Source organism: Elgaria multicarinata, chromosome 3, assembly GCF_023053635.1.
Source record: "Elgaria multicarinata webbii isolate HBS135686 ecotype San Diego chromosome 3, rElgMul1.1.pri, whole genome shotgun sequence".
Classification (NCBI taxonomy): domain Eukaryota; kingdom Metazoa; phylum Chordata; class Lepidosauria; order Squamata; family Anguidae; genus Elgaria; species Elgaria multicarinata.
The window spans coordinates 148,580,076-148,722,311 of NC_086173.1; the positions used below are offsets into that span (position 1 = coordinate 148,580,076).

The following is a 142,236-nucleotide window of genomic DNA, read 5'->3' on the forward strand; positions in this document are numbered from 1 at the left end:
ATCTATTTGGAAGTACCGGGCAACCCCCATGTGGAGCTGCGCACAATTTGGCTGTTTAAATTAAAAAGGGGGGCATAGGGCAGCCCCATTCCTTTCCTCCCCCCCCCCAGTTCCTGTTTAATTATTTTTTTAAAGAGTCTGAATATGCAGAGGACCAGGCAACCTCCAGGAAAAATCACACTTGCCTTCCTTCCCATGCAATCCCTGGGAAGGAAGGCAAATGCGGGTGCAAGCCACCTCTGTATAGCCAGGGGCCTGGACACTGAGGACATTTTCTGGGGCTCTCCTTCACTTCCTCCACCACCTGAGGTAAGACAGACACCAACACAAAGTAGGGCCTTTTCAGCACTGGCACCCTACCTTTGGAATTCCTTATCTAGAGAAGCACACCTGGCACTGACTTTTCTATCTTTTTGGTGCCTTTTTATTGTCCCAGGCCTATTAAATGTAGGGATGCTCAAGCTCTCTGAGACTCTCTTCAAAGCTTGGTTCACCTCATTCTCATTTGCGTCCTGTCTTTCGTTTCATTCCTATGGGAGAAGTGCACATTGCCATGCACATTCTTCAAGACTTTCCGCCATTAAATAAAGCATGAAAATGCTTTAAAAAAAACATTTTTAAAGAGTGCATTTTAAAAATAAACTCCATTTTCAAGCATGATCACAAGTTTGGAATTGTTTGAGCTTTCTCTGAAAAAACACTCACATTTGGGTGTGATGATTTGTGAACCAAAATTACATTCTTGTACATCCCGAATTAGATGGACTGATCATTGTTTTCTCTGAATGGTGGAAGTTTTAACATCTACCATTGCTGATAATGTCCTGGCGTTTCACAGTGCAATACTATACATGTCTACTTAGAAGTAAGACCCACTAAGTGAGTATAAGATTGCAAACATATTGTTTTTACATGAGTTTTTTTTAATGATTGTTTTAATTGTTTAATAAATGGTTTTGTTAGCTACAATTCTAGAGTTGCAGAATAGGATATCTCTACTGTCCAGAGAAGAAATAAGTGGGAGGAGGGAGAGAGGTTTGGAATTATGATATTCCCCCGTTCCAGATGCTCCTCAGTTATTAATATATCCCCCTGAAGCAACGTTAAAGCAAAAGCAAAATCTAGAGTAGGTGCAGCTGGAGGTGCCCAGATCTGGGACAAAGGAAATGAAAGGATTAAGAGGCACAAGCCTAGAAGAAATGAAAGAATAACCGGGGCGGGGGGGGGGGGGGGCAGAGAGAGAAAGCTGCAACCTTGCAAACAAAAGAGAGCAAAAGAAAATGCAGAGGGCCGGAATATTGGTTGCTAAATGATGCCGCGTTCAGCCCTCAACAGCCTATCCGACAATTTCTGCCATTGGTTGGCTGCGCTATCATTTCAAAGTGGGGGTAGTATGGTGGAATTTAAGAGCCATCCACTTCAGATGGCCTGGGCCCTCAGCTTTGTTGGTGAAACGGGAGAGAAAGCCAAAGTCGAATCCAATGTGAACATTTTGGGGGACAGGAGAGCTGGCAAAAAAAAATTAAACCCAATCACAAATGTAAATTGCTAAAAACGTCAATTTCTAACATGAAAGTGACCAGATGGAAGGTTGGGTGGGAGTCCTGCACCTGAAAGAGTAAATGAGAACTTGGCAGGTGGAGAAGGCTATACAAAGGAAGGGTTTGAATACTTTAAAGACTAGTCTCTTCCGGCAGGCCTACCCAGATGAATTTTAAACCTAAGAATTTTAAGATGTTGTGATTATTATTTTAATATTGTATTGGTTTTATATGCTCTTTTAACTAGTTTTATGTATTATATTGTATTTAATGCTTTTCCCTGCCTTGATCCAGAGGGAGAGATGGGTAAGAAATAAATTATTATTATTATCATCATCATCATCATCATCCTTCTATGGGCAGAGGTGGAAATACATTGGTGGGGTGTTGTTTTTTCTAGTTTAGGAAAAGAAAAAGGTAACTTTTTTCCAGCTGGGGTATGCTGGGAATTGTAGGACTTTTTTTCCAGCTGGGGCATGCTGGGAGTTGTAGGACTTTTTTCCCCAGATGGGGCATGCTGGGAGTTGTAGGACTTTTTTTTTCAGCTGGGGCATGCTGGGAGTTGTAGGACTTTTTTTCCAGCTCGGGCATGCTGGGAGTTGTAGGACATTTTTCTGTCTAAACATGCATTATTATTATTATTATTATTATTATTATTATTTATTTATTTATTTATATAGCACCATCAATGTACATATTGCTGTACAGAGTAAAACAGTAAATAGCAAGACCCTGCCGCATAGGCTTACAATCTAATAAAATCATAGTAAAACAATAAGGAGGGGAAGAGAATGCAAACAGGCACAGGGTAGGGTAAGCAGGCACAGGGTAGGGTAAAACTAACAGTATAGTTACAGCATAGGCTTGCACCCTAACTTATGGAATCCACTTTCACAAGATTTGTTAGCTTCAAAGGGGGATTAGACTAGGAGAGGTCTGGTGTAGTAGAACCTCTATGCCCAGAAGCAAAATGCCACTACGAGACAAAACTAAACCCTACAATTAAAACCTCAACTGATGGAAACACCATTCATTTACCAAGGCTGCATTTCTATGCCTACTTTACTTGGACCTAAGGCTTCAGTCCTATTGCATGCTTTCCTAGGAGGAAGCATGAAGTCAGTGGGGCTTACTTCTGAGCAGACATTATAGGCTTGCGCTGAACTCCTTTCCAGAGGGTAGTTGTGTTAAGTCTATTATTGCAGCCAAACCAACAGAGACTTGTGCCGTTTTAAGTAAAGCTTATGCCAGAATAAATGTGTTAAGCGTTTAAGGTGCCACAGTTCTTTCTAACTCATCGAGACCTTCCCCAGTAGAGATACGCACGGCATCGGCGGCTCCATGACAACCGCAGATTTGGCAAGCACCAATACTATTTCGAAGTCCATCCGCTTCGGGGGCTGGCGTGGCCGCAAGAGGAGGAACTCGAATTCGCATTCACTCGGCGCTTCCACTGCAGGGCCATGCGGCCGAGGACTCTCCTCCCCCCGCCCTCAGGAGGCCCGCTAATGAGGCTCGCGCCTCCACCCAATGGGAGGCGAGGCGGGGCAATTTGGGCAGCCGAGCGGCTTCCCGACATGCTTCGCGGCCTAGATTCAGAGCAGCCATGGAGCGGCGGAGCGCATGGCGCGCCACGGCGGAGTCCTCGCACGGGGGAGCGGTGGCCAAGCAGGGCGGCGATGCGTCGGGCTGGTGGGAGGGGAGGGCACGGCAGGCGTCGACGAGGGAGCCCGCAGGGGAGGCGGGCTAGGTGAAGGGCAAACTGCAGCCTGGATCTTATATCCAACGGACCGCGCGTGTTCCCACTCTCCGGATGGAGCAGAGGGGAGGTTGTTAGGTAAGGTAAGCGGCGAACCCGTCGGCAGCCGCCGATATTTCTGGCTGCCGGTCTCCTAGCCGTTGGACCTGGTAAGTAAGGGGTAATTAGCAACTTCTAACTTCTATTGTCTGGCATTTAGCACATGTACACAGAAGTGCCACCGATGCAGCGTTTTGAGGCATAGAGGTTCAGTAATGGGGGAACCTCATGAGGACCCTCTGCTTGGGGCGCTGTTATTTTTTTTTAATTGGCTCTCCTGGAGTTTGTTTTGGCTTTCGGGTACTACAGTACAGACTTGCATAGGCAGTACTTGTGCTGCAAACGTGCCGCCGAAACCCTTGGTCTGTGAGTAAATCGGTGGCGGCGGAGGAGCGCGCGCTTCCAGAGCAAAAGTCCCAGCTTCAGTCGGTTCCGTCGGCAGCGCCAGGTAGGACTGCGGGAGGTGTTCGTTTGTTAGTTTGTTTCAAACTTGCCTGAAACGCTGCCAACCAGTGTTGCAGCCTCCCCACGACCTGGCGCCCTCCAGGTGTGTTGGACTATAACTTTTGTGAACCGCCCAGAGAGCTTCGGCTATTGGGCGGTAAAAAAATGTAATAAATAAATAAATAAATCCCATCATCAGCTGCTGGGGATGGTGGGAGTTGTAGCCCCACACTTCCGGAGGGTGCCAAGTCGAAGGGAGGCTGACACTGTCGACAGTATTGAGTCAGATAGACGGGTCAAATGATCTGATCCATTTTAAAGGCAACTTCCCTGGTAGGTGTGTGCCTGAGTTTAATTTTGCCTTTTCCTAGTAAGGTGAAATATTTTCCTGTTCCCATCCTTTATGTCTGAGCAAGGAAGGATTTGTTTCCCCATACGAATTATTCTTTCCTTGTTGTGCCTGTGACTATAGTGGTGGCTGTTCCTTCTTTGTGTTCTATTTGTCCGTGTGTGTGTGTGTGTGTACATAGCAATATTTATATTGTGGCTGTCAGTATTTCTTGGCTGATGCGAGTAGGGGTGTGGGGTTTGGAGAGGTCTGTGTTCTGATCGGCGGTGTACACCTGTTAGGTGTGTTTCCAAAAGTACTGTCCCAGGTTCCCAGGAGAATCTTGGGAGTAGGGTCATCCCATGAAGCTGATTGGTGAGAGAGTCAGGACAGATGAAAGAAAAGACTTCCTCACACAGCACATAGTTAGACTATGGAATTCACTACCATAAGATGTGGTGATGGCCACCAATCCGGATGCCTTTAAAAGGGGGTTGGATAAATTCCTGGAGGAGAAGTCTATCAGTGGCTACTAGTCCTGAAGGCTCTGTGCTACAAGCAGTAAGCCTATATACACCAGTTGCTGGGGAATATAGGTGGGAAGGTGCTGTTGCACCGAGTCTGACTTGGGGTCCATGGTCAACTGTTGGTTGGCCACTGTGTGAACAGAGTGTGGGACTACATGGGCCCTTGGTCTGATCCAGCAGCGCTTATGTTAAGAATGCTGATAATTCCTTTGGAGATTACTATCCCTCACCCACGCACACTTTCAGGAACTACATGGGTACTGAAGGGACAACAGAGTGATCTGCTGTAGAATTGCCCTGTGCATTCGGTTTGTATTCTACCCTTACTCCATAGGGTTTTATGAAGTTGTTATATTAAAATCATTTAGACATATGATTTAGGAAAGCCTTCCCAAACCTGTTCTACATCAGCAGACAGCTATCAACCTATTTTATTTATTACATTTTATTTATTACATTTATCTCCAAGGAACTCGGGGTGGTATACATAGGTTGTTATCCACCACCCACCACCCCCACTTTGTCCTTGCAACAACCTGGAGGGTCTTCATTTCCCATCCACACAGACCTTTCCCCTTTGCTCTTTCTCTCTTCTCCACTCCCAACCTCTAGTCTTGCTGTTTCTCTCCCTTGCTTGTCCCTAGCTGCCTTCTTTCCCTTTCTAGCCTTGTTCTTTCTCTCCTACTCACCCACATTACCTTGCTGTTTCACTCAACACCCAGCCAGCCTCTGGCCCAGCTCTTTCTCTTCCCTCTACTTCTCTGCCTTGTTTTCGCTTCCTGCCTGCTGAACAGGAAGTGGCAGGTTCAGGAAGAGGAAGGAGAATCTGGTGCTCTAACATTTTCCAATATTTTTATTTTTTAAAAAAAAACTTTTTTGAAGGGCTCAAGGAGCAAAGAGCTTGTGGACGCTATTGGGGGTGCCTGCATTAAGGGGGCTCCTGAAACAGCAGGCCTTAGCAGTGCTTGACGAATGCCTGCCAGCAGGAGGGAAATGAGGCAGAACTCGTTAGGGATGGGCAGCCTGTCCCAACCTGGTGCCCTCCGGGAGGGTTGGACTACAATTCTCATCATCCCCAGCTAGCAGAAAACATCATAATAGGGATGATAGGAATTGTTGTCCCCACACATCTGCAGGGTGCCAGGCTGGGAAAGCCTTGAGTAGAAAGAATGTGTCTATGTTCCTGCTAGTTTTCCCTGTGGTGGAGAAATATCACATAGATATGTCATTCTAGAGAGGTATCATGTTAACTGTAGGTTGTTTTAAAACATGTGGGACTCTGGATTGTTGAGGGAAAAACAATCCAGGATTTTAACCCATGCTTTTTTTTCCTTTGGTTAAAATTCTAGGTTGTTTCTCCCTCAGCAGCCCAGAGTTCTGCATTCAGACATCACAAAGAACCATCTAGGAAGAGGGTGTTCCTGGGTTGTTTAGCAAAGTGGAAGCAGATGTGTGTCAGGAGCTACCACACATGATCGCTCCCACGCACACCGAACCATGGGTTGTTTAATTATGTGAACCAGATCATAGTGTTGATAACTCTTTTTAACTGAACTTGCCAATGGGTGGATTCACATGATCATGGAGGGAAAATAAGCCAAAGTGGCTTATTTTCCTTCCTCATGGGGAGTCTCATAATTAACATTGTTGCCCTCAGCAGGCATGGGTTGTTGTGGCATCCAAACCTGGTGAGGGTGTCTGGCTGGGATGGTTTACAAACAACCCAGCAACCCTAGAAACAAGCCATGGGTTTTTAAGCGATTTGTTAACTACTCCATCCACCCATCCTCATTTGGTTCAGACATCACATCAACCTGCACCTGATGAGGGTAATTAGGTGGCACGTGACCAGCACATGTGGGAAGGGAAAATGTGCCATTGCGTCTTATTTTCTCTCTCTGATTGTGTGAACCCAGTCAAAATGTTCAGCATTAGCTTGGCACACACCAAAATTATCAAGTGAATAGCTGCTTTTCTTGAAATGGAGATAATCAGAAATGCTTAGCTTACCTACTATTTTTTCTTTTAATTGGCAAGTTGCTAAGAAAAGAAAAGGTGGCTGCCATAATCTTTGAGCAGGCTGTGGCTGCTGACATTTTATCTTCCCAAGGTAACTTAGGCTGGGAGGGATAGTGTGTCTTCTCTAAGGCGACCTGGTGAGCGTCACTGCTGAGATCAGCTTCTGCTAGACATCACACTTTCCACCAGGATCGGCATTCCTGTTGTGAGCGTCCTACTCCTTAGCAGAACTCACAGCGACTAGCCCTTTCGGAGCTCCGCTGCCCAGGGCTACCTGGAACAATATGGGGGTAACTTACGGTATGATGACTGCTTATAACTCATGGGATGAGTTCTACCAAACCTGGGCTGAGTAAGGTAAGGGATAAAGCAGCTGCAGCTTTAACCATCCATTCCTTCCCTAGGGTGTGTGTTTTTGTGGGGTGTGTGTGCTCTTTTCCTCCTCTCTCTGCTTTATCGAGCAGGACTCCAGGTGTGCCACAAGTAGGGGTGTGTGTTGGGGAAGAACCTTTAGAAGAATGGACAAAACAAGTTTCAGCTGCTTCATCTCTTGCATCATTGGTACCACGCCATTTTCTCCCGGTTGTGATCTCCAACTCCGTATTGTTCTAGTTTGGAAGAATGAAATTATGCCGCTGATAATGTCTGTATTCAAATTCACACCCACACCCACCCACATTACATTTGTGGCTTCCAAACTTTCCACCTTCCAGGCACCCTCTGTCTATTGACTAGTCCGTTAAGGAATCCATGTGTGTTTCAGAAGATTCTGGACTATGTTCCAGGGATGCACAAACAGTCCATACGTGACAAGACCTCTTGGGCCTCATAGTTATCACACATGATTTAAGAATACACCTTGAACACAACCAGCATTCCCAGCCAGGGACAGCAGTGGGCAAGCTGCCTTTCAAGGCAATTGTCTTCCATATCGATCTTTAGGACATAAGAGAAGTCGTGCGGCATCAGACCAAAAGGCCCATCTAGTCCAGTATCCTGTTTCCCACAGTAGCTGACCAGATTCCCATAGGAAGTCTGGGACTAAGCACATTAACACCCTTTTGTTCGTGGTCCCAGAAGCTCATAATTCAGAGGTATACCACCTCTGATTCTGAAAGTAGCTTTTCCTACCTGGTGTCTCCCAGATGTTTGGGACTACAACCCCCAGAATTCCTGACTATTGGCCATGCTGGCTGGGGCCAGGGGGGGTTGACACAGAAATTATCTGGAGGGCACCAGTTTGGGGAAAGCAGGCATATAGCCATCATGACTCATAGTCACTGATAGACTTGTCCTCCATGGGTTTGTCTAATCCACTTCGAACTCCCAACCTACAACATAGGACCCACTTTTGCATTGTTCCCCATGCCCAAGATGGCAGCAACAGTTTTGCCACAACCCATCTGGATTGATCTCACAACCCACTTTTGAGTCACGACTCACCAGTTGAAAACCACTGGTCTAATCCCCTTTTAAAGCTGTCCAAGTTGATGTCCAACATGACACTGGGCCTGTTCAGATGACACTTCAGGTTCTGTGGTTAGCGAAACTGTGGATCTCTAACCGCAAGCTGTGCTGTCATACACAGCACTTTAAGCTATGGTTAGAGCTACTAACCCTGTGGTTAGCGAGTGAGCAGGGTTTAGCAAAATGCATCATACAAGACCCCTTAAACCTTGCTGCTTAACCAAAAGCTTTAACCTGCAGAGTTTAAGGTGTCTTCTGAACAGTTTTCCCCAGAACGTTTGGGAACTACTGCATTATGCTGATTTTTTTATAGAAACCTAGGAAGGTGCCTTGTACTGTCCATCCAGTTTAGTAATGTCTAGTGCATGGATTCTCAACAAGGGGGGGAATTCCCCCCGGGGGGGGGGAATTTTAGGGTTCCAGGGGGTAGAGGGAATTGGGACTACTATTCAGTAAAGTATGATGTCCTGTAGATTATGTCTTCCTACACATGTTATTTAAAACATCCCAGAAAAGTGTCATGTCGTCTGCAAAAGCCAGGCCTTTGCTCTCTTTTCCCTCCCTCCCTCGCAATCCTAGAAGTTTCAAGCTTCCCCTTTTACATTCTCAGCTCCCAGGCAAAGAAAAAAATAATCACAGGTTTCTCATTGAGTGTAATCTTCTTCAAATAAAATAAACTACATTACACTGGAATTCTATAGAACTTTTTGTTCATCGAAGTATGCTTCAGTAACTTCAGTAAAGTCTAGTCTGTTAAGTAATTAGTTCTGAATATTAAAAACTAATTTTATTCAAGTTTTAAATAAAAATCTATCAGCATTTTCTATTGCTATTAAATTTGTAAAACTCTACTATAAAAATAATCCAAATAAATGTATATGTACTAATACAGAAAAAGTAAAAGATTTTCAATTTTATATGCATATTATTTGGATTGCACCTTTTGAGTTAGACTATCTTGGGAAGGGGGGAATTATATTCTGAACAATGGTGAAAGGGGGGAATGGAGCAAAAAAAAGTTGAGAACCACTCGTCTAGTGGCTCTCTAGAGGTCTCAGGCAGCGAAAGCGTTTTCCCATCACATGATCTTGTTAACTGGGGATGCCAAGTATTGAAGCTGGGACCTGCTGCGTGCAAAGCATGTGCTTGAGTCCTGAGCTAAGGGGTCCCTCCCCTGATTCACATTTCTCTGTACAGAAAGATGTAACTGGCATATTTACCCACAATGCTGAGAAAATGTTTTAAATTCCTAGGCAACAGGCTGAACCTTTTAGGGGTTGATAGTGAATTCTTCAGCACCTGTTCCTGGAGCTGGGGGAGGGGGGCGAATACGAATTCCCATGTGTCAGCATTATATTTACGAGTCTGTGGATAACCATATAACATGACCAGATTCTTATCCTATTTCTCTCCACCCCTGTTCTGATGCAATACATTAGTCTATGCAAAGTTTAAGTTCACCAGAAGGAAGGAAGGAAAGCTTTGCATTTGTTAAGCTTCTGTGCCTGGTCACTTGCAGGCAATTCTTATTCACCACAGGTGACCAGGCGAGTGACTGTTAATAAACCTGGCTCCGGAGGGTTTGAACTGTGAACTTGAAAAATCCCAAATTTCTTTGAAGTTCCTTCAGAGCAGATCCTTACTTTGACTGCCACAGGTGAACAAGCTCTGTGGACTGAGTTGCGTCTGTGTCTCCTGTTTTCACTGGGATTTCTTTCGTGTGATGCTCTATGGCTATTTTATGATCTCCGTGGCCTTTTGGAAACAGGAGTTTAACTATTTGACCCATCAGTTTTGGTAGGATGGGGGGTGGGGGGGTCTGGCTTGAATCCCTCTTAACCCAGCCGGCCTGTGCTTCCCATGAGCTGGCCAAGGGTTGGGGGGGTTAAAGAGATGGGGACACCTACGGCTGCGGTTACCTTGGCAATGGTGGCCTCAGTATACACTACCCCCAACATGGCAGCTGCTGCAGGGTGTCAGCTAGCAGCAGCCATTTGGCCCCAGTTTGCAACCACCCTCACCTTGAACCTTTCCCTCTTCTCCAAGGCCAGTTTCATTTCATTGATCTATTAAAATTCGGATTTGCAAAGGCCCATATGGGGACCTTGGTTTTCCCAAGGCAAGTCCTAATCAGTAAACAAGACAGTCCCTGCTTGCAGACTTACAATCTAAAAATGACATGGCACTCAAGGAAAAAGGGATGGGAAGGGAAATTGTTCATAATAATTGTCAATAATAATTTATTTTTTATATGCTAATCATTATCTGTTAATAATATAAATGTTGTGGTTCTTGTGTTTATACATTTGGAAACAACCAGGAATTTCACATGACAAAATATTATTTATTTATAATATTTATTTATTACATTTTTATACCGCCCAATAGCCGAAGCTCTCTGGGCGGTTCACAAAATAATCATGGATACCTGCCCCTCACTCATAGCTTTCAATCTGGTTTTCCTTTCAACCCCCCACTCCAGTTTTCTTCCATTTAACACTCCTTTTCCCTTGTTTATCCTCAACAATCAATCCTATTTTGCAAATAATTCCGATGCTCAAGCTGTGAGTGTTGTTTCAGAACCAAAATGGCACTGCATGTGTGTGTGGGAGGTTATCAGTAGGCTTGGGGGAACCCCGAGATCTCCATTACTGAAAAAAAATCAAGGCAAGTTGGAGGGGGACATCTTAAAACAACCCAATGGTGCCAAGTGTCAGTTGAGAGGGAAACTGGGGTGGGAGAATGAAGTATCTGGAATCCTAAACAAGGAGTTCTCCATACCGCAACATTTTGTTGCAGGTCCTACTTATCCATCCTACTTTGCAAACTCTTGGGATTCTGAATAAAGCATGAACTTTGAACATGTCAATGCCAACAAATATCTTTTCTCATATATTTTTGTTTTACTGCAGTGCTTCTCATCCTTGGCTAAAGAACCGGGAGGGCTGAAATTATGTAGGCGAGCCTTCCCAATCTGGTACCCTCCAGATGTTTTGGACTTCATCTCCCATCAGCCCAGCAAGGCCAATGGTTAGGAGTGCTGGGAGTTGTAGTCCAAAATGTCTGGAGGACATTAAATTGGAGCAAGCTGGTGTACGTCTATACCGTTATTACTCTACCATCAGTCTACATGGCTTCTTACAGAGTAACATTAGCAAAAGAGACGTCCCTGCCCCAAGGAGCCTACATTCTAAATCAGAGTTGGGGAACCGGTGACTTTCCAAAATGTTAGTGGGCTCCAAGTCCCATCAGACTCCGCCAGCACCACCAGTGTTCAGGGATGATGGGCATAGTATTCCAGCAAGATCTGGTGGGTCGCAGGTTCTCCGATCTGCTCTGAAATGTCATCAGAGACTGACAGCGCAATCCGAAGCATGTTTACTCAATAGTAAGTCCCACTGAGCGAAATGGGACTTCCTCTCTGGTAAGTGTTCTTGGGATTACAGCCTGCATCTGATGTCAAAGGCAGAATTCCTCTTCTCCTGTTTTCTCTGCTTTGTCCAGATAGAACACCTGATCTATTTTACCTTTCCGGTGCTCCTCAGTGGAACATCTTGTCCCTTCGAGGAGATGTGACTTCACTGGATCCTGGATCTCTAACTTCCCAAGTTGCGTTGTCATCTGGAAAGGTATGTGGAGTGGAGTCTGGGGACAAAAAGTCATTTGCTGGCACTTTGAGGAAGAGGGGGCATAGCTTTGACTATGGGGCGGTATATAAATTTAATAAATAAAATAAATAAAAGGGACATAGAGAAGAAGGTGGATAGACAAGACAAAAAGTGGACACAAAGCAACGGAACCATGACTTACTGCTATTCAGTTAGCAACAGTTATTACTGGCCAGAGTAGTATAGCTTATTTTTCTTGTTTCTCGTTATAATGGTCAGTTCTTTGGTGGCATTGGGTGGCATCTATTAGATAAAGAATACAGTTCAAATTTTTAGCCTCAAGGGTGCTTGCCAATCTGGCTCTCTTCCTCAGTAGAACTAGGGCTGTGCAGGGACCCCCGATCTGCCTCAGGGCTGCTTCGGGGGTTGGCCGACTCGCCTCGGTGTTGAAGCCGAGCAAGATTCGGGCTCTCCAAGGCGACTCGGACTTTTCTAGGTGTTGGTTGCTTAGCTGGCACCCAGAAAGCCTCCCTTTCCCCACTTGCAGTCGCCGTCTCACTTCTGCTGGCTTCCATAGCTGGAGGTAAAAATAACCAGGCCGCATGCGATTTTAAGATATCGAGGGGCGTCTGAGTTATTAGTACCTCTATGGCCACCGTAGTTTGTGGCCATAGAGGTACTAAACTGGCAGAAGTGAGGTGGCAGGTAAGGCCTACCTGGTGCTGCTCCAAATTGGCCGAGGCAACACGAAGCTTCGGAGCCGATCGGCTTCGGGGCGCCTCAGGCTGCACCAGAACTGCCTTGGAACTGAGCTGAGGCAGGCCAAATCAGCTCGGATTTGGTGCCTCGGCCCAAGGCGGTGCACAGCCCCAGTTAGAACATGACACTCTTGGGCAGCTGTAGCGCCTGGGAACGTCAGGCCTTAGTGCTGGAATGTTACAGGCCTCTGTTAAAAATGTATCTTTGGCTTTCCACCAGCCGTGAGCCATCTTTGAACCCACCTCTAATGCAATACCAATGTGTATTTTTTGGTATTATTTTCGTAGACCGCTTCGGGATTTATTCAAATGAGAAGCAGAATATAAATAGTGCTAATAATAAATAAATACGAGAATCAGAAGGTGCCAACCGTCCTCCCAAAGTCAGGACTTTGCTCAGTGTTCTTAAGGCATTTCCCTCTACCCCAGCCCCAGTGCAGAAGCTTTTGGGGCAGCAGGGAGAAGTCTTGAGTTCCTTGACAAGGAAAGAAGGAATCCTCTTTCTCAAATGTAAACCGCTGAGGGATTTTACTATATTCAACAGTATACAAATGCCACAAATAAATAAATAAAATGTATGGAAGTAAGTGGTTAATTTGGGGCATAGCCCCACTGCATGCTGGGAGGCTTCGTTCTTGAAGCACAGCATTTGTGCCCAATGGATTGATGCATATTTTCTACCTCCTCCAATTGCAAACAGGGGTTGTTCTATTCCCGGCAGGTCTTTCTAACATTGCTCCTACTGCAGGAGCGGCTTCTGCAGAAGGCCTTTGAGCGGATAGAAGCGAGTGTGTGTGGTGGGAAAGGGGGTGGAGCTTAGGCCCAGGGTACCTCCCACAAAGGCGTGTCTTTACTTCCCGTGTATAGACACGTAAGAACTGGAGGCAGAGCATAAGGACTAAGACCTCACTGTGAGAGCACAGCTGCTGTGTGGAGGCTGTGCAATGGTCTTTAGTCCTACACTTTATTGCAAGCGCTGGCCGCAGTCTGTGGGGTGAGAAGGAATATGCTTTTGCCATATCTGTCTAAAGCAGGGGTGGGGGACACTTTTGCGGTGGGGGGATTGAATCACCCCACCCCCCAGCCAGCCCTGTGCATGCCAGATGAAGTCAAGGTCAAGAGGTTTCTAGGATATGGCCATGCCTCTGATGTCACCCAGACGCTGACCAAAGCACAGGCTGGAACACCTGCTGGCGTTTCAGCTGAGGGCTGGGTTCGCCTATGCCGTGTCCTCCCCAATGCAGGAAGGCGTAGCACGGGAGAAGTGACCCGAAACCCAGGCAGTGGCTGGAGAGCTCTATCCGCTGCCTAGGCCAGGGGAGCTTTGCCCACCCCCTGCTTCCCGCAATGTGGGGAAGAAGCGGCATGAGCAAAGCCAACCTCTGGCTGACAGGCCGACTGGCGGTTCACGGGCCAGATGGGGAACCTCCGTGGGCCAGAGGTTCCTCATCCCTGGTCTAAAGCCTGGTGGCCTTAAGGATGTTTTGGTCTACAGCTCCCAGAATCCCTCACCATTGACTATGCTGACTAGGGCCTAGACCCAATCTTCTGGAGGGCCCCACATGGCCACCCCTGGTCTACACAAACAGCAGAGGAGGTGACAAACCTACGCTATACCCCTGCTGCAGTATTTTCTCCTAGACCTCTCCCTGCTGAACAGTACCATTATCCTCTTGGGCTCTTTCTAGATCTGTTAGGATTGGAAGTGGGAGGCCCTGCACTAAAGTGGTTTTATTCCTCCCTGTCAGGCAGGTTCCAGGCGACGTTGCCAGGGGCCTTCCCCGCTCCATGGGATTTGGCCTTGTGGGGCGGCAGCAAGGTTCCATCTTGCTTCCCATGAGGTTTGATATCTCTGTTGGATGAAATGGTGACAGGATCTGGGGCTTGGTGTTGCCAGTCTGTGAGTAGTGCCCTACATCTCTCTCTTCCCCCTCTCCTTTTTCTCAGACCCTAACGAGACACTGAGGTTTTCTAATGTCTATTTTGAAAAAGTAGTGGGTTTGATGAATGCTTATAAACTAAATTTTAATACATCTATGATAGTCTGAGAGCAGGTAATTTTCATTTGTTTCATGAGCTGTAATCCATCCTAGTTAATAAGGATTAAGCTACTAGAGGATCCACAAATTTTGACTGTTCTTGATAACAGCTGAATGTCATTTGTCCATTGCTGTTTTCTTCTGAATCTATTTTATTTCTCCTCTTTGGCTGGATCTCTCCTCTGCCCCCAGGTGGCGCCATAACCCCATGTTTTCTTAGTATGCGCAGGCATGGAGACTACTATTTGTGCATTAATAATACTTATTATTACTTATGTGGGTCTTTTTAATATGCAAAAGCCTTAAATAATTCTATGGAGAGCTTTTAATATGCAAAAACATAAAAATCAAACCCCAGTCAGAAAATGTGTTTTCTGCTTTTCTTTTCTTAAATTACATCACTTTCGGAAGACGTTCGCACTTTGAATCTCAGGAGGAGAATTCCAGAGCTAGGAAGAGCCACAACAGCTGTCCGTTGATGCAGTCTGGCACTTTGAACTGTACGTGCAAAGAGTGCACTCACTTGATCTTGGAGACCAAAGCAGGATGTAAGGGCTGAAAAGTCACCACAGGTGTGTCAGTGCTGAACAAAACTATACCATTGAATCATGGTTGAAAGATTATGTGGAGTTACTGCATATAACCTCAGAGCAGTTGTAGAATGACATTAAGCTTCCCTGTCATAAAATCATAAAATAGTAGAGTTGGAAGGGGCCTATAAGGCCATTGAGTCCAACCCCCTGCTCAATGCAGGAATCCACCCTAAAGCATCCCTGACAGATGGCTGTCCAGCTGCCTCTTGAAGGCCTCTTGTGTGGGAGAGCCCACAACCTCCCTAGGTAACTGATTCCATTGTCGTACTGCTCTAACTGTCAGGAAGTTTTTCCTGATGTCCAGCTTCCTTTAACTTGAGCCCGTTATTCCGTGTCCTGCACTCTGGGAGGATCGAGAAGAGATCCTGGCCCTCCTCTGTGTGACAACTGTTTAAGTATTTGAAGAGTGCTATCAGGTCTCCCCTCAATCTCATCTTATCCAAGCTAAACATGCCCAGTTCTTTCAGTCTCTCCTTTGATGTAAAGATTGTAAATGCACTTGGCAAGCTACGAGGTTCTACATACATTGACAACAGTTTTGCCTGGTTATTTTGAATCTATACATGGAACGTTGCCTTCCACACTTCCCATGAAGAGCATACAGCTTTCCTGTTCCTAGGTTGTGCCTTATTTTTCGCCCTTAACCACCTCCTGCGAATTTGAACATCCAGCCCTCAGAAAACCCTTTTTCCCAAACAGCACACTAGACTCTAGACAATGAGGTTGTTCCGTGGAAGAAACAACACAGTGTTGATTGTTTCCCGTACGTGTGCCAGTCGTGTGACAGGGATTACCTTAATTACCCACACTGCAGCACTGGTAGCCATGTCATCCGAACCTGGTGCATGGTGCACCTGAAGAGCATTTTCACCCACCTGACAACTCCTACTGCAAGCCATGGGTTGTAGGGTGGGTGAAAATCCACTACACCTTCACCACACGGTGGGTTTGGATGTCACAGCAACCTATGACATGGTTCAGGTAATTAGGGTAATACCGGTCACATAACCAGCATGCACTGGGGCAGGGGAAACAACCAACACTGTGTTTCTCCCACTGATTATCCAAACCGGGTCTATGTGTCCCTAAATCAGCTTTCCTCAGCCTGATACTTTCTAGGTATCTTGGACTGCGACACCCATCAGCTCCAGCCAGCATGGCCAATAGTCAGGGATGATGTGAATTGTAGTTCAAAATATTGGGAGAGCATCAGGTTAGGGAAGGCTGCTCTAGACCATGTGTGAGTGTTTTTCCTTCAGCCAAATCAACTTTCACAGCAGATGTACTAATTTTTATTTATTTTATTCCATCCATTTTTAGCCGCCGTTCAAAACCCTAGTTGTCTTAGGATGGCTTGCATAGTAAGAACAGTAAACTCTTATTCAAGCTAAACAATTTTAAATAAAACCTGTTTCAATAAAATACAATTTCTAAGCATAGTTCTAGCACTCTGACATTTCCTTCAACCCTGAGCAGTTAGAATGTTCATGAACATTACGCAACATCACAGCAGTTGAACCAGCAATGGTGTGTGTGTGTGTGTGTTACCCTCAGACAAGTGGTGACCAGGTTTTTAGCCTTTTGATGACTAAGAAATGTCGCAAGTGAAGCCTCCCACAAAGGCGTGCCCGTACTCTTCTGTGTGGGGGCACGTAAGAACTGGAGGCAGATGAATTGGGATGGAGGCTGTTCTGCGTACAGGGCTGCCTACTGCTGTATGCTCTTCCAGTCCTACATTTTCAGTAAAGGAGGTCCAGAAATTAGGTTTGTTCTGTTTAAACCAGGGATGAAGGTCCGTTTTCATCCCCCACGGCCATTTTTGTGCATCTCCCCTGCTCCCTTCCAAATGTGGAAGCAGAATCTTGCACCTGGAAGCCTCCTCGGGTGCGATTCTGTTTGTTTCCTTGAAAAGCCACTCCTTTTTTGCCCCCACCGCTGCAATGGCAATTCCAGTAGCTTTGGCATCAATCCAGCAGTGAGCGTCGAGTGCGGTCTCCACTGGGTTCCAGGCAGGGCAATGGGGCTCCCCTCCCCTAATCCGAAGTTACTAACCCTGGTTGAGACTATTTGTGTTCCTGCCCTGCTTCTTTTAACTTTAGAAGCCCTTTTTGTTGGGGCTGGCTTGCAGGTGTTCACATGCCTTCAGATATTTGCAGGTGTTCAGATGTGAGTGCCTTTCCCCATCTTTGGAATTTATTTGCCTGGGTTTTTTATCATCTAGTCCAGCCTTCCTCAACCTGGGGCGCTCCAGATGTGTTGGACTGCATCTCCCAGAATGCCCCAGCCAGCCGAGCTGGCTGGGGCATTCTGGGAGTTGTAGTCCAACACATCTGGAGCGCCCCAGGTTGAGGAAGGCTGATCTAGTCTGACATCCTCGTTTTTTTTAATCTGTTTCACTGAATAGCAGTTTTTTTGTCTTCGGCACTTGCTTTATGCTTTCCCCCTATTGATTATTGTTTATTTCATCTAAAATATTCTTGCTTTTGTTACCTTCTGGGCAAAATGGTGTTGGTTTGATTATGGTAAATATCAAGGTGAAGACGTGTGTGTGTGTGTTTATATTTGTGTGATATATCACCCTCTATATGTTAGAGAAACGTAAAGCATATAGATTTAGATGTATAGCCACCTGGTGCCTTCCAGATGATTTGGACTACAACTTCCATCAATGTCAGCCCACATGGTCAGTACTCAGGGATACTGAGAGTTGTAGTCCAAAACATCTGGAGGGCACCAGATTAGGAAAGGCTGATGTATAACATTTTTTAGAAGTTATATGATCATAATTAGGAAAGAAGAGAGTCATGAATCCTAACTTCCCGTGAGCAGAACTTTGCTCATTGATGGAAGGTGGTGATTTTCACTCCTTCCCCTTGCCCTCTGCAGCCTCTGCCACCACTACCCACCACGTGTCTAAATACCTGTTCTGGAGGATTGTGGGATGTGCTAAACAGCATAGGAGGTGGCACTGGGGACTGCAGTGAGAAGGGAGAATCAATGAAAATCACACACCCCTTTCTACTAGCAGGATTAGATTGAGTCCGTTCCATGAAACTATATGATCTGAGCCACTGTTTTCAATTGGCTCTGGAGGTGATGGAACTTCAATATGATGGGGTTTCTTTACTGAGATGGGATTGGACCGTGGGGTTCTGAGAGCGGCTGAGCCAGTTGGATGGAAGTTAGAGGTTTCAGGTGGGGGAAGAAGAAAAGGGAGACACAGAGGAAAGTGAAGAAAGGAGAGAGAGAGAGAGGAGTCTGTCTTGTAGGTTAGGCAGGAAATAACATAGAGGAAACTGCCTTATATTGAGTCAGACCATTGGTCCATCTAGCCCAGTATTGTCAACACTGACTGGCAGCCACTCCAGGGTTTCCAGGTGGGTTTCTTTCCTTACCCTACCTGGAGAAGCCAAGGAGGGAACCTGGGACCTTCTGCATGCAAAGTATGTGCTTTATTACACTGAGCTATTATAAATTAGAGGACAGTGTCTTGTATCTTTTGCTTCAGTTATTTGCTTGTCTTGGTTGACATTGTGCAGAATAACTTCAGAAGACACCTTAAACCATGGCCTTAACCACAGTGGTTAAGCCAGAAAGTCAGACTGTGTTCAGAAGACACCTTAAACGACGGCTTTAACCATGGTGACTAAGGCAAAAGGCCTTAGTCACCATGGTTAAAGCCATGGTTTAAGGTGTCTTCTGAAAGGCCTTAGTGACCATGGTTAAAGCCATGGTTTAAGGTGTCTTCTGAAAGGCCTTAGTGACCATGGTTAAAGCCATGGTTTAAGGTGTCTTCTGAAAGGCCTTAGTCACCATGGTTAAAGCCATGGTTTAAGGTGTCTTCTGAAAGGCCTTAGTGACCATGGTTAAAGCCATGGTTTAAGGTGTCTTCTGAAAGGCCTTAGTCACCATGGTTAAAGCCATGGTTTAAGGTGTCTTCTGAAAGGCCTTAGTCACCATGGTTAAAGCCATGGTTTAAGGTGTCTTCTGAAAGGCCTTAGTCACCATGGTTTAAGGTGTCTTCTGAAAGGCCTTAGTCACCATAGTTAAAGCCATGGTTTAACTGAACACGGTTAAACCGTGAACACGGTCCGACTTTCTGGCTTAACCACTGTGGTTACAGCTGTGGTTTAAGGTGACTTTTGAATAGGGCCTTTAAGTTGTTACTATTATTTAGGGGTTTTTAAAGAAGTAAATACATTATTACTTGGACAAATTTGATTCCCACATTGTTCTTAAGGTTAGCAGCTTTCATAGGAACAACTGAGTTACCTTTGTCGGCTGGCAGGCACAAGGTAACAGAAGGAAATTCTTTCTCGTGGTGGTGGCCGTGGGCTGGCAATACACCTCCCAGTTCTTCAGGTCGAGGTGTCAGAAGCCACCCAGGAAGTTTTGCTGAAGGGCAGCATAAAAACCTTTTAAATGAAATCCCGCTTAGATGTAGTCCCGGGTAGAAGGTCTCGGGGTGGGTGGGTGAGATGACTGGTTCAGAAGTGCAAGGAGAGCTTCACCATTTGCAAGCGTTCAGGATGCAGCAGCGTTATTTTCTACAAACCGACTGACGGCGCTTCCTTATTTTGTCCTTAGGAGCTGCTGATGCGACCAGCTCAAGAACTGGCTTGACGGGTTGCAAGAAACGCAGGACCAAGAAATGGGGGGAAAGTCCAAGACAAGGGCAGTCTTGGGAAGTCCAGCTGCGAGACGGGGCGAGTTCCACCCACAATGAGAGCTGCCCTTGCCGCTCTGTTTCCCTTGCAGGGTCCACTCTCGTCAAGCACCATCCCTCAGCGCATGGGATCACTTGCACATTCACACCTTTGCCCTGTCACTCTCCTTCCCTGTTATCCCAGTGTTCTCTTCCTTCTGGAGTTCTAATATGGATCCATCCGTGCCCACTAACCCCTGAGCCTCCCCACCTTGTTGCCCTGTTACAGATTGGAGAGCTAAAATGTGAAATCTTACTTAAAATAAAAGAGTTACAATAAGATTAACGGTGTGCTGATTTTAGTAGAGTCTGGATGTAGGAGGGATTTGGGGACTGGGTCTCAACTCATGGGCCGTTCATACGGTGTGGTGTAGCGGTTAGAGTATTGGACTGAGAGTCGGGAGATCTGGGTTCTAGACCACTCTCAGCCAAGGAAACCCCCTGGGTGACTTTGGGCCAGTCACAGACTCTCAGCCCAGCCTACCTCACAGGGTGGTTGTGGAGAGGATAAAATGGAGAGGAGGAGGATTATGTACGCCACCTTGGGTTCCTTGGAGGAAAAAAGGCAGGATATAAATGCAATCAAAGAATAAATATATGTGCACAACACTGTTTGCAACCAAATGGTGCCCTTACCGGGTTGGGGTGGGGGGCCCTTGAACAGCTGCTGGCAGTCAGAACAGAGAGTAATCTGTATAGGTAGACCAATAACCTATTCATACTGGTATGGCATGCTGTTTGGGGATGATGGGAGTTGCAGTCCCAACACATCTGGAGGGCACCAGATTGGGGAAGGCTAGGGTGGTATATGGAGGAATTCCCTAGCCACTGTGAGCTTCCCAATCAGCCCTTTTAAGTTTAGAACTGGAGGGGAGCTTTATCCCAGGCTCATTCCTGTGGCTCATTGATAAGAATTTTACAGGGGATCCACTTTTGTAAACCGCCCAGAGAGCTTTGGCGATAGGGCAGTATATAAATAAAATAAATGAAACCATGGTCAAATCATAAATCACCTGTGTGCCCATGTACTGAGCCAAATTACAAGTCCTGTGCCCCACAGCCGACAAGCTAGCAGTGTCCCTACATTAAAGGAAATCGTGTTGTTTACCCTGGGCTCATGTGCTTCCTGGTTCTTTGATGTGATTGGTATGGGCTGCATTACACAGAAGGAGAAGATCCTGAAGTTTCCCAGAGCTCCTTTAAATAGCAGAGGGAGCACTTTTACTGTAGCCTGATTCTCTGAATGTTTCCCAGAAGTCAGTCTTGCCAAGTCCAGTGTGGCCTATGCAACAAGAGAGTGAGACCAACAGCCATGGCCCTGATTTCCACATTTCCTGATTGTAATCACATGAGGGAGAATGCACAAATAGGAACTTGTGTTACATCCATTTGCACTCTTAGTAAGAACATAAGAATGTAAGAAGAGCCCAGCTGAGTCAGACCAAGGGTCCGTCTAGTCCAGCAATCTGTTTACAGAGTGGCCAAGCAGCTATTGACCAGGGATCCAAAAGCAGGGCATGAGTGGAATAGCACCTGCTGCCCGTGTTTCCCAGCAACTGATGTATATAGGCTTACTGCCTATGCTATTGGAGGTAGCACATAGCTATCAGGACTAGTAGCCATTGATAGCCTTTTCCTCCAGGAATTTATCCACCCCCCTTTTAAAGCCATCCAAATTGGTGGCCATCACCACATCTTGTGGTAGTGAGTTCCATAGTTTAACTACGTGCTCTGTGAAGAAGTGCTTTTATCTGTCCTGAATCTCCCACCAATCAGCTTCATGGGATGACCCCAGGTTCTAATACTATGAAGGGGGGGGGGGGGAAATGCCCCCCTATCCACCTTCTCCACACCATGCGTAATTTTATACACCTCTATCACGTCTCCCCTTAGCCTCCTTCTTTCCAAGCTAAACAATCCCAGCTGTTGTAAACTTCCCTCATAGGGGAGATGCTCCAATCCCTTGATCATTTCAGTTGCCCTTTTCTGCACTTTCTCCAGCTCTACAATATCTTTTTTTTAGGTGCGGTGACCAAAACTGCACACAGTATTCTAAGGGGTTCATCAGACGAGTGTTTTATCACATGCTCCCTAATGCCCACTCACATTTTCCCTCATGTCCTTTAGACAATGCCATCCACCTCCTGCTCCTTGTGTTCTTTCCATCACAAAATAGATCCCCCAAAATCTGTCTTTTTGAGGGGAAAACAGAATTTGCTAACATTTAATAAAAAATGGCCCGGCCACATGTTCTTTGTTTATTTCCTCTTTCTTTACTGGGAAGAAAGAGAAAGTATTGTGGGACAGGAGCGGGGGCAAAGAAGTGACGGCAGGGAACTGTGATTCCACCCCCCTGCCTGATGATAGACATAGAATCATAGAATAGCAGAGTTGGAAGGGGCCTACAAGGCCATCAAGTCCAACCCCCTGCTCAATGCAGGAATCCACCCTAAAGCATCCCTGACAGATGGTTGTCCAGCTGCCTCTTGAATGCCTCTAGTGTGGGAGAGCCCACAACCTCCCTAGGTAGCTGATTCCATTGTCGCACTGCTCTAACAGTCAGGAAGTTTTTCCTGATGTCCAGCCGGAATCTGGCTTCCTTTAACTTGAGCCCGTTATTCTGTGTCCTGCACTCTGGGAGGATCGAGAAGAGATCCTGGCCCTCCTCTGTGTGACAACCTTTTAAGTATTTGAAGAGTGCTATCATGTCTCCCCTCAATGGGAGACATTGCTCCAAGTGTGCTCCATACTCTGGTTCCATGTTTTTGAACCATTCTGGCTCCATGAATATTGTTTCTCTGATTTTTACAGTACCATCCATTGACACAGATGTAATCTGTGATTTAATGGTGGCTATCATGGGATTCCCTGGAAAGAAATCCAGTGGATTCATGATCATCTATGCCTTCAATCCATATTATGAGATCTGTGATTTTATCCTTTGATCTATGGCCATGGATGTGATACGAGTTATGACAATGGTTTTGGAAGCATCCCCTATCAAAACCATACGGATCAGTTAAGATCTGTGTCCCACATACATGTTTCATATTATGTTTCCAGTCTGTGGATATGGATGTGACTTCTAATTTGATGGCGGTTTGGTAGGGGACCTTCATGTATCTTATTCAGGTCTTTTGCACCATTGTGACACAGTGAACTGCTGGTTCCATACATTTTCTGGCTGCAGTCTCCTGCTTTTCTGCCATGCTGTTGCTCTGAAATATGGGATTCATGGTTTTTATGTTTTGGAGCCTTTCTACACGAGACTTTTATTATGCTCTCATAATTCCTCACCCACATTAGGTGGCATATCTACGCATTGCAGCCTTGAAATCCCCATGTATTTGTGAATTCTGCTATACCAAAGTGCCATCTAGTGCTTGTATAATGGAACGTATAGAAAGGCAGAGAAAGACCACACCGTGTGCGCGCACACACATGTTTTCTGTGGTTACGTCCAAGAGTGTGGATGTCATCTCTGATTTGAGGGGTTTCCCTGTAAAAAATATAGAGCACCCCTGAGGGTCCAGGACCCCAAAACAATGAAGGGATCTGTGATTTTTATGGTTCATTCCACAGATGCAGATGTGATGTGTGGTTTAAGCATGGGTTTTGTGTGTGTATGTGGGGTGGGTTATCCCATTCCTATATGATAATCCTGAGGATTTGGAACTCAGGTCTAAGTTTTTGTGCTATTGTGGTGCTGTGTAAAACACTGCACATGTGACTTTTTACAGTCCAGTCTGTTCATGTGAGTTCTGATTTTATGTTTGGGGGGGACCAGATAAAAACCATGTGGATTCACAGAGATCCATGTCTCCTATTCATTTTTTGTGTGCCATGGCGATCCAGTGAATAACTGGATCTGTAGTTAATTTGGTACAAACCATGTGAATGGATGTGCTCTGTGGTTTGGGGCAGGGGCATAGACTTCTCAATTTTCCAGGGAGGGGGCATGGGGCTAAACTTGGAAAAGGGGGGCTAGGCTTTTTTTTTTTACATTCATGTATATAGTTCTATTTCTCGAAACCATCCTTCATCAACAATGGATCCTAGAGTGTTTAAAGCCACATGTTAAAATAACAAGTATTCAACAAAAATATTACATTTTAATTATAATATTATGATAGCTTAGACACTACCCCACCATCCATAGTCCTAAACAATATACCAGTGTTCTTCAGACTTGTTTTCCCCATGACCCAGTGCAGTAATATCACATGCCCTCAAGACCCTCTTCCTGTGCCTAGTCTGAAAATGTCTGACATGTTATATGCTTTTGACTCATTAGTCAAGACATTGTATTAATTTAAGGAGATTCTTTATAATTAAGTAAGCCCTCTAGAAATTACTTCTAAGTAAACATGCGTAAGTTTAGGTAGCTAAAAGTGTTTAATAGTAGCTGGATTGTGCCATTATTATTTATTTATATAGCACTATCAAGGCACATGGTGCTGTAGATAATAAAGGAAAGGAAAGGAACCTCTCCTGCAAGCACTTGAGTCATTGCTGACTCCTAGAGGGACGCCTGCTTCCGCTGACGTTTTCTTGGCAGACTTTGTAGTGGGGTGGTTTGCCATTGCCTTCCCCAGTCGCAGTTCCCTTTCCCCCAGCTAGCTGGGTACTCGTTTTACCAACCTCAGAAGGATGGAAGGCTGAGTCGACCTGAGCTGGCTGCCTGAGAACCAGCTTCCGCTGGGATCAAACTCAGGCCGTGGGGAGAGTTTCGGCTGCAGTAACTGCCACTTATCCCCCCCCTCTCTCTCGCTCTGGCACCCACCCACCCACTGTAATCACTGTAATTCCTAAATGGGCAACCTTTTGTCCTACAAGGCCTGAGGGGCTAGGAGGAAAAGAATCTGGGGAAGGCTGACACAAAAAGAGAACGGCTTTTGTCTTGCAAAGAAATCTGCTGGGCAGCTGAGGAGGAACCAAGGGTTCCTTGGAGGTAATTTAGACTGACCCCCCCCCCAAACACATACCAATTCAGTCAACTGGAGACTGACTGAGGAATCTGCCAGCCAAGCTGTGAGCTTCCGGATGCTACCTGGTTGGGCATTCCCCCCCTCCGGAAATCCCGGTGGGGGCATGAGCCCCCCCCCATGTTTGCACCCCTGGTTGGGAGCATTTTTCCATACAAAAATGATGAGGCTCCATAAAGAGCTGTGGCTTCGATCCAAGCTTTTGTGCCATGGCAGATGAGCTCTCTGGTATGAGTGTATGAAATCAAGAGGATCATCTGTTTTTGATTTCATGATGCCAGCTGTTACTTTCTCCCTGGAGAGATTCCCTTCCTATCCTCTAACTAATGCACAGCCACTCTTAATCCCTCCCCTGGATGCGTGGTGCCCTCCCTAAAGGCGTGGCCGCAAGCCGAGCAAAAGGCGGAGAAGAATCAGGGAAAGGAAAGTGAAACTGGCCGTCTCCAGCAGCTCCGCAGCTGGACGCAGGAATGGCAGAGGGGTTTCACGAAGATCTCACTTGCTCCGTCTGCCTGGATCTGTTCACCCAGCCAGTGCTGCTCAGCTGCGGACACTGCTTTTGCCAAAACTGCATCACGTCCTTCTGGGGCAGCCAAGAGAGAGATTCCACTTGCCCTGAGTGCCGGGAGCCCTGCCCTGACAGACAATACACCCCAAACCGCTTGCTGGGGAACTTGGCCAAAAGAGCGTGGGCCGTGCGCCGGGAAGCAAAAGGCAGCACCGTGCAGAACGATGCAGAAATCAGTGAGAAGAAGGAGCAAGCAGAGAGGGAAACCGAGGATGGGCACCGCGTGCTGCACTGTGAGGCCCACGGCGATCCGTTTGAGCTTTTCTGCATCACCGACGAGACCTCGATTTGCTTTCGCTGCGTTCACTCGCCCGTCCACGCTGGACACCGGTTCAGCTCCTTGAAGGATGTGGCGCAGAGTTACAAGGTGAGTGGGCAAAACACTGTGAAGCAGGCTGAGCACGGCAGCAGGGCCCTGGTTTGATTGGCCTCCTCATCTCACAACGTCTTCTTCCTCCCCTAGGAGAAGCTGGACGAGGCCCTGGGGCGTCTGGGCACCAGAATTCAGGGACTAGAAGAGCGAGAAAGAGGCCAAAAAGAAAAAATACATTCCCTGGAGGTAAGAAATCCTCCTGGATGGGGTGAGTTGTGATGCAGAGGGATATTCCCCAAAATTCAGCAGAGGCAACTTCTGTGAGCAGAATCCTTCCATCCATGGAAGGCAGATCCTGGATCTAACCCATGCGCTTCATGCAGAAGGTCCCAGGTTCAATTAAAAGGATCAGCAGCCAGGTGATGAGGAAAACCTCTGCCCGCCACCCTGGAGAGCATTGCCACCAGTCTTCTGGAGGATCTGGCAGAGGACAGCCTTCTATGCCCCTCCTTCCTACAGCAACCCCACCAATCCAAAACCCACTCCCCAAAGGCGAGGGATCTTCTGAAGAGGTCTCCAACATGAGGGAATTGAGGGTACCCAGTGTGTAAATTCGGGACTACAGTCCTAAGAATCAGAGAGAGAGGTCATGGGTTGGATCCAGGATCTGCCTTCCGCAAGAGAAAAGGCCCCACTTGTGGAAAGTTCCTCCACCCACATTTGGGGTTCCCTCTCCACACACACCCCACAGCTCAGCGCATTCAGCAGGATCTCCTGACTCTGTGTAGCATTTTCAGGGGGCTGGAGCATGGGAAGGAGAGGGCAAGGATGTCCACATCCGCCAGCACAGTTGCTTCAGGTAAAATCTGGATCCAACCCTAAATCTACATTTACCTAAGTGTAAATCCCATTGAACCCAGCGGGTCTTACTCCCTTGCCTCGTATTTCAGGGCTGTGCTGCATCACTGCGCAAAAGCATTGAGGACACGTTCTCTGAGCTGCACCAGGCCTTGCATGACAGGCAAGCGGTGATGCTTGTTGAACTGGATAAAGATGAAAAGGGTGCCCACGACAACATGGAAGGCCGTTTGCAGCAGATCCGAGGGGAGCTTCATGCCGCCCAGGAAAAGATGAGCCAGGGAAAGACCCGCATGGAGCTGAACAACACAGGTGCCTTCCTCCTGGTAAGGCTAGATTCTAAGCACCTCTTTAACCAACGTAGACTGGTGGACAGAGTGTATTGGAGTTTTGGGGTGGGGTAGGGTGACCATATGGAAAGGAGGACAGGGCTCCTGTATCCAGTTGTATTGAAAAGGGAATTTCAGTAGGTGACATTTTTATGCATTCAGCACCTGGTGAAATTCCCTCTTCATCACAACAGTTAAAGCTGCAGGAGCCCTGCCTAGAGTGACCAGATGCAAAAGAGGGCAGGTGTGGCGATACCACCTTTCTGTCCCTTAGGTATGTCTGAATTTGTATGACTAGTGAGTGCGGAATGTTTGACTGAGTGGGTGTGGCTGATGATGCTGTGAGAGAGGGGGAGGGGGGAGTATAAATAGGTTGGCTGAGGAGATTGTGGGTTAGTTAAGGGAGTTAGGGTGTGGAGAGTGAATGGAGATAACATTTTAAGATACTTAAGATTACTATTTTCATTAGAACTAGTAGATTAAGCAGGTTAACTTGCATTTAAAGTAACTAAGATCTGATAAACAAAAATAAACATTTTATTTTGTTCTGTTACCTCAAATGACATGTCTGCTTGGCTTTATCACCTGCTCTACAGTTACTATCATAAACACCATATATCAGCTTATTACATACAGAGTAAAACCTTTCCAGATTCTAGCCTTTACCCTCTCATATGAGGAAAAGGTTGTGTTTTACCCTGTTCAACTGGTAGTGCTTGGCTTGAGAAGGGTGTGCTAGGCAAGACCTTCTGTATAAGGTCGGTGCCATCGCAGCAGGGCTCCTGCAGCTTTTACTGTTGTGATAAAGAGGGAATTTCACCAGGTGCTGCATGCCTACAAATGACAGCTGCTGTAATTCCCCTTTCTATGCAACTGTTGAAGGTACAGGAGCCCTGTCCTCCTTTCCATATGGTCAGCCTAAGTGACATCCCAAGGCATTGTGGGAAACTAAAATGGCAGTGGCTGCTATTCCCAAATGCTTTTTCAAAGGGGGACGTATGTAAGGCATCAGTGGTGAGTGGACCCAGGCATCTGTTCAAGGATGCCATGTGCTAATGCTGGATCTGTATTTACTAAGAAGTTCCATCGGTCATGGTGGGATGCCTGAGTAAATATGTTACGTTTTCTGTTTTTATTGGTTTACTTTATGCCTTGCCTTCTTGAGAACTTTTACCAAAGGATGGCTTAGAAACAATCGAAATAAATCCATAAATGAACATGCGCAGGGTTGCGTTCAGCCCCTGAGGGGGCAAACACGCTGGGCTTGTATTATTTCAGACTGCAAGTGTGGGTTCACATGACTGAATGCTCTTCCATACAAAAATATCCCTGCACAAAGAAAGCAGGGATGAAGAGCCTAGCCTTGTCCCTATTCACGTGGGGATTTTTGCATGTTGGTTTGTATAGAGCAGGGATGCACATTTTTGCCACCCAGTTTCCCCACTCTTGAAGAGAACCTGACCATCTCATTTTATCCTTGTCTTTCTAGGGTATCCGACAGTTCTTGGATATGTAAGTACTGTGCTAAGGCCCAGTTTACAGCATAATATAGTTTTTCTCTATGTATATGAAGTAGTTGTTGGTTTTTCCTCCATGAAGCAGCACTAAAACATACCAACTTGTACCTGAGCCCAAAGTGGTAAAATCCCAATAAAGATTTTACTATTTGGATTCTCCTACATGTATAAAAAATAGGGCCTACCTTGGCTGAGGCTATACCTGAAGAATGAGGGGATAGAAAGGCCTAAACCACTTCAGACCACAAATGGGGTGGGTTGCATTTTTAATGCCCCCATATTAAAATGAAATAAAGCCTCAATACAAATACAGCTGCCCAGAGAGCTTTGACTATTGGGCGGTATAGAAATCCATCTTTCAGTCATTTTAAAATGCAGGAGAACATTTAAAATATGATTCCCCCAACAGCAGTATGAAATGGTGCAGTCATAGAATCATAGAATAGTTGAGTTGGAAGGGGCCTATAAGGCCATCAAGTCCAACCCCATGCTCAATGCAGGAATCCACATGAAAGCATACTTCAACAGATGGCTGTCCAGCTGCATCTTAAATGCCTCTAGTGTGAGAGAGCCCACTACCTCCCCTTGTCCTACTGCTCTAACAGTCAAGAAATTTTTCCTGATGTCCAACTGGAATCTCATTTCCTGTAACTTGAGCCCATTATTCCATGTCCTGCACTCTGGGATGATTGAGAAGAGATCCTGGCCCTCCTCCATGTGGCAACTTTTCAAGTACTTGAAGAGTGCTATCATGTCTCCCCTCAGTGTTCTCTTCTCAATGCTAAATATATCTAGTTCTTTCAGTCTCTGCTCATAGGGCTTTGTTTCCAGATCCTTGGTCTTTCATGTTTCCCTTCTCTGAACCTCCTCCAGCTTATCTGCATCCTCCTTGAAGTGTGGTGCCCAGAACTGGATGCAAGATGAGGCCTAACCAGTCCATTGTACCTGCTCAGGAGTACAAACTCATTCCTGTCAAGTATGTGGACCAAGACTTACTTAGGGTAACTGTTCTTCTACTTCCTCCCTACCAGATTACCATCAAAAACGGAAAATCAGTCTGAAGGAGACAAGGATGATCTTGCTGTCCTTCATAAAGAGCTCCACCTGGGCAGATTCAAGGGCCCAAACCAGCATCTGGCATGTAGGCCGCTGAGTCCTATCTTTATGCAAGGTAACTAATGCCACCTGTGACCTAGTGGCATCCAAGGAGCTTGGATGCCACTTGGTCACACCACAAAGTAGTGCCACAAAGTTCCATTATAGCAGGAGTGCGGAACCCAGACTGTCAAGCCCCCTTTCCTGGCCCTACCCCTTTACCTCAGTCCACCCATTATTGCCTGGTTACCTTGATTTTGTGCAATTTCCCTACATTCTAAAAGGTTGAAAGGCCTCTCCTAAGGTTTAGTTACTGGCAGTAAGAGCTTTCAGCAACCTGGTATTTGTCTCCACCCCCATTTGCTTTTGGCTCCACCCACCATTGGAATGCGCCCCCCCCCCCCCCCCCCCCCCGAGAGCTTCTCTGAATGGAATGCGGCCCTTGGGCTGAAAGAGGTTCAACATCCACGCACGATAGGCACCAGGTAGCAGGGACACAGAACAGAAGTGTTTGACAGAAGTAGATTTGGGATGAGGCTTATGTTTTTCCCCCACTGTAAGAAATTCCAAATAGTGCAATGTCCTTAATCTCATTTTTTAAATCTAGATTTTTCTAGGACAAGTTAGAAGCATGTCTACACAATGGATGCCCAACAGAAGCCCACTCTTCATTTTCAGTTTATTTATTCTGGTCATGGACCAGTACAGCAGAAAACATCATCAGTAATAATATTTTATTACTGACCGCACAAAATCGGGTAGATGGTGGCATCGGACACCTCAACTGGAGCTGCACTAACAGCGTCAAGCTCGCTGTGGAGAGAAGCAATTTTGTCCTCAAAGTGCAATGCCAAAAGGTCACAGTGGGTCCTCGATGGGGCCAAGGGCCCCATTTGCTGGATGGTCCCTTCCTCTCATGGAAGGCAGATGCTGGATCCAATCAGTATTTACGCAGCAATACTAAAAAGACTGCCAACAACACCGAAACCTGTCCAATGTGCACTGGGCATGTTCGGTAGCCATGGGTATTGACTGCCATTTTGAAAATAAAAAACAAAAGATTTGGAGGCAGGGGTGTTTGGGCCAGCCACTGGCTCTCAGCCTCACCTACCTCGTGGGGTTGTTGAGAGGATAACACGTCAGCCAACTTGGGTTCCTTGCAAGAGGGGGGGAAAGGTGAGACATAGATGTAATAATAAATAAAAATGAAAAAATGAAATAAAAAGATAGGCCCTGCCCACAAAGTTAAGATCTAAAATAAAAATATGACACACGTTGAAAAAGGCATTATAAAGGAAGAGGAAAAAAATTAATTGCCTTTCAGCAGGGCTGGTGGAATAGCTCAGCTTCCCCTTTCATTTCCCTCAGCAAAGCCTGCTGGAATGGCTGGTAGTGGTGACAGGAGCCATCTTATCCATCCTACCCACCATTCCTTTTTAGGTTATAAAGGGCAAAATGGCAGGTATGTAGGTGCAGGTAATTTCCTGGGACTTTCCAAAGGTCGTATTAACAACCTGTACCCACCTGCTTCTTTGCTCTCTGTAATCTAAAAAAGTGGATAGGGTGGATCAGCTTCTGCTATTGGGCCGTATAGAAATGCAATAAATAAATAAATAAATCCCCTTAACTCGTGCAATTCTTTCCTTTCCAAACCAGAGTTAGAACCTGTCCAACTGGACCCCTACACTGCCCATCCCGTGTTTGCAATCACCAACAAGGGAACGTGTGTGATGGTTCAGGAACCACTTCAAAACTACGGTAATAACCCACAGAGATTTCGAAAGCATTGGATTGTGCGTGGGACAAATGGCTTCGTGGCAGGTAGACATTACTGGGAAATAGAGACTGACCTTTGGACAGGATGGTTCATCGGTGTAGCTGCAGAATCCATTGAAAGGGAAATCAAGCTTGGGGCGGAATATTTTATGGACAAGGCCTGGTTTCTAAACCTAAGGAAAACGATAAGCAGTGGTGGGAATATAGCATCATGTTGCCGGATCGGAGTGTATCTGGACTATGAGGAAGGCCAAGTCTCTTTTTATGATGCAGTGGGTGGCTCTCACCTTTTGACGCGCAGAGCCCACTTCAAAGAGAAAGTCTACCCTTTTTTCCTTAATGTTCCAGTCCAAACCGAGAAAGATGTATTCTTGAGAATTTGTCAGAAGTAGGAAAATGAAGCTCTTGTAACACATCATCTTTCCACGTACATATCCCGCAGTTGCATGTCCCACAACATCTACTGCAACTGTATCCACAACTGTATCCCACAACGTCCACTGCAACTTGATTTGACCTGCAGTCATACCTCACTTACCTGGGAGAAAGCTTCACTGAAACCAGTGGGATTTGTGCAGTTCGTTTCTTTTAGTACTTCCTACCCACAATAAAAAATTCAGAAATTGAGATAAAAAGTTGGCAAAATATTTTTAATAAATATTGTAACGGAGGAAAGAAAGCGAGGGTAAATAAGAATAAATGGTATTTAAGCCAAAAAAAAGGGAGGATTGGGTCTCCCAAATATAAAATTATACTATGTAGCAAATAGATTAAGACATATTGTAGAAGCAATTATAGGAGTAGGAGATCTATATTGGATGGAGGATAAAACTACAAGTAATGTGGAGATGAGCTTGGAAAATGTCTTTTTCAAGGAAGGAGGGAGAAAATGGGTTGAAAGTATAGATAATCCACTCCTGAGGTCTCAATGGGAAATTTGGAGTAAATTTAAAGGGAAGCTGCTTCCGAGCAACTCTCCCTTATCACCGGTAATAATGTTAAAGAATTTCCCAGAGGAACTGAAAGGTAGATTAAGTAAAATATTAAAAGAGAAAAACAAATTGAAATTAAAGGATTGGTTAAGAGATATAAATACAAGAGAAGATATGGAAGATTTGTTAAAGGAGAAAAAATTATCTTGGTTAGAGTATGGGCAATTATAACAATGGAATAAAAAGTGGATTAAAGATAATAGAGTTTGTAGAGAAATGACGAAGTTTGAAGAGTTAATAGTAAATAAGGAAAAAGGTAAAGGAGGAAGTATAGTTTTAAAAGGGTTAATGAGCGAAATATATAAAATATTGTTAGAAAAGGAGTTAGGGGATAGTTCAGGGAAAATGGTATGGGAGACAGATTTGGTATGAGAGACAGAAATGGTATGGGAGACAAATAGGGCGACAGAGCTGGGAGGGACTGTGGAAACAAAGAGTGTTGAGAAATATGTCAGTGAGAATAAAAGAGAATTATTTTAAAATTTTGTGGAGGTGGTACCTAACCCCGATTAGATTGAATAAGATAAATGATCAGCATTCAGCAAATTGTTGGAGAGGTTGTGGGGAAAAAGGAACGTATTTACATATGTGGTGGGAATGCAAATATGTACAAAGATTATGGAAGATGGTGTTTTTTGAAATTGAAGAAATAGTGGGAATGAAAATAGAACAAACACCAAAGATTGCATTACTGTCACTATTTGAAGATATAAAATGTGGAAAAGAAACTAAAGAGCTGATATCGAGTTTGCTGACTGCAGCACGATTGATGGTAGCTAGGAACTGGAAGATTCAAGGGGAATACCTTATTGAAGAATGGTATAAAGAAGTATGGGATATAGCTATTAATGATGAACTGACTTGTAATATTAAGTGGAGAAAAGGTATAACTAAAATAAATGAGTTTGAAGGAATCTGGAAACAGTTCCTAATATTTGTGTTTACTAAGGGAAGTGGGAAACTGCCAGCAGAAGAAACGATAAGATTTTGGAATCAGGAATAGATCCCGAGGTGGGGGGTGCACTTTTATGTTAAGAATGATTATGTTATGGTATGATATTTTATAGTTAATATTTACTTAATACATATGTACTCAACATTTATTCAACATGTATGTAGTAGTTGTTTGATGTTTTCTTTATTGTAATGTTGTATGTCTAATTAATGTGGAAAACTATTAAAAAAAAATACTTCCTACCCAATCAAAGGGTTGGGTCCCCCCTCCTAAGTAGTCATGATAGTTAAGCTGTTTTAATTCCGTATTTTAATCTGTATCAATTTCTGCTGTGTGGGTTTATCCTGGTTGTGCTTTTTATATTGTATTTTGTATTTGAGTTTTTAGACTGTTGGTTGTTTTGTTGTGCTTTTCATGGTTTTAATTTCTGTGAACCACCCAGAGAGCTTCGGCTATTGGGCGGTATAAAACTGCAATAAATAAATAAAACAAAGATAAGTTTGGGGGGTAGATGTACCCTCCGACATTGCTCAGTTTCAATACCAGACTTTCCTGAACCTACTCTAGTATCTATCTTTCCTGTATCTACTCTAGAATAGAGGTCAAAAGGCTTGGAATGATCCTATATTCACATTAAAAGCAGGATAGTCCTATATCAGTCACTTCGTTTTACTCCTAGTAAGAACAGAGAATGCGGAAGGGTGAGATGTGCCCTTGGTCTGATTCAGCATGGCTCTCCTTATGTTCGTAATTCCAAACTTGCCATGAGCGATCTAGGCTTTAGCTGTTCAGAAGTTGCCTTTTCTACCTAACTTCTTTTTGTTTCAATGGCCCCATTCAGAAGACACCTTAAGCCATGGCTTTAACCATGGTGATTACGCCAGAAAGCCGGGCTGGGTTCAGAAGACTCCTTAAACCATGGCTTTATCTATGGTGAATAAATCAAAAAACCTTATTCACCGTGGTTAAAGCCTTGGCTTAAGGTGTCTTCTGAACGGGCCCACTTTCTATGTATATATCAGATTCTGTTGACTTTCTTGCAGAGAATAAATCAATAAAAAGACATTAAAAGATTTGGCCTTTTGTTTTGTTTCGGATGAATCAGTGTTAAGATGAAACTCAGGCACACACCTTGCACATGCCTGTGTTTAAGAATATTTAAAATGTGTTTCAGAATTATTTAAATATTTTAAATAAAAAAACGTTACTCCATTCTCATGTGATGGGAACAGAGACTTTGTGAGAGGCAGAAGCCACTCACATACTAGAGGCCAAAAGTGCCAGTGTTACAAAAGAACAACCATTAAGTTCTGAATAATTATTTTTAAAATTGTGGTTTCAGTTTTATAAGGAAATGCACACACATTTTAATTAGAGCTACAAGCTTTCGTTGGTAAATAAAAACATCTGATGTGACCCAATTTGGATCAGTGAAGGCAACTTTTAAGACGCTGGGCCTGAATACTCTCATGATCTGGCATCTGTAAAGTGCTTTTGAGAGTTCAAAGCTCTTCATGTTACCTTTGCAACCCTAGAAGGAAACCTCCACCTTGTTGGCCTAACACAGTCACTGACATTCCTTGCTACCCCAACTACAAAGTTGATGGGGAGAACCTTGTATATGTTAGGGCAGGAGAACACCTGGATACAAATGTCTTTTTCCCCCATTGTGCTCTAAATAAAGGTAAGTCTCTACTTGAACTCCACCCACTTTTGGCTCTGGCCACACCTACTGCTGGGATGCGGACACGGACACACACCCAACAATTTCGACCAAGGTGATGCAAGCCTTGACAGGTTCCCCAACCTTGCTATAAGACAAGCGATGATTATTATCCCTTTGCTGGAGGTGAAGAGCTGAAGCTAAGACAGTGGGCTTGCCTAAATCTGCCCTCCTCAACCTGCTGCTGTCCTGCGGATAATGTATCCCATCATCCCCAGCCAGGATGGCCAATAGGCTGCACTATTGAGTTCATGGCAGAGGTGAGATTCAATCCAGGGAATTTCCCAATTCCTTGGGCCTAACTAGAGATTGAGTGAACGGCTTCTGAAAAGTAAATAGATGGGGATGGGGGAAGAGAATATTGTGATGGGACCCTGGCAGGGAGATTAGGGGGCTTTCGCATTTTGGCTTTTCTTGTCATCCTGATCCCGACTGGGCCCCTAGACCTATCGGTTGAATCCAGGACCTGCCTTCTGCGAAAGAAAGGGCTCTTCTCACTGAAGGTCACTCTGCCACATTTTGGGGGATCCTCCATCCCCTCGACAGCTCGTCTCATTCAGCAGGGACTCTTGACTCTTTGTGCAGCATTTTGGGGGGGTCTGAAGGGGCTGCTGTGGGAAAGGGGGGGCAGGGAAGTCCACGTCCACCAGCGCCGTTGATCCAGGTTACATCTGGATCCAGCCCATTCTTTGCGTTGAAGAAAAGCTTCCATTGGCCCAAATAGGAGCTTCACTTACTCCCAATGCAAATAGCCTGTCCGAGGGGCCCAGTCTGGGACTGCAGCAAGAGGCAAAGGCTTAAAGCCTCTCTAACATACAAACATATACACATACACACAAAGCCAGGGAGCAAATGTGGATAGTGTGTGTGTGTGTGTGTGTGTGGATCTATACTTTTTAAAAGCCAACAATTACTCAGTGTGAAAAGAAGATCTCATCCTGCTTGGGCCTTGGCCACCCCATTTAAATTCAGTTTAGTTTGAGCCTATTTTGATTCTGGTGCGTTGTTGCAATAGCGAAAGTAAAAAATACACAAGTGTCCAAGATGTCCTTTCCTTCTCGCCATGAATGGTATCTTTTCATTACTAAATCGTAGCAGACCTCAGAAAGACACCAATATTGTGATTTGCTTGTAAGCGGAGGAGATTCGTCAACTTGACAGTCTTTTAGAATTTAAAAAAGCATTAAAGACTGATCTATTCCAGCAGGCCTATCCCATGAAATTTTAGTATGTTTTCAGGATGTTTCAAAGATGTTTTAATCGTGTATGGTATGTTTTAATCAGTTTTAACGTGTACCGTATTTCATCGATTCTAAGACGCACCCCATTTTTAGAGACGTTTATTTGGGGAAAAAGGGCATCTTAGAATCAAAGAAATACTTCCCTCACCGCCCAGCCAACCTCCTCCCCCCCCCCTCCACGCTTTCTTCTAATGGTTGTGTCCTTTTCTTTTTTCCCTCTGTGAGAGAAGAAACTGCCATTTGCGCGGGAAGAAGGGGAAACAAAGAGTAAACTTAACTCTCCAGTCCCGCTCTTTACTTGTCTGTGCACCAGGGGACGACGACACGCGAGTACGTCCCATGGAAATCGATGGGACTTACGAATAAATTTGCCTAACAAAAAACCAGGCGCTTACCCAACCAGCTCCTCCTCGCTCGCATGGCTCGAGGCTGCTGCAGGAGCTTCCTCTTTTCCTCTTACCGTATTGCTTCGATTCTAAGACGCCATCGATTCTAAGACGCAGTCCATTTTTAGAGCTGTTTATTTAGGGGGAAAAGTGCGTCTTAGAATCAAAGAAATATGGTATTTTATATCATGTTTTTATACCTTTTTCAATACTTTGAATTGTTTTAGTTTTTGTGAACCGCCCAGGGCGCTTCGGCTATTGGGCAGTATAAAAATGCAATAAATAATAATAATAATAATAATAATAATAATAATAATAATAATAATAATAATAATTCAATTTAACCAGTTGAGTTTGAACTGCTGAAAGACCTAAAACATTTGTTCAGCTGCTGCAGCCTTCCTCAACCTGGGGCGCTCCAGATGTGTTGGACTACAACTCCCAGAATGCCCCAGCTGGCTGGGGCATTCTGGGAGATGCAGTCTAACACATCTGGAGTGCCCCAGGTTGAGGAAGGCTGTGCGAAGGTTTTGTTTTTCTTAGTCCAGATGATGTCCCAATAAAAGCCAGTTTCAAAACAGCCAGTTGGTTTTATACTGTTTATTGATAATGATTTTGAAAAAAGGAAAGAAAAGTTATTTACAAGTTTAAGGCAAAGTCTCCGTGTCATGAGGTGTGTTTCAGGATCAGCGCCGTCTCTTTGCTGTGCTGGGGGGTGCGGGGGCAGTTAGCACCCCAGCCCTCCTCTTACTGACTCTGGTTGTGAGAGCGGCGGGGCTGGCAACGGGGGAAGTGGCCACCAACCCGTCCAAGCGGTGGCCATCCAAGTCTATCTTCTGCTGCAATATCCCCGTCAGGATGAACTCGGAATTGACAATGGGAACTCTGGCATCTTGAGCTGGTTTACAGCGGGGCAGATCAGCCGGGCAGGAAATGACAACACGTTTGTCCTGGGAAAGGTTAAAATATAGGGTTGAAATACTTTCGGAACTCCCTTTCGTCAGGGATTTCTGCTCCCGGGTCATGCCCCAAGGGATGCCCACAAACAGGGCCGGCTCTACCATTAGGCCAACTAGGTAGCCGCCTAGGGTGCAGACCTCAGAAGGGCACAGTACTGACCTTTAGGGGTCACAGTTTTATACAAATTAGCTGTTTCAAGAAAAAAACATAATAAAATTAAAATATACTAGAACACTGCTAGTTCATAACCAGTTTATTGTTTTCAACACTAACAATACTGTTAAACTTAATTCCATTTGAATCACAGCGATCTCATGTATTTTAATGTTGTGTTGCCAATGGCGGAGCTATGCATTATACCGAGTGCCCTTTAGTTCAAAATGATTTGTGTGCCAAAATGTTTTCTTTTGTATTTGCGAAAGATAATCAAAATTGATTACTTATTCTTGCAGTTTAAAATAAATTTAGCAGTTTCAAGTTTTGCGCTTTTTATTTTTTCTACAAAACATGTTCTTAAAAATCGAAGTTGGCAATTTTTTTGTGGGGGTGGTGGTGCAAGCAGCTCTCCTTGCCTAGGGCGCAAAATAGTCTGGCACCGGCCCTGCCTGCAAAAGCGCCCCATCTCCTGGCTCACCTTATAGGCCCGAGGCATTCTGGGAAAGAAAGTCCCTCCGCTGCATTTCACAATGTCTCTCATGTGCTCAGGCTCTGGCTTGACATTAGGGGTGACGTGGATCTCGTAGCCCTGGAAGGGAAAGGGTTAGGGTCTCAGAGAGAAGCCCCACAACTTAGCAAGGACCGGCCACCGGTGGGAACAAGTTTAGAGGGGGAACTCCAGACCAGTTGTTACACCCCCCTCCCTCGCCCTCAACAAGGGGAGAGCATTTGTGCGTTTGTGAAATCCATCCAAGTGGTCGGACTGCACCATTGCTTAAAGCCACACATGTTCTGAACCTTTGTGCAGTATCACCACCCTGCAGTTGTGTCAGGGTCCCTTATTTTCTTCCTCATGAAATGTCAGAGTTAACCAGTAAAACAAAACAACAAAAAAGTGTTGATTTACACAGCGTGGGGCATTACAGTTCTCAGACTGCAGGCTGATGTTAGCACTTTCTGTCCTGACGGGGTTACAGTCCCTTTAACACAGGGCTGGAGAACCTTTCCTGGGCTGAGGGCCGAAGTGGCCCCAGACCGAATTGGCCACTCCCAGCATACCAGAGACCACATGCCAGCATTGAGCAAGACGCCCCACCCAAAGTGGACAGGATCACTGAAAGCATGTGGCCCACACACTCATTCTCACATGCTCTCTCTCTCTCTCACTCACTTTCACACTCACACACACACATACATGCCGTTCCCTCCACAACACTGAGAAAGGGAGCTTCTACCAGTGCTGGGGAAAGGTAAAGCTCTTATCTCCGATCAGCTGCTGATCAGTGCTGGGGAAAGGTAAAGCTCTTATCTCCGATCAGCTGCTGATCAATGCTGGGGAAAGGTAAAGCTCCGATCAGCTGCTGGGGAGAAGTGGCAGGACCTGGAGGAGAACCTAGTGGACAGGATGGCAGACCAGAGGTTACCCATGCCTGCTTTAAGGGCTACAACTAAGGGAAAAGTTCAAACAGGTCCGCTTATTTCACATCCCTAGTGATGGGGACAACTTTCCTTGTCATGTGTATCTGGCTAGTTGGGCATTTGTGGAAGTGGCCCAGGATTTAGGGCCAATTATGGACTTACCTGAAGTAGGCCCCCCTCTTTCTGTGCTCTCTGCAGTGACATGGTGAGGCTAAACTGGAAGTTTTTCTCCTGCTCGGGGTCGCAAACCAGGAAGCTGTTTGGCGCCAGAAAGACGGAGTTCCGCTTACTCTGCGCAGGGAGGGAGGGAGCGGGGAAAGGAGATAAGCAAAGAGGCAGGATCAACCTCTTCCCCTTAAAGCAGGCCCTGGTGCTCCTAGGCCCATCAATAAAGCAAGCTATAAAAAACAGAAGCAGCTACCTTAATACCAGGGAAGGCTGGTGGCTCCAGTGTCAGTGGGACGATGAATCTGCACTGGGTTTCAGTCAGAACTCTAAAGGAGCTATCCAAGGTGCTTTAAGAGTTTTTACTGGTTCTGACTGAAACATGAAGCATTTCAGTCAGAACCAGTAAGAACCACTGGCATCAGAGCCACCAGCCTCTACAGCTTTCTGCTACCAGCTCAATGGTCCATCTAGGCCAATACTCTGTCCTCTTGACTGTCAGAGGGCCCTGAGGTCTTTTCTCGCCTTGCTGTTTGAGGTCCTTTAGCTGGAGTTGCCAGGGATCAATCCGGGGAACTGCTACACACAGAGCCTGCACTATCCCACAGAGCTACAGGTCCTGCCCATCGACACAACAGAGACATATTATTCTCCTACTAAACTAGCCATCAAGGTGAGAACATCTGAGCCACCAAAATAATGCTTTGCAACCTAGCTCATTCCACAGTTCTCCACTAAGAGGCACACCTGCACAGCCCAATGTATTCTCTCCATCTCTCCTTGGCCTTCATGCATCTGCTTCTAGAGCAGGGGGTGGCTACATCCCATCCCATCGACCACATATCTACAGGAGCCAATGTTAGCTGGTCCCCAGGGAAACAAACAAATTTTAAATCAAAGCGCAGTGAAAATTTTCAGCCCACCTTCACTTGAAGGTGAGCCCTCTCCCTCTCTGGGTTTTTTAGGCAATGCCCCAATCATGATGGCAGAAGTGTGATCCATAATGTTGGGGCCGTACCATGTGGGTGATGCCAGCACTAGTACAGTTCATCGGTTCTCAAGTTTAAGAACGTAAGAAGAGCCATGCTAGATCAGACCGAGGGTCCATCGAGTCCAGCAGTCTGTTCACACGGTGGCCAAACAGCTGTCAGCCAGGGACCCACAAAGCAGGGCATGGTGCAACAGCACCCTCCCACCCATGTTCCCCAGCTCCTGGTGCACACAGGCTTACTGCTTCGGATACTGGAGGTAGCACACAACCATCAGAGCTAGTAGCCATTGACAGCCTTCCCCTCCAGGAAGTTTCTGGCAGAGGAGGCAATCGGAATGGCACTGAGACCCCAAAAGGCAAGGATTACTCACCTTCAGAGGAACTCGCCCCCCGCTGTGTCCTTGCATGAGTCACTGTTCTGATACGACCCCCAACTGCCTCTTTTTCCAGTAAGGAGTCGCACTCGGAACAGGGATGCCTGCAGAGATATAACAGGGCAGCCTCCTCCAAACGGCAGGCAATTTTGCACCGGGAGCAAGCCGGTGAGACCCGCCCCATTCGATACAGCGCTGCAAGAGGATGCCTTTGCCCTCAACGGAAGCTGAACAGAACGAGGCAGAGCCAGAGCAGTGAAGCACACAGAGAAGCAGCCAGCAGTCTCTCTGCGAATGAGCGTCTTGGACTCACGAGAGCTGTTAGCGCATTCATTTCCCCCCTCACAAAATCTTAGCAGTCGTCTTGCCGCACACAAGCTCAGGAATTGGCACTAGATTTATTTCTCATTTTATTTATTTGAACTAATTTATTTTTATTTATTTATTAAAACATTTATTATTAAATGCTATTAAATTATTCTTAAAACATTTATTTATTAAAACATTATTGATTAAAAATATTGAAACTATGTATGTACCGCTCTCTAAGTGGCTTCTAAAGACGATTTCTCGTTTTATTCATTTAAAGGACTTATGTACCGCTGTCTGGAGAATAAAATCCACAGACACCCCCACCTAGCCCGAGAATGCAGGAGTGGAACATTCCTGCCCTAGAGCATTGTGGGAGGAAGGGAAGGTGGCCGGGGAAGCAGCTCACCTTCTCCAGCCAGTCGAGGGTCACGATGGGGATGCCCCGCGCCAGGGCGCACAGGAACTTGACCGTGCGTCGCACGCGGTCCGTCACAAGGTGGGTGCAGTCGAAGACGGACTCCGCTAGAGAACCCCCGAGCTCCGTCACCACGCGCTCCCCCTCCTCGTCAATCACCCCCGTGAATAGCACCTAGGTCGGGGCAGGGGAGAAGATGGGGCAGCAGAGGGGAAGAGGATGTCATTCGAGAGATCCAGGGCACCTCCAGGGCACCGGCATCTTTCTCACAGAATCATAGAACAGTAGAATGTGCCACTGGGTCCAAAACGGTCAGGGACCCCTGCCCTATGCGGCTTGTGCAAACTGGGAGCTCTCACATTCTACTTCTTGGGGTGGCTCCTCCTTGCTCTGACCTTGCTCAGACAACACGTTAAGCCACAGTGGTTAAGCATTTTGAGCTAAACATGATGGCTTAGCGTGTCGTGCGAACCATTCCTAACCATGGTGGCTACATAACCGCAGTTTAAACACGCTGACTAACCATTTGCGGCAAAAGGGTTAGCGGCCTAAACATGGCTTAGCGTGTTCATAGAATCATAGAATAGCAGAGTTGGAAGGGGCCTACAAGGCCATCGAGTCCAACCCCCTGCTCAATGCAGGAATCCACCCTAAAGCATCCCTGACAGATGGTTGTCCAGCTGCCTCTTGAAGGCCTCTAGTGTGGGAGAGGCCACAACCTCCCTAGGTAACTGATTCCATTGTCATACTGCTCTAACAGTCAGGAAGTTTTTCCTGATGTCCAGCTGGAATCGGGCGTCCTTTAACTTGAGCCCGTTATTCCGTGTCCTGCACTCTGGGAGGATCGAGAGACAGACAAATCTGTTGTCTGAACAGGCCCAATGTCTTTTGCCCTCTGGAGCAGACCCCGAGGTGGACTGGGTAGGATTGACTCTGTCCAAAATAGCTGGGAAAGGGATGAAACCAAGCTGTGGGGCAGGCTTTGCTCAGGAGGGGAGGGGCAGAACACAGTGTTCCAGGGAAGGGAAGGGTTTTGTGGCAGGGAGAGCCTTTGCCCTCCCGCGAACCAATGCCCACGTGGGTCGAATGCTTCCCCAACCCCCTCCGGATCCACACTGGGCAGCCGGGGTGACTGCCCTCTGGCCACTGCCCCATTATACCAACCTGATTTGGGAAGAAGGGTGTGTCTAGACCCTGTGACGCGGCAAAGCATTGAGGACTTTACAATGCTTTCAATATCTGAACGGGTGGTATGTTGACGCCACCTTCAAATGGATACTTATTTGGATATTTGGTGCACTTTTGCTACCTATAATCGTTAGAAAGTTGTATGCATTTCATATACCTTCATTGGATATACACAAACCCTCGCACGTATAATTAAAAATAGGAAATTTCTCTCTCTTAAGTTTTGCAGATGCCTGCGAACCTCCCATTCAGGATCCCTTCACAGGGAGCCACTGGAGGTGTCTGTGGGCGCCATGGTGCCCGTGAGCACCGTGTTGGAGAGCCCTTACATAGGGACACAGGAAGCTGCCTTGTACTGTATTGTTGACACTGAGTAGCTGTGATCCTCCAGTGATTCAGGCACCCGTTTTTCTGGATAGGTTGGAGATCGGATCTGGAACTTTCTACATGGAAGGCATGTGCTCCACCACAGAGCTATGGCCCACCATTTCCAGGCTGAGGGGACCCAAAGGTAGCCCTGTAAATAAGTCTACAAAAGTTAGTAGCCTGCAAAAATGTTCAGCAGCCTACTGGGGACTGGAAGAAGAGGGACCAGCCCACTTATTCGCCTGTATGCAACTGCTTGTCGCCTATGGTGACCAGGCTGGTGCCTGAAGAGTTCCCGGACCAAGACTGCTCAAGCCGTTGCTTTCCCCCCCCCGCCCAAGCCCAACTCCCCCCTCCCACCCCCAAAAAAGAGGTGCTTGCAATACCTTTGGGGCAGGAACACCAGAGCCTGCTGCGCCCTGGGACTGGTTCCAGGACTGGGCCCTCCTTCCCGCCGGCTGGCTTTCCGTGCTCAGACGCTGTGACCTCCTTGCTGAGGGTGGAGTGGACCGCATGGGCTCCTAGGGGGAATGGGTGAGAGAAGAAAGACACAGTTGCACCGGGGACTGAACATCTTGCCGCTTCAGCCAACCCTCTGGCTAACAAGCCCCTCCCCTTCAGTCCATCAGACAGACACCCCGTCTCCTGGCGGTCAAGTTGCACTGACACAGAGTGACCAAGCGGCCCTCCCCCTGCAATTAGCCCCACCCACTGGTTGCTGTGCTTTACTATCGGGCTGGGCAAAAGGCAATTGGGATCTACCAGTAGATCTCTGAGTCACTTGCTGTTGTTGTTGTTATTATTTGCATTTATAGCCCATCATTTTTCCTCCAAGGGACCCAAGGAAGTGTACACAATCCTCCTTCTCTCCATTTTATTCTCATAACAACCCTGTGAGGTAGGGTGGGCTGAGAGTCTGTGACTGACCCAAAGTCACCCAGTGAGCTTCCATGGCTGAGTGGGGATTAGAACCCAGATCTCCTGACTCCCAGTCCAACACTCTAGCCACTATGCCACACTGGCAAGTCTTCCTGTCTCCCAAAGATCTAACAACAGTGACAACTAAAGGCTTTCTTTTCCTCTTAAAAAGGGCGGCTGAAATCAAGAAATCTTGAAGGGCTGGGGGGGGGGGGGCGGGATGGACCCAGAATAGGTTTGTGCATAGGTTACAGGTCCTTTACTGAAAACAAAGTCCTGAAGACAAACGTTGCGCAATTCCATGTCTGCCTTCCTGAGCCGCCATTTTGCACCTGGCGCCCATTGGTAAAACTCGGGGTTTGGGTGAGAAACAAGGTGGTAAAGCCTAAAGCCTGCCCACCTCTGTTTTACTCCAGCAGCCTTCCCCAAAGCTCGTGGGCCCTCTGATGTTTTCAACTCCCATCTGCCCCGGCCACCACAGCTAATGGCTAGGAATACTGGGAGTTGTCCCCCCAAACGTCGTGAAAGAACCAGGCTGGGGAATGCAGCTGCCTTCACAAGAGCCCAAACTAGCCAGGGTTAAGAGTGGTGCGGCGTTTCTCCAATGGGGAGGAGGTGGGAGGGACACAGGGGTTCAGCCAAGGGGCAATCTTCCGGCTGGAAAGGTAAGGTATGGATTCAGCAAGACATCACTTGCTTCGTTTTCATGTTAGGGAATACACCTAACATGGTTGAAAAATTCTCACCTTGCAGATCCTGAAGAGGTAACTTATTCAAGTCTTCCCACACCCTGCCAAGGGCTCAAAGTGCCTTTCATGTACTAACCCTTGGGACAAAGCTGCAATTTGGGCCGCTAGCGTGATCCCCATGTTACGAATATGAAACTTAAAGAGATTGTCACTTGGCTCTTCATCATTATATTACACTGCAACTGAAAAGGACAACCACAAGGCTGCCACCGCCACCACCACCACTAGCCAGGGGGGGTGGGACAATGACAAAGCAGGGACTGGGTTCACATGCAACGAGAAACCACCACGGGAGAATTTCCCAGCTAAGCTTTCTTGTTGTGGTGGCGACCGCCATTTTGAATATTCAAGCCATGGCAGAAGCATGCTTTAGGTTGTCGTTACATATGAACCTGGCAAGGGTGGGTTGCTGGGGTGCTTGACAAGCCACCCAGAAGCCATGGGCTGTTTTAGGATTGTGGGTGGCTTGCCAGAGAGTTTCGGCTATTGGGCGGTATAAAAATGCAATAAATAAATAAATAAATAATCAATAAACAACCCACCCTTATCAGGTTCATACATAACGACAAGCTACAGTGCGCTCACGCCGTGTTCAAAATGGTGTCTGACGCAGCGACGGAGAGCCCCACTGGGAAATTCCCCCATGGCAGCTTCTCATTATGAGTAAACCTACCCAGGATGGGAACAGCTAACCCATCTGTCTGCAATTTCACTTTTTTTATCCAGTGTTCCACACTTTCTTCTTACGAGCGAATTGCTTCAGCTACCGGGCAATATAGACATGTGATAAATAAACACAGACTTGCTGCTCTCACTGCAGTTCTACCCACCTGCCCCGGCTTGGCGCCTGTCCCAGAATCCTTTGGGCTCGGCGTGCTCCCTGAAGCACTCCCTGACCGCGTGCTGGCCCGGGTCCTGGGCAGCTCCGGCTGCCGTTCAGCCACAGGTTCAGCCGCTGTTCCCCATTTCCCCCGTTTGGCTGGCACCCTGGCCGCTGGGCTGACGGCAGCCTTCGCCGTCTCTTCCTTCAGCCTGCTGGCAGCACCAGATTCCCTTTGCGAGCCCCTGGTCCGGCCCGGATGCACGGCACTCGTCGGCTCCCTGTTCCTGGGCTTCTTGACGGGGCTCACTTCCTCTCCCTCCGGCTCTTCCGACTTGGCCTCTGGCTCCCCCCTACACTGCGCCGGGTGGGCGAGTGGCCGCATCCCCCTGCGTCTGGTGACGGGGGCAGCTGGCTCGCTGCGCCCATCTCTGTCGCCAGATCCCACCCGGCCACGGCGGCGGCGGCTTTGCCGTTCTGGCGCAGGAGCTGGGGAAGCAGCAGCCGTGGAGGACCGGAGAGTGCGCCGTTGCCCGGGGGCCGGAGATTCAGAAGCCTCCTCTTGGGCACGCTCCGCCACCTGGAAATATGAAAGCGCGATAAGGCCTACACAAGGAACGTCTAGGAGGTAGGACTCCTGGGACCCCAACAGAACAGGAGTGGGTTGCAGCCAGGGACGGGGGAGGGATCTGTTCAGCTCACATCTTACGTCATTTAAATGTGAGCTTGCAGAATTTTACACTTTCAAACTGAAATACAGGGCATGTCTCCACCATAGGGTGTAGAGCAGCCTTCCTCAACCTGGGGCGCTCCAGATGTGTTGGACTGCATCTCCCAGAATGCCCCAGCCAGCTGGCTGGGGCATTCTGGGAGTTGTAGTCCAACACATCTGGAGCGCCCCAGGTTGAGGAAGGCTGGTGTAGAGGAAGAGAGAGGGGAGGATCGCGGACTTACCAGCTTCTGCGATCCTCCCCCAGCGTCTCGACGGCCGCCTGACACCCCAGAAGGATGTCGCGCCCGCCATTTTTAAACAACAACAACAACGGAGAAGAGTACAATTGTGCTCCAGTAATACACTGAGTTTTAAAAACTCCAACCGAACCCGTTCCCCACTCCTGATGGGTACAGACTGCCCCCGCTCAGCTCCATACCCATTTTAAGTGCCCCGCTAATCGGGGGAGGATGGGATGACCCAGGAGCAGCAGTCCCATGGCCCATGCTCCGCGGGATGGTCCCGGGACCTTGGAAAAATCTGGTTTTCTGCGGTTCCCTATGTCCCGGGGAAAGTCCCTGGACGTTCCGAGTTGCCCCCAGGATCCCCTAGGCCTCATTTGGACGCAGAGGGATGATCCAGGGACTACTCCAGGATATAGGGCTGGTGTAGACATGTGCGTAGTTGTCCTTTGAAATTCACATCCCTCCAAATTTTGCAGCGGAGTTCTCTGATCAAAGACGGTGTACAAAAAGGGGAATTAACATTCAAAAAATGCATTATAATGGGGGGAAATGGCTTGCAACCAATGTGCAAATTAGGCAAAAAGGCACCTATCTGAAGAGTCGTGCACAAAAACGCTTATGAATTTTCATGCAAACTTTTTTGAAAAATACCAAAATCTCAAACTTTGGAACAAGCCAAATTAAAGCTTGGGGAGAAAAAAAATAAGAAAAGAAACTGAAATGGACAGGAGATTCTTCCCTCCTTCTTTGTCAGAGCTTTTACTCATGAAGGACGTGAGGTTGATCCCAGACCCACCTGCTTGGCATCTCTTGCTTCTCCCGCCGGCGTTGAGCTCCTTTCTTCCGACTCATCATCAACACGAGCTGGAAGAGGCAAAGCGTGAGATCATAGAATAGTAGAGTTGGAAGGTGCCTATGAGGCCATCAAGTCCAACCCTCTGCTCCATGCAGGAATCCACCCTAAAGCATCCCTGACAGGTGGTTGTCCAGCTGCCTCTTGAAGGCCTTTAGTGTGGGAGAGCCCACAACCTCCCTAGGTAACTGGTTCCATTGCCGTACTGCTCTAACAGTCAGGAAGTTTTTCCTGATATACAGCCGGAATCTGGCTTCCTTTAACTTGAGCCCGTTATTCCGTGTCCTGCACTCTGGGATGATGGAGAAGAGATCCTGGCCCGCCTCTGTGTGACAACCTTTCAAGTCCTTGAAGAGTACTACCACGTCTCCCCTCAGTCTTCTCTTCTCTTTTCAGGGCTAAACATGCCCAGTTCTTTCAGTCTCTTCTCACAGGGCCAGAGAAATGTTGCACAGGGCTGCTGGAACTGAGTGGCGCAACCTCCCATTCCAGCTACCAGGGGGCACTGCTGTGCTGTGGAACGCCACGTTCCTTCCCGTTAACAGTTGGGGAAATGGTTCCAAATCCCCCACGCCGACCCACCAAACCAGGACTAGGCAACCTAGTGCCCCCCTGATGTTGTAGACTACAACTCCCACCATCCCCGATGATTATTTGTGCTGTTTGGGGCTTCTGGGAGTTGTGAGCCAAAAACAACTGGATTGTCTGTCCCTGCACAAAACCCTGCCTTCCTCTTGGAGGACTCACGGAGTCAGATCATCCCAATGACTTGACTATTCAAAACTTGCAAAAGCTGGTTGATTGGACTGTGCCACCCCTGCTGCCCCCACTAGTCCCACGCATGCCAATTATTTGGACCAGAGGAGATTGCCTTGGGAACTGGCACAGCTCCTGGGTGACTGCTGGACCTAAGAAAGCCTCCATTCAAACCAGGGGCAGGCCACCGATGGGCCTTCTGGAAGGCAGCCTCTGGTCCTCTCCCCCACATCTGCCCCCACATCCCCTCTCCCATTTCTTTCGTGGCCCCACGGAGAGGCCGACCAGGGAGCTCTTTCCCCATCCTAGCTGCCACACTCCAGGTTTCTCTCTCAGTCTCAAGAGAGAAACTATAGGTTGCGGCTGCCAGGATATCTTTTGCTTAGGAAGAAATAGCAGGTGCCGGAGGACAAAAGAGTTTCAAAAGCCCCCCCCCCCCGACTAGGCTAGGGGAGTGCAGCGAGGGGGGAGCCATGCTATCAAGCACCTTCCTTGCCCTGGCAGGGAGGGGGGAAGCCCCTTCCCCATTGGGATAGATAGGAAAGGGGACACTTGCGTCTGTGAGCAAGGGAGCGTCGCGAGAGTTGCGTGCTCAAAAAAATGCGCTCTGTACATGTGCAGGGAGAGAGGAAGGGGGAGCAGAGAGGACGTCAGCTTCACCCACCCCTGGCCTTGCCCACACCACCCTCGAAATGCTGCCCACCCCTGATTTGGACCCCAAAAGATGGGACAGAAAGGTGTTTTTTTGGAAAAAGGCAACGGATGGGACACGTTATGGTTGCATCCCTATGCGTCCCAATGCCACGTCCCAAGACATGTGTGCGTTCTTCCTTTTCTCGACAATGCCTCCCCGCCCCCCCCAGGCATCCTCATTGCTCACCTGCTCTGTCCCGTGGCTGCGACAGTTGTGCAGGGCTTCTGCCTTCGGGGGCCACCTGCTCCTCGTTCCTGGAGGCCCCTTTGACCTCCTCTTGCAACGTTGAGGGTTGGCTGTTGCCAACAGGGGGCGCCTGCCCTGAATTGACAGTCTGGGCTTCCCCTTCCTTCTCCGTTTCCTCCGCAGTGGTGCCCCCTGCTGGCTGGGAGACAGGCTCCATACAGGGCACTCCTATGGGGCAAGCTTGAGTGCTGTGCCCCGAAAGGCTGGCAGCCTGCTGCCCCCCAGAGGCTGAAATCAAAACTACAGGCTGGGTCGTCTGTTCAGGCAGGTGAAGGGAGATCGGTTCCGTCTCTTCCTCCGCCTCGGAAATGAAGGCCTGGGTGGGCTCTTCGGACAGCCGCCTGGGCTCCGTACAGAAGGACTGAGTAGCTTCCAGCACGTACGCGTCTGGATCCGTGTCGTCGTCTTTCAAAGGAGAGCTGCACTCTAGGCGGAGGGGAAAGAAGGGGGCCAATTCAGACAAGTCTTCATTCTCCCCTTAAGTCTGCCTTCCCCAATCTGGTGCCTTCTAAGTCTGTTGCACTACACCTCCCATCATCCCCAGCCGGTATGGCCAATCCAGGGAGGATTGCAACCCAACACATCTAAAGGGTGCCAGGTTGGGAGAGGCTGCGTTACGCTAATCCATGGGTCTCTCTGACCCTCATACGGAACGAGTTGGGCTGGTCTTCTCTGTTTTTAAAATTGGGCTCCAGGGATTATCCTCCTGCTAACCCAGCCTTGCCCAACCTGGTGATGCCCAGGTGTTTTGGATGACACCTCTCAGCATTCCTGACCATTACTGTGCTGGCTGGGGGGGGGGGGGAGTGACAGGAGCCCTGCTGGATCAGACCGAGGGTCCATCTAGTCCAGCACTCTGTTCACACAGTGGCCAACCGGCTGTTGACAAGGGACCCACAAGCAAGACACGGGTGCAACAGCACCCTCCCGCGCATGTTCCCCAGCAACTGGTGTGTATAAGCTTACTGCCTCTGATACTGGAGGTAGCACAGAGCCATCAGGGCTAGTAGCCCTTGATAGGCTTTTCCTGCAGGAATTTACCCGACCCTGTTTTAAAGACATCCAAATTAGTGGTCATCACCACTACTTCTTGTGGAAGTGAGTTCCATATTTTAACTATGCGCTGTGTGAAGAAGTTCTTCCATTTAATTGTCCTGAATCTCCCACCAGTCAGCTTCATGGGATGACCCCAGTAAGTTCTAGTTTTATGAGAGGGGGGGGGAAATGTCTCCTTGTCCAGATTCTCCACACCATGCATTATTTCGTCCACTTCTATCAGGTCTCCCCTTAGCCTCCTTTTTCCCAAGCTGAACAATCCCAGCTGTTTTAACTTTCCCTCACAGGGGAGATGCTCCAGTCCCTTGATCATTTTAGTTGCCCTTTTCTGCACTTTTCCCAGCTCTACAATATCATTATTTAGGTGTGGTGACCAGAACTGGACACAGTACTCTAAGTGCGGGCGCACCATAGATTGGTATAAAGGCAGTATGATACTGGCAGTTTTATTCACAATTCCTTTTCTAATAATGCCTAACATGATGGGAGCTGTGGTCCAAAACATCTGGAGGACACCAGGTTGGAGAAGGTTGTGGTAACCCAGCCTTCCTCAACCTGGGGCGCTCCAGATGTGTTGGACTGCATCTCCCAGAATGCCCCAGCCAGCAGAGCTGGCTGGGGCATTCTGGGAGTTGTAGTCCAACACATCTGGAGCGCCCCAGGTTGAGGAAGGCTGTTTCAACCCAACCACAATGGTCCTCTCTCCACCGTTCCCTCTTCCTTTCAGAGATTGCCTCACCTGGAGTGTTGACGGAGCTTCCAGGGGAGGAGGGCACCGTCACCGAGGCTATGAGAAATCAAAACAGAGGATGGGGTGAGAGCTGACCTCACCACCACCCTACACAGTCAGTTAAAGCACCTCACCCACTCACACCGCCTCCAAGGGACATCTCAGGTACGCCTCCTTTAGCATCTTGGCACGTAAAAAAAACATGTGCTCAAAACTATGAAGAGTTATTCTAATAAAACCAGGATGGGGTAGACATGGCCTGCCAGAGTTATTTATTCATAATATTTATGTACCATCTTTCATTACGAAATCCCAGGGCGGCGTTCAAAATGCAGGAAAACAACAATTAAAGTAAAACTACAAAGAGAAAAAGGGCAAGGGAGATCAATCAAGCTGGGTACTAGCAAATGCCTGGGTAGGCGGAGCGGTTTTTAACAGGCGCCTAAAGGTGTGTCAAGGGTGGTGCCTGTCACCCCGCAGGAGGGAGGGATTTCCAAAGGCTGGGCGCCACCCTCGAAACAGCTGTCAGATGTACCTGTGCAGGCAACAGGGCTACCCAGAGGCCCTTATCTGTAGATCTCCATAAATGGGCAGGTCGATATGGGGAAAGGTGCTCTCTGCTGTGGTTGGACTGCAACTCCCATCAGCCCCAGCCAGCATAGTCAAAGGTGAGGGATGATGGAAGTTGCAGTCTAATCCCATCTGGAGCATCACATGTTCCCCTGTAATAAGGAGTTCCCAGGTGGATTTGGTGCAGAAGAGGTGTGCAAGGTGAGAGATGTAAGTTGATTCCAGAGTTTTACTGATCCCTGTCAGTCAAAAGAGGAGGTCCTGGACTGACAGGATTAGTGCGAACGGCGCGGTCTAAGGGAGTGAACTGGGCCTGCCCCTGCCCCTGCCCCCGCCCCCACTCGAGTTAGCACTTAGGGGTGCAAACGAATCCACGAGGAAAGCTGCCATGCGGACAAGGCCTAAACTGACTCACCTTTCCTGAGCTGGAGCTGGGTTGCCTTTAGATCCCCCGCTACATCAAATGCCTGCGTGGCCTCCTCTTCCAGGGCGCAGCTGGAACCTGGTGGCAGGAGGAAACACAGGAAAGGTGTTACCCGTCAGTGAACGGCATATTAGAATAACCCGGTTTGTGGCTGGCGGGCCTCCAATTTATTTAATTTTTTTAAGTTGGAAGGAGGAGCTGAAGGGAGACTAGATTGGACTCTGATGTGCCGACACTACGCTCTTCGTGGCTCACCTCCCAACTCCTACTGTCATCCCCCAGGTGTCAATGCAGAGGCCACCCCATTCTCCCCACAAAACTAAGACCCTTCATAGGTTGACACTTAAGAATACCAGAAGAGCCGAGGCTGGAGCAGACCAAGAGTCCGTCCAGTGCAGCGTTCTGCTCACACCGCGGCCAACCAGCTGCCAACCCACAAGCAGGACATGGGTGTTACAGCACCCTCCTGCCCATGTTCCCCAGCAGCTGACCTCTGATCTTAGAGGCTGCATATAAGCCATCAGATCATCTACAGGGGCCCTTCTCCATGAGCCCCTGCCAAAGGAAGTGAGGCAGGTGGCTACTAGAAGGAGGGCTTTCTCCGCTGTGGCACCCCGGTTGTGGAATGAGCTCCCCAGAGAGGTCCGCCTGGCGCCTACACTGTACTGCTTTCGTCGCCAGCTGAAGGCCTTTTTATTCACTCAGTATTTTAACACTTAATCTTAACTTAAATTTAAATTATACTGTTCTAACTCTGTGTTTTAATCTTATATCAATTTTGCTGCGTGGTTTTATCCTGGTTGTGCTTTTTATACTGTATTTTGTAATTGTGCTTTTAACCTGTTGGTTGTTTTATGATGGTTTTAATTTTTGTGAACTGCCCAGAGAGCTTCGGCTATTGGGTGGTATAAAAATTTAATTAATAAAATAAATAAATCAGGACTAGCAGCCATTGGTTTAGGGGTCTTACGTATCATAAGAACTTAAGAACACAAGAAGAGCCCTACTGGATCAGACTAAGGGTACACCTAGTCCAGCACTCTGATCACACAGTGGCCAACCAGCCATCGGCCAGGGACCAACAAAGCAGGGCATGGTGCAACAGCACACTCCCACCCATGTTCCCCAGCAACTGGTGCACACAGGGTTACTGCCTCGGATACTGGAGGTAGCATCAGTGATAAGTCTAAGAGAAACGACTGTGAAAGGCTGCCTCCTACTGAGCTAATAGGATTTCCAACACTGACTGTGAGAATATAAGGCATCTTTGACTAGGTCAGGGATCCCCAACACGGCACTTGCGGGCACCTCTAATGGCACCTGCACAGGTCTGTATGTTATTTTGCCAGGTTCTCCTTCCTGTCCCTGAATCCGTCACTGATCAGCGGGCAGGAAGAGAAAACAACGCAAAGGGGAGAGGAGAGAGAATGGAAAGGCTAGGGAGGGAGGGAGGGAAAGATGGCTAGGGGTGGAGAAGGGAGAGAAACAACGAGGCTAAATATTGGGAGCAGGAAGGGAGAAAGAGAGACAGAGCAAAGGGGAAAGGTCTGGGTGGACAGAAGACTGGTGAGAAGAAGGGAGAAACAGGTTCTCAGGATGCAGAGGATTTCTTGATACAAAGCCCAAAGCGTTTCGGCCTGTGCCTTTCCAAAGGCCTTCTTCAGGGGGTTGTCGGAAGAAGCCTGCAGATGTTCCTCTTGACACTGGGCTGCCAGTCGCCAGCCGGTATCGGATGGCGCAGCCCAGCGTTAGAGGGAAATCGGCAGAACCGGTTTCTCCCTTCTTTTCACCTGACTTGGATGCTTTCCTCCTTTGGTTTGTTTGTTTGTTTGTTTATTTATTACATTTCTACACCGCCCAATAGCCGGAGCTCTCTGGGCGGTTCACAAAAATTAAAACCATTCATAGTATAAAACAACAGTATAAAACCATAATATAAAATACAATATAAAAGCTCAACCAGATAAAAACAGCAGCAACGCAAAATTACAAATTTAAAACACCATGTTAAAATGTATTTGTTAAAATGTTGGGAGAATAAATAAATAAATAAATAAATGTTGAATAGAAGACTGGGCAGGACAGGAAGCCCCTGTTTCCATTCCCCCCCCCTTCTCCAGCCTCTAGCTTCATTGTTTTTCCTCCTGCCACACCGCTTGACGAGTCAGGCCCTCGGAGAGTCACATTCTTCATGGGAGCCATTTTGTGGTGGCGCCCACAGCAGTTTCTCGAACTCCCAAAAGGGCTGGGGACCCATGGGCTAGAAGGTTTAGTACATACCATCGTTTAGGAACATTAGAAGAGCCCTACTCAATCAGACCAAAGGCCCGTCTAGTCCAAAGTGGGCAAACAGATGCCCAAGGAAAGGCCACAAGCAAAATGTGGGGCCAATATTCTTCTCCCCGCCTGCCCCCCTGCCCCCCATGGACCGGCAATTCAGAGGCATGCTTCGATTCTGGAGGGACACTGAGGCCATCTTAACAAGTAGCTATCGATCCTCCACTGCTCACTCCTAGTTCAAGACGTTCAAATCCACCTCCCCAACACCATGAATTTTTCTTGTTTAACTTCCTCCCCTGCTAGGGCTCCCACGCCTACCCAATTCAGCCTCCAGCAAACCTGGTGCCCACCCCCCACAACGAGATGTCTTGGACTACAACTCCCATAATCCCTTTCCTTGCCATGCTGGTTGGGGATGATGGCAGTTGTAGTCCAAGACACCTGGAGGGCGCCAGGTTGGGGAAGGCTGCTGCAATACAAGGATGCAGAAAGGCTATCAGCGACGGCCATTCCTACCCCATTCCATCCAGCAGGGACGTCTAGCGCCGCTGGTAATGGGTGAGGCGGATGCTTAGCGATTGTGATACCCACACAAGCTGAACGCAGCCTGCTTCAGTCAGCCAAAACTAGGCTGACAACTGTTACCCAGAGGACCTTCGCTTCTGCTGCTCCCAGATTGTGGAATGGCCTGACGGGAGAGATCCGCCAGCTTAACAGTCTTTCTGAATTTAAAAAAGCTATAAAGACTGATCTCTTCCGGCAGGCCTATGCAGTCGAATTTTAAGATGTCTTAAAAGACTTTAGGATTTTAATAATGTATTGGTTTTACGTTTTTAATCAGTTTTATATATTTTAGAATATTTTTCATTTGATGTTGTTCCCCGCCTCGATCCAGAGGGAGAGGTGGGTGAGAAATAATAATAATAATAAGCATGACTTGGCAATACCCGTGATGTCCGTCTAGAAAAACCACCATGAGCGAGAAAGAGACAATAACAACAATAATAATAATGTTGTAAAGGCTCTAAAAGCTGCAGCTCCTGGCCTGACAAGGTCTAATCCGCTCTTCTCCCAGACAGCCCAGGAATCCTGGTCTCTCAACTCCTGCTGGCTTTATCCCACTACACTTCACTCCTCTTTCAGGGGAACCAGGCCTCCTGCGGCATTCCTTACCAGCCTCTGCGGCATCTCTCGGAGTCTTCCCAATCCTGGGAGAGGAGGTCTCGGTAGGCAGGAAACACTGCGTGGCCTGGAAAGCCAGATCAGCATCATCTGGGGGAAGAGAATGGAGAAAGGAAGAGAAATGGTGGAGACCAAAGGAGCCTCATATTTCTGACATTCAGGCACGCGTGTCAATGCTTTTACAGCCAAAATGGAACCAACGCACGGTTTGCAGAAGCACCAAATGATCTTAAGGAACCTACTGCCCCCAAGAGGATGGGGGAACCCAAACACAGCACAGTGAGGACTGGGCGTGCTCAGTAGGCACTGATGGGGCAGGGGCGGAATGGAATGGAGTATCCCAACAGAAGGCATGGCTTGAAAACAGAATAGGAGCACTCCACACTGCAGCGTTTTGTTGCAGGCCCTACTTGTGAACCTTATATCCCAGCACGCACTGCTCCCATGTATGCAGCAGAACGACCGACTGGTACAAGGCCCTGCTCAGTGCACACTAGAGGCCTTCAAGAGGCAGCTGGACAAGCATCTGTCGGGGATGCTTTAGGGTGGATTCCTGCATTGAGCAGGGGGTTGGACTCGATGGCCTTGTAGGCCCCTTCCAACTCTGCTATTCTATGATTCTATGAACTGCGCAAGGCAGAGGCGGCCGCTCCACAGCTCATAGGGGCAGCAGTAGTGCAATGCGCAGATACCTTCCTGTAACATCGCAACATGTGTTGCACCAAGATTAACAATGGTTGGACCTTACGTGAGCCGCACTGTGGTTGTCTAGACAGACCACAGGACTGGGATATTTAAAAAATCAATTAAGATCCCCAATTAGAGAGGCCCCAACTAGAGAGTGCTGGATAGAAATGGGGCGGGGGATTAGAAATTTGTCTTGCTTTCCTTCCTCTCACCATCAGTAGCACTGCCGTCTCCTGAACGGGACTCGTTGCCCTCTGCATCCGTATCTTCGTCCTCTTTGCAAGGTTCACGGTGGACTCTCACAGCCATTAAGGAGCCGGCCGCTTTCTCCCCAGCTACGGCGGATCTCACGGGGACCAATAACTGAGTGTCTTGCTCTTCCAGGGGTTTCTCTGGCAGCGGGGCGCTCGCTTCCTCCACATCCGTGTCACTGTCGTCTTGGGCCACGGAGTCCTTGCGGAACGGAGAAGCCGCTTCCGTGTCTGTATCCTTGTCCGCATCTCCAATAGTTCCGGGGCTCTTCTGGGGCCCAAAATCTGGATTCCCAAAGCAGCTCCCGCTACTTCCTCCTCTGGGCCCAGCACCAGGGACAGTGTGGTTCTCCTTGGAGTCCACCTCTGGATTTTTAGCCTCTTCCTCCACGTCGGTATCACTATCCACAGAGAGAACCAGCAAAGGTGGATTCTGAGGCACAACAGACACCTTCCCCGTGACTTCAAGACTTTCTGAGGACTTCCGGTCACCTAAGGCCCTGGAGCACTCGTTGACAGCTCCGTGCGTACTCTGGGGTCTCCTGCTAGGATCCTTTACCTCCCCTACAGCATCCTCACGCCCTTCACCTTCATCCAGGGAACTGCTGCCCTGAGGCACAGGCCCCTTGCTGGGGCTCCCTTCCGCCCGTGAGCTGCTCTCCTGGCAGCCTGGAGGGTGGGGACTGTGAGGACCAGCCACATCCGAGTCCTCCACTGCCAGGTCAGCCATTTCCACATCTGTATCGCCATCGCTATCTCCAACAGGCGCATGAATCTTCGAAGGCCCATTGGGATTCTCCTCTTTAAGGGGCGCGTCCTCCACATCCGTATCGCTGTGCTCATTTTCCGTGGGCAGCAGCGCCCGCTCACACACACCTGGGTCGCCCACGGCCTCCTCCACATCCGTGTCCAGGTCCCCTTTCTCATCGGGATGTGCAAGATCGCGATCGCCTCCGGAACCTTCCGCATCTTTACAGCTATCCTCATTTGGGGGAAGGGGCTCTCGGCGGGTGAGAGGCACAGGTCTTTGATTCTCCGTCTCCCCCTCAAGATCTGTGTCATCATCATCGTCAGCCCCCTTTCCAGCCGTTGGGCGGGCCTTCAGACCCGGAAGGCCTGGTCCCTCTCCCCCCTCCTCCACATCCGTATCGCTACCCTCGCCGAGGTCCAATTGGTGGTTAGTCGCACTGCCAGCTCCTGGATTCGTCCCCACGGGCTCCTCCGTGTCAGTGTCACTGCCCACTTCTAAGGCCTTGCCGTCTTTCGCCATGTCCACCGAAGTGGGCGTGTCAGAGGCACTACCAACTCTGCCCTCATCCTCCACATCTGTGTCACTGTCCAGGTGGAAGTCCACCAGGCCGGGGTCTGTAGAAGCTGCCTGCTCTTTCGCGGTCAGTTCTCCCGAGTCTGGGGGCACTTTCGCTTCAGCCTCTGCAGCTGCTGCCTGCACAGGATGCCCCTCTGGGTCGGAAGAGGCAACGCCTCCATTCTCTAAAGGCAGCGGCTCAGCGTCCTGGCTGTCAAAGCACAGGCGCAGGGAGGGACAAGACGGATCTGTGACAGAAGCTTCGCCACTTTCCTCATCACTGCGGGATACAAGCCACAAACAATTATTATTATTATTTAGGGAGATTTGAGCATATGACACCGATTCTGGCCCACTTGCATTGGCTGCCTATATGTTTCCAAGCCCAATTCAAGGTGCTGGTCTTAACCTATAAAAGCCCTACATGGCTTGGGACCGCAATACCTGATGGAACGCCTCTCCCGACATGAACCTACCCGTACACTGCGCTCAACATCTAAGGTCCTCCTCCGAGTGCCTACTCCAAGGGAAGCTCGGAGGATGGCAACAAGGGAGAGGGCCTTTTCAGTGGTGGCCCCCCGACTGTGGAATGATCTCCCCGATGAGGCTCGCCTGGCGCCAACATTGCTATCTTTTCGGCGCCAGGTCAAGACTTCTCTCTTCTCCCAGGCATTTTAACAGCATTTTAACAGCATTTAACAACGTTAAGTTTGTTTTTAATGGACCCCAGAATTGTTGCTTTTAAATGGATACTGTTGTTTTTATACTGTTTTAATGTTTTTTAAAAATTTTGTATACTTTTGTTTACTATTTTTAATTGTTGTAAACCACCCAGAGAGCTTTGGCTGTGGGGCGGTATGTAAATGTAATAAAATAAATAAATAAAAATAAATTATTTGTATCCCGCCTTTTGCCCAATCCTGGGCCTCAAGGCGGCCTTACAAAGTTTAAAACATACATTGTAAAACCTAGGAAAAGAAATGTACAAAAAAAACCCCAACCAATATTAAAACATAAACATTTAAAATACACAACAAAATTATAAGACATTAACATAGATGGAGGGCCGGATTATTCTCCAAAGGCCTGCTGGAACAAACAAGTTTTAGCCTGCTTCCGAAAGCCCATCAAGGAGGGAGCCAGCCTAGCCTCCCCGGGAAGAGAGTTCCAGAGCACCGGAGCAGCCACCGAGAAGGCCCTCCCCCGTGTTCCCACCAAGCACGCCTGTGAAGATGGTGGGACTGAAAGAAAGGCTTCTCCAGAAGATCTCAAAGCATGGGCAGGATCATAAGGGAGAATATGGTCTTTCAAATAACCTGGACCCGAGCCATATAGGGCTTTATAGGTCATAACCAGCACTTTGAATTGTGCCCGGAAACAGACTGGAAGCCAGTGGAGCTGTTTTAACAGGGGAGTTGTGTGCTCCCTGTAACCAGCCCCGGTCAACCCTCTGGCTGCAGCTCTTTAATGTTCAACAAGAACCTTAAAGAATACAGTAAGTCACTAGACACGTCTCCTCGAGCAGTGATCCAATTAAATACATTTTAGTTGAGATTTTAATCGATTAAGTATGCATATGACTAAGAACAGTTTTGAAGAAAAAGGATATGGTTTCTAGATCGAGGGTGGGTAATGTGTCCCACATCCGCCCCCTGAAGCTGTTTTTGCACACACACCCTCTCCCTTTTTGATGCAGGTGCACTTCAACAGCAGCCACCATCTTAGAAGAGGTGTTCCCTCCTGTGCGAGGGCCTCTTCATTCATGCATTCTATTTCTATACTGCACCATATCCGAAGCTCTCTGAGTGGTTCATAAAACTTAAAAACCACTAAAATACATTGTATAAATTATAAAACCATTCACCTAAGGGCATAAAACAGATGGCACACACAACAACATATACCGAAAACAATTTCAAATCATCAGCCAGAGACAATCCAGGACCTGTTCAAAAAGACTCATCATATGCTGCAAATGCTTGAAAGAAAAGGGCAGTTTTAACCTGACAAAGTCGGTGCCAGACGGGCCTCATCAAGGAGATCATTCCATAAACTGAGGCACCACCGAGGAGGCCTCTCCCTTGTTGACGCCCTCCCAGTCTCCCTCAGAGGAGGCTCCCGGAGGAGGGCCTTGGAATCAGAGTGCAGTGAACGGATTGGTTCATGCCCAGAGAAGCATTCTATCAGGTACTGTGGCCCTGAGCCATGTAAGGCTTTATAGATCAAAACTAATACCTTGAATTGGGCTTGGAAATGTACAGGCAGCCATCTCTTCTAAGATGGTGGCCATCAAAGCATACTAAAAAAAAGCTACTTCACAATCAGAATATAGGCACTGGTTTATCCACTCAAGTTGGTTGGGTTTAGTTTCTGTTCATTTATTTGGTTCACTGTTTTTCCTTGCCTTAAATGCATCTATTGACAGATATCTTTACGAAAACACATATGCACTGTGAAGTTCAATCAGATCACAAGACCATTTAGATATATAGTCTTCAACAGCTTGATATTCCTGGAAACACACTTAGCCATCCCTGTTGACCTCAAGAGCACCTGCTAATCAAAGGTATACTCTTCCTGGACATGGAGGCTCCATTCCTAGCTATTGTGGCTATTAACCACGGATAGGGCTTATCCTTCCACAAATGAATCTAATCCTTCCCACAACAAACACACGCACACCTTTTCTTTCCAGAGAAGACAGAATTCCAGACTCTCCCAAAACAAGAAGCTACAAGGCGACATACCTTTCAGGCACAACAGTAGCAGAAGGAGAAGAGAACATGGAGGTAGCCAATTTGGACCATCCTCCAGCGCCGCCTTTGACAGAGGAGTCGGACCCTAGTGGGAGAGACAGATGAAATTAAGAGAAACAGCTACCGGGGGGGGGGGATTTTCTCCTCCTTCGCCACCACCCCTTCGTGCCTTAGCTTGGGGAAAGAGCCACTCCTTTGTAGAAAAGCCCTGAGTTTGGTCCAGAGTTCAAACCATGTTCGTCCTGGTTAAAAAGGACCTCAGGAAGCAAGGTCTCTGCCCATGAGCCTGAAGGGAGGATGATAATCAGGAAAAGAAGTGTCAAGCTGCACTGAACTTGACTGCACTGAAAGGAAGTTTCTTAAGTACCATAGGGCGGTTAGTCATTCAGCTGATTGCCCAGGTTAAAGAGACATTGCCCCACATGAGTAGGTGAACAGGAAACTTTCCGCAACACATTATCTGGTCCAGGGAAACAAGCACTGTTATCAGCAGTCTCCTGCCCAAAAGTAACTTTTTTTTTTTTTTTTTTTTTAAAGACGTTTCTAGTCCTTATGGATTAACTTGAAAACAGGCCACACGTGGTCAATGCCTTCCCAGAGCTCTGAAGCCAGGGGGAAGGATAGAGATGGGGTGGAGATAAGAGGACTCCTATTAGTCCTGGGGGGCACCGTTTAGACTGCTGAGCTCCCTACCCCTGTGATAATATCACATCCTCCGGAGCAGTAAAAGTAAAAAGCCCAAGCCTGGATCTCTTCTTCTCAACACCCACTTACCATCCATCACTGGGGGACGCAGGATCCCACCTGTCCCATTCACCACATCCTCCCCTTCCTCCTCGTCAGAATCCTGGGCCAGAACTCCTCCGAAGCCCATCTTCCTGCCCGGCGCAGGCGTCTCCTCAATGGCCAAGGCAGTGGTCTCCGCTCTGGTCTGGGTGGGTGGCACCTCCATGGAGTCATCAGGGGCACCTCCCGGGGCCAGCAGGAAGTACTGGCACCCCACGTCCCCAAAGAGCAAAGTGTCCCCGTCTTGGAGGCTGTATCGGACCTGGGGGATCAGCGCCACCCGTTGCCGCCGGGTCCGGTTCAGGCTTCCTCGATCATACAAGAGGTGGGGCCCGTCAGGGGAAGGGACCTCGATCACAGCGTGAGCTTTGGAAACCGAAGAGGCGGGCAAGCAGATCTGACAGCTTTCCAGCCGCCCAATGACATTCTCCCCAGGGTAGATCCAGAAATCTGGAGGGGAGAAAGAAATACCGTGACAGCAGCTCACGGGAAGGTTACAACAGCTGGGATTGTTTAGCTTGGAAAAAAGGAGGGCAAAGGGAGACATGATCAAGGTGTACAAAATTATGCCTGGTGTGGAGAATGTGGACAGGGAGACATTTTTCTTCCTCCCTCCAAATACCAGAACCCAATGGGGTCATCCTATGAAGCTGATGGGTGGGAGATTCAGGACAAATAAAAGGAAGTACTTCTTCATACAGCATATAGTTAAACTATGGAACTCACTACCACAACATGTAGTGATGGCCACCAATTTGGATGGCTTTAAAAGGGGGTTGGATAAATTCCTGCAGGAGAAGGCTATCAATAGCTACTAGCCCTGATGGTTGTATGCTATCTCCAGTATTCGAGGTAGTAATCCTGTGTGCACCAGTTGCTGGGGAACATGGGTGGGAGGGTGCTGTTGCACCATGTCCTGCTTGTGGGTCTGTGGTCAGCGTCCGGATGGCCATGCTGTGAACCAAGTGCTACACTAGATGGACCCTTGGTCTGATCCAGCAGGTCTCTTCACATGTTCTTATGTACTTAAAAATCCACATAAACAAGCCCTTATTCATTCTGCCTTTCAAAACCTCTATCCTACCCAGTTTTCATCCACTAGATTAGGCGAGGAGAACCTATGGCCATCCAGATGTTGTGGACTGCAAATCCCATCAGGCCCAGCCAATGGTCAGGGATGATGGGAGCTCTAGTTCAACAATATCTGGAGGGTAACAATTCCCCCTCCCGCACTAAATTGCAGGCAGGCCTGTTTACATGAATAAGTAATATGACATAACCACACCTGATGTGTTATATAATCAAGGGTGAATCAGAGGTTGACAGGAGATTTAAGAAAGTCAACAAATCCCGGCAAGACCAGAGATCTTCAAGAGGAGTATTGATGTAAACCAAGGATGACAAATGGCCCATGGATTCAATCCCAAATGTTATTTGGCTCCTGGAGGCCTTGTCAAATTTTCATTAAACTATGACAAAAGTCTAACCAGTTTAAACCAAATCAGACAGAAAGTGGGTAAAGACCCATCTTTTTAACTTGGCTTATTTAATATTGTTATAGTTTTTAATGTATTTCCCCCACCCCACCCCAGCATTTTACTCTGTTTTCATCTGATCATGTTCTTTTTGGTTTGAACTTTTGTCAAACCGCCATGGTGGATCCCGGAAAGGCAGTGTAGAGACTCAATGAAATAAATAACAAAGAAAGAATTTCAAATTAGAAGAAATCTCCCACTTACATCCTTCATTCTTATGTTGTCTATGGCATGAACGTAATCTATAAGGCCTTCTTCAAGTGTTCACTATGAAAAATAACATGCGAAGGGACTCTCCTGCATGTTAGCTCCTAGATGCCCCCGAGGAGATACATCCATGCATAGGGTCCCCCTTCAGATTGACACTGATCGCACATTAGCCTGGAAGTATGATTAGTCAGGCACGCGTCTTGAGAGCCTCTTCATGCACTCAGTACCAACGGATACTACACATCTGAACTGGGTTTAAATGAAGCCAAGTCAAGTTTACTTATATACCACTTTTCTGCACTCAGAATGGGTTCACAACAGATAGACATACAACAACAGAGCAATTGAGCTGATTACAAAAGAAAAGAGATAAGTCAACAAAACTATTAAGTGTAAAACTTCCTGACTGTTAGAGCAGTACGACAATGGAACCAATGACCTGGGGGAGGTCGTGGGCTCTCCCACACTAGAGGCTTTCAAGAGGCAGCTGGACAGCTACCTGTCAGGGATGCTTTAAGGTAGATTCCTGCATTGAGCAGGGGGGTTACTTTATTTATTTATTTATTGTTTATTTATTGTTGCATTTGTATACCACCTTTTTTCCTTCAAGGAGCCCAAGGTGGTGTACATAATTCTCCTCTCCATTTTATCCTCACAACAACAACCCTGTGAGGTAGGCTGGGCTGAGAGGCTGTGACTGGTCCAAAGTCACCCAGGGGGTTTCCATGGCCAAGTGAGAACTAGAACCCAGATCTCCCAACTTTCAGTCCAACACTTTAGCCACTACACCACACTGGGGTTGGACTTGATGGCCTTATAGGGCCCTTCCAACTCTACTATTCTGATTCTATGTACATATTTATATGTGACACTCCTTCACTGTTAAACCTTTGCTGCTAAAATAGTGTCAACTTTATTACGAAGCCCGACTTAGGAAGGAGTCACTTTCTGTGACAAAATACACTTCCAGCCCCTTTCTGAAGAACAAAATGCAAAAGTTAGACACCCCTACAAGCCACTGGCCCTGTTTAGACAACACACTAAACCATGAGGGTTAACCGTTTTGAGCTAAACGTTATGGCTTAGTGTGTCATGTGAACTATTCCTAACCATGGTGGCTACATAATCACGGTTTAAACACGCTTGTTAACTATTTGCAGCAAAAGGGTTAGCAGCCTAACCATGGCTTAGCGTGTTGTCTGAACAGGCCCACAGAAAGGTGGAATGAAGGGGAGCATACACAGTTCTATAAAGAAACAGCAAGCAAGAAGCAACTCAGAGCTGTTAGCCAAGGGGTGATCTATGCAAAGCCCTTGCAGCTCGATCCTAAACATATCTTCTCAGTTCAATGGGACTTACTCTCGGGTTAAATGCCTGCCCGAGATTTGAGATCTATTGAAGGAGCCCTCCTCTGCATCCCACCAACACGAGACATACATTATGGTGGAACATGGGAAAGGGCGTTCTCTGTTGTGGCACCCTGCTTGTGGAATACCCACCCTTTGGAGGCCTGACCGGCACTGACACTGGCTTCATTTCGGCACCAAGTTAAAACATAGCTCTTTATCAAAGCCTTTGAGGACTAAATTCTCCATGGTCACTTAGTTTTAATCGTTTTTATTGCTTTTAAACATTTTCTATTGCTTTTAATTTTACAATTTAATATTTTTTTTAGCTGTGTATACTTATGTTTACATCGTTCTGATTTTATCTGTACACGGCCCTGAGATCCCAGCGATATAGGGCGGGATACAAATGCTTTAATAAATAAATAAGCACAGGATTAGAGCCTGAACAGTTTGAGCCCTATGTGTCTTACATATTTTATAATATTTCTAACCTGATTTTCAGCCCAGATTGAATCTCAAAGCAGCTCCACGAAAAGGTACAATAAAATGAGGGATATGGAGGGTGCAGCCTCTTCTGGACCCTGGCAAAATAGCGGTACAGTTCGGATCCCAAGCTCTTCCTTAAAGAGGGAGGAGCTGCAGGTGGATTTAGGACCTGGCTGCCGGTAAATAAGACAATCCACAGAAGCAATTGGCGTCTTTTCTAGGAGCCACTGCTAAGATTAACTTGATAGCATTTGTGAGCGATCTTTGAAATCAAGGCAGATCAAAAAGCATTTTCAGCAGTGGCCTCAAGTTTGTGAAATTCAGTCCAATCCCCTTTTCTCTGGACAGGCATTTAGTGGGGGACTGATTTTAACTTACTGTACACCCACACACACACATTGCTCTTAGGGCACAATCCTATGCATGTTTAGCTGGGGCATGCTGGAAGCTGTAGGACATTTTTCTGTCTAAACATGCATAGGATTGCACCCTTGATCTGCAATAGAGCAAGAGAACATGTTGCACTCCAGATGGCGTTGGACTACAACACCCAACAGTCTTGATCATTGGCTGTGCCGGCTGGGGCTGATGGAAACTGAAATCCAACATTTGGAGTGCACAAAGTCCCCCACCCAATCTCCAGTATTAAATAAACTACTCTAGCAAATCAAATATGGTGATAACATGAGATCGTTGGGAAAGTCCAAAGAAGCATCCCTACCTTTCTCCGGGCCATACTTGCTGCTCAGAAGATGCAGGCGTCCCACAGGTTTGGGGGTCTCCCCAGAGCCACCAACCCCATCGGAAGGATCATCAAGTTCTTCTTCTTCATCCCAGTCCAACAGCTGAGTTTGCTCCATTCTGCAATAAGAGAAGACGTTATAACCCTGCATTGTAGATCAACAGCAGCAACAACTCCTTTCCAGACCTCAGCTGCACCTATCCCAAATATTAGACATCCCCCACCCCGCCCTAAACATGGTGATACGCTGTGTCTAACCCCCCAGCCCCTTTTCCCAAACCACTTTCTTTTTAGGGGCATGGCCCTTTAAATCTTAAAGCCACTCTACCCTTTCTCTTAGTAAACGTACTGAGAAGCACCTTAAGGGACACTTTGTTAAAACTGGGGGGGGGGAAATAATTCGTCCTTTTCTTGCCCCCCGCCCCCTGCAACAGCAGCCTAGGAACTAGGCTCTAGCAACCATTCCGCACGTGCCCCGCCTCTCTCAGAGGAAACGGTTTTCATTGGTCGTCTCTCCTGCCGTTTAAGACTTTGCCCTCTCTCGATTGGGCTATTCGTTTAATGGCAGACGGAGAGTAAACGGTCTTGCCTCTCTCCGCTTGTCCCAGACCCAATGAAAGTCTCTAGAAATTCGAGCGAATGACCACAGAGAGGAGAAACCTCGTGCTAGAGAGTAACCCGCCGCCGTACGATAACCATAGAGTTTTCTTTTCGAAGTCTAAAATAAGAAACCAGGTTCACAGGCGGATTCCAGTTCTGCATTCACTTTGGAAGCCATTTTTTGAGTCGGGCGGAAGTTCATGTTATTCATGGAAAACAATGGAGACACCCTTAATTTTTTATCTTAGCTGTGTTTGGGCAACCGCAGCAACGTGTTTTGCAACAAAAGAATGCAGCAAATATAGAAGTTCATATTTGTTTGGGGGGGGGGTTGTCCAGCCCAAACCGCATTTTGTGCGAAAAATATTGCGATTTTGTTTAGTAGTTTTTAAACATTCTTTTCCGACCTCTGTGCATGTCACCATGGAGATAGCAGCACACACCCTTTCCCCCTATTTCTAACCCGCCTTAGACTTTTTATCCCTACACCACCGCCTAGAAGCTCAGACAGAACGTTTATTAATATCAGACATGCATATATTCGAATCCTCCACAAAGGGGGCAATGTTAAATTATTATTAATATTAATAACAATAATAATAGAGATAAAGGTATATTTTTGATTCCAGGACTGTCTAATTCTGGTCCATAGTGGAATATGCTTTGATATTGCAGAAACAATGTTGGTCTTCCAATTGTGGAAGTCCCAGTGCCCTTTAAAAGTTGCAAATCATGCAGAAATTAAATAGGTGCAGGCTTCCCCACTGCTGCATTTCCATGAATCTACCTGTTGAATTCCTGCCTGTCACACAACCTTAGTTTAAATCAGCTGTCCCCAACCTGGTTCCCTCCAGATGTGTTGGACTACAATGCCCAGCATTTCTCAGCCAGCAAGCCAACGGTCAGAGATGTTGAGAATTGTAAGTCCAAAACATCTGGAAGAGACAGCATTAGGGAAGGCTTAAAATAAATGCAAAGTGTTGTCCCCTTTCAAATGGTGGGGCTGCCTTAATTCTGGTCATAGCTGGCTAGCAAAGGTGTAGTGTAACTTTAGCGTGTTTCATTTTATGTGGAGAGAAAGGGAAGAGCAGCGTCACAACACCTCTGCAAACACTGTAAAATCACCAGCTCACTGTTTTCCAGAAGTTTCTTTTTCCAGCACTAGGGAGAAACATTTTATGAGCAAGTTAAAAAAATCAGTACTACGAGTTTTTATCTCAATCAGGAACAGGTCTTTTGTAAAGCTAATGTGTCTTAATTTCCCATTCAATTCCCAGCATTACAGCAAAAATAACTCATAACAATAGAGTGTTTCAGCTATAGGGCATTATAGAAATGTAACAAATAAATATGTAGTTGCTGGGAATATCCATATCACCACCCCCAGGTATTGTAAACTCAGGGGGAACAGGGAAGTCTGGGGTGAGGAGTAGCAGATACTATCATTGTCACTGCTAATCAAAAAGTCCTACCCCTTTGAGGCTGCAAGTCCTGGGCAAACTGCCCTAATGAACACGTTCAGGGGAACCCAGAACTTTGCAGAAGTTAAAAAAAAAGGAAAAAGGGGGGGAGTACCCCCCAAAATTCCTTTTAAAACTTATGGCTCCTGGCACTACAGATCAAAAGGCAAGAGTGGGCAATCTGCTGCCTCCAGACCAAGTTCAAATGCTATGCCAGCCTGGGGTTGGCTAACTGGATGGGGAATGCTGGGAGTTGTGGGACTTTTTCTTGTCTAAACCCTTAGAGTTGCGCCCTTCCGAGAAGCATTTCAAGGATGATGTATACCTGTATGAACCAGGGTGACCATATGGAAAGCAGGACAGGGCTCCCATATCTTTAACAGCTGTATAGAAAAGGGAATTTCAGTGAGTGTCATTTGTATGCATGCAGCACCTGGTGAAATTCCCTCTTCATCACAACAGTTAAAGCTGCATGCATACAAATGCCACTCACTGAAATTCCCTTTTCTATACAGCTGTTAAAGATACAGGAGCCCTGTCCTCCTTTCCATATGGTCACCCGAGTATGAGCACTGTTATAAACTGCAATGGCCATTGACGTGGTGCAAATAAAATTTGATTTGAATTGTCTTGTGGTTGGGGGAAAGAGGATGTTGCCTCTGGGAGAACCCTGGAGGGTCGGGTTGGGGTCCTTGGAGGGCCGGATTTGGCCCCCAGGCCTGAGGTTCTTCACCCTCAATGTAGCCAAAATGAAAGCCTTTCCCCTTGCCTTCTTTCAGATCCTTTTGTAAGGGTGGAGATGGTAAGGCTAGAACCTGCCAACCTTCTGTATGGAAGGCATGTGTTCCACCAGTTAGGGTGGCCACATGCAGAAGAGAATAGGGCACCTGTAACTTTAATAGTTGTGGAGAAGAAATTCCCCTTGCAAGAGCCTTGTTCTCTTTTGCATCTGGCCAGCTATCCACCTCTTCCCAGAAACCCGAAGTAGAAACATATGGAGACATGTAAAGAATGTCCCTCACAACAGGACTATGGAGTCCAAATCCATGGCCCCACTCAGCAGAAAAGGAGGAGGAGATCCCACAAATGCAGCAGGGCCAGCTTACCACCTTTTGAAGTAACTGAAGAAATTCACATTATTATAATAATAATTTACGTATATAGTGCCATCAACAAACATGGCACCATACAGAATAAAACAAACACTGTCACGAAGGCTTACGTTCTCATAATGGCCACACAGAGAACCATCCCCACCACGAAGCCACAAACTCCAGAGTCTAAAATTAACTAACGGCACCACCAATGAATCTCTTCTACTTTTCTAGCATAAAAGCCTTCTGCAATCCATTTAAGACAATGTAAAATACCAACAACAATGGTTAAAAGCCAGCTTAAAATCAGAGGAAAGTGGCAAGTCCAGGAAATAGCAGTACATAAAGCTATCCAAGCTGATGAAGCCTAATTGCTGTTAAAAGCCCAGGCAAAAAAGATGGATATAGCTTGGCAGCTACATTATTCAGAAGCAAATACCAGTGATATTAATACAATATACTTTCAAATGAAGAAGGCTTGGTTTCAGCTATGGCTGGCTCTGCTGAAGCCCCCAAAACGCAAGTATTGCAAACCTGTGTTTGTGACCATTTCTAGCAGCATTCCTAAAAACAACACACTATTGAATAGCAATTTGCTTTTCAGTCATATGTTATTCATTTGTTTATTGATCAGATTTCTATGCCACCCACTCAGAGCGGCTTGCCATAACTTAAATCCATCATTCAATAAAAATACAAACAACAGAAAAAGAGTAAAGTACGAAGGCAGGGACCATAGCTAAAACCTAGCTTTAAATCAAGTATCAGTACTTAGCAGGCAAAAGCTTGCTGAAATAAAAGTCTCCTCACCCACTAGCCAAAGACACTCAACCACAGTTCACAGAGCAAGGTGTTTTCACAATAGTGGTGTAGCCACTGAGAAGACCCTGTCTCTTGTCGGCTATTGGGTGGTATAAACATGCAATAATCAATCAATCAATCAATGTTCATGATTTCAGCTGAGCCACTTCAAGTGCCCCTTGCCACTGACAAGTCCTCCAGCTGAGCCCAAAGGGCACTTTGGAGGGGCTGTCCTTAGGGATCCCCTCCCTCTAGTGCACCCCTCCCCAATCAGCAGCACCTCTTTTTCATAGAGAAGTCCATGCCACCCCCTTTTCTGCTCCCAAACACAGTAAGTGCTTCTAGTTTGACAGTTGTCAAGCTAGAAGCAGTTACTGGGTTTGTGAGCAGAAAGGAGGGGTGCATTCCATACACTCCGCTTTTTCTTTTTCTTTTTGCTCCATTTATCTTAGAGGTGGCTACATTGAACAACTGCCCAAAGAGCTGTCAAATGTTGCGGTGGGGCTTGCGTGCTGTAGATCTGCTTTAAAAAGACTCCCTTGACAAAGACGCTTCGGTTCTCGCCCATCTCTGGTACACTGACCATGAGAATTTTTCCTCTAGGGCAGGATTGGGGCACCTGTGGCCCTCCCACTGTTGCCAGACTACAACTCCTAGCATCCCTGCCCATTCGCTTTTCTGGCTGAGGCTGATGGGAGTTGGAGTTCAACAACTTCTGGAGGGCTACATGTTCCCCATCGCTACTCTAGGGAATGTGGCCCTCCAAAAAGGTCAACCAACCCCTGGTTTAAAAAAAAATGCCCAAGAGAGGTGATCGGGTTTGGCTGTTACCAGCTGGAGGAGACAGTACTGTGCTAGATGGAGCAATTATCTGACACAGTGAAAGCTAGCTTCCCATGGGCTACTGGTTGAAATTTTCAGTGCTGGCCCCCCAATTATGGAATGATCTCCCCGATGAGGCTCGCCTGGTGCCAACGTTGTTATCTTTTCGGCGCCAGGTCAAGACCTTTCTCTTCTCCCAGGCTTTTAACAACATATGCTAAGTTTGTTTTTTAATGGACCCCAGAACTGTCATTGTTTTGAAAATGGATTCTGTTTTACACTGTTGTTTTTATATTTTTGATGGTTTAAAATTTGTATACTTTTTAATGTTCAGTTTTAACTTTTGTAAACCGCCCAGATAGTTTTGAGTATTGGGTGGTATATAAATTAAATAAATAAATAAATAAATAGTATGTAAGCTTAAATACATGTTTGTATATGTTGCAGGCATTGGGGCTTCCATCTGCTAATCAGTTGTGATAGTTTATATATAACAGTTAAATTTGTGTCTTGTTAGCTTGTTACTCTCTCTGCTCCAAGATGCTTGTGTTAATTAATAAAGCTTTTATTGTGCATACTTCAGCTGCAAGTTCTGGATACTTGCCAACACTACTTTCAAGGAACTCTTTCTGGATGAACTCTGACTCACCTGTTGAAGAACGTTACATGTGGGAGATGCCAGGGATTGCCAGATGAGTACAGTGGATGTGGAGGATAAAAGCAGTGGAGAGGCAGGAAACATGAAGCTAATGTGTTTCAAGGAAAGCATTTGCAAAAGACATGGGGCTTGAAGGGGGACTTGAAAGAAGAAAGAGGAAGCAGCTTGACAGATAGCGTGGGATGTGGAACAGCATGCTAAAAGTCCCAGGGAAGTGGGGAAAGGAAACAAAGGGAAACTTGAGCAGAGAGGAAGAAGTGGAAAAGGTCCTAGGGAGAAGGTAAGTAGGACAGAATGATCAGGTCAGGGCCGGCCCTGCCATGCAGCAGGATGAAGCAACCTGCTTCAGGTGGCACCATATGGGGGGCGTATACGAAGGCAAGAATTGGAGTCTGAATGGTGCAGCAATTGTTGGCTCTTGCACAGGGAGGATACCACATTTGGAACCAGTTGCTTCAGGCGGAAAAATGTGTCTAGGTCTGGCACTGGGCAAAGTGCTTTTAAAAGTGAGGTCTAGTACCTTGGTGTTAATGAGAAGTATGACGGCAAGCTAACGAAAGAGATTAATGGGAGAGATGATGCGATCAGAGCAACAGAAGAGAAAGATTAGTTTAGTAGACATTCTTCAGGGCCTGTTTTTACAACCACAAGCCGGGTTGTCAGTAGGGGGTGGGAGAACCAGCGAGAATCAAGTTTGCTGAGGTTCTCCAATTTCCTCTGCAAAGCTATTTTCACCATGTTCCAGTTCCCAAGTGGAAGGGCTTCCCCCACCCTCTGAATGGGAAAAGAACATTTAAAACACACACCGAAACTTGCACCCCCCTTGACTAAAGCAGGGGTGAGGAACCTCAAGCCCAGGGTCCCACTCTGCCCCTCTGGAGTTCTCTGGAGGGACATGTCCCCTTCCCTCCCCACCCCACCAATTTGGTAGTTTCTCAGCATTTGTGCAGTTCCCCCCCCCCCCATTATAAAAGACTGAAATACCTCTCTCAAGGTGTGGTTGCTGGTAGCAAGATCTTTAAGCTAAAACATGCTGGTGTTTTGTTATAATTAAGACCTCAGAAGTAAGCATAGGGTTGCAGAGCACTTCTTTCCAGTTTGCTGTTTTAGACTTTTTTTTTCTTTTCTTTTTTTTAAAGAGCTTCTGAGTGACTACACTATTAAAAGTCAGTTCTGTTTACTCAGAAGCAAGTCTCTCTGTTCAATGGGGTTTACTCAAAGGTAAGCATGCATCTATTTTAGTATGACTTGGATGTAAATGCAGTTGAAATCAATGGGATTTACTCTTGCATAAGGGAACCAGGAGATCTGTAGTTTATGAACTTGGAGATGCACAGCTTCGCATTATCAAAGGAAAGGAAGATCGATCATTCACACTGGTGGACTTCCAGCAAAATGGGATTAAGGGGGGGATTTAAAAAATTCTAAAAAATCAAGGGATGAACCGATCTGATTCAAACTTGGCATGCTGAAAGCCCTCCTTAAGAGCAATCACAGTGCCAATTCTGACCTCTTTATATTTTAAAATGAGGGAGCTACAGGCAAGGACGGTAGATTTCCCACATTTCTTTTAAGGTGAAAATGCCTACTCAGGAGTAAGAACATAGAGTTAAATGGGACCTTTTCCCCTCCCCCTTCATGGTTGAGTGGAGAAAACACACACTCCTCTTTTATTAGCAAGACCGCCCTTAGACACACACGCCCCAACAAAGAAGACAGAACGCAACAACAGCAATACACGGGAGGGAGGAGCACATTTATTTCACTGGGAGGGAAAATAATCCACACTTTCCCCGCTCCAAAAAGAAACGAAACATGGAGGGGAAGAGGTGAAATGAGTGCAGCACGTGGACGTCATATGAGTACCGCTCTGCAAAACCTCATACCAGGCATGGCGAGTATGCAATAAATCGCTGGTGTGATGGAGCTCATTGTCTCAATTCTTTGGCCCTTGTCCTGTCCATTACCCTGCCCAAGCACTGATTCTGAACATTGACCGCATCACCTGTATTAGATGAAAAGGAGAGGTAGAGCTGTGCGTGATCCGCAAATGTTGACACACCCCTCCTCAGCCCACATTCCTGGATAACCTCTCCTAATGTGTCCCTGCAATGTTGAAAAAGGGGTGGTGGTAAAACAGAACCCTGCAGAAACCCATAGCACAATTGCCATGGGGCAGAGGAATCTCTAAGCAGGAGGAAAGGCGAGCAAGGAAGTGATGATGAATGCATTTCAATTGCAAGCAAGGTTAGTGGGTTGAGCCTAATGGGGGAGCTTCTAGAGCAGCCTTCCTCAACCTGGGGCACTCCAGATGTGTTGGACTACAACTCCCAGAATGCCCCAGCCAGCTCCCTCTTTTTTCCCCTCCCTCTTCCCTCCCCATCCACTTTTCCTTGTGTGTCATGTCTTTTTTAGAATGTAAGCCTGAGGGTAGGGACTTTCTTCTTTATTGATACATTGTAAGCCACTCCAAGAGCCTTTTGGCTGAGGTGCGGGATAAAAATACTCTAAATAAATAAATAAATAAGTGCCCTAAGGGTGCAATCCTATGCATGTTTAGACCTAATGAGTCCTAGAACTCCCAGCATTTCCTAGTCAGCTATGCTGGCTGGGGAATGCTTGGAGCTATAGGACTTTTTTCGGTCTAAACATACACAGGATTGCGCCTAAAGTCTCACCCAAATCAATCCAATGTATTTCTAAGTAAATATGGTCAGGATTGGGCTGTTTGCATTGTCATCAATGCTAAAATTACAAGGGAACTGAAGGGCCCCAGCCCCCTTAGTGCTATGGAGGTGGGGTGGGGTAGCTAAACCTGGGAAGAGTCATAGGTGGGACTTGCAGAGGGCTCCCCTATTTCCCCCCACCCTCCTAGTATTAGAACTGATTTATCATCACCATCCGTTTATTTGTATAGCATAACAGTCAATACAACATTACAAAAACAGTTCATTAAAAATTCCAAGGCATCAGCAACATTTTAAATAAGCACAGAAGCCACATTACAATAGGCCTATCAAATCATTTCATATCACATTATTCACTATCACACGAAGACTGAACAGTTCATTAACATCTTTTCCCTCTGAAACCTAACAAACGCTGCATAAATGCCAGTTCCCAGTGTTCTTTCACAACCTAGCCAGGATGAGGCTGCCCGGAGTGGAGAAAGCTTAATTCTCTAGGGCGGGGGCTGTGAGAAAATGTATTGTCTGATACAATGGTGTCTGTGAGTGCAACCCTTGAAGTCTTTCCCCAAAGAAACGGATCCTTCCCGTTCACTGGTATTTGGGGGGCGGGGAGAGATAAGGTGTCGAACTAAATTCTGCTCCTCCTTCCCCAATTCCCAATATTGGGTGGGCTATTGCAGACATGGATCTCAAAGGATTTCCCTGCTTTCACTCAGTGCCTGCACTAAGGATGGGCATTTAGCTACTAAAACAAAAGAGACATTTTGGGGCTGTACTCTTGAGCTGCACACACACCATGAAAGCACTGTGGTCGCAGTAAAAGGGAATCTTGCCTAGAATCCTGCAGCATGAACACGTGAGCCCTTATCTCATTGATGCGACCCCCATCTTTCTGGGCCAAACCCACTCGATAGCGGTCTCTGCTGCTCCCATTTTGACACAACAAAAGGAAAATTGCAACTTCCAGCAGCTCCCTCGCTCTATCAGCTGCCACACCCAGCTCGGCCTCCCCTCCCCACTTTTCCACCACGTGTCTCTTGTTGCCCTCGTCCAATCAGCTCGCGGCTCCCGATCCCTTTCGGCCAATCGGAGCGCGGACCGCCCGCCAGTTTATAAAAGCTTTGTCTCGCTCTCTCCAGCCTTCCTCGCCACCTCTTTAGAACGTTTAGCTCCTGCCGCCACGTTCGCAGAAGAGAACCTTGTGCTCCGCAACGTTCTATATTTAAAGGAGCCGCGGCGTTGGTCTAGTCTAACCTTCCTTTCCAACAAAAGTGTGGGGGAAGTGATTTTTTAAAAAAGCCAGGCAAAATGAGGGAAATCGTACACATTCAAGCTGGGCAATGTGGTAACCAGATCGGTGCTAAGGTGAGGATGGCAATTTTTTCCCCATGTAAATGCAACATTAGATGGGTGCTGTAAGAAAGGATACTACGATTGGATTTGAGGGTGGGATGGGGCAGAGGAGCAGATCAAGTCGTGGTTTAAAAATATTTGCCACGGTGGCAAAAACGGTCCTTGTCGAATGAAGTGCACATGGATGCACCCGAACTGCAAAAGAGGATTAACCAAAGATTTTGCATTATTATTTTTTAAGCGTACGATCATTTTCAGATATAAACTGGGTTTCAAACGTGTTGTAGCGGTGCTTCCGTTCTTGGTGAAGTGGGCTGCCTCTAGGCAACGCTATTGTACGAGAGGAAAAGATTTGGGCGGGAGGTGTGTGTGTGTATTCCGATTGATTTTTTTTAAAAAAAAGAGCTAATATAATAACTAATACCTGTTTACTGATCGCTTAAAACTCTTCCCTCTGAAAATTGTCTGTTAAATGGGAGAACGGAGCGCTGTTAACGTCTTCCATTTTCCCCACCTCCGTCACTATGTTTCCTTAATAAATTCTGCGATTTAAGATTAGTGGGATTTAGACTGTAGATCAGACGCTATTGCAGATGACTCAGCCAGGAAGGCGATATTCTCTTTCTCTCCCCCCCCCCCAAAACTCCCGCCGTTCATTCCGGCGTGGTGACGGTGAGCAAACACCCGCCAGCTTCTCTGTTCTAACGTCGCATGTAGGTTTTAAGCGCCAAATCGATTACGGAAACGAGGTGCAATTTGAATTGGGGGAGGGGTAGAACAAAAGCTGGACTGCTTCATCGTGATAGTGGGCTTGCCTCTTATTTGTGTCTTTAAGGGGGGGCGGTAGTATTTAGCTGATATGTATATACCTTAGGTGTGGGGGGACACGATTGGGAGGTAGAAGAAGTAAAACCATGTTCTCGATTGCTGATATCTGGGATCAATCAACTGGTGGAAAAAAGGGCAATTCCCTAAAAGATCTCTTCCTTCACCCCCAAAGGCAGATCTTAACGTTCTCTCTGCGGATTATCTGCCCAGTGAAATTAACTAGATTATTATATTGTCCGCGCGCCAGTCCCATTTCCTCTCCCATCCTACGCCCCACCCGTCCTTCCTTGTCAATTTCAGAGGTCTTAAACCAAAAATCTTAATGGTTTCCATGACTCACACGCCTGACTTCCACGTAACAAGCGTGCAGAGGTTTGCAGGCGGCCAGCGCTACCCCAGGCTGGATTACTCGGGAGTAAATCCCGCTGCGGGTCAACGAGAAAGCCGCTCTCGTTCAAACCTTAACTTGTGGTGTGTTTCTTTTGTTTTAGGGATTGTTTGCAAAGGATTTCCTCCGCTAGCCGAAAAGCCTTTCTTGAGCTCTGAATTTAGCAACTAAATAGCCTTTTAGCAATCGCTACTCCAGAACTGCAAAAGGGAGGGGCTGAAAACTGCCCTTGCTGAATATCTCGCTTGCATTTAAGAAGCGGCTTTTTAATGGGGGGGGGGATTTGTTGCCAGAGCTGCTGCAAAGCCCCCACCCCACCCCACCCCGCCAAGCAATCCATTACGATCAATCAAAGAGTAATAAAGGAGTCTCTAGCGAAAACGCTCCCTCCCAACCATAGATTTAGGAGGGGCTCCTTCTAGGGCTGTTATTATAAGAGTAGTAGAATAGCTTCTGCCAGTGCCTCCCCCACCCTCTTTTGTATTCGGATGGAGGGGAGGTCCCTCCTCCCCCCCCCAACATCTTTTTTCATACTGTGGCTATGCTTGTAATAAACGAATGCAGTAGGATAGGAACCCAGGGAAAAGATGGCCCCCCACACAGCTCAGCATGGGGGGGGTCATCTTTTTGTTTGCAAAAAGAGGAAAACACACTCTTGTGTGCCCCCCTTAAAGCTTGCTAAGAACGATCTGAAATTTTTAGTATCTAAAAATTAACAAACACCCCCCCACACACACATTTCCTTATGACCCAGAAAGAATCGTGAGGGTTGATTTTCCTTTTCTTCCGAGCAAATGCCCTTTCTGGCGCCAAATGGCCCGTGTGTGTCTCTCGCTCTCTCTCTGCCCCCCCTTCTAGCCCGCCCACCATCTTCCACCATTCTTTGTCTGTGGGCAGGCAAGCACATGGCCGCAGGGCTGGCTCATTTCATCTCCCTTTACATTTCCGGACTTCACTGATTGCTCCTCTTCTTGTTTAGGTAGTCAGATTTATTTATTTTTTAAGCGATTGCCTTTTCTCTTAACGTTGCTTTTTGGCTCCGTTCAGTTTCCCTCTTAAGCAGCCAAGACACCATTACCAGGCCTTTGTGCGTGTAATGGCTGCTGACTGGGTGGGACTCTCCAGCAAAGGAAGGGGGTAGGAGAGAGAGAGGGAGGGCTGAAGCATTTCCTAGCAGTACTTGTAAAAAAACACCATGCAATGACCTAAAAATCCCAGCAGATTGTGGCATCGTCATTAATCATGAGCAAAAAGATGAATCTCTCTTTCTTTTCATTTTTTGCCTGCTTAAATAGTGGCAGTATCTTCCAAGTAAATGAGCCTGGTTATCTTGAACTGGCTGCCAGCCACCCTAAAATTCCTCAGTAGTGCTGACATGTGCATAGCTCCTTAGATGTTGAACTGGCTTGAATCCAGATTTAACTGTTCTTGTGCAGTGGTTTGGTACAACAGTCCATTTACTCCAATTAGCCCTATTAAAATGAACAGGCTTGCTCCAAAGTATGCAGACTGGGAGTAGCGGTCTTATGCTGTGCAGAGAGTGATGGCTCTAAGGTGTGTCCCTTATAGCAGAGTTGGAAACAATGGCAGGCACCCTGTGGACACCTATTTGTCCTGCCATTATCCCCCCAACTCCAAAATAGGGGGTGGTATCCAGGGAATTGTTACGCATTTCCTCTTCTGTGCAGGTCGGAGACTTTATCTGGAATATTTCATGTTTTAAACATTAGCATAATGAATGGCAGATCAAAGTGTTCCAGAAGGGCGCAGCAGAGCTATTCTCAGGTCACCCTTAAATAAAACAACCTCCTTTTTTAAATTAGGTAGATCATAATAGATTCCAGAGCACAATAGCTAAAGGAAATAAAATCACACATGGTCAGAGTTGGTTCAGTCTAAGGAATACACAAGCTTTGGGATTTCACACAATTCATTAGGCAGAAAGAGCTCCGTGGCACTCCCAAAGCTTGCATGTTTCCTATGCCAACCTGTGTTGGTACACTGAAGGATCATTTTGCCCATTTTATCACCTTAAATAAGGGACACAATGAAAATCCTAGAGGCTGTTCTTTTCCCAGACCTGTGTGTTTGTGCCTCATATTTATATAATATATTCTAGAACAATGGCCATTTTGTGGGGCAGGATGTGGGTGGAGGGAGGGCTTCAGTAAGGACCCCTTGGGAGATCAGAATCATCTCAATGCACATGCATAATGTTGCATCACTCCAGAATTCAGTAAGTGGAGGCTGTGGTGGGTCGTGGTCAGGTTTTAACTACAACACTACTGTTGTCTCCAAAGAATGACAACTATTCCTTTATATGGGAGAATGAATAAAGAAAACATTTGCTCATGGACACCATTAGGATGTGAGCAAAAACTGCTCCCTCCTGCAGGGGATCCTAGTCACTGAAAATCAAGCCCCCTCCTATTTGCATAGCCCCATCCTTGGTTCTATTTCTTGGTCACAGTAGACTATGACAGCATGGGATGGGGGGAAGGTGTGAGACGGGATGTTGCCAAGTGGTTCGCGTACCATAAAAAATCATGATATATTTTGACATGCCCTGATTTGATAAATTGTAGGGTTTCAATTCTGAAATAAAGGTAATTCAGTTCTAGAACACTGTCCTATAGTGGTGTTGAAGGGGCAGAGGTTGTCTTTTTAATGCTGAACCCTGCATTGCCTTAGGCTATGATCTGGAATAAAGAACGGTGTTTTATGCTAAGGGATAGTGGTTCTGCTGCTTGGAAGCAACACCGCTTCTAGAAAAAGAAGGTTTAATCTCTTAAGATCCACCCAGTAATCCAGTGTCTTGATATTTCCCAGCTGCCACGCCCTGGTTCACCTCTGCATGACCTACATTGCAGTACATGCTTTAGTATGCAGGAAGGCGGGTCTGCGGAACTCTGCTGGCACCTGATGAATTAAAAAAAGAGAGTGTCTGTCTCTGACAGCGGAGCAGGAGAATTCTGCTTAGGTGCGTGGTTTCCAAGTGAGGAGCATCCTTCCTTTCAGATCATCGCCCGCCACGTTCCTGTGGAACAAAGGCTTCCCACCACAGTATCTACTCAGTCCCTAGAGCTGCCAACGCCCGCAGTTGCTTGGGCTGACGTTTTGAGCAAGTGTGCTGTTTCTTGCCTGATTGGGTCTGCAGTCTGGGTGAGGCTTGGCCAAGCTCACCCCCACCCACCCCTGGTGTATTTAAAAATTTATGGATCTGCAGTGCCTTGGGCGTGTTTGGCCAGGAAATGGCAAATCTTGGCCCGCCAGGATGAGTTTTTCCCTTGGCACTGACTTCAAGGCCAAAAAAAAGGGAGGGGGGATAAAGCCAGAGTCTTTGAGTGGAGCAAACTGTAGTGTAACCTTCCCCAATGTGGCGCTCTCCACATGGGTTGGACTGCGATGCCCATCAACCCCAGACAGCCAGTCTCACTGAGGATAATGGGTGTTGTAGTCCCACACCTCTGGAGGCCACCAGGTAGGGCATAGGAGCATGTCTGATCTTATGAAAACTTAGTGCAAACTTGGTTGCTTTGGAATTTGTGTCATAAGGAATATTCCCAATTTAAAAACAACTGACTTGTCTGCACAGTTACAGAGTAAATGTAACACTTGTGGGGGGTTGCAAGTGCTTTGTCACCAGATCGCCTTTTCTTCTAAAAATGGTGGCTTTTTTAAACAAACAAGAGTGTGACTTGGTAAATTCTGTAGGGCATTAACAGTGGGAAAATATAATGCTTCTGAGCTTTGTTAACCAGTGTGGGTTTGGCATAGAATACACTTGTCGCTGGACTACAATCAGTCCTGGCCCTTAATGTGGCTGTGTAATGTGTGTGTATCCAGGTGCATCCCTAAAAAGCATATTGTGTGAAGATGCCGTCCATCTTTTTTAGTTTGGGGGAATTCTCAAAAGAAAATCATTGGCTTAAAAAAAAAAGTGCAAGATTTAGAAACAGCAATGTTGTCTAATTCTAATACTTATGGCAGAATGAGGTTTAGAAAAAGAAAAAATAGCATTCATCGTAGCAAGACAACCAAAAAGTTACATTGTGTTTTAAGGAAATGTAGAAAAGCCTTGTGAGTAGTGACTGAAGGAACAAGGCAGCTATTTGAGGGAAAGACAGTGGTCTAGAATGATCTCCTTCTCTGCTCATCACCCACCCTTACCAAAGGGCCTACTTCTCCTAACTGATGTATTATGGGATGTGAGTAACTCTGTCTTATCCTGGGGCTTATATGTTGCTCCACCTTACCCTAGCAGATAATGGAGTGATAGGATTAAAACATCTCAAAGCAAAAGCTAAATTTATCTTTTTGTTCTTCATTTCCCTACTAGGATCACAAGCTGCATTCTGTGATTGGTTGCTGATGAATTTCAGTATTCTAGCTTTTTGCTGTTGGGGAAATCATAATAATTATCTCTGGTCGTCCTTTGGACATTACCAGGCCTAAAGAAAATCCATAAATAACATGAGGAGGAGTCAAGGTGCATCTCTAAAGAAACTCCCATTTTGTAGGCTGTCCCTAAACTTATTATAAACCATCCCTTTTATAAAGCTATTATTTAGGATTTATTTGATCTCTCTGGGGAAATATTGTGTAAACTAATATTTGCACTGGGTAGATAACATCTCTTTGGGGGGTGTGTGTGAATTCTTAACAACTGACTATGACCCTATTCACACGACACACTAAGCCATGGATAAACATTATGGCTTAGCACATTGTATGAACCGCTCCTAACCATGGTGGCTACACAACCACAGTTTAAACATGCTCACTAACCATTTGCTGCAAATGGGTTAGCAGCCCAACCATGTATTGTCTGAATAGGCCCAGCATAGTGCTCCTGTGCTACATAGCACAGGAGGCTCAAACTTTGTTCTCCAACCTGAGAAGATCTGAATGGGAACTTCTGGTGGAGACGTTATGAACCAAATTTGAGCTGTACTCCTCCAGCTTTCCAAATTGGAAGAGGTATTCACGCAAGTGTTTAATGGAGGTCCTTTACTAAAGACATTCCTGCACGTGCTCCCTTCTGTCTGGGTTTCCCCAAAGAAGCCTGGAACCTGTAGGAAAGCAATGGGACGTGTAGTCACACCTTAAACTACACTTCCCAGTGTTCTTTGGGGGGGATCTCTGACAATTTAAAATAATTTAAAATTTCATAGTGTGGATGTGCCCAAACAAACCACAAACATACTCTCTCTTTTGTTCTTGTTTGGTTATTAAAGCAAGAGGGGATGAGGAGTGCAGATTCCTTTCAGGGTATATAAATCTTACACACTTTGTTAGGACTAAATCCTCTTTAGAAGGAATGGCAGAGAGAATTCTGGGATGTTCATGCTCTATGTGTAAGTACAAGGATAGAACCCACCCAACCGTAACTTCATCCCTGCAGTAATTTACTCTGGTTATGACACTAGTTTAAAGCACTGCATTCTTTTTTTAAAGGTTTTAGATGCCCAGGGTCAGGTGGATGAAGCTGCATCTGTGAAGAGACTTATAGAGAGAGCAGCAAAAAAACAAAAACAAACCATGATTATAAACCTTAAATTTTATCTTTTGAGAGCACAATGGCTTGGATCCTACCTGGGCATCTTGTGAACAGAAAGCACCTTTCCATTCATAAGCTGTGATCCAGTGGGAGGAGGGGTGTTCTAGAGGATTCCCCACCCTGTGTGGAAGAGGGGGGGGAATTTGAGAGTGGCCTCCCCACCCCCCTTTCCATTGACAGGAATCCTCCACCAGATCTCTGTCCTCTCTGAACAAAGTCCGGTCCATTAAATATTAACCTACTTAAGTGTGAACTTGAAAACATGTGCATATCATGTTGGTTGTAGCAAGAGATTAGAACATTATTATTATATTTATTTATATCCCGCCTTTTTCCCAGTACTGAAACTCAAGGCGGTTTACAAGATTAAAACATGTACAATTAAAACATAAAAATATAAATTTACAAAAGTAAAATAGAATTAAACCTGCAGTAAAATTAAAAACATGTTTTGTTTTTTAAAAAGTAACAGATTAAAAAGGGTGGGGGATCCAATACATTAACACAGGTCCAGAGTAGTTCCAAAAGCCTGCCGGAACAAAAAAAAGTTTTTGCCTGCTTCACACAGAGGGAGCCAGCCTAGCCTCCCTGGAAAGGGAGTTCCAGAACCTTGGAGCAGCCACCGAGAAGGCCCTCTCCCGCATACTCATCAGGCGTGCCTGGGATGTTGGTGGGACTGAGAGAAAGGCCTCCCCAGAAGTTCTGAGCACAGGCAGGCCCATATGGGAGAATACATCCATGCACAAGAGAATGCTTCATGTTTATAGCGTGCCCCACATACATTATTTCACCAGTCTTTAAGTGCCCTGTTAGTTAGTTTTCTAATACCCATATGGCGGTGTGGGGTGTTGAGGCTGGAAGAAAGCAGATTGTCAAATGCCCCCCACTGAGTAGATGGCAGTGGTGAGATTTGAAATGCTTTACAGCTCAACTTCTTAACCCCAGTGCTACCTAACAATAGCAACTGTCCCTTGTTCCATACTTGCATATGAATTAGGAGGAACTTTGCTTTGGAAAGGTATCAACGGGGGACTTCAGCCATCCTGATTCTGAAAAAGGGGTTAGTAATTGGGAGATTGCTTGCTCCAAAGAGGAATGGTCTCACACCAAGCCAGTGTGGTGTAATGGTTAGAGTGCTGGACTGAAACTCAGGAGATCTGGGTTCTATTCCCCACTCAGCCATGAAGCCTGCTGAGTGTCTTTGGGCCAGGCGCTGACTCTCAGCCTAACCTACCCCACAAGGTTCTTGTGAGGATAAAATTGAGAGGAGGAGGATCATGTAAGCCGCCTTGGGTTCCTTGTAAATGGGAATAAGGCAAAATATAAATGTCGTCGTCATCATAAAAAGCCCTTTGCCTGGGCCTACTTCAATAGGAGAGGAAATAATGGAGAGATGCAATAAGAGGGGGACTGGAAAAGGGGAGGCTGGGGTCAGAGGTCAAGTGGTGGGAACCAGACAGAAAGCCCCGAAGCCTCAGGTTGAGTTTCTGGGTTGCCCAATTTCTCTCTAAACATAAGAACAGGAAACCATCTTGTAATGTTCCAGGTTTGCTTGTTTTCTTAAAATTGGGATCTTGTCTTGGAAAGTTATGGGGGGGGGTTGATCAGAGGATGTAGTTCATCATTGTTAGGAAACTAGATTTTGCATGGAGTGTAAATGGCTTGAATGTCATCTCTGGTCCTGTTGCTTAATCTTTCGGGGTTAGGGTGAAGGCCCAGCCTGGCTACCTTCTTAGTGAGCCTTTCCTTCTGAGCAGCTGTCTCTCTAGGAGGGTCCCTTCCAGGGCATGAGAGGAGGGCGGATGGCAGGCCGGCTTGGGCAGCCTGTGTCCCTCCAGTCAACCATTACCAGGGTGTAGAAAAACGCTTGGAATGTTTTGTCCCCGCCACACACAGCTGTGGTCTAAAGGGAGGCAAGAAAAGTGTGTGTGTGTGTGTGTGTGTGTGGAATTCTAAAAAATAAGAGTCCTGTTTTCCTTTTAGCTTTAGATGGATTCCTGTGGCAGCTTAAGAGGCCTCCTTTCTTCTCTCTCCCATTCCTATTCACCGCAGGGTATGGACAGATGGGCCTGTATAGCAGCCTCTCTTCCCTGCTGGATTTGATTACCCAGTGTCCTATAGAAGTGAAGTGCAGAAATGAAGGGTCTGTGTGTTTGGAAAGAGTGTGCATTCAACTTGCATAGTTGCTTCTAAAGCTAATGCTACCTTACCTTGTCCCCTACTCTTCAGTGGACTCTGTTCCCTTCTTCAGCACAGCGGGCTTAAGGGTAGGGTGACTCACCCTCTTTAAATTTGGCTGGGGGTGGGGGACAGGCCTGATGGCTCTCGATGCTGTAACCTGTTAGTTTTCAAACATACCTACGTCATCTCAAGAGTGGTGTGGGTGTGTCCTGTCCCCATTTCCAATCCATTCCCTCCAGCACTTAGAAAGAAAACCCAGGTGCCTAGTTGCTCAGAAGGAAAGGCTCACTAAGAAGATAGCCAGGCTGGGCCTTCACCCTAACCCCGAAAGATTAAGCAACAGGACCAGAGATTCAAGCCATTTACACTCCATGCAAAATCTAGTTTCCTAACGATCCTGACATCCCACCCTAGCGCTATCCGATGGACAATAGGATGTATCTTTTGAATACAATCCTGCTAGTGGACCTGGAAGATTACATTCTCGGACCTGCTCTCCTTGGAGATCTGCTTCCCTGGGTCTCATTGGACACCCCCACACCCCTCTTCTCCCCTTGCCTAGGGACCTTGGGACTCTTGGCTTTCAGAAGGAGCTATAATCCCTTGCGGGGAATTGATTTACAGAGGCCGGATACAAGCAGCTTAGCTTCAGTCCTTTGCCATCTGTCCAGTTCATGTGGTTGAAAGCTTGTTGGAGTGTGTGTGTGCGTGTGAGTGAAAGAGAGACCTCGCTTGTGTTCCAAGCAGCTGGCCTAAATATACTGAGGGGGTGAAGGAGGGTGAAAGAGTCATGCTATAGATCCAAATGGAATCTCTCCCAGCTAGGTTAACAGGACGCTGTGTGTGCGTGTTGTTAAACATGTGCACCTTGTTAGACTCTCACTACAGCAGGTGTCCTGTACTCTAAAGTCAATTATTTCTAATGACCCAATTCATATATAATAGCAATCTTGGATTAATAATCCATGAATTGTCAAAATTAGCAGGGGTGTGCGTGCTGCCTCCGGCATTCTCCTCACTTCTGCTTTCAGTTAATAACCTTGTGATCACACTGTGTGATGTCTCAACCTGGATACTCTAGGCGGTTTAGGGGTTAAACAATCCGGAGTTAACCCAATAACAAATTGTAGGTTAACTCCGGGTTGTTCAGCTCCTAAAGCATTCAGAGCAGTCATAGGTTCTTAACTGAAAGTGGGAGTGAAGAATGCAGCAGAGGCAGCACACTCCCTTGTTGGATTTCAGCAATTAACCCAGGATTGCTGTTGTGTGTGAACATGATCACTGTGGCCATGGCTAGACCAGGCCTATATCCTGGGATCGTCCCGGGATCATGCCTGTGTATCCAAATGACACACAGGGGATCCCGGGAGCAGGCAGGGACGACCCCTCCATTTGCCTGGGATAATTCTTAGGTCTAGCTAAGGCCTCTGTGTCAAGAAGACCAATGCACTGGCTTTCCAGTTGTGTTCTGAGAGCCTGAATCTCCTCAGACGTTTATGCACAGTTTCTCAAGGAGAACATCAATGCTGGTGACCAAGATTTTGCCGTTGCCAGTTTTGTGCTGTGAGTGTTTGTGTTGTGGCTATTCTAGGGTCTGTTTTTAGTTTTTAATGAGGTAATAGTGAGGTTCAATTGGCTTGTGGCCACAACTCTGAACTGACACAGTGCCCTAGAATTTTCCCTCAGAATCTTCTGCAAGATGCAGGGTTCTCTGGTAGACAAATCAATGTGCAAAGCAAAGGAAGCTGGTATATGAAAAAAATGTCACACTAACGCAGGGGACCAAAACTTATTTCAACCCAAGGGCCGAAATCCATTTTAGAGAAGTTTTCAGAGGCTGCATTCCAGTGTTGAAGGGGGGCAAGCCCAAAGGGACAGGGACCAAAATACCAGTATAGTTCAGCTTGATGCTCTTACTGCATGTAACTAAGCTAGGAGAGGCATTTTAATCTCAGAATGGAGGGGGGATGCACTAAAATGGGGGAACCACCAGACAATTAGTGGCTGGGGGGGGGCAAGGGAAGGGGTGTAGCTCTCTGGTGAATCCCAGGTGAGATGGATTTGGCCCCCAGGCCTAATTTAATGGGTCACACTCCTGGTTCTCTGGAAGGAAAGGGTGGCAATGCTAGCTTAAAGGGCTGTAAAGTGGAAGACTAGTGATTGCTGAAAATAGTAGTATTTGCTCCTTGCAGAGCTCCGTTAGAGTTCTGAGTAAAACCCAGAGTGGATTCACCGCCCCACTGACATTGGAGCCACCAGCTCCACTGGGTTTAGGCAGGAGGTGCTGGGTATGAAGCCAATGCCTCTGGGTAAATGGCTATTTTCCCATGGCTGCTCTTCAGGGGAAGAAGGCAGTTATTGTCTCGGCTGCTCCATCTGCTGAGTCAGCCCCTTTGCCCTTTCCAAGGGAAGATATTAACTGTGTCTCTTGTGAAAAGGAGCACGTGACTGTTGTGAAGTGACTGGGAGCTGCAGAGCCAGAACAGCAGAGATGGTCTTTTTATGGTCGCTGAAGAAGTAGCCCAATGTTCACATTTCCCAGTCACATCCATACTTTACCATAACTACATACCCAGGTCTTACTGAGAGGCAGTTGAGCCCTAGAACCGGTTTTCACTGCCCAAGCTCCGCTTCGGAACAACTTGGGTGTTAATGAGTAATCCTGACCATGTGCAGAGTTTGTTTCTCTTGTCAACTGTCCGTCCCTCACCTCTGCAGCGCTCCCAGTTTGAAACTGTTACATCCATGTTCATTGGGGCTGCAAATTTTCTTCATTAAAGGTTTTTAATACTTAATGTAAGAAGTGCCATGCTGGATCAGACCAAAGGTCCATCTAGTCCAGCACTCTGTTCACACGGTGGTCAAGCAGCTGTTGACCAGGGAGCAACAAAACAGGACCTGGTTCTACAGCACCCTCCCACCCCTGTTCCCCAGCAATTGGTGCGCACAGGCTTACTGCCTCGAATACTGGAGGTGGCTCACCTTCCAACCGATATGTCCCACTAAATGAGAGTGCTTTATTTAGCCAGGCAGCACTTCCCCCAAAGTTAATTATGTTAAACGAAGTAACTTACAAAAACTGCAGGCAGCAGGCATCCTCTAAGAAGATGCTCTTTTCTCTCCCTCCCTCCGCTGCCCCCTGGGTGTTTCCGTCTGGCATAGGAAGGGATCCTCCCTGAAAGGTGGGTGAGATGCTGTCTCTGATGCAAAGGAAACGGCCTCATACCAAGTTAGGCTACTGCTTGCTTATCCAGCCCAATATTGTCTTCTCTTTATTGGTAGTGGCCTTCCCTTCCAGGATCTTGGGCGCAGGTCTCTTCCATCGCCTACTTCCATGAGCCTTGTTTTAATCAGAAATTTCAGGCGTTGAACTTGGGATCTTCTGCATGCTCTCTGCCACTTAACTACACTTGTTCCTCAAATCTGCTCCTCCTAAGGTGGGCATGTGCAAATAAGTGCAGGTTTCATTATTGATTGGATGACAGCTCTAACTATTAAACATGAGATACACATATCATGGGTGGGCAGAAGGTAAATCTCCAGATGTTTGGCAACTCCCAGAAGCCCCTGCCAGCATGGCCAATGGTCAGGAATGCTGGGAATCATAGTCTAAAACATCTGGCGTTTGGGACTATTTTCTGCCCACACTTATCAAGATGCTGTTGGGCAGCTTTCTCCAGTCTGGCACCCTCCAGAGGTATTGAACTACAACTGTCATCAGCCCCAGTCAGCTCAGCCCATGGGCATGGATGATGGGAATTGTAGTCCAAAGCATATGGAGGGTGCCGGGTTGGAAAAAGGCTGCTCTAAGGTATCTACTGTTTAAGTACTGTCCTGCAGACTTCCTTAGAATTAGGAGAAAGCATCTTGGGGACATTTGCAAAATAACTTCACCGTAAGATCTTGCTTGGGAATGAAGTCACAAATCTATAGCTTTCCTCTAACTATGAGGAAGCTGCTTTTTCTGTGAATGGAAAAAAGGGCCCACCATGTGGGCAGGCGGCAATCATATGTGTCTTTCCCACAGATTAACCCCGTTGTTTCTTCAGGGTGTGTGTAGACACATTTCCTCTAGCTTGAATCTTTCTTTTTCTGTTTATCCCCTGCAGTTCTGGGAAGTGATCAGTGATGAACATGGAATTGACCCCACTGGAACCTACCATGGAGACAGCGACCTGCAGCTTGACCGCATCAGTGTTTACTATAATGAGGCCACTGGTAAGCATTTTTCATTTCCTTGCCACTGCACGCACTGATGCTCTGGAGTGCCTCCGTCCACTTTCCCAAACTGCACGACCATGCAGGGACTGCCTTGTCTTCCTCTCTCACTCTGCTACTGTTGGTTCCTGTGTCCATTATCTTTTGACCGAGGCACTGGTACGAAAAGAGAATATGAAAAATCTACAGAGCTATAGTAAAGGGACTGTTATTTTACCACTCAAGCTCTGTGCCACTTCCAGACTCTTGTTATAAAAGAGCAAAAAAAGAAAAGAAAAAAAGAGACAAGTCTCAAACGTTACTTGGAGAAAGATTGCCCTGTTAGAATAACACAACAAATTTGAAATCTTGTGCTCCTGAAGAAGGTTTCTGCCAAAACGTGTCGGGCAACTTAACTATTTTATTCTTTTTATTTATCGGTACCATTTTGAGGCTTGCCTCTTTTGCATTGGTTCTAGCGCATTCCTGCTAAAGGTGTCCACCTGTGCACAATTCTTTCCAGTGTCTAAAGTAGGGGTGCAGAACCTAAGGCCCAGGGATCCAAATTCAGCTTTCCAGGGGTCCCAGCCTGTTCCTCCCAAGTTTCCCCAGAAGGCTAAGAGCTCCTTCCCCATGCCCCACCCTGCTTTCCACCAACCACTGATCGGTGTTTTCCCATTCATGTAGGTTGAAATGCTTCTTAAGGCTTAGCTACTGGTTAGAGCTTTATGCTAAAATATGCAAAAACAACCACCACCATCCTTTTTACCTTTGGACCTGCCTGCCACTGGAATGCATGCCTCCCCTACCACCACCACCCCGACAGCTTCTCCTAAAAGATATGTGGCTCACGGGCTGAAAGAGGTTCAACACCCCAGGTCTAAAAGCTTAGCAAAGCCAGGAGGACTAATACCTTGCATGGATATTAAACCAGCAGTGCAATTGGGATCTCTCTTTCTCATGGGAAGAGTCATGCATGTGAGGTGGGGTGGTCTTTCTGTTGCATCGGCGGCGTCAAACCTGATACTTATCCCTTCTTTCTGCTAGGTGGCAAATACGTCCCTCGTGCTATCTTGGTCGATTTGGAGCCCGGAACTATGGACTCAGTAAGGTCTGGGCCTTTTGGCCAGATCTTCCGACCAGACAACTTTGTATTTGGTAAGATGCGGTCTCACCCTTTGCTGCTTGTGTCTACGGTTGGCGGGGAAGGATATAAGGGGCTGTGATTATCTTGACTGGGTTTAAAGAAAAGCCTTCCATAAAGCTGGCCTTCTATATTGTTGTGGAAGGAAGAAGAGAATCATATGGCTTTTGTGCCTGGTGGCTGCCCAAACCATTCTCTCACATTTTGATGCTGTGGACACAAGATGGTGGTCTTCAAAATGTGCAAGGGTGACTAAAGTGCCCCTAAATCTTGGGCAAATTTGAATTATGGGGTGGGGGGCTCACTGAGGATTTTTGCAGAGCTTAGAATTGTCTGTTTATAAAACCCTTTCGGGGAACATTTGCATGGTGGGAGGGCCTCCCATGCTTTTTCCATGGGGCAGGATCATGGGGACCCCCACAGCATAATTCACACCTCTTAAAAAGACATGGGAAAAGTCAAAAGGCTGTAAAAAAAAAAAAGCTTCTACCATTACCCTGCAGTGTTGGCCCATGCAGTAAACTGATGGGAGAAGCACAGCCTTGTGCGCAAGGAGATGTACCGAATGAACCTAATGGGAATAGGCTGGGAAGCAAAGAGTCGCTTGTAACTTGAGGAAGTGATGCCCGCCTTAGCCCAGGCTTTACAGTTTCTCTCCCACTTTCTCCTGCTTCCTTCAGGCCAGAGTGGAGCTGGTAACAACTGGGCTAAAGGTCACTATACAGAAGGTGCTGAGCTGGTGGATTCAGTCCTGGATGTAGTGAGGAAGGAAGCAGAGAGCTGTGACTGTCTGCAGGGTTTCCAGCTGACCCACTCCCTGGGTGGTGGAACCGGCTCCGGGATGGGCACCTTACTGATCAGCAAGATCCGCGAGGAGTACCCTGACCGCATCATGAACACCTTCAGTGTGGTGCCATCACCCAAGGTCTCCGATACAGTAGTGGAACCGTACAACGCCACCCTCTCAGTGCACCAGCTGGTGGAGAACACGGACGAGACCTACTGCATTGACAATGAGGCCCTCTATGACATCTGCTTCCGTACCCTCAAGCTCACCACTCCCACCTATGGCGACCTGAACCACCTGGTCTCGGCCACCATGAGCGGCGTCACCACTTGCCTCCGCTTTCCCGGACAGCTGAACGCCGACCTTCGCAAGCTGGCTGTCAACATGGTTCCCTTCCCCCGGCTCCACTTCTTCATGCCCGGCTTCGCCCCCTTGACCAGCCGTGGCAGCCAACAGTATCGGGCCCTGACAGTGCCAGAGCTGACGCAGCAAGTCTTCGACGCCAAGAACATGATGGCAGCCTGCGACCCCCGCCACGGGCGCTACCTGACTGTGGCAGCCGTCTTCCGGGGCCGTATGTCCATGAAAGAGGTGGATGAGCAGATGTTGAATGTGCAGAACAAGAACAGCAGCTACTTCGTCGAATGGATCCCCAACAACGTCAAGACGGCTGTGTGTGACATCCCTCCCCGGGGTTTGAAAATGGCAGTCACCTTCATTGGCAACAGCACAGCCATTCAAGAGCTCTTCAAGCGCATCTCCGAGCAGTTCACAGCCATGTTCCGCCGTAAGGCCTTCCTCCACTGGTACACAGGCGAGGGCATGGACGAGATGGAGTTCACAGAAGCAGAGAGCAACATGAACGACCTGGTCTCCGAATACCAGCAGTACCAGGATGCCACAGCCGAGGAAGAGGAGGATTTCGGTGAGGAGGCTGAGGAAGAAGCGTGAGGTTAATCTGCTCCCATTTAAAAAAAATAAAATCAATCCGCACAAAATAAAAATTAAAAAAACAAAAACAAATTGCATCTCCATGTTCTGTTTCTTTTTCCTCCTTCTCCAGCTTGCTCTGTCAATCTTTCCTCCAGGCTTCTCTTATGGGGCAGCCTCCATTTAAATACTGGCTTGTGGTGGTCTCGCCTCTTCTATGTGTTCTTTCTCGGTGGTGGGTGTAGCCTGTGGGTGATATCATGGGGATGATGGGAATTGTAGTTCAAGGTATTTGGTGGGCGCCAGGCTGCCTTAGACGCATAACCACATATGTAGAAAGGCAGTTGTCTTAAAATGGAGACCTGTTCCTGAAATACGTAGGTCTCTCCTCCTGCCAAATGTAATATTTTCTAAGTGCTATCTGGCTTCTGCTGGTGTGAGCTACTGATCCGATGAGCCACAAGCTGATGGTTTCAAATTGCGTTTGCTAACAGGAAGGTATTTTGTCTCTGGATGGCATGTAGAATGGGTGCGAGAATGATTTGGAATGGGTAGATTCCCTGATCTGCAGATCTCAGATGCTAATCTCTGAAGAAACTGCCATTGAAGCAAGAGCTGTACGTCTTAAACAACTAAGGTTATTGTAAAATAGGGTGGGGAATCTATGGCTCTCCAGGTATTGTTGGATTCCATCAGCCTCATCCAGCATGGTCCAGGCTTAGGGGTTAGGGCAGTTGGAAGTCCAGCAACGTTTGGAGGATTACAGGTTCCCCACCCTTGATGGAGAAGGAGCTTGTTGAATTGGAGAAATAAAGCACACATTCCCTTAACATGAACCACTGGTCAAAGGTGTTCAGCTATATGGTTTTAATATCGCATGTGTGCAATAGAAAAACACTGGTCAGGCTCCTTCCTATTAACGCTCATTTGCCCCCCAGGATCTGTGCTCTGTTTTGGCTCTAAAGTCCCCCAAATGCATGAGGCCCCCAAAGTAGCTTTACTGACCAAAACATGTGACATGGTACAAATTCCTGACCCTAAGCGATTTTAAACCTGTGCCCCATCTTGCCTTCTGAACAAAGTGGGGTTTTGTTCAGTGTTCATCTGCTCACTCTAAATATGAGTTGGTGCTTGCAGATGGCAGCTGGGCCTTGCTTTCCCGTTACTGTATTCCAAAGAACTGCCCCGTAAAATGCTTTCCCAAGGGAATTCAAAACCATTTTTAACCTGAATAACATGTGAAGCTTGAACCCTACACAGCTGGGTAGCACCCAGTAAAGGTAAGCGTTGTTTGAGAGGGTGTCTACATTTGTGCTAGTTGGAATAAAACCAAACAGCAGGAGATTGCAAAGGGAGGCAAACTTCTATGGCTGTTGTCATAAAAGTAATAATCTTACTATTAAAATAGATTTGTAGCCACCCTGAAAGATGTCAAGGAGCTTGATTCTTAGAAATGTGAACAAAAGCAGAGGTAAAACTCATTGGTGGTAGGTCAAGTCCAAATGAGTGGTTCAGTGTAAAGGGACAATATATATTTAGCCACTGATTCTGCCCAAATGGTGATATTTGAGAGGCTTCACCACCATTCCTCTATCTTGGCTTCCCCCCCCCCCCCCCCCAGTCTCCTGCCTTTTACCTCAGCTTCCCCGCAACTCTTCACTGATTTTTTCCTCTTCTTTTTTTTAAAAAAAAATCCCTCTTTTTTCATATTGAAAAGATGTCTTGTGAACAAATAAAAAGGTTTTTCTTAAAGTTTCCTTTTTGTATTGAGTGTTATCACTGTCCCTGTGAAAGCCTCCATCTGTACAAAAAACATGACATAAAAATTACTTTCTTCACCTTCTGGGATGGTACAGGAAAAAAATCGATCTTTTCCATCACCTGGTCTAGTACTTTTTTCTTTGTTTACTAAACTGGTTTATCAGTTTTATCAAAACTGGGAGGAGGCTTTGGGAGAACATGCCACAGTTACCGCATGAATAAAGTGGTGGGAATAGGAACATTCAAAGCATAGATAAAATGGTGGGAAAGCCCCTTGACTGAATTATAGAGAAATGGTTAAATTCAGCCTGACCCCTGAGAGGTGGGATGTGGCAATCGGAGAACTCTAAAGCAACGGGAGTAGCTACAGCCATGTAAGTATGTAAGAAGGGAGAAGACTTTCGAACCATCGCACCACCCCTCTGCAAGACGGTGAAGTGTTATCCTCGCAGCAGGTCTTATGAGGTAAGCTAAACAGTGGGGGTGTCATTTTGCAAGTTTCCTGCCTTTATGGGGAAATGGGCCCAAGTCTTCCTATAAGCGCTGGCCGCACAAAGTAGGCTGGGAGCATGTTCAAAGAGGAGGGTAAGTGCAGGAGCGTGTGTATGGGTCTTGGGGCAGCCACCTCAAGGCAGAATTGGAGAAATGGGAATTGGTTGAGGTGATCTGGAAGTGCTGCTGCCACCACCACTCATTTTGTTTTATAGGGAGGGTGGCCCTGCCCTCTTAATACTGGGCCCCACTTCCCCTAGGTATACAGGCTCTTGGAAATGGGTCCTGTGTTGCATGTAGGGATTCCTGTTTAGCCTGGAGAAGAGAAGATTGAGGGGAGACATGATAGTACTCTTCAAATACTTAAAAGGTTGTCACACAGAGGAGGGCCAGGATCTCTTCTCGATCATCCCAGAGTGCAGGACACGGAATAACAGGCTCAAGTGACAGGAAGCCAGATTCCGGCTGGACATCAGGAAAAAATTCCTGACTGTTAGAGCAGTACGACAATGGAATCAGTTACCTAGGGAGGTTGTGGGCTCTCCCACACTAGAGGCATTCAAGAAGCAGCTGGACAACCATCTTTCAAGTATGCTTTAGGGTGGATTTCGGCATTGAGCAGGGGTTGGACTCAATGGCCTTATAGGCCCCTTCCAATTCTGATATTCTAGGATTCCAAGTGGACCTCAAATCTTGAACAGCAGGAAGATCCGAAGCTCAGTGTGATAGCGCACATGCTTGCCATGCAGAAGGTCCCAGACCCTCCCAGGCTTCTTCAGGTAAGCCAAGGAAAGAATCCCACCTGAAACCCTGGAGTGCCATTGCTGCCAGTCTCAACAATACTTGGGCTAGATGGACCAAGGGTCTGACTCCGTATAAGGCAGCTTTCTATGTCCCTAAAACTAGTAGCCTTCAAGTTTTGCTGCTTTGTGCTTTAAATGTAGTTAAAAATACTTGGACGCAGAGGTGGCCGTGGGAAACAGAAAGCAACCCCCGATCTACTCCCATTGCTAAATCCCTCTGGTTAGTTGAAGGCACATTTTGCCTTCATAATATTTCACCCCCCTTGATGCTGCCACTGCCTATTAAACATATTAACACTGGTGCACCAAATAGATATAGCACAGCCTTTAAATGAATTCAAGGTTTGTCCCAAGGATTTGGTGTGGCTTTTCAAAAACCTGGCCTATTCCGTTTGCTGTTTTACTCCAGTTTGGTGCTCCTGCACAGTATTGCTTGATATTCATAACTGATATTCCAGGAAATGTTTTGGCTCTGGAGGCTGTTACGTTTTTTTAGCACACTGCGTGTCAAGTAATAGATTGGATCCAGATTTAGCTATACTTGGAGGAGACCCACTGAAATCAATGGGATGTAAATGGTCATGACTAGCTTAAGCTGCATTGATTTCAATGTCCAGTCTTTAAGTATGACTAAACCTGGATTCAACCTATTATGTTTGGAGCTGTCATTAGCTTTGGTTCCCTCACCCTTTGATCAGTCTTGGCAGCCATCTTAGGTAGGGTGATCATATGGAAAGGAGGACAGGGCTCCTGCAGCTTTAACTGTTGCGATGAAGAGGGAATTTCATCAGGTGCTGCATGCATGCAAATAACACCTGCTGAAATTTCCCAGGAGCCCTGTCCTCCTTTTCATATGGTCACCCTATGACTTAGGCCCACAAAAGGGGAAAACATGGGGAAAACTAGAAACAAGTAAAAGGATACCTTTATGTTTGTTTATTAAGGCAACCTAAAGTAGGTTTTAGCCAAAAGGATACCTTTGTGAACCCACAATCATTTCAAGTGCTGGAAGCAATTGCTTGAGTCATGCAAATATAACTTCGCAGTTTAGTTTAAAGGGAATAAATGATGTCATATTGGCTAATATTTACCCAGCCTGAATGTGTCATGGTGATTATGAATGAATCTTGCTCATATGGATTAGGTAAAACAACACTTCCACTTCCATGACACAGCAGTAAATGAAAAATTATAAAGGTATCGTAAGACAGCAATGTTTTAATATAATAAAAGTTAATGTTTTCAGCTGTGAATGCTTCAGTGGTCTGATAGTGAAAAGGCTTACACCACAATAAATGTGTGTTTTTTAAGGTGCCCCAGGTCTCAAGTTATTTTTACCAAGAGTCCATTGCAACACAAAAGCCTTTCTGGGTATATGAATAATATCTTCCCTTTGTTGTGTAATTATACTGTCTCCACATACTGCATTTCATCAATTGATGACCACAACATGAAGGATGACTTGTATGATCATGCAAATAGAGCAAAAGTGGCATATGGCTGAAATTAATACAGATACAGTGCTCTTAAAGGCTGAATCCTGGGATAAAAGATGCAATAATAAAAACAACAGTGCCTCTGAAGAAGTACAGAGCACATTTGCATACTATGAAGTAACAGCAGTCTGTCCGTGTCCATTTAGGATTTAAGATTGCCTTGGAAGCTGATAGACAATTTTTCCTTAGAAGTTTTTGAGCAGACCACGTCCTGGAGGATTCCTGCATTGACAAGGAGTTGGTTAGATGACCTTTGAGACTCCTTCCAGCTCTTATGATCCTAAGGCCTGGGCTCTTGGTCCCATCAGTACCTCGCTAATTAACACCACTGGTTATTTTCCTTCCCATTTTTGTTTTAACTTTGCCACACCCTCCTTACCCCATGACTGGTGAATCATGGTAATTTTATGAAGCGGTGTCTGAGCTTTTGCAATACAGCGGAAGATGCTTGGAATCTCCACTCTGGCGATCTCTTTCTCCTGTGGCGCGTGGCTACACGCTGATGAGATAAAAGCATTCTGTACATGCTCAGATGCACGGGAGGAGGGCGGAAAGAATCCTGGAAGGAATCCTGTCTTCCATCTTCTCCCACCCCCACGTCTTGTTTCTGCAAAGCGCAGACGGAAGCGGATGCAGCCGGCGGGGCTGCTGCGTGGGTGGAAGGAAGCGGCCGGCTGTGAGGGGTGGCGCTCCACGTGGCAGGCTGGAGAGGGGCCCCTCAGGGGGGAAGATGGAGCCATGTTGAGAGTCGGCCTGCGCGTTGAGAGGCCTGACACGGTGGGATTCTGGGCCGTACCACTTCAGCCTGCAGGGCATATTTTTGCATGCGTCCTCCTATTAACCCAAACACTTCTCAACTCCCTCCATGCAGTAAGTTACTACGAAATGTTTAGCCTCGCTCTCTCTCGCGGATGGGCACAGGGAGGGTTTTATGTAATTGCAACAAAAGTAACGCCCCGCCTAGTCTGTAATGGTATAGACCGCGGAATGCTGCTGATGCAAAGGAAATGTGCTTACCGCTCCCTCCTCCGTTTGCTAGTCACGCATCTCAGGAGTCCTGGTTTTTTGCTCGGTGCACTTAACGGCCGTCGCCGTATCCAGGCAAAATCTAGCCAATAAAAAGATCTACACCAAGCACGATATAACACTTTGAAAACAGTATATGGAATGTGTCCTGGTCCCAAACAGTTGTCAAAACCGTTATAAAGCAGGAGTGTAGGTCCTGCCCTGTTCTCCACCAGCAATCCACTCTAAAAAACAATAGTTGCTGCCTTTCAATAGCTGCCCGAAAGGCAGAAATCCAACAGGACGGGATTTCCTAGCGCCTCGTCTCCAAGCCAGAGAAGATTGAGGGGAGACATGATAGCACTCTTCAAATACTTAAAAGGCTGTCACACAGAGGAGGGCCAGGATCTCTTCTCGATCCTCCCAGAGTGCAGGACACGGAATAAGGGGCTCAAGTTACAGGAAGCCAGATTCCGGCTGGACTTCAGGAAAAACTTCCTGACTGTTAGAGCAGTACGACAATGGAATCAGTTACCTAGGGAGGTTGTGGGCTCTCCCACACAAGAGGCCTTCAAGAGGCAGCTGGACAAGCATCTGTCAGGGATGCTTTAGGGTGGATTCCTGCATTGAGCAGGGGGTTGGACTCGATGGCCTTGTAGGCCCCTTCCAACTCTGCTATTCTATGGTTCTATGATATTGCCTCCAGTATCAGAGGCAGCATTCATCTGAATAACTAGCCGCTGGGGAACAGGAAGCTGCTGTTGCATTCATGCTCTGCTTGTGGTATTCCCAGAATTGATGTGTGTGTATGAGAGAGAGAGAGAGAGGGAGAGAGGGAGAGAGGTTGGCAGGGCTAGTGCTGCCATAGAGGCAGCTCAGGCGGCGGCCTAGGGCGCCAAGCAAGCTGCTCTCCTAGAGCGGCTTCCGGGCACGCTGTTCCAAAGCTGCTGCCCTCCAACCCCAGCGTCCTGGCTTCGAAGCCAAGACGCTGGGGTTGGGGGGCAGGGCGTAGGCTTCGAAGCCGGGAGCGGGCGCGGGGGACGGCTTCAGTACGGCGCGCCGGCCCTGTCAGATAGGAATCCTGCCAGAGAACACCTGTTGGGGGCTAGATAGCATCATAATATAAATTACTGCGACAGGAAGGGATAGGCCAGCTTGCCCCAACTTCGTGCCCTCCAGATGAGTTGAGCTACAATTCGCATAGCTGGCTGGGGGATTATGGGAGTTGATCCAACACATATAGGAGGGCTCCTGGTGGGAGAAGACTGAGGTTAGGCATGCTAAATTCCTAAAAGGAGAGATGCTAAAGCTCAAGCCAGTGTCTCCTGCTCAGTGTGTGAAATACCTTGCAATTATTTTGGAAGAAGAAGAAAAAGAAGTGGTACATTATTGGAGATAAGGTGCAATAGAAGTTTATTTTGTCTAAAGCGCACCCATCAGGCAATCCCAGAACACCTTCTCATAGTTCAGTGGAGGCTCTGATGTCAGTGGGGCAGTGAATCTGCTCCAGGCTTCAATTAGAACCAATCAGAACTCTAAAAGAGCTATTGGCACCATCGATCGCTCCTTTAGAATTCTGAGTGGTTCTGACTGAAACCTGGAGGGGATTCACCACCCCACTGATATTGGAGCCACCAGCCTCCACTGAAAAATATATTTGTTTATTTATTGCATTTCTAATACTGCCCAATAGCCAAAGCTTTCTGGGCGGTTCACAAAAATTAAAACCATTCAAAGTAAGGAGGGGATTACGGAAGTTGAAGTCACAATGGAGGGCTGGCTTCTGGTTTGATGGGTCCCCCTCAGCAAGTGCTCTCTGTTGGGCCCCTTTCTCTGAGGGAAGACCCTATTGGGCCTACTGGTGGCAACGGCACCAGGGGCCGCAGTAGGAAGCAGTGGCAGGCCCCTGCTGCCGTTCAAATTCCTCACGAAGCCCCTGCATCAGAGCTGCTGTGGGAAATTGAAATGGTGTCAGACCCAGCACTGCCTTAAGCCATTTTTTAAACAAGCCCCCACCCCCACAATGTGGCATTGCCGTGAGTGTAACGTAGCTTCTTACGAATCATCAAAAAAGCGATGTCACCAAAAAGAGGACAAAAGAGCATTCCAATTTGTTTAATATTTCCCGATGCTCATTTCTACGTACAGATGCAAATGTAGAAATAATTATTGGCATTTAAATAGAAATACAGTCTGTCTCTCCATAGTGTGGAAGACTGTAACCAGGTTCCACCTACTGTCTAGGTGCTTCTAACTTCTGATGGGTAACAGATTTTATGTTTTGTTACCTTTAAATCAGAATTGTACAGGGCAGCTCCTTAAATAGAGAATGCCTCCAAATAGAGGACTGTGTTCTCTGTAAAAAGGGACACATGTCCGCTCTCCTGGCCTGAGGGAAGAAAGGCTGCATCACATAAAAGGAAGCCCACCACTCTTTCTGCTCTACTCTTGCTCCCCACACGACGGAAAAATAATACCCTTGCCTTGTTAAATGTACCTCAGGCGCAAACTCAGTAGTTTTGAGGTGTTCCCCCACCCCTTCCACCACTGCCCAGCGATGACGTGGGTCAGGATTTGAGGGCATCCCATCAGGCCAGAGGGGAAGTATGGCTGTGACTCATGCTTCTCGAGGCTCAGAAAAAAAGCCTCTTTGTTCGCCCCTGTTCTCCCGTGAGGCCACATCTGTCACGTTCCGCCCATTAGGGCGGCTGTGAAATTGGCTGCTCTTTCCAGCTGGCATCTCATCACTGAGCTGCAGTCACACACGCACCCGGAGGGCTGCGGGACAGACTAACACATCATCCTCACTAAGGGGAGGACACAGCCTTGGCTAGTGAATGCAGCATGGCCCACCCTTCCCGGGCCAGACGCGGCTGGGGCTGACCTCTGCAGCTGCTGGATCCGGCAAGAGAAAAGACAATAGGCCCAGTCACGGTTAGCAGAGGAAGGAACTGGCAGGATTAAAAGCAGTGGAGTTAAAAAAAACCCACCACATATACAGGCTTTATTGAGGCCTGCTTGGATGCCCCCCCCTCTCAATATTTAAGATGGCAGAAAGTGGGGAATGGCCGCATTATGCTGGAAAGACCTATTAAAATGGTCCGCCCCCAGAGGCTAATGGACTCCGAAGGATTCCAGAGGGCTCTGGGGGATTTTCCTGCTGGTATGGCTGGTGCTCCTGTCGAAGCCCAGGTTGCTCTGTGGAATGCAGAGATGACTCGGGCGGTTGACACGATCGCGCCCAAGGGTCCTCTCCCTCTGAGCAGAGCCCGATCAGCTCCTTGGTATACACCTGAGCTGAGGGCAATGAAGCAAGAGGGGAGACGACTAGAACGCAGGTGGAGGAAAACTCGTGCTGAGTCTGACCGAACACGGGCTAGAGCTCATTATCGAGCCTACTTTGTGGCGGTGAAGGTGGCAAAGAGACAGTTCTTTTCCATCAGCATTGCATCTTCACAGTGTCGTCCAGTGGAGCTTTTCCGGGTGGTTCGTGGCCTGTTACACTCTGGGCCAGGGCGTGAGATTGTTGAACCCTCGGTAGCACACTGTGACGAGTTTGCACGACACTTTGAAGATAGTCGCTCAGATTCGTCTTGAGTTGGACACCACACTTAACACAGTTCCACTAATAGAGGCGTTCAGAGCACCATCTGGGCCAGCTTTATTGGATGAGTTTCAGTTATTGAGGCCTGAGGATGTGGACAAGGTGCTTGGCCAAGTCCGGTTGACCACCTGTATGCTTGACCCTTGCCCTTCATGGCTTATTACATCAAAAAAGGAGGGGATCGCCGGCTGGGTCCAGGAGGTTGTAAACGCCTCCTTGAGAGAGGGAGTGGTGCCGGCCTCTTTAAAAGAGGCGGTAATCAGACCACTCCTAAAAAAGCCAAACCTGGACCAGGAAGATGCTAAAAACTATAGGCCGGTGGTGAACATCCCTTTCCTGGGCAAGGTGCTTGAGCGGGTGGTTGCAGGACAACTTCAGGCTCTCTTGAATGGAACTGATTATCTAGATCCATTTCAATCGGGTTTCAGGCCTGGAACGAAAACTGCCTTGGTCGCCCTGTGGGATGACCTCTGTCGGGAGAGAGACAGGGGGAGTGCGACCCTGTTGGTTCTCCTGGTCCTCTCAGCGGCTTTCGATACCATCGACCATGGTATCCTTCTGGATAGGTTGTCTGAGCTGGGAGTTGGAGGTACTGCGTTGCAGTGGTTCCGCTCCTACTTGGATAGCCGTTTTCAGAAGGTGGTGCTGGGGGATTATTGCTCTGTGCCGTGGCTCCTAAGCCATGGGGTTCCACAGGGCTCTATTTTATCCCCTATGCTGTTTAACATATACTTGAAGCCGCTGGGGGAAGTTATCCGGAGATGTGGACTGAGGTGTCACCAATATGCGGATGATACCCAGCTCTACCTTTCCTTTTCATCAAATCCAAGTGAGGCAGTGGCTGTTCTGAACCAGTGCCTGGGCACGGTAATGGACTGGATGAGGACTAACAAACTGAGACTCAATCCAGACAAGACAGAGGTAGTTAGCGGGTGATGTTTGCCCTGTCTTGGACAGGGTTGCACTCTCCCTAAAGGATTGGGTCCATAGTTTGGGGGTGCTCTTGGATCCAAAACTGTCACTTGAGGCACAGGTGAACTCAATGGCAAAGAGCACCTTTTATCAGCTCAGGCTGATTTACCAACTACGCCCTTATCTGGACAGAGATAGCCTAGATGGTGCTATATAAATAAATAATAATAATAATTATCCATGCTCTGATAACCCCTCGTTTGGATTCTGCAATGCGTTATATGTGGGGCTGCCTTTGAAAACGGTCCGGAAACTTCAGCTGGTACAAAACAGGGCAGCCCGCCTACTAACAGGGACTGGCCGATGAGATCATATTACGCCAGTCCTTCTACAACTTCATTGGCTGCCAGTCCAGGTCCGGCCGATTCAAAGAGAGCTTCAGCTATTGGGCGGTATAAAAATGTAATAAATAAAATAAATAAATAAAGTGCTGGTATTAACATTCAAAGCCCTAAACGGCTTGGGGCCAGGTTATTTGAAGGAATGCCTCCTCCCATATGTGCCTGCCCGGACCTTAAGATCATCCACAGGGGTCCTTCTCCATGAGCCTCTGCCGAAAAAAGTGAGGCAGGTGGCTACCAGGAGGAGGGCTTTCTCTGCTGTGGCACCGCGGCTGTGGAACGAGCTCCTCAGAGAGGTTCGCTTGGTACCTACATTGTTTTCCTTTCATCACCAGCTGAAGACCTTTTTTATTTTCTCAGTATTTTAACACCTAGTTTAACTTAAATTTAAACTCTGCTGTTTTAATTTCATATTTTAACCTATATCAATTTTTGCTGTGTGGTTTTATCCTGGTTGTGCTTTTTATACTGTATTTTGTATTTGTGTTTTTAAATTGTTGGTTGTTTTATTATGCTCTTCATGGTTTTAATTTTTGTGAACCGCCCAGAGAGCTTCGGCTATTGGGCGGTATAGAAATGAAATGAAATAAATAAATAAAAGAGTAGGAGAAAAGTACTGAAGCCAAGGAATGATAAAAATCTGTACATAGCACATGCTAATGTTCACTCCATGATTTGTACATCTCCCTTTTTTTTCATGGAAAAGTTTAGGCCCCAAGTATTGCCACCTATCAGCTCTCAATTTCCATGTGATTGCTGGAGGGTAGTAAGCAACCACTGCCGTTCTGCATGGCCATGTGCATGGGAAACCGAAGACGTATTTAGGGAGAGCGACTGCAGCTTTTGAGCAGGAGGGACTGGGAAAGACAAAAGAGGTGAGGTGGAAGCATTGGGAGGTACTAGCTGCCTGTGATGGGGGGGGGGGGGGGGCAGCAGAGTCAGCGTTTCAGATGACCCCCTTCTGGCTATGAGTAACTTGTGTATTATTTCTGTAAATATGTTGAAATATTACAAAGCATCAATACGTCTCGAGTTACCTTCCAAAGCAGATGCTCCTTTGTTGCTGTTGAACTACAACTCCCATCGTTGGCTGGCTAGGGCTGATGGGAGTTGCAGTTCTGGACCAGTGCTCCAAAGGAAACCAATCCCAGGTAGAGTGTGCACCACTGGAATTTCTCACCGCTTGGGTAGTGGAGTAAACATAATTAGATGGAGATGCTTCAAGGTTTTGAAGCTATAGTTCTCCTGGCTCAGAGCAAAAGTTCCATTTTCTAGCCCAGCTCTTTTGCTCCCCAATAGCAGCCAACCAGATGCCGCTGAGATCAAAGGCAGGTCATAAAAGCATACTTCTATACTTGGCATCATTGCTCTTAGCAGCTAGTGTCCAAAAACTATTTTGCCCCTGACATGGAGAATCCATTTAGATAGCCATATCAGCAATTTAATGTTCAACATCTGTTGTCTACGTATGTCTCATAGGGTCACAACCACCACCATGCTGCTTCCCAGAATTGTTTCAGTATCATCCCTGGAGCAGTTGAGATCCCATCTTCTTAGTGAACCTGACTCCCTATTTCAGTTTTGTGGAGAAGGTAGAGTGACCATATGGAAGGGAGGACGGAGTTCCTGTATCTTTAACAGCTGCATAGAAAAGAGAGTTTCAGCAGGAGTCATTTGTGTATATGCAGCACCTGGCGAAATTCCCTCTTCATCACAACAGTTAAAGCTGCAGGAGCCCTGCCCTGCCTTTTTGAGCTCGTCACTCTAGCATAGCTCCTGCAGCTTCAACTGTTGTTATGTTCCAGCACGGCTCTTAAGTTCTTAGGACAGATAAAAGGAAGGAGTTCTTCACACAGCACATAAACTATGGGATTCCCTCTTCATCATAATAGTTAAACTACATGCGTACAAATGATAACTGTTGAAATTCCCTTTTCTATACAACTTAACGATTCAGGAGCCCTGTCCTCCTTTTCATACGGTCGCCCTAGGAGAAGGGAATCCAGTTTGGTAAGGCACTTGGGAAATTCAAGACTGTTCTACCACCAGCATTCTGGTAACAGGGCATTCCACTTCAATACGTAACGCTGGAGCATCCCAAAAGACACAGACGTTTAGGATCTTTAAGAAACGATTTCCCTCTGCTAACCTTACCCTTGCTACTTACTCATATGCTCAGCTGCTGTGATGACATGGAATGTTCACAGATATTTCAACTTCTGAGGGGGAAGCTGTCACAATTGGTGAGATGGAAGTAAACAATTGGGATGGGGTAAAAACTCAGGCAGGGTGTAGAGACAGGAATTGCTGCATGGTTTTAGGAGAGGGAGGTAAAAGAAATGGGACTGAATTTCCTATGTTGATTCAAAGCAATTAGGCAAATATTTGACTTTTAGAATAGCAGCAAAACTCTAGTCTTCATTGTGGCCAAGAAACATTTAGGAAACTCACATTTAGTGGCTGCAAAAGATGTGAGTGAAAGCTTCTACATATGATAATCAGAATTCCACCAATACTTGTATGTGGAAAGCAATTATGAAGAAATGTATTTGATGTTTTGCACATAAATTTTCTGTACACATGACAAGGGTGTCTTTAGTTCAGAATTTAAATTCTGAAGAGGAAGAAAAAAGATAGTCCAGCCCATGGGGCGTAGGCGTGTATATATATATATACACACACACACACACACGCACAGACAGAGTCGGTAATCTTGGTTTTTATTATAAGCCAAGAATCTCATTAGCGCAAAGGAGGACGGAGCAGCTCCTTCTCCATGATAAGAGACAAGGCACCGTGCTGAGGCCTCACTACACAGCAAGCAGGGCAAGAGCTGTAGACCCAGACCTGGGGCTTCACAGGGAAAGGAATCTAGGCCCTGATAGAGTGACTACAATCGGATAAAGCTTCATTGACAAAGTGAGCAGCATCAGTCACAGTTTGGGACACCAGGGGCATCACAGCAGAGCCTGTCCACTCACAGCTCAGACTGGGAGACTTAGGGATGGCCCGCAACAGCCCCAAATGTAAGGAAAAGATCACGGCCACGCAGCGGAGAAAGCTGGAGAGGCGCGTGACCCTTTCCCTTCTAGTGTTCACCCATTCTCGTTGAGGTAAGGGGAGGCAGGGCTCCACACAACTGATTGTCACTGCTTGGGACAGCCTCTTCTCATGTGGAGGCCCATCCACACACGCAGTTGAATCATGTGGCATAGAGTTCCTGTTTCAGACGGCAGTGGATGGTTCCCAGGTTGGACTGTTCTCCAACATAAAAGTCCCCCCGCATGCAGAAAACTAGCATGTCAAGGAGAAGAGGCTAGGCTGAGAAGGCAGTTTCCTACATGTAACAGATAACCTTCCCACCCCAGTCCCTGCATCTGACCTGGTACAGGCCAGGAAAACCTGCCCCATGTGTCTCTTGATTAGTTTAATCCTTAGAAGCCTATGCATGTATCCACCCTCCTTGGACCGGTGGGGACGCACGATTGTTCCAGAAGCTAAAACAGCTATAAGGCACATCAAGATGTTGATTTTTAAGAGGGGATAAATTTGCATCCAGCATACATCTGCTTCTGAGCGCCTCCTAGAAGTGCCCTCCTGCAGGGGTCACCCAACTCCGCACAACACAACACAGAGAGTGTGGGACGTGCCTTTGGCAAGGGTCTACTTTGTGGTTTCGTGCAGGAAGGCTGTAAACACACGCTCCCGAAAGAGGTGAGAGTGAGACTGGATGCGTGCATACGTAACCAGCAACAAAAGGTAGAGAAAATAATTTGAATTTTGCCAAGCGGGGAAATCTTGGGTGTATAGTACTCAGGAACTATGGCACAAAGGTAGGAGAGGTTGAATTGGCAGGGAGGTATGTACACTGAAACATATGGGTAGCTTTAGCTATATGGAGCTTGGAAGGGCTGTGTCTGTGCCCATCGCTAGAGTTTATATGCTCAGCTCAGTACTTCAAAACGGATTCCCTTAAAGTATCTTCGCACATAGGTAGCAGCAACTTAGGATAACCACTGCACCCAACCTACATAGGCTCAAACACTTACAAAAAGTCCTTGTGGCAAAGCGTCCAGCACCAACTAGCCTCGAAAGAACCAGCCTCAGATTTCACCTCCATCCAGCCTACATTTCTGTTGCCTTCCCAGCGATTCCAGAAGCAGATCTGTTCTTAAATCCTTGGAGAGGGACCACTTTTAAGAGGAGATACGCGGTGGCCAGGAAGGTTCAGGCAACAAAGCAAGAATTGGGAGTGAATTGAGCGTAAGGAGGTCACGAACTAGGGTGGACTTAGGGTTGGGAGCAACAGACCATGCTTTGCAAGTGACAGCGAATGTCAGGATACTCCAAGGTACACATTGGGGGGGTGTCACTGGGATACAACAGCTGTACGACAGCGTGACAGACCTCAGCAGTTTTAAGTATCGTTGGCCAACATGCAACAGTTCAGTCCATAAAGGTTTGGCGATTAGGGGAGGGCTCTGGAAGGGGAAGAACTCTACATATGGACACATACAGATGAGGATGACAGGAGTTCATGCTCAGGAAGGATTTCCCCCTCCCTCCCCCAGATCTTCAGGATTTAGTTCATTCGTCCCGGCTTCTTCTGGTTCAACTGCTGGATAGACAAAAGCAAAAAAAAAAACCAAACACAAAACAGATCAAAGCCATCAGCCCTAAGAATAGAGATAAGACAACCATACCATTGCATATTTGGAAGGATCTGTGGTCCCTAGAATTCCACTTTCTTCTTGGATCATCATGGAGCTGCGATTCTAAATCTCGTCCAACTCAAACGATCTCTTTTTTCTTTTCTTTTAGTAAGATTTGTTTTTGTAATTATTATTTTGGGGGGCAAGGTTTCCTGAGCATGCTGATATCTTTGTCGCATCAGTGGTGATGGTTTGGGCACAATCTTATTTGGCACTCAGCACCTGAGTTTGGTATTAGAAGGCATGATGAAACTGCGCTCTGCGTGGGGCTATCTGTGAAAGTTGCTTGGAAGATGCACCTGGTACAGAATGTGGCGGCCACATTCTGGCTTTAGCTGCTGGGAAGAAAAGGAACGGGAGGCAAGCTCTGCTGCTGCTGAAAACAGTTAAAATCTTGAATGGTTCTTTTTTGTAAAAGGCTCGACGTTCTGTTGACGAACTGCATTTTGCCGGAGAGTTTTTACTCATAATGAGTAGAAGAAAGAAAAACTAGAACGCGTAGAAGAAAGAAAAGCTCAAGATTTTTCAACATATTAGAACAGGTTGGTTTTTTTTTAGCAACCTGTATCTAGCATCAGCTCCTGAGGAAGGATTTTTTAAAATCCGAAACATCGAGCCTTTTACAAAAAAGAACCATTCAAGATTTTAACTGTTTTCAGCAGCACCAGAGCTTGCCTCCCGTTCCTGTCTAGTGGTGCTTTTCTTCCCTGTAACTACACTTTAGCTGCTGGGAACAGGCAGCACCAACTCCGCATGTGCCCCAGGGGTTGCCTATATGCATCGCCTTTGAAGCCCTTTACAATCTGGGACTAGGATACTTCCGGGAGCATCTTTCTCCCAGATGTACCTCCACACTCTTTAAGACTGAACACTGAGAACCTTGTGATGGTCTTTCCATCTGCTACAGTCCAACAGGCACGGCAGAGAGCGTTTCCCCCCCATAATCCCTTCCCTCCGACTCCCAGAACGCAGCAACCCTGGTTTGTACCTGGGAGATGCTAATGCCAGTGAGTTTCTCCACGGTTTCAGGCAGCTTGTTCATGATTTCCAGCACTTCCCCAGTTATCTTGGCAGCTCCCACATCCCCAGTCCCGCTTGACACCATCGTGATCTTATTCACCGAGGTCAAAGGTTTGGTGATTTCTTCAGCCATCTGTGGAATTGGGCAAAGGGGGCAGGGGATAAAAAAAGATCAGACCACATGCATTCACGTTTTGCAGAGAAGTTGGTACATTCCACTGAATCTAAAATGATAAAGACAACTAAATAGATCAAGGGGCTGCAGCAACTCACATATGGGGAAAGGTTACAACATCTGGGACTATTTAGCTTAAAGCAGAGAGGAAGGGAGACATGACAAAATTATGTGTACAAAATCATGCATGGTGTGGAGAAAATGGAGAGGGAGACATTTTTCTTCTGCTCTCATAATATCAGAACCCAACAGGATCATCCCATGAATCTGATCGGGGGGGAGGGGGAGGGATTCAGGACACGTTAAAGGAAATTAATTAGAGTGGTGAAAACAAAAAGAGATTGTGAGGAGCTCTGAAAGGATCTTGCCAAACTGGTGCATAGCGTGGAGAAGGTGGGTAGGGAGAACATTTTCTCTCTCCCCCATGTAATACTGGAACCTACTGGGACATCCCATGAAGCTGATTTTTGGGAGATTCAGGACAGATAAAAGAACTATTTCTTCAGACAGCGCATAGTTAAACTATGGAATTTGCTACTACAAGATGTACTGAAGGCCACCAATTTGGATGGCTTTAAAAGGGGATCAGACAAATTCCAGGAGGAGAAGGCTATCAATGGCTACTAGTCCTGATGGCCATGTTCTGCCTCCAGTAACAGAAGCAGTACACCAGTTGCTGAGGGACATGAATAGGAGGGGGCAGTTGCACTCATGCCCTGTTTCTGAGTTTCTTGTGGGCAACTGGACTAGATAGACATTGTTCTGATCTAGCACAGTTCTTATGTTCTAGTCTGGCAACTTGGCTAGAACTGTAAACCTCCAAATGAAACCAAGAGCAAACAACACAAACTATAAACTACAATGCTCCAACATTCAGTTGAGGAACTGATTACATTAGCTGGACTTCAAGAAGGATGCAGGCAAGCTGGAGCGTGTTCAGAGGAGGGCAATGAGGATGATCAGGGGTCTGGAAACAAAGCCCTATGAGGAGAGACTGAAAGAACTGGGCAGGTTTAGCCTGGAGAAGAGAAGACTGAGGGGAGACATGAGAGCACTCTCCAAATACTTGAAAGGTTGTCACACAGAGGAGGGCCAGGATCTCTTCTCGATCCTCCCAGAGTGCAGGACACGGAATAACGGGCTCAAGTTAAAGGAAGCCAGATTCCAGCTGGACATCAGGAAAAACGTCCTGACTGTTAGAGCAGTATGACAATGGAATCAGTTACCATTGATGTGGGCTCTCCCACACTAGAGGCCTTCAAGATGCAGCTGGACAACCATCTGTCAGGGATGCTTTAAGGTGGATTCCTGCACTGAGCAATGGTCTTATAGGCCTGTTCCAACTCTACTGTTTTATGATTCTATGATTAAAAAAACACATTCTGTTGCTTGACTAAAAAATAGTCCCCAATTAATCGGTCAGCATATATATATATATATATATATATATATATATATATATATGTATAATTTTTATACCGCTCAATAGCTGAAGCTCTCTGGGGGGTTCACAAAAATTAAATATATATTCTTTTCAAATGCTGCCTGCTGTGACACGCAAGTATCAAGATCATATGCCTTTTTCTTGAAAGCTATTGTTTTTTCTCATACAATTTCATGCAGATTTAACCAACTCATCAATCCATTAACTGACTGCAGTGCATATAATTTTATCAACTATTGCTGCAATCTTCTAACCACTTACTTGGGAGTAAGTCCCATTGAACACAACAAAATTTATTTCTGAGTAGATACCCAAAGGCTTGCTGTATATGGTGGTTGTTTTTAGTCCTATGATAGACACAGCCCTTCCTCCCAAGATGCTAGTCCTTATTGTTAATAACACTTTTGCTAACACAGCTTATGGGTATTTAAAAAAAAAACCACCCACAAAAGCAGTGTTTGCAAAAGCTCCATTAAGTGGGGGACTGGGTTCCTGTGACTTCCTCACACAGCCTCATTTTTACCTAATCATGACCCACAACTACCTGCTCATTCCAGATATCCTCCTCCTACCACTAAAACCAGAGCTATTGAGTTCTGAATAAAACACACATATTTGGAATATGGATGCCCCCCCAAAGTGCACATATTTTGTAGCTTATGCTAAATGCAGCAACGTCGTGTTCATGGTGCAGAACCTGCGAAGCCTTGGCATGGAAATGTCCCATTGGAATGTGAACATGTATCCCTCCAGCGCAAGGTCTGTTATTGCTTGCATCTGCAAGTGGCTTCATCGCAGCCTTCCCCTTTTGGCGCTCTCCAGATGTGCTGGCTGCAGCTTCCGCCATTCCCAGCCAGCTTGGGGGGATGATGGGGTTTGTAGTCCAACACCACGTGGCGGAAAGCTGGGCTAAAACAACATTCTGGCATGCATGTTCTTAAAAACGGATTTGTTCCTGGCACCTGGTTTGATTTCTATATTGGTTGTTACTGATTTTATTTCTTTATTTTACTTTATTCATTACATGTATATCCAGCATTTCCGCCCCCTCTTGCAAGGAACCCAAGGCAGCTGATATGGTCCTCCTCTTCCTCTCCCTTTTTATCCTCACAACAGCCCTCTGAGGTATGTTGGGGTAAGAGTCAGTGACTGGCTCCAAGTCACCCAGTGGGCTTCGTGGCTGTGTGGGGAGTAGAACCCGGATGTCCCAGGTCCTAGTCCAACACTGTAACCACTATACCACGCTGCCCCTTACTACCAACTTCGATTCTCTTCTGAAGAGCATAGCTGTTTATGGCGTAATCTCCAGCTGTTCGTTTGGGGGTGGGATGGGGGGAAAGAGGGGATGCTCACCTCTGGAAGCTTCTCCAGAAGCATGTCAACCAGGGCCACCTCTTGGTACTGCTTGAAGGCCTCTGCCTTCTTGGACATCTGCTCAGCATCAGCCCGGGCCTTGGCCTCAATGGCATAGGCCTGAGCCTCACCCTTCACCTAAAGACGGGAGGAAAATGGCACGTCAATGTGATCTGGCTTCCCTTCCTGCCTCCGTCATAACGTTCCTCCCACAAAACAGCCAGAGGGGCACACTCACCCTGACAGACTCGGCCTCCGCCTCCGCTTGCATGATGAGCTGTGACCTGTTGGAGAAGGAAGGAAGGAGGGTGGTCACATACCTGGGCTCTCCCACCTCAGACGGCAGACGGGACTGTTTGAGTGCTCTTGTGCTCAAAACATACCTGTCACATACAAACACAAAGCTGGCCTTTTCCCTGACATGCTAGTGGTGTGCGTGTGTGTGTGTGTGAGAGAGAGAATGAATTGAGCAGGGGGTTGGACTCGATGGGTTATAGGCCCCTTCCAACTCTACTATTCTATGATTCTATTGTTGTGGAGAAGCATCCAATGGCTCCATCCAACACCTTTCAATCTGAAATGGTACAGCCCAGCATCAGCTACATCCCTGTGGCTTTTCTGCCTCTCTGTTTTAGCCACAGACCAAGAGGGATGAAAGAACAAGCAACACCCTTGTATAGGAAAGGATGAGGCAGGGGTGTGCAACTTGCGGACCTCCAGAAGCTTTGGCCTACAACTCTCATCAGCCCTAGCCATCACAGACAGTCATGAGGGCTCATGGACGTTGTAGGTTGAAACATCTTGGAGGGCCACAAGCTGCTCTCCCCTGGGATAAGAGAAACGCAGAGGAATGCCTGCCCATACCTTTCAGCCTCAGCCAATTTCTCCAGCCGGAAGCGCTCTGCTTCAGCAGGCTTCTTGACCTTGGCCTCCAGCTCACGCTCCTTACGAAGCATCTCCTGCTCCTGTATCTGAATCTGCTGGGTTCGCTCCACCACCAGCACCTGCATCTTCTGCTCCTCAATCTTCTGCTTCGTCTTGGCTACCTGCGGCATGTGGTAGACACAGGGAGGAGGGGGCTTAGGGATTGCCTTAGTGAAGCAGCATCACGGGTCAAGTGGAGGACACTTGGAAATTCAGAGGATCGATGCATCTCAGGAATCTGAAGCCAACAGTGGGCTGGGGTTCAGTCATAATGCTAAACCATAGTTTAGTGTTACAAGAATGAGCCAAGAATGAGGGTTATGTCCCCTCCCTGGTGCGGCTGTGAGGAGGAGTTTGGAAGCTTTTGCTTCCACTTTTTATTAACCACAGCTTGCCATGTCATCCAAACCAGATAAACTGTGGTTAAACTTAACAATGGTTACTGGAAACTAACCAACTTCAAACCAGAGTTTATGAAACTGCCTCTCCCCCACTAACCATACTTAAGATTAACCACATTTAGGGTTCTGATGACATGGCAAGCTGCGGTTAATAAAAAAGGAACGCATGACTATGAAGTTTCTGATCTCCTCGTGTCTGTGCCGGAGGAAGAGTGGGGAGTATGTGAGCCTAAGTGCAGACTAAGCTCATTCTCATACCATGGTTTAGCATTACGTCCAATATTAGACAATATGAACCTTCACCTTTTGGTGAACAGACAAGTGTTTACCAAGTGGTAACTCAATTATGGAGTGCTGATAAATCTCTTGGTAAGATGGTCATCTATATTGCCCAGCCATGTAAAGAAGAAAATCTTACTGTACCACCTGCTGAGGACAAGGAAATCCAAGGAAGTAGTAGCAAGCATTTCTCACCCCACTTCAGCAAGACAACCCAGCTTACCTAAAAGCTACACATGTGCCACAGGAAGTAGCCACTTGGTAAAGAGTGAGGCAACAGACACATAGCAGGCCAAGACATTTCTGAAACTGAAAATGCCTGGGGAAGTAAACATGTTTTAACCGAGGGCCCAAAAGACTGCACATCAGTGCCAGGCACCCTTCTTCAAAGAGGGCAATCCATAACTGGGGGGGGGGGGGCGCGGAGGCAACACCACCGTAAAACCCTCACCTTAGTTGTTACAAAGAGTACTTCCAACAGAGAAGGCCCTTGGAGAAGAGCTTCAGCAAAAAGATCTCAAAACATGGGCAGGCAGGGGTAAATATTCTTGGATGTATCCCCCGCCCGCCCCACAACTGTCTACTGCTAAAGTTGCCTCACCTGGAGCTGATAGGCCAGGTCAGACTCCGCTTTCCTCGTGTTCACCTCGATGTCGTAAGTGGCCTTCTTCAGCTCATAGTCCCGCTGGGCTTTGGCCATTTCAATTTCACTCAGGTACTGAGCGGACAATTTCTCCTGCTTGGCCTTTGCTTCCTGTGGATGGGGGGGGGGCGACAGGTCAGCGGCAGAGCCCAAGCGCTGCACATCAAAGGAGGTCTGGGTTCGATGACCGGTTTTAAAAAAGGGACCTCAGACAGCAGGGCTGGGAGGGAGCTCTAATCGCAAAGCTAGCCTGAGACAATTTGTTCCTGACACAACAAACGGCTCCTCTCCCCGTAAACCAAGATGCAGGAAACATAAGGCCTGTCAAGTAATTTTGGCACCTGAGGCAGAAAATCCCACAAGTGTCTCTCTCCTTCCCTGGCAGTAAAAATACAACAACACATTAAATATAACAGGACATTTGCTGCCCTTTCTTGACCCCCTAAATTAGCTGCATGAAGAGGTCTCCTCATTCTGCCTAATGGTAGGTCCGGCTCGGTAAGATCTAGTCAAAGTAGGCAGCACAGGGACCCAATGTTTTGACACAGAATAAGGTAGGTTGTGTTTAATAGGGGCTGCTCTAATGGCTTTTTATTTATTTATACACTGCGTTTTGGGCCAAAAAAGGCACCCTGAAACAGCTCACATAGAATCACAATAAAAATCAATTGAACTACAGTGAAACCGCCTCTCCATTGACTGGTTGGTTTTTCAGGATATGGGAAGTTGCTGATATGATTAAAAAAAATACTTATTGTATAAGCACATGAGAGAATAAAATGTTTCAGCTCTCTCCCTATTTGCATGCTCAAAACCTCCAAGCACCAACTGGCAAGCCGGTCTGTGCTTGCACATGTCAACACGTGGCCCACCAATCTAAAAAATCTGCAAGCTCTTAGGACCAACACACATGTTAAAAGAAGCACAAAGACCTGCTTACATGGGCTTGGACCACAACTCCCATCATCCCCAGCTATACTGCCCAAGATGAGCAGGAGTGGCCCCCCTAGTCTTAGGTCATGTCCCTCTCTTTCTGGATGGTTTGAGATCTCACCTTGATGCCAGCATCCCTCTTGGCTTCGGCTTCTCCCATCCTGGCATCCTTCTGAACCTGAGCAGTTCGGGCTTTCCCCAGGGAGTGAAGATAATCCTACAGGAAATTATGGTCAGAGGTGCCCAGGCACAGCACGGAATAAAAAGACAATCTCTAATTCAGCACCCAGAAAAAAATCATTTTGGAAATGAAGTCTGGTAAGCCATCTGTGGCCTCCCCCCTCCCGCCTCCCCTTGATTCTGATCTCGCTGCTGGACTACTGGAACTGGACAGCTCCACGTCTGAGGGGATCCTGGGCAAAGTGCCCTATGGTGGGTCCCCTCAAGCTTATCTGGCAGTGGTGGGGGAGGCAGCATGCCAAGGATGGCTGGTTGCTGTCACTGTAAATTTCCCCCACTGCCTCAGACTGCTTGATGCAGCATCACTCCAGGGCACTGTGGGAAATTAAAATGGAGGCACGTAAACCCAGCTGAACGGTGTGGAGGGTCTAAGGGCAAGCCTCAGAGTGTACCCTGCTGGGGCACATGGGCCCTGACAGCTGTCCTAGGAAGCCAGCTGCTATAGCTGGGCCTCTTACTGGATAATTTCTGCCACAAGCCCTTTCATTTCAGGAGTTTCGCTTTTTGAAGGGTGAGTGGGCCTTTTCGTTGTTGCTATTGTTAAACAATTTGGGAGTCAGAGATCCTGACTGGTCTACTGCAACTCACCCAGGGATCTACCAGTAAATCCTGATCTACCTCCTACCCGCCCCTGGTGTAGACGATACTAAGACCATCTGGTCTTGACTTGGTACAAGGAAGCTTCCTATGTTCCTATTTCAGAACCATGAGGACTGGAGCCTTACTTTCTTTTATTTTAGTGAAAAGGTCATGCACAAGTTAGTGGCAGAACACGTGGCTTTGAATGCAAAAGGTCCCAGACTCCATCTCCGGCATCTTCAGGCAGGTGGGGGAAAGACTCCTGCTTGAAACCCCGGAGAGACAATACTGGGCCGGAGGGAGCCAGGGTCTGACTCGACACACAGCAGTTCCCAATGTTCCTACCTGGTCATCATGGATGTCTTTGAGGGTGTAGCTGACCACACTGATCCCCATATTGACCAGATCGGAGGAGGCAACTTTGAAGACCTGCTCTGAGAACTTTTGCCTGTCCTTGTATATTTCCTGTTGAGTGAACAGGAGCAACAAAGTGTGTCAGGAAGAGGGACAAAGTGAAGGACAATTTCCCAATCATCAGAATCCAAACAGACAGGAAGTAGAGGGGTTTGCTTTATACTCTCCTCTCCCCCAACACCAATAGGGCCTGTTTAATTAGACATCCCAGGTCCTGAAAATGTTCCACGGAGGCAGTTGCCTTTACTGAATTTGTCTTAATAATAATAATAATAATAATAATAATAATAATAATAATAATAATTGTTACCTGCCTCTCCCTCTGGATCGAGGCGGGGTACAACACAAATACAAACACCATAAAATACATATAACTAATTAAAACATTTAAAACTAATACATTATTAAAAGCAGCGCATTATTTAAAAGGCATCTTAAAATTCAACTGGGTAGGCCTGCAGGAAGAGATCGGTCTTCGCCTGGAAGCTTTTAAAACTGCCCTTTCCCAGCCAGGTGCCCTATAGATTTTGGGACGACAGCTCCCAGCATTCCAACCAGAATGGCTGGGGATGATGGGAATTGTGGTCCAACACATTTGGAGGGTGACAGGTTGGAGAAAGGCTGTCTTGAAGGAACAGGTCCCTTCTCCAGGGATGGAATGAGGATGGCCAAACTTGTATAGCTGTACATCACATGCTGTCTGACAGGGGACAGCATTGTCCGGGGATACACAATGATCAAAATTCATCCCCTCCAGCAGGCGGCAGCAAAGATGTATACACACACACACACACACACACACACACACACACAGCATTACCTCTACAGTCATATGGGCCATGATAGCTCTCTGATGCCCCTCCAAAGTCTCCAGGGCAATGTGGGCAATCTCAGGTTCTGCCTTGCCCAGGAACATCTGGCAAGCAGCTGCGAGCATCTCCTTGTTCTGGCCCTGGATCTTCACCTATAAAGGGGGGGGGGAGTGGAGATAGAGAAAGGATGCACTGAGTCTCCTGCCAAGGTTTATCTCTCTCTTCAAGGAGAGATTGGAGCTTTCCTCTTTGACCCCCAGACAACCACTGGAGGAGACAGTTGCATAGCAAAGGGCATCTTGCATCTCTGCCCATAAGTTATAACAAATCAAACACAGTGAGAATCAAGGTTGGGCAGATACCACACCAAAGCACTGCAGGAGGAAAATCGGAAACAAATGCTATTTTGTAACTAGAAGTAGGAGGAAGGAAATAAAACTGAGCTCATTCTGGGGGTGGCCCAAATCTATGGTTGGTATCATCCAGGTCAGTGGGAAGGTAAAACGGGCCCAGTTGGGCCTGTACAATTTAAGGAACAAAACTGCCTGTTTTTATATTTATCGTTACATTTATTTGTTATATTTATATCTTGCCTTTTTTTTCCTCTTGCAAAGAACCCAAGGCAGCTTATATGGTCCTCCTCCTCTCCATTTTATCCTCACAACAACCCTGTGAGGTAGGTAAGGCTGAGTCAGAGCCTGGCCCAAAGTCACCCATTATACTTCATGGCTGAGTGCGAACTAGAACCTGGATCTCCCAAGTCCCAGCACTCTAACCACTACACCACACTGGCTCTCTTTATAGGCCTTTCCCCAACCAGACATCATTTCCCATAATGACCCTCAAGGTATTGTTAGGAAACTGTTACCTGGGCAATGCCGGTGACCGAGATGGGGACCCCATGCCTGGTATAAACCTTCTCACTCTTCACATTCAGGGTCAGAGTATTCAATGAGATCCTGAGCGAAGTGGAAAGGGACAGAGAAGAGTTAGTGAAGGAGACATAACCGCCCCTCTCCTGCCCCATACTTCTCAGCTGCCTCCAACTTGAGCTTTAAAAAGAAATATTATCCTATCTTTCCTCCAAGGAGCAAAATATGCTCTCCCCTCCGACCCCATTTTAAACTCACAACCACCTTTCAGGTAGGTTTACAGTCCACCTTTTTTTTCCTTTAAGGAACCCAAGGCAGCATACATAATCCTCCTCCTTTTATTTTTATCCTCACAACAACCCTGTGAGGTAGGTTGGGCTGAGAGTCTGTGACTGGCCCAAAGTCACCCAGTGGGTTTCCATAGCCAAGTGGGGACTAGAACCCGGATCTCCAGACTCCCAGTCCAACACCTTAGCCACTACTACACCACACTGGCTCATTGCTTCTCAGAGTAAATAAAACTTGTCTAGATGGACTAAAAACATTGGACGTGGTACATGGCAGCTTACTATACCCCTACCTACGGAATTTGAAAGCCAAGCTAAAAATCCAGGGTGTCCCAAGGTATCTTTGAAGGAGCCTGGCTCCCACATCCCTGCAATGACTGCAGCCTTGAGAGCAGCAACTGTATCAGGACTGAACTAAACAAGTGACTCTGTCTGTTCATGTGAACTGGCTTTGCTGAGGGTCCCCCTGTACCTCCCAATGGTGCAATTGCAAAAGGACTCACCTCTGGATCTGCTGGATACATGGCATCACAAACACCCGGCCTCCAGCTATCATGACTGGGGGGCTGCGGCAGAAACCTGGGGGTGGGGGCAAGGAAGGACAGAATTAACGCAGCATGCTTTGACCGCTGGGATGCCAGGATCCCTCACAAAAAATGCTTGTTAGGACAGCTTTCCCCAACTGAGTGCCCTCCAGATGTGTTGGCCCAAAAACCCAGCCAGCCACATAACACAACTGGAGGGTTCCAGGTTGGGGAAGGCTGGATTGGGAGGAGGCAGGCAGGTGAGATGCATCGGAGAAGTACAAGATCATCCTCTGGAACCTCCTAAACTTCGCAGAGGGGAATAATAGAATAGTAGAGTTGGAAGGGGCCTATAAGGCCATCGAGTCCAACCCCCTGCTCAATGCAGGAATCCACCTTAAAGCATCCTTGACAGATGGTTGTCCAGCTGCCTCTTGAAGGCCTCTAGCGTGGGAGAGACCACAACCTCCCTAGGTAACTGGTTTCATTGTTGTACTGTTCTAACAGTTAGGAAGTTTTTCCTGATGTCCAGCCGGAATCTGGCTTCCTGTAACTTGAGCCCATTATTCCGTGTCTTGCACTCTGGGAGGATCGAGAAGAGATCCTGGCCCTCCTCTGTGTGACAACCTTTTAAGTACTTGAAGAGTGCTATCATGTCTCCCCACAGTCTTCTCTTCTCCAGGCTAAGCATGTCCAGTTCTTTCAGTCTCTCTACATAGGTCTTCGTTTCCAGACCCCTGATCATCCTGGTTGCCCTCCTCTGAACACGCTCCAGCTTGTCTGCATCCTTCTTGAAGTACGGAGCCCAGAACTGGACGCAATACTCAAGACGAAGCCTAACCAGTGCCGAACAGAAGGAAAGAAAAACTGGGTTCGGGAAGGATGACTGGATGGCTTTGGCAATGCTAGAGCTCTTTTTGAAAGTCAGCATCTCCTAACCCAAGCTGATAGAATCCCTTCCTCTGTACCAAGTCTTGCCCCCAACAACTGTGATTAAGCACAGAGGCAGCGGAAGTGGCTTTGGATAAACAGGGGAATGATCATATCAGGCCTCTTCCGCTGTTCAGGGAGCACCTTTTCCAACATGAGAGGCTATATTTTCAGGGAGGAAAATATTTAGGGGAATAAACACTAATAGGGCAAACCCTACCCAAATCAGTCCAATGAGGATGGGGCAGAGATGTGAAGGTTTGGGGGGAAATGTAGGTGGAAAAACTCAGAAAAATAAAACATGTTTTTCACCTAGAGATTTTTGGGAAATTTGGAAAACTCAGATTCTCCCAATTTTTTCTCCACCACTCCCTGCTTTTGTCCGTTTTTTTTACATGGCATTCACATCTTTAAGGCTGATGAAGAACACAGAGTACCCTGTTTGGTGGGTGGGGGAAAGAGAATGGAATGGAGTACCCTGAAAGAAGACATGGCAGGCTAGAGCACTGATCAAGAGCACTTCATGCTGCAACATTTCGTTGCGGGTCCCACTTGTATCAACTTATTTGGTAAAGGGGAGGGAGAGTAAGTACAGTGCTTACCTGAGACAACCATGGCCTCGTTGGGGCCACAGGTAAAGAACATCTTGATGCCCGGAAGGTCTGGAAAAGAATAGGAAACCTGGGTTTTACGAGTCCTGTCATTCTAATTTTTCCCCTCCCACCCCTAGTGCACTCCAGTCCTGGCTCCCATTAGTCCCTCATTTTAAAAACACAGCAGCATCCCCACTTAAATCGAAAGCCTGTTAAGACTTGGGGCATGTCTACATGAAGGGTTTGCCCTGGAGTGGCTTCGTGGCAGCGGCACATCATCCACATGACACAGCCGCCATTGCGAAGCCAGTCGGGGGCAAACCCGGCAAACTCCGGTCCAAAAAAGTCGGGCACTTACCCCAACTTTTTGGGCAGTGGAGCCCATGGCTCCCCCTGATTGGTCGCCATGGGAGGCCCCGTGCCTCTGGAGAAATAAAATAAATAAAAAACAGAGGGGAGGAGAGGAACAGGGCTGTTCCTTCCCCCTTTTAAAATTTTTATTATCTGTATCTGCATAGCTGCGCAGATACAGATAATAAAAATAAAAAGTAATAGGGAATGGGGAGGAATGGGCCGCCAGAAGGAGGAGGGGTGGTTCGCCCTGAGTCCCTGCCCCCTCTCCTCACGTCCTCCGCTGGCTGCCTCGTTCCTTCCCCCCTGTTTTTTATTATTATCTGTATCTGCGCAGCTGCACAGATACAGATAATAAAATAACATAAAGAGAGGGAAATTTAGCACTCTCATTCCTTCCCGTGCAGATGCCGGGAAGGAACGCAAGTGCAGGAGCAAGGCGCCACGTGGTGCCAAAGTGCCGCCATAAAGTTGGGGGCTTGGAAATCAACAGAACGTGACAGACATTTTTTCCCTAGCGATGGGATGTGCCACTAAGACAAACGAAAATGGGTTGAAGCCTTATTTTGAAACAAGCCCAGCTTTGAACCCAGCATCATGAGAATGTGGAAGGCTCATAGCACAGTGGCAGAGCACATGCTTTGCCCGTAGAAGGTCCCAGGTTCAATCTCCGGGGGCTGGGGGGAAACCCCGTCTGAAACCCTCCCATCAGTGCCTTAAGAAGAGCCCTGCTGGATCAGAGCAAGGGTCCATGTAGTCCAACACTCTCTACACACAGTGGCCAACCAGCTGTTGACCACAAACCCACAAGCAGGACACAAGTGCAACAGCATCCTCCCACCCATATTCCCCAGCAACTGGTGCGCTTAGGCTTACTGTCTCTGCTACTGGAGGTAGCAAGTAGCCATAAGAATTAATAGCCCTTGATAGCCTTCTCCTGCAGGAATTTATCCAACCCCCTTTTAAAGCCATCCAAACTGGTGGCCATCACTACATCTTGCGGTAGCGAATTCCATACTTTGATTATGCGCTGTGTGAAGAAGTCCTTCCTTTTATCTGTCCTGAATCTCCCACCAATCAGCATCATGGGATGACCCCATTGGGTCCTAGTATTATGGGAGAAAAACGTCTGCCTATCCACATTCTCCACACCATGCATAATTTTGTCCACCATTATCATGTCTCCCCTTAGCTTCCTTTTCCCCCAAACAAAACCCAGCTGTTGTAACGTTCCTTCATAGGGAAGATGCTCCAGCCCCTTGTTCATTCGAGTTGCCCTTTTCTGCACTTTTCCCAGCTCTATATCTTTTTTTAGGTGTGCTGTCAAGAACCGTACACAGTATTCTAAGCGTGGTCTCACCATAGCTTTGTATAAAGGCAGTACGATACTGGCAGTTTCGTTTTCAATTCCTTTTCTAATACTGCCTAACATGGAGCTGGCCTTCTTGACAGCGGCCGCACGCTGGGTTGACAAGTTCATTAAGCTGTCCACCACAATGAAAATGCCAACCCATTGCGTGGCCGCTGTAAAGAAGGCAAACTCCATGTTAGTCTTCGTCAAACCAACCCTGCAGATGGTTTGGACTACAACTCCCATCAGCCCCCAGCAAGCACAGCCAATTGTCAGGGGTGATGGGAATTGTAGCCCAAAACATTCAAAGGGTGTTTTGGGTTATGGAAGGCTGAGCTTAGACTCTTCATAGGGAAGGACCCTAGCTCCATAGAAGAGCACCTGCTTAGGATGCAGAAGGTCCCGGGTTCGATTCCTGGCATCTCCTGGTAGGGCTGGGGAAGGCCCCTGGCTGAAGTTCAGGAAAGCCACTGCCAGTCAGTGGAGAACCAAATGGCTGGCTGGTGTGACTCACTTTAAGGCAATTTCCTTTCAGTGAGGGCAGGTGGCTTCAATGTCAGTGGGGCAGTGAATCCGTTCCGGGTTTCAGTCAGAACCAATCAGAACTTGCTTGGATAGTTCCTTAAGAGTTCTGACTGAAACCCGGACTGGATTCACCATCCCACTGACATCGGAGCCACCAGCCTCCACTGCTTCCTCTGCTCCTATGAATGGTCTTGCTGGGTCAGATTAAAGGCCAGGGATTTTTAAACTGTCCCTTGTTGCTGAAGACCCCGAGGTTCACTAGAAATGAATCCGGGCTCCTCAGTTCAGTAATGGCCAACTAGCTTCCCAGAAAGAGGCCTTGTCCACTGCTGCATGTCTTCCCCCATAGTGCTGAACCACAGAGGAGGGTTGTGTGTGTACTGGGGGCATTTTGGGGTTTGCAGGGCCACCGGTGAGGCCTAGTCACTGTATACCCAAGAACATGACCCAGAACCGTCTGGAATTTGCTAGGGTGCTGTACTGGACATGCAGAGGTTCTCTGTCAGGTAAGGTTCTTAAAGTTATCCATGCTCTCATAACCTCTTGTTTGGATTACTGCAATGTGTTATACGTGAAAACAGTTCGGAAACTTAAACTGGTACAAAACAGGGCAGCACGTTTACTAAAAGGGACTGGCCAGTGAGACCACATCACACCAGTCCTGTTCCATCTTCATTGGCTGCTAGTCCAGGTCCGGGCCCAAGTTAAAGTGCTGATATTAACATTTAAAGCCCTAAACAGCTTGGGCCCAGGCTATCTGAAGGAACACCTCCTCCCATATGTACCTGCCCAGACCCTAAGGGTCCTCAAGGGTCCTTCTCCGGGAGCCCCTGCCAAAGGAAGTGAGGCAGGTGGCTACCAGGAGAAGGGCCTTCTCTGCTGTGGCACCCCAGCTGTGGAATGAGCTCCCTAAGGAGGTTCGCCTGGCACCCACACTATATTCTTTTAGACGCCAGGTGAAGACCTTTTTATTTTCTCAGTATTTTAACAGTCTATAAATTAATTTTCTTTGCTGTTTTAAATTTGTATTTTAAATTTGTATTTCTGCACTGCTGCTGATTTTATCCTGGTTGTGCTTCTATATTGTATTTTATATCATGTTTTTATACTGTTGTTTTATACTTTGAACAGTTTTAATTTTTGTGAACCGCCCTGAGAGCTTCGGCTATTGGGCGGTATAAAAATGCAATAAATGAATAAAGTGCAATCCCATCGGCTGTGCCCTTGATAATTGTAATCCCCCAAACTTGGAGTCTTACAAGCCTCCTATGCAGGGCGGGAGGAGTGGCGATCACCACCTCCCCTTCCTCCTGCCCTGGCCTCTCCAGTCTCCTCCCATCCTACTGAAATGCTCCCTTCTCCAAGGTCAAGTTCCCAACCTCAGAGAGGCAAGCAGCATGGTTCTTTCCATGCCACCTATGAGAAGGAGGGGTGGGTGGGAGCTCCAATTCCCCCCTCTGAGGCTGGAGCGCTGACTCCAAACTCGGATTGAGAAACCTGAAACATCCAATGGCCCCTCAAGCACTGACTTGGGGCTACAGGACTGCTCCCTCCATTGCAGAAAGCTTGAAAAAGCACTGTCCTAGTCTCCTGTCTCCAGTGGTGCTTGTAGCTTCCAAGCAGAGAATAACGGAGACAGCCATTGTTTATCCCCAACATCTGGAAATCAGAGCTATGCTGCCTTTCAAACCCAGGAAGAAATTGCTCCAAACTTCAGAATGCTCTGACTGAAAGCCGGAATGAGTTTCAGTCAGAAACCCACCAGACCTGTTAAGTCTAGGTATGGTTATTTATAAGGCGCCTGCACTTCAAAAATATGGTTTTCAAACGCGATTTACAACACATTAAAAAAGGGTTTCACTTGGTGCCGAAAGGATAACAAAGTAAGTGTCAGGTAAACTACTCCGGGGGGAGCATCCGACAGCCAGGGTGCCACCACTGATAAGGCCCTGTCTTGCACAGGTGAGGTGCCAACTTCACCTCAGATGGCAAAGGCATCTGGAAGAGGGCCACTGGGCAGGCTAACAGGGCAACATATCCCAGGCCATATAGGGCTTTGAAGGTTAGCACCAACACCTCAGATCATGCCCTGAAAAGGACAGGGAACCAATATAGCAGTTTAAGGCCTGGCCAGATGTGATCCCAACACCCAGCCTAGGCCAGGAGCATAGCACTGTATTTTTGAACTAACAGCAACTGCTAGACAGGGCAGCCCAGCCCTGAAAAGCTTAATAAGCACTTATCAAATGCCCAATTCGCGTGCTTAGGCGTGCGATACACGATCCCTGCCCGCCGTCTCCAATGCAACACGCAGATAAAACGCTCGCACCGTCCGGAGGCGCTCTGTGTCTTCCCTCGGGGTGTAGAAATCGTCCTGGAAACGTTATTTATTTTCCCCACACCTAGTTCCTAGGCAGGACCTGTCGCCGTCTCGTTTGTAAGGGCATAATTATTTCGTCTCCTGCACCTTTACAGCGGATATACAGGAACAGGGCGTTTTACTAGGAGCCAGGATTGCAAGCTTTTCTATTGTGGAAGCACAATGAGGACTAGCGGGTTAATGCGAGATTCGCACAGAGGGGAAACCTGAAAGTCAAGCATCCCGGGCTTTCCGAGAAAAGCACAAAGAAGAGGGCCAAGAGAAACTGGGCCGTTATTTTATTTCTACATCGCGTTAAAAGATCGCAAGGTGGAGGGGTGATGGAGAATATAGGATCCCGGCGTTTTGCTCCCCGTGACACGCCGCACAGTCGTGCAAATCGTGCCCTTCTCCCCGTTCGTTTGTTTGTTTGCAATCTACCCCGTGTCACTCACCCTGTCGCCTGGCCGGAGCGCACGCTGCAGCCGAATTGCTTGCAAGCTACTTCGCTTGTTTCTTCCTGCTCCAGCCAGACACACCCTTCCTGCCTCTGACACCACCACTTTCCCATCAGCCCTCGCTGGGCTGCTTTCTCTTTCCCCTCCATCCCTGGGAACAGCACGGCCTGCCTGCCTCCTGCTGGCTCGCGTTGCAATCGGCGCGGATCAACGGCACCACAAAATCAAAGCCCTTTCTGTTTGCAACGGAGGCTGGTGGCTCCGACTGCGGTGAGGCTGCGAAAGCGTTCTGGGTTTCAAATCAGAATCAGCCAGGACTCTAAAAAGTGCTGCCCGAAGTGCTGAACCCCACCCCCAAAGTAGGCTCAGCAGTTTGGATCCCTCCTTTAGAGTTCTGGCTGGTTCTGACTGAAACCCAGAATGCATTCACAGCCCCACCGCAATTGGAGCCACCAGCCTCCACTGCCTGTGTTTGTGGCTGTGTTAGACCAGGGTTGGCTGAATTTTCACAAGTAGTGAGATGCTCTGAGGCTTTAATGGCTTTATCTAAAAACGGAACGATGGTTTTCTACTATCTAATGTTAAAATTTTAGGGTGACCATATAAAAAGGAGGACTGGACTCCCGTATCTTTAACAGTTGTATTGAAAAGGGAATTTCAGCAGGTGTCATTTGTATGCATGTTGCACCTGTTGAAATTTCCTCTTCCTCTCAACAGTTAAAGCTGCAGGTGCTCTGCCCTCTTTTAAATCTGGCCACAGTATAGCTGCAGTATAGCTCCTGCAGCTTTAACTGTTGTGATGAAGAGGAAATTTCACCAGGTGTGACATGCATACAAATGACACCTGCTGAAATTCCCTTTTCTATGCAACTGTTAAAGATACAGGAGCCCTGTCCTCCTTTTCATATGGTCACCCTAAATAAACAGTGTACCGATCAGTATGTGGTGTAGTGGCTAAAGTGTTGGACTGAGAGTCAGGAGATCCAGGTTCTAGTCCCTGCTCAGCCATAGAAACCCACTGGGTGACTTTGGGCCAGTCACAGACTCTCAACCCAGCCTACCTCACAGGGTTGTTTCTGTGAGGATAAAATGGAGAGAAGGAGGATTATGTATGCCACCTTGGGTTCCTTGGAGGAAAAGAGGTGGGGTATAAATGCAATAATAAATAAATAAGTGTGTGTCACGAAATATAAATACATAGGACCTTGGCTCAATGAAGGTAATGAACAAACGCAAGAGGTAAACACAAGAATTGAGATGGCAAGAACAGCGTTTGTCAGAATGAAACAACTGCTATGTAATCAAGACCTTAATCTTACACTAAGGACTCTGATGTTTTCAATATTATTTTATGGAGTGAAGGCTTGGGCACGTAAGAACAATTTGAGTGAAATCGAACCTTTTGAAATGTGGATATACTGACATATGTTGAAGATACCGTGGACTGACTGAATAAGAAATGAGGTCGTACTACGTTGGGTAAACAAACCAACGGTACTAATAAATACCACCAAAAGAAGAAAATTACAATAGCTTGGACATATTATTAGTGGAAAAACAATACGCCATACTCCCAACTTATTATACAAGTGAAAATTGAAGGGAAAAGATCCGTGGGAAGATGTTGAACATCACGGCAAAAGAACTTGAGGGAATTGTATCTCTGTACTTCTACACAATTATTTAGAGTAGAAGCGTCAAAAATAGAAATAACTGTAATGATAGCTAACTTCTGATAGCTTAAGAAGGAGAGAATGGGGGAAGTTGGACCTGCTTGACATTTTGCCTGTTAAAGGCACTGAGACTCTGACTCCATTGTTGACAAAGTACTGTTGCTTCTGTTCACTCAACACTTCTGTGCAGGGCTGGCCTCTAGGGTACCTGCTAAGAGCCCACACTCCAGCACTTCAAGGCGATCTCTATGGCAATACCTGGGGCTTGACTATACGGTTTGTTTCCCCTGACCTAAATGCACATACTTGCGTTTCAGGACACAGGACACAGCCGTCCATTCGCAGTAGCGTCGGTTTTTTAACGCGATAATGTGCATATTTGCATTTGCGATTTACCACGCCTTTTGGATCACGTCCGAGTTTGCACCACATTATGGTTATGTGTCGTTGGGGGAGTTAAATCACATTTTGACATGTGGGTGGAGTTTTGAGGGTAGGACAAAGTGATTGGCTGCCTTCCTACTTGACGCGTCCTCTGGCTGCCTCGTTCCTTCCCATTGTTTTCATGTTGAATTAAGATGGAACTTTAAAAATGAAAACAAAGAGGGGTGAATGGGCAGCGAGAGACAGGAGACATGTTCAGTCCCCTAGCTTGCCTCATCTATAATCCATAGCCTCGAATGTGTGTATGTGTGCATATGTGCATTAATAACTGCACTATAAAAAAATCAGGAGATAAATCCCTGTTGCTGCTGCAGTGCGACGCTCTTTACCTAGATTCGAATCAACAAAAATTCGGGTTTATATTCAATGAGGAGCAATCCCGTTGTCGTATAGACGGGGGCCTGGACTTGACAAAAGAGTGTTAACAGTCCTGTGAAATGTTGTCATGGGAACAGAATAGCTGGCGAGTTCCTCTTTGGTAAAGGGACAATATGGGAATGTTCTGAATAGATCTCTCTCGCCCTCCCCTTTAAAAATTATCTAAGAGTCCAATCCTATGCATGTTTAGACAGAAAAAAGTCCTACAACTGTCAGCATGCCCCGGCCGGCACAGGTGCAGAACCCTAACCCCAAAATTGGTTCAGCTATTTTGGGGACTGTCTCCACGACAACACATTGGCACCACGACCCCCCCCCCAAAAAAACCCTGAGCTTGCGCTCCTGTGGGTTGTCCCCACGCTAAAGAGTGAGAGCGGGGGTGGGTGGGTTTGCATCATAGGAGCCGCTGCTGTGCTCGTGCACTGCCGCGCAACTACGCAGCCCTCCACTTTTTTTTTACCTTTTCCTTTCACCTTCCCCACCAAGCATCCTTCTCCCCACGCCGGAGAAACGCAGAGGCGTTCCAGTGGCCATTTGGCTCGCTGGCCCGCCCCCTCCCCCAAGTCTGGGCAAATAGCAACCAATCAGGGGGCACTATCTGCTCAACCATGCCACCACCACCACGAGTCTAGAGCAGTGACAGTCGCAGATGTGCCATTGTCACTTTGCTGCAGAGGAAAAAGTCAGGGTAAGTCCCTGACTTTTTAATTTTGGATCTTTGAGGAAAAGCCCTGGGATGGCTCCGCAGTGGCTTCTGCATCATATAAACAATACAGCACCACTGCAGAGCCACCTTGGGGCTTTCCCCTCGTATGGACAACCCCTTGGATAGCTCCTTGAGAGTGATGCCTGGTTCTGACTGAAACTCAGAATGAATTCATGGCACTCCCCACCCACCAAAATTGGCGCCACCAGCCTCCACTGACATTTTCCAGAGTAATCGTGGTTATCATTGTGCCCTGTGCATCTTAGGCCTTAGCTAGACCTAAGGTTTATCCTGAGATCGTCCCAGGGTCATCCCTGCCTGCTCCCAGGATCCCCTGTGTGTCATTTACATGAATAGGGATGACCCCGGGACAATCCCGGGATAAACCTTAGGTCTAGCTAAGGCCTTAGGCTGCTGGCTGTCTTCCTAGATAGATCAGGATAGAGCAGAAGATAGATGTGGCAAGTAAAATTGAAAGGTTTTTAAAAAGCAACCCACCTCTGCCATAGCTGGCCTTTTGCCAGTCACTTATCTCTTGGCCTCAGTGTTTCTCACCTGTAAAATGGGAGCAGTCCTTGGTTGCCTTTGGCCAGTTTTTTTGTGCAGCTCTACCGGCCACCTTTGAGTATTTTGTGCTGGAATCCCTGATCTATAGTAACTCAGGAGTAGCTTTGTGTTAGCATATATGGCTCAGAGAGAATTGACTCCACTCCCCACCACCACCATCACCACCACCACCACAGTATTTTGTACTGGACTTTGATTAGAAGTCCTCGAGGTTCTAACAGCAACAGCAACAAAAGAGATCCCAGAAGCCTGAAATCTGACCACCCCTAGAAGATCTGATATGGGAACAGTGCATTTTGGGTGTCTGTTGGAGTGTTTAAACTGTGTGTCTTCATCTATGCTTTTCCTGTATATTTGGGCCAATAAACATATACTACAGAACCGCAGCTGATTTGAATATTATACCCTACTTTGCTTCATTATTACTATATTCCCACTCTCCAGATGTACACCAAGTAGGATATAACACTTTGGAGATGGTTTGAAAATGGTATATGGAATGTGTCCTGGGCCCCAACAGTTGTCACTACTGTTGTAAACTGTTCTAAAGCAATAGTGTAGTAGATCCTGCCACAGTGAATGTCTTACAACCACCTTGTGATCCATAATTAAGTGATATACACAGTGCAGCCACCAAGTGGCGCGCACGGGTAAATTTTGTCCTTCCCAGTGTACCTTCCAATTCTGAGGAAGGATTATGTATGCAATTCATACAAGACTTCTATTTCAACAGGAAGTTAATTCAGTAAAAAGAATCTGCTTATTACACACACACACACACACACATTCTTGCAAAGAGGGGTGAAGAAGAAAAACCATTATTGCAACATTATTACTGATCAGCCATGGCACCAAATTCAGGGGCCCATCATAATGGTCTTGATGCTGCCCGCCAACTCACAATGATAACCCAAGGAACCCTCTTTGTGTGTAAGTGTACTATCCCTTATAAGAGAGGTGGAAAACCTCTGTGGTGTAGAGGTTAGAGTGTTGGACTGGGACTTGGGAGATCTGGGTTCTAGTCCCCGCACCACTATGAAGTTCACTATGTGAGTTTGGGACAGGCACTAACTCTCAACCTAACCTACCTCACAGGGTTGTTGTGAGGATAAAATAGGGAGGAGGAGGAATATGAACGCCACCTTGGGTTCCTTGCATGGGGGAAAAAGGCAGGATATAAGAGTAATGATACATAAACAAACCTTTTCCTCCATGAGGTGGCAGGCTGGGGGTTGTACACACATACATGTGCTCACATATACATGTATGTGCACAGCACATATATAGATGCACATATGGATAAGTACAAACTAGATTCCCTCTGCCCCACCCCACCCGACTCCATTGATTTTAGAAGAGCTGTATCTAATCCTGTTGTTAATAAGAACATAAGGAGAACTGTGCTGGATCAAACTAAAGAGCTATCTAGTCCAGCATTCCTTTCCCTCAGTGGCCAACCAACATCTACAGGAAACCCACCAGCAGGGCTGTCCTTAGTGGGAAGGAGGTGAGTTCTGAAGTTGCCCAGGGCACTGAGCTGAGAGGAGTGTCAAGGTAAGCTAAAGTTGAGCTGAAGGGGGAGGCAAGCAGAGCTGAGAGTGGTGCTAAGCTGAGGTATGGTGGGGGGGCACCAAGCTGAGCTGAAGCTGAGCTGAGGGGGGAGGCAAGCAGAGCTGAGGGTGGCGCTAAGCTGAGGTGAGCACCAAGCTGAGCTGAAGCTGAGCTGAGGTGAGCACCAAGCTGAGCTGAAGCTGAGCTGAGGGGGGAGGCAAGCAGAGTTGAGAGGGGTACCAAGCTGAGCTGAGGGTGGCACCAAGCTGAACTGAGGAGGGTGCCAGCATCACACCTGCGCCAGGCCCCATAAATCCTCTAGGTGGCCCTGAAAAGATGACCACTGGAAAGTGGGTGGGCACTGTTTATCCTAAGGCCAGCCCTGCCCACTAGTTGGACATGAGAGCAACAGTGCCCTCCTGCTCATGATCCCCAGCATATGATATTCAGAGGCATATTGCTTCCAATACTGGTCATAATATATAAGCCATCTTGACTCGTAGCTATTGGTAGCTTTATCGTCTATGTAAACCTGTTACATTTCTTAACACCTGTGTGGGGCCTGCATAATGGTACAAGAGTCAACACATCCTCCTCCTGTGTGACCCAATGGATTCATTGCAGCCTGCATAGCCAAGGGTTGTGCTTCTCAGTCACTCTTGGAATGGCTGGCACCTCTGGAAAACACGTTGGCCACCCTCAACTGGATCAGGTCTGGTAAGACAGGGAGATAGATCATAGACCTCCTTGTGTCTTATTCTCTCCCCCTGCCCCACTGTAGATACCCAAAAAGTACAGGAAAGCCAGTTTGATTTCTATAATTCCAGTTCCATCATTACAAAGATAAGGGATGCTCACACGTTTGGGTGTCAAGGAATCACCTGAGATGTGGTACCTGCATGGCTAAAAATGTAAAGTAAGAACATGAGCAGAGCCTTCTTGCAATCACATGTGTCATGCCTTCCTTGGAGGATGGGAAGGGGGGTAACTTCCCGTTGGTTGTACACCCTTTGGCTATAGCTTCCTGTTGGTTGTACACCCTGGATTTCCCCGAGTAACGTTATGCCCGGATATGGCCTGAAGACACGCAATGCAGCGATTGTGCTGAAGCTAGCAAAGGCCAGAGCTGCTCAGGGCCTGGATGGGGAACTGCTTGAGAATCCTATTCGCTACAGCACTTTGAGTTTCACAGAAGAAAAACGAATAAAGAAATATATGTGAAACATCCCTACTATGTTCCCAAAGGAGACCACCATTATATCTATATATCTGTATAAATATATAAATATAGAGAGAGCTAGAGCTAGATCAGTGACCCATCTCATTGCCTGAATTGGGAATTTCCAGGGCTTTGCTGGAGAAGTCATTTCAAAATCTCCTCCGGAGCAGAAGTGAAATCAGGTGAAATCAATGGAGAAAACCCAGATTTTAATGTAGCTGTGACAAGGCAATAAGTCTCTCACCATTCCAAACAAAAGGTACCAGTGAAGAGAAATATTTGTATTCTTTTTATCTCAGGGCTTATTTCATGTGGGAAATGTGATTGATTTTTTTTTAATTAACAAAATGGCCCTGCCAATGCAAATTCCAATGCCCTTATCCCCATATTTAGGGATATAGGACTCCATCCTTGAGGTTAGCTTTTGTGTGTGTGTGAATATTAAAAAAATAGAACAGAAAATACATAGTGAAAACAGAAAAAACACACATACATTATAGGATTATCGTCGATTTCCATCATGGCAGACCAAATATCCATGTATTTATCCATTTATATAACACCCGTTCAAAAGTTGATAATGTTATTAAGTCCTCAATCCATTGCATTATGGGAGGTGTGGATTTGTCCTTCCAATGTGATAGTTTTGTCTCCAAGCAATAAGGTGATCTGTCGTACAAATTCAAATGCTATTTGGCTCTTACTAGAAGGTCCTTGATTTATTTGTAGGTTTGTTTTGTTGTTTAAATTTAGTTAGACTAATAATAATAATAAATTTATTTCTTACTCGCCTCTCCATCCTGATCGAGGCGGGGAACAACAGTAAGTATAAAATACATAAAATACTGATTAAAAACATAGTATACCATGTTAAAACTTCCTAAAAATCATCCTAAAATCATCCTAAAATTCCACAGGATAGGCCTGCTGGAAGAGATCAGTCTTTATAGCTTTCTTAAATATATTTCTTAAATATATTTTATTTCTTAAATATATTTTAAATATATATTGATAAGAAAACTTGAAAATGCTAAGGTGTGTGTGTGTGTGTAGATGATGAAGCAGGCTGCCATTCAACCCCATCCTACCTGCAAGTTGAATGAGGTAAAAAGAAAAAGAAAAAGAACCCCTTATTTAATGGCATAATAAAGACATTAGCAATATAGTAGGAGTCCCTCTGTAAGGAAGTGGCATTTCTATTCCACCCAACCCCACTGCTGCCTTTTGTGATCCGCTTCCTCTGATCTCACGTGTGTGCTCTGTGGTTAGGAGGAGGATGTGGTCGCCTTTGATTCTGCCTCCTGTTCGTGCGGGCACGCTAATGAGTTTTCCACATCTAGGAAGCTAACAGGTTGAGAAAGAAGCTTCTTCCTTCCTTCTTAGTGAAAAACAACAAATCAACCCACCCCGCCTACCCCAATACTACAGCTAATCTTTTGCAGTCATGTAATCCGTTCTCCCCCTCCCGCCACTTCCTGTGTCATCAGGAAGGCACACTCAGACTGACAAAGGGCCAGTTAGCGTGACAGGGACAGCTCATCAGGGGTAATTTAACCCACGATGAGCTGCAGCATTCTGCAGGCCATGAGCGGCCACCATTTAGATTGCAAAACCCCTGATTGGGCCAATTGGAGGTAGCACCGTGTCGCCCAAATGCGCTCATCATGACTTAGTTGAGAACAACCCTAGGGTGAAAATATGAAAAGGAGGACAGGGCTCCTGTATCTTTAACAGTTGTATTGAAAAGGGAATTTCAGCAGGTGTCATTTGTATATATGGGGAACCTGGTGAAATTCCCTCTTCATTACAACATTAAAGCTGCAGGTGCCCTGCCCTCTTTTAAATCTGGTCACTCTAGTATAGCTCCTTCAGCTTTAACTGCGGTGATGAAGAGGGAATTTCACCAGGTTCTCCATATATACAAATGACACCTGCTGAAATTCCCTTTTCTATGCAACTGTTAAAGATACAGGAGCCCTGTCCGCCTTTTCATAGGGTCACCCTAAACAATCCTCACTTAAACCCTATTGCAAATCATGTCAATTTTGGCAGTTCTCGCTTTCCTCTGCCCCTTCCCCCATTTTCAGAATAAGGAACATCAGTCCCCGCTTCACCAAGCATTGTGGATGTTCCAGGAGTAGCACGTAAGAACATAAGATGATCTGGGCTGGATCAGACCAAGGGCCCATCTAATACAGCATTCTTTTCACACGATGGCCAATGATAAACCTACAGGATGGACAGGAGTGCAACAGCACCCTCCTACCCATGTTCCCCTGCAACAGGTGTACATAGGCCTACTGCCTCTGATACTGGAGGTAGCATAGAGACATCACATCAGCACTAGTAGTCATTGATAGCCTTCTTCCCCAGGAATTTGTCCAATCCATATTATGGACATAAGCAGTGACGGCCACCAATTTGGATGGCTTTGAAAGGGTGAATCTGGCTTACTGTGCCACTGACTATGGGCTTCTCCACATTTAACAAAAATCCTGCAGCCAACTTGTGTGAACACGAACTCCGGTCTCACACAGCCTTCTCTAATCTGGTACCGTCAGATGTTTTAGACTACAAATCCCATCATCCCTCACCATTGGCCATGCTGGCTGAGGCCAATGGGAGTTAGAGTCCAAAACATCGGGAGGGTGCTATATTGGGGTAAGGCTGGGGGCATGTCTAGATGGGGCGATATTCCAGGGATCGTCCCGGGATCATCCCTGTGCGTCCACATGATGCACAGGGGATCCTGGGAGTAAGGAGGGAGGGAAGATCCCTGCATTTCCCTGGGATATTGGCCTACACTTTTGTCCTGGTTTTTCCCATGGCCCTGGGATGATCCTGAGACCACGGGATATGTGGGCAGCTGTCCCAGTTTGTCCCAGCTCCTAGCGAGTAACCACGAGGAGCTGGGAACTGGGCATGAGGCACAGAGCTCCTCAGGGGAGCAGGTGTTTTTTTTTTTTAATTACCTTTTCGGTGGACCGCTCTTGCGCTCATTTTCAATAACAAAACAAAACAAAATGGCAGGCGTGACGTCCTGTTCCTCCCAGGATGTCATGCGCTGCGAGTAGACTGAGGAGGAGGATCTCGCGATCAGCATATCGCGAGATCCTCCCCCTCCACCCCCCTGGTGTAGACATGCCCTGGGTTATGAGAGCAATGGAACATGGGAGCAGTGGACTCATGCAAATTCTCTACTTCCTTTCTGTAAGCTGACAAATTACAATTGCCATATCACCGGAACTGGCTTCTGACTCTAGGAGTGTCATCACACGGGGGGAAATCGCGTTTCCTTACCATTGCTTCTTCGCACTTCCTCGTTCTTCCCGGAGGGGAAAGAGGAAGTAAACAAAGACCATATGGCCCATTCAGGGGCTGTTTTTATCGCGATGCTTTTCCTGCACACAGCAGGAGATCTCAACACATTCCTTTTTTAAAAAAAGTCGGATTGAAAGGGGTCTATTTTGCGACGGAAAAACGAGCGGAAGGAGCAGGAGGCGCGCGGGAGGCGGACATCATCTTCTAAAGGACACACGTACATCCGTAAGTGGGCAGTAGTGAGCATGCGATAAAACGCTCGCCTGATGAACCTCTAGATGTCATCCAGTTGCTCAGTTATGTGTGAGAGGGAGCCTGTGGTAATATTTTCCTACTTGAGGCCTAGAGAGGTATACAAAAATTCTTCAGGAACATGGAGTCCTTCTGTGGTCAGTGAGAGGTGAATAATAACTCTTTATCTGTTCCTCTTCGGGGTCCTTATCTGTACCCCCTGCTCACCACTGCCAAGGGCAAGGGCACTGGAGGCCGTCTGCCTCAGAGGCCTGGCAGCTTGGATTCTCCGGCTGATCTGAGGGGGCAGAGACTGAAAAAGACGGGGTATGTGGAAAGGATGGATGGAAGAGAACCACATAATATTAATACTAAGCTTTTACAGAGCACATTTCTAGGGTTCGAGGCACTTCACATACCTTCTCAGTAATCCTTACAACAACCCTGTGAGGTAAGCCTCTATTAACATCCCCCATATTTTATATGGGTCATGCCAAGAGAGTGACTTTCCTAAGGCCAACAGCTAGTGAGTTCATGGCTAAGGTGAATTTGAACAGAGGTCTTTCTAGCTCATAACTGACATGAGGGGAGAGCAATCCTGTCACCCCTAGAAAGAGAGTTCCATCCAATGGGCATTTTATTTCATGCTCATTATTGGGCACTCACGGATTTTGTGCGGGTCCCTCCCATGATGTCGTCTGCCTCCTGCCCCTTCTGGCCTTCCTTGTGTGACAAAAAAACTCTCCACAAAGTCTGATATATTTTAATCCTGGAAGTTGCTGCTCTCTCCTGCTGCGTGATTGATTGCATTTATATCCCACCTTCTTTCCTCCAAGGAACCCAAGGTGGCATACATAGTCCTCCTCCTCTCTATTTTTATCCTCACAACAACCCTGTGAGGTAGGATGGGCTAAGAGTCTGTGACTGACCCAAAGTCATCCAGTGAGCTTCCATGGCAGTGTGGACTTGAACCTGGATCTCCCGACTCCCAGTCCGGCACTCTAACCACTGCATCACACATATAAATTAGTCTATACACATTTTATGCAAATCAGTGTCCTCTTCGTTGGTGATTCATAAATGGCTGCCTTACCTCCCATTCTAGGTAATTTGGTAGGTAAGAAAGATCACCTTTACTGCTGAGAGCTTCCCTGTTTACATAGCTTCCAAGGAAATACTTTTGCCCTGGAAAAAGAGCCCTAGGAATAACAACCTGGCTGATGTGTGTAGAAATCTTCAAAGAAAGGGAGGCTGTTTGTACACTCAAAGATGATGTAGTGTAAACACGGAAGAGCTGTCAACCTTTTCGTATCATGCAAGAACAAGATGAGATTAGACACGGCAGTTTTAAAACAAACAGAAGGAAGTCATTCCTTCCCCCACTGCACCCCTCTCCCACACAAAGTATGTGTAATAGTGGCAGCTCTTGGTACAGGTCAATGTGATGTCTAATAGTATAAGACATGTTCCTCTTTTCACTTACAAGTGCTCTAGGTATTTGCTCACTCCATTCTACACTATGGCAATGGCTAGACAAGGCCTATATCTCGGGATTGTCCCAGGATCATCCCTGTGCATCCAAATGACACACAGGGGATGTCACATGGCCTGGTCTAGCCATGGCCTATGCTTCTTTTTATTCTTGTTCATAGTAACACTCCTTGGATTCAACATCCATTGGAAAGCGGAGGGTGGGAATCAGAAAAACCCAGCAGAAATGGGGAAAGACAGACTATACAGGTTATGAAGGGCAGCAGAAGTCCATATATTAAAAAAAAAAACATTTCAAACAGCTATATGACTTTTTAAACCTGCATGCCATTGATTTGATAGGAATAATATATTGTTTCTTTTAGGCTGCCTGCAACCCTACACCCATTTAGCTGGGCATAAGTGCCATTGAACTCAGTGGGACTTACTTCTGAGTAGATTGGTTAGGATTGCAGAGAGAATGTTTATGCTTCATGTTCACAATCAGATTTTATGGATCAAACAAAATCAGGAGAAAACCGGGAGAAAAATTAAGCAGGAATGAAGACAGACTACACAGAATATTAGGTTGTGCAGGGATGTATACATTCAAGCAGCTAGGTAACTTTTCAAACCTGTATGCCATTGATTTGTATGTGTAATACTTTATTTTTAAAAAATATGTATGCAGCCTTTAGCACTTTTCCTTAAAAACACACATTTAAAAATAAGGAGAGAAGCTAAAGTTGATATATTCATTTTAAGATTACATTTCAAACAGCTATGTAATTTTGACATTAATTTGGTATTGATAAGGATGACTTTAAAAGAATGTGAAGAATTACATATTTATTTGTTGTTTCAACCATCATGGTCATATCAACTTTACAAATGCATGCACCAAACAATACAGATAAGCACACAAAAACTCTATTATACAAAGAAGTAAAATACAAAAAGATACTACAAAAGGTTTTCATTAGAAAGTGCCTATACATATGTAAAAGTTAGTTTTGATACAAAGAATTGAAATATGAGACACTAAGAATTTGAATAAAAAGGTCCATAAATGTATACAAGTTAATACTACTGATACGTTAAAACTTCATTTTAAATTTCATCATTATTGTTGAAAGAATTTGTAGTTAAAAAAGCTCAACGTTTCAGATACCAGTATCCTTCTTCAGGAGCTACAGTCAAAGTACAAAACGAATACCATATAAGTATACAGAACAACACCCATACTTTAGAGAATATTAAACCGATTCTTTAGTAAAAGATTTTGTTATACTGTTCTAAATGTTGTTTCTATTACTCAGTCTTTTGCGTTATCAGTATGACAGGATTTCTTTTTTGGACACATGCATGTTCTTAATTACATTAAGATGCTCTGTCTCATGAGAACAGAGCTATAAATCAATCAGGAAATAAAAGGTCGTAATAGCTAGTGCCATTACAGTTCACCATATTGACCTCTATGAATCTTCTTCTCACCTTTTGGGCAACCACTGCGAATCTCACAACTCTGTCTGCCACAAATTTGTCAGCATCAGAGAGCGAATATATAACTTTAACTTCATCACTGTCGGATATATCCCAGAACAGATTCAAAATAATTTTTGTCCTGGGTTCAGAATACAGAGAACGATATAATAAATAGTGGTAGAGGTCTTCTACTATTTGAGCACAACATATGCAGAACCTATGTTCTACAGGTATTTTACAATAATGGCCCTCTAAGAAGAATTCCATTCCTCAGCCGCATATGCACTGCAATAACTGCAATCTCCATCTTCGTACAGCTTCTAGTCTGTACCAAAGTTGGTCCTCATGGCCTTGTTGCCCAAGCAAGTCCAGGCATTGTACACTGTGCCTGCCCTTCCATTGGCCAAAACTCTTGCTGTGTGCATGGGCGAAATTTGCATCAATTGCTCAGAAACTGAGAAATTTGCAGGGAAAAATGCGCCAGTCCCACCCCAAAAACCTTCCAGGAGTTTGGCCACAAGCCTGCAGCTTGGTTTGCAGATGCAAATTGAGTCAAAGTCCACCAAGTAAAAAAAGAACCGAATTTCCCAATGACAGACATCCTTACTAGACATACACACATCCGCATACCCAGCTGAGTCATGGCACCGACTTTCTCTCGTCCCTGGGCAAAGGCAAAGCAAGGCAGCAGAAGAGCTAGGAGGTAGCTTGGTGTGGGCAGAGGTCAGAGGAGCATTCAGAAGTGTGCACACATGTAGTTGAAAGAGGAACCACAGCAGCTGGGCCAGCAATACAAGATAAAACCCTGCTGCAGTGAGAAGGGAAGGTGGCAGTGGCCTGTGGAGTCCCTGGCTCCAATCTGCCACTCTTCCCAGTCTTCTGCCTGAGCAGAAACTTCATTCGGCTTCACAGATGGACTGGTTCTGAGCAGAGCCATAGATTTAAACCAGCCATCCCCAACCTGATGCCCTCCAGATGTTTTAGGCTACAACCCCCAGCATTGGTCATGCTGGCTGGGGTAGATGAGAGTTGAAACCCCAAGCACCTGGCAAGTACCAAGTTTAGGAAGGCATTTAAACCCTGGCCCCACAAAACAGTTCATACTTTCAAGAAGGAAGGTTCATAACCTCCTAAAGGAGGTTCATAACTTCCTTTGCACAATAGCAAACCTCCTTTGAACAATGTGTTTTACAGTAAGGATATGGCGTTGAAACTTTAACCTACTGCACTTCTCCTAATTGCCTTTGTAAACATTTCTTTGAGATATCAGATAACTGGTTTCATATCCCTCCTTAATCTCTGGTCTTAATACGTTTGACGTAGTCATCAGAAGCTCCTCCCACCATTTTAAGCTCGGGTCACACATCAGATGCTTCTGCCTTACTCAAGCCTCTGGATTCAGTAAATGCCACAAATCTTATCTCAAAGATACAACAAGATCCCCACTGAGATAATCAAATTTCTACCAAATTTGGTCATCAAATATACTTAACCTCTAAAACACCCTTTTTCGGAATTAGTATGCTGTAGTTTTTACTTAAAAGTTGTGAGAAACTGTGAATCCTACTACTTCCCATCAAGAGCTTGTGTCTCTTCATTTTAGACCAGAGACGTGCAATTTTCATTGTGGGCAATTTATCTTTCATCACCTCTTCACACCGCTCAGCAGCACACAACTCAGCTTTCCTGTCTCTTGGCCCTATGTGAGACTTTCATGATCCAAGTCAAACTAATGGTCCTTTACCATGTGTAAGACTGGAGTGAAAATATTCCCTCATCTAGGTTTCCCCTAGAGCCACTTCACTCATATGTAATGAACATGCAGGATGTTTTTGACAGATAATCAATCCCCTTAATTTCAGAAATTGCATTTCTTTTACTACTTGTTCACCATGGAAACATGCTGAAGAGATCCAAGGCCAATGACAACTCTCCAGAATATGTTTTTCAAACAGAAATAAACATATTTTATTTTATTTTATTTTATTTTATTTAAGCTGTTTCTATATGACTTGACATCCTAGGAATGACCAGTAAAGCCTCCTCAGAAAATTTCAGTTGTTGTTTTGGTGATGTCTATAGGGGACAGATGGAGGTGTATAGCCTTCCATATGACCAGTAGAAACAAGTGAAATGTGTAGTTGCCATTTAGTGATTGTGTAGTGTTTAGCTCTTACTCTGGTATAATTTTATGTTATGTGTTAAATCATTACAATTTTAAATTATTTGCTATTACTTTTTATGCTTAACAGTATGGATCAGTAATTTCATTAAATTTTATCTTAGTGTGCATAGTGGTAGCTCCATTTGAACCCTGTATTGTATTCATTTTCTTAAACCCATTTTGTTCTGCATATTGACTTTGGTTTAAGACACGACTTTTATTACTTATTGTTGGTATAGGGGAAAGTGGATCAGCGAGGCATCCTGGCCCTGAGTTGTTTAGGGCTTTGAAAGTCAACAACAAAGCCTTGAACATGGCTGAGTAACTGATAAGCAGCTAGTGAAGTTCTTTTAACACAGGTGTAATATCGGTTTAGCCTGGTGATCCACTGAGCATCCTAGCTGCTGCATTCTGCGGCTTCTGAACAAGGTACAAGGGAAGCCCCACACAGAGTGCATCACAGTAGTCGACTTGTGAGGACACTGAGAACATTTTAATTTATTTATTACATTAATATCCCTTAAGGAGCCCAAGGAGGCATGCATAATCCTCCTACTCCTCTCCATTTTACCCTTACAACCACCCACCCCCCTATGAGATAGGTTGGCCTGAGAGTCTGCGACTGGCCCAGAGGCACCCAGTGAGCTTCCATGGCTGAGTGGGGACTAGAACCTGGATCTCTTGACCCGCAGTCTAACACTCGGACCACACTATACCACACTGGCTCTCATCAGCTATATTGTGGATTTCACTAAAGGTTCACCACAATGGCATGCTGCCTCACATCAAAAATCATGTGGTGAGTTAGTCAGTTGGTAAGATATGAAACTGCCATCGACTTGCTACATTCGGAGAAGTTTACTGGTGTCCAGATGAGTCCTTCTACTCATGACCATCTCATGTTTTCTTACTGCTTCTTCCAGTAGGGCCCATAGTTCTATGCATAGCTTTGCATGCAAAAGGTCCTGGGTTTGATCCCCAGGTTCTCCAGGAACACCATGGAAAGAATCATGCCTAAAACCCTGGACAGGCTCTCCCAGGCCATGGCTAGACCAGGCCTATATCCCGGGATAGTCCCGGAATCGTCCCTGTGCATCCAAATGACACACAGGGGATCCCAGGAGCAGGCAGGGACGACCCCTCCATTTGCCTGGATAATCCTTAGGTCTAGCTAAGGCCCCAATCAGTGTTAACATTACTGGGGTAGATGGACCCATGGTCTGGCTCAGTATAAGGCAGCTTCCAATGGGCCATCTTTTCCCATTATGCAGAAAAACTAAGGAGAATGCCTTCAGGTTGCTAGCGCTAGGAGCCATCTGTCTCAAAGCACCCCTTAATATTAGGCTTACAAAGGAGCCTAATTGGTTTACAGTGTGAGCAAACTTATGGTGTTTTTATTTGTGTTGTACCCTGCCTTGATCCAGAGGGAGAGGCGGGTAACAAATAATAATAATAATAATAATAATAATAATAATAATAATAATAATAATAATAATTACAACAAATTAGAGCAAAATCCATGATGACATGGAGAATTGTTCCAGATAACATAGCTGGTTCTTTTTACTACTACTACAGAACCACAAGGATTCCTTCTCCCTCCAAGTGCTCAAGAAGGAACATATCCTTTCTCCTGCCACAGTAAAACAAAAAAGGGTGGGAGAGGTGATGTCTACATCTCTCTCTCTCTTTCCCCGGCAGTTCTTGCAGTTCCCCAGCAAGGCTGCTAACAGGATTTTCTGGACCTGATACCTTCCCATCTTAAATATTTTTTGATACTAAAAATCCCCCAGTGTTTGTTTTCCAGGCCTCCATTTAATTGAATGAGTGTGAGCCCATGGAGTTGACAGGATGGGGGTGCTGTACTTTATTTGGCCTGCTTTTTCAGGTTCAGGTAGAGTATCCCATGGGGTTGTCCGTTCTTCTCCCTGCATCTTTTATTGTGAGGGCAAGTGGCCTTCACACCCTTCTTTGGCACCAGGGCACCAGCTCAGTGGATCTCCCCACAAGCTATGTTCAGCTGATAAGGGCTGGATGAGCCAGCGTGGTGCAGGAGTTTGTGTCAGGAGGGGACCAGGGAGACAAACAGCCATGACGCTCACTGAATGACCTTGGGCCAGTGGGAGGCCCTGGAAGTGGAGGCCTCCGGCCTAGTACACTTGTAGGCCTCTGGCTTTATATACTTAGGCCTTTGCCTAGTACACTTGGAATATCCATCTGCTGAGAGGCCTGTCTGCTCAGACAAGTGTTTATGGAGCATGGGTATCCAAAAATGGCATGAATATCTATGATAATCCACAAGGACACTGTGGTGTCAAACACTGGATGGCGGTGTTGTGCCTTGGAAGGTGAAGGCCACTTCACAAGTATCATTTCTCTACTTTTATACCCACAAGGCAAATAAATACTTCACCCAAGGACAGATTGGTAACAGCCTTGGCAGTTTTTGCTTGCCCTTCAAGTATGCAACTAAGGCCTTAGCTAGACCTAAAGTTTATCCCGGGGTCGTCCCTGCCTGCTCCCAGGATATCCTGTGTGTCATTTACATGAACAGGGACGATCCTGGGATAAACCTTAGCTTTAGCTAAGGCCTAAGTCAAGCTGCATGCATTCCCCAGAGCTCTCTTTATTGCCCATACTTCAGGCATAGCCCATCTTGCTTATTTCTGATTGTGATGCACTTTTCTGGCTGATTGTGTGGGTTAATGTGTAGTGTTTGCTTGATTACTAGGAGCCATTCAGGGCCATGCTTTTACGTGCAAGCAGCTTTGTTGGAGATCCTCTCTGCTTCTCATCAATTTGTTCAGCAGCAACTTTTAAAGAATCAAAATCTAACATGATCATTCTTTGGTAGTATTACTGATGCCACCTACAGAAGAGAATTTTTTGTAAACCGCCCAGAGAGCTTCGGCTATGGGGCGGTATATAAATTTAATGAATAAATAAATAAATTTTCCATTACAGTACTCATTAACAGCCATACAGTCAGAGTAAATGTTTCTTGCCACAGCATTAAACTGAGTATTTATGTTCAGGCTCCTTATGACTTTTAAATACCTTTTGGTGCCCCCCCTTTGCTGTTACTGTATCACCTGGCCCATCAGGCTGTTTTCATCCCTTCCATGATTATCACATAGCACAACTAGGCAAAAAACTTCATGTAAAACATTTATTCATTTGTTCTCAGAACATACAGAGTTCAGACAACTGTATCTGAAATAGTGTAGACATATAAAATGCAATTCACAAAAGAAATTTACTGTAGTTTCAGAAATGCTGGTGTTGATGTGGTCACTGCTTTTGAGACAGATTATGCTTACACAGTAAGCACACAGTACAGCAAGGGAGACGGCTGGTGAACGCCCTGAGCAAAAATACATTATAATAGGATGCTTAATTTCAATTTAACTTGAGAAGTGTCCTAAAATGTCTTTCCCTCCCTCTTTGATTGTGTCCTTTATCAAGAAGCCCAAAATTCTGAGGATTGTCTTCCATCAGCCTCAGAAATATCAAACGAAAGAAAGAGGGGTTACTTGTCAGTATTTCACCACCAAACCAGCCACAAGCATCATAATAGCATCCTCCAAAATGTCAGTGGCTCCCCCATCATAGTTTAATCTTCATCAA

General features: G+C 46.7%; 4 protein-coding genes, 1 long non-coding RNA gene and 1 other non-coding gene across 9 annotated transcripts; 4 read left to right on the forward strand and 2 right to left on the reverse strand.

Annotated features, from left to right (window-relative positions):
• The first annotated feature begins 10,528 nt into the window (after positions 1-10,528).
• On the forward strand, positions 10,529-20,102 carry LOC134396890 (uncharacterized). 2 transcript variants are annotated; one of them, XR_010025298.1, is made up of 4 exons: positions 10,529-11,753; positions 14,179-14,390; positions 14,963-15,101; positions 19,710-20,102. It is a non-coding gene; the product is annotated as an uncharacterized LOC134396890 (long non-coding RNA). The 2 variants fall into 2 exon arrangements; XR_010025299.1 differs by having other exon boundaries at positions 10,532-11,753; positions 14,239-14,390.
• Positions 13,320-13,455, forward strand: LOC134397030 (small nucleolar RNA SNORA38). The gene has a single exon (XR_010025319.1). It is a non-coding gene; the product is annotated as a small nucleolar RNA SNORA38 (small nucleolar RNA).
• A 5,154-nt stretch (positions 20,103-25,256) lies between the features above and the next one.
• Positions 25,257-32,417, forward strand: LOC134396891 (zinc-binding protein A33-like). 2 transcript variants are annotated; one of them, XM_063123495.1, is made up of 6 exons: positions 25,257-25,747; positions 25,844-25,939; positions 26,644-26,877; positions 28,370-28,392; positions 29,429-29,568; positions 31,149-32,417. In XM_063123495.1, exons 1-6 carry the CDS (start codon positions 25,283-25,285, stop codon positions 31,658-31,660), a joined length of 1,470 nt encoding a protein of 489 aa, XP_062979565.1. In that variant the 5' UTR covers positions 25,257-25,282; the 3' UTR covers positions 31,661-32,417. The 2 variants fall into 2 exon arrangements, with proteins under 2 accessions (XP_062979565.1, XP_062979566.1); XM_063123496.1 differs by lacking the exon at positions 25,844-25,939.
• Positions 32,418-37,169: 4,752 nt separating this feature from the next.
• MDC1 (mediator of DNA damage checkpoint 1) lies at positions 37,170-65,680 on the reverse strand. The gene is made up of 16 exons (XM_063122288.1): positions 65,614-65,680; positions 65,234-65,373; positions 60,921-61,382; positions 60,138-60,231; positions 56,046-57,670; positions 55,138-55,236; positions 51,676-51,762; positions 50,700-50,747; positions 48,845-49,330; positions 47,152-47,219; positions 45,409-45,978; positions 43,298-43,432; positions 41,349-41,531; positions 39,263-39,391; positions 38,160-38,270; positions 37,170-37,515 (listed from the first exon to the last, which is right to left on the reverse strand). The coding sequence occupies exons 2-16, from the start codon at positions 65,370-65,372 to the stop codon at positions 37,252-37,254; spliced, it is 4,500 nt and encodes a 1,499-aa protein (XP_062978358.1). The 5' UTR covers position 65,373; positions 65,614-65,680; the 3' UTR covers positions 37,170-37,251.
• An 8,827-nt stretch (positions 65,681-74,507) lies between these two features.
• Positions 74,508-92,499, forward strand: TUBB (tubulin beta class I). The gene is made up of 4 exons (XM_063122289.1): positions 74,508-74,744; positions 87,799-87,907; positions 88,934-89,044; positions 89,711-92,499. The coding sequence occupies exons 1-4, from the start codon at positions 74,688-74,690 to the stop codon at positions 90,766-90,768; spliced, it is 1,335 nt and encodes a 444-aa protein (XP_062978359.1). The 5' UTR covers positions 74,508-74,687; the 3' UTR covers positions 90,769-92,499.
• Positions 92,500-103,925: 11,426 nt separating this feature from the next.
• FLOT1 (flotillin 1) lies at positions 103,926-123,495 on the reverse strand. 2 transcript variants are annotated; one of them, XM_063122291.1, is made up of 13 exons: positions 123,398-123,495; positions 118,366-118,425; positions 116,813-116,888; positions 116,019-116,109; positions 115,159-115,302; positions 114,270-114,389; positions 113,227-113,322; positions 112,131-112,283; positions 110,790-110,971; positions 110,164-110,209; positions 109,926-110,063; positions 106,922-107,086; positions 103,926-105,836 (listed from the first exon to the last, which is right to left on the reverse strand). In XM_063122291.1, the coding sequence occupies exons 2-13, from the start codon at positions 118,406-118,408 to the stop codon at positions 105,804-105,806; spliced, it is 1,287 nt and encodes a 428-aa protein (XP_062978361.1). In that variant the 5' UTR covers positions 118,409-118,425; positions 123,398-123,495; the 3' UTR covers positions 103,926-105,803. The 2 variants fall into 2 exon arrangements, with proteins under 2 accessions (XP_062978361.1, XP_062978360.1); XM_063122290.1 differs by having other exon boundaries at positions 103,926-105,839.
• Positions 123,496-142,236: the final 18,741 nt, after the last annotated feature.

Bases quoted from the DNA above. Each gene is read 5' to 3' on its own strand.
- TUBB (XM_063122289.1), top strand. From the start codon at position 74,688: ATGAGGGAAATCGTACACATTCAAGCTGGGCAATGTGGTAACCAGATC. The intron at 74,745-87,798 runs GTGAGGATGGCA...TATCCCCTGCAG, and splicing joins GTAACCAGATCGGTGCTAAG to TTCTGGGAAGTGATCAGTGA. The intron at 89,045-89,710 runs GTAAGATGCGGT...TGCTTCCTTCAG, and splicing joins ACCAGACAACTTTGTATTTG to GCCAGAGTGGAGCTGGTAAC.
- LOC134396891 (XM_063123495.1), top strand. From the start codon at position 25,283: ATGGCAGAGGGGTTTCACGAAGATCTCACTTGCTCCGTCTGCCTGGAT. The intron at 26,878-28,369 runs GTAAGGCTAGAT...TTGTCTTTCTAG, and splicing joins ACACAGGTGCCTTCCTCCTG to GGTATCCGACAGTTCTTGGA. The intron at 29,569-31,148 runs GTAACTAATGCC...TTTCCAAACCAG, and splicing joins GAGTCCTATCTTTATGCAAG to AGTTAGAACCTGTCCAACTG.
- FLOT1 (XM_063122290.1), bottom strand. From the start codon at position 118,408: ATGTTCTTTACCTGTGGCCCCAACGAGGCCATGGTTGTCTCAG. The intron at 115,303-116,018 runs GTAACAGTTTCC...CCCCCTTTATAG, and splicing joins CGGTCACCGGCATTGCCCAG to GTGAAGATCCAGGGCCAGAA. The intron at 110,064-110,163 runs GTGAGTGTGCCC...TCCCGTCTTTAG, and splicing joins CGGAGGCCGAGTCTGTCAGG to GTGAAGGGTGAGGCTCAGGC.
- MDC1 (XM_063122288.1), bottom strand. From the start codon at position 65,372: ATGGAGCAAACTCAGCTGTTGGACTGGGATGAAGAAGAAGAACTTGAT. The intron at 47,220-48,844 runs GTGAGCAATGAG...TGCCTCTTCCAG, and splicing joins GCAGCCACGGGACAGAGCAG to CTCGTGTTGATGATGAGTCG. The intron at 45,979-47,151 runs GTGGGTCTGGGA...TCATATTTCCAG, and splicing joins AAGCAAGAGATGCCAAGCAG to GTGGCGGAGCGTGCCCAAGA.